Raw genomic sequence first — 138374 nt, 5'->3', positions numbered from 1 at the left:
TACCAACCTAATGATGGGAAGGGTTTTCCCATCCATGACTGTCCTCCTGCTCCTCCGGAAGACATTCTGATTTGTAGCTACGGAGATCTTCCAGGTACTCTTATCGATGCGTCCTAGTCCGTACCATGCAAAGTAAGATTAGACTTTTATATGCATTAATTTTGTTGTTGTTGCAGAACAATACTGGAAGAAGTACCAGTATGCATCCAAGTTTGTGCAGCTTGTGAAGTCAAAGACTCCCAAAGTGACCCTTTACACCAAGTACGCGAAGGCGATGCTAATGGAAAACTCTCCCAACGCAGACGTGGAAGTTTGCTTTTTTGACGGTGAGACCAAAAGGTTTTTTGTTAAACTCCTGACCCCTCTGAAGAAGAGTTCAAACGTAATGCCTCGTGAATGCTTCCCGTCGCGCAGGAGCGAAGACCCACAAGACGTCTGAGCTGGTGCGAGTGGTGGAGAAGAGTGGGAAGTCATACACGGTGAAGGGCGAGGTGGGGCTGAACGGTCTGAGCCCGGAGAGCCGGCTGTACGTGGAGCTGTCTGACGAGGGCCACAGCATGTGTCTGTCGCTGGAGGCCGCCATCGCAGCAGAGGAGCAGCGCAGCGCCAAGAACGTCCCTTTCTTCCCCATAACTATCGGCAGGTGAGACCAAAGTCATTTAAATATATATGTATATTCTTGTCTTTCCCTTGCATTGATGGTTTTGTCTGCCACGCCTCCCAGGAGACCTGCGAACCCAGAATCCCAATGCTCATCGTCCCTGCCCGCCCACCCTGCACCCACTGATGCAGCTTCACCTCTGCAAATCACTCCATCCGTGAGTTACACTCCAGGATGCGTGAAGAGCTTATCGCTAGCATTAGCATTTGTAGTTTTTTACAGCAGCGGTTTGCTCAGCAGCTTGCATGTAGATGTAGTGTGCATTGCTTTTGTCCGCTTGGAATCTGAACTATGATGGGGAATTGTCTTTTGATTGCTTATATATCCTTTATTTCCAGATGATTTCTTACAGCGGGTCTGATTTCACCACAGCCAGCCTGAGTAAGAAAAGCTCCCCGCTGCGACCGGACCTAGTTCAAAGCACGGGGAAAGTTGTCAAGTCCATATTTGTGCCGAACGTTGGGTGGGCATCCCAGGTAAATCAAAGTCAGCTAATATTCCATTAACGGCGCCGTGAATCGTGTTTACGCTGAAAACATTAAGCCTGTGTTTTGCACGCCTAGCTGACCAGCGGCGAGGTGTGGGTGCAGTTCAACGACGGGTCTCAGCTGGTGGTTCAGGCAGGCGTTTCCTGCATCGCCTACACCTCTTCAGAGGGGAGGATCACCAGGTACGGAACGCTGTTAGCTAAACGCTCTGGCTCGTTTAGCAGCAGAGCCGCGGACGCGACCGGTTCTCACCGGGATCTGATTTCTTCACAGGTACAAGGAGAACGAGAAGTTGCCAGAGCACGTCAAGGAGAAGCTGCACTGTCTGTCCACCATCCTCGGACTGTTGGCCAACCCGACGGCACATCACCGACAGCCTCACTGAGGGCATTTCAAAGAACAGCAGAGGGTGCCGGAACACAAAGTAGCACTAGAAGGCTTTAGACTGTCTTTTGTCTGGTTACCTTGTAAATATGTTGTGTTGTTTTTTTTTTTTTAAATGTACAGATCAAAGATTATGAAAAGATATATTTTTTTAAATGACCGTTTTGTATTGTCTGTGTTAGCTGTTGTCTTTTCGTACCGTCTTCAGTTTGATGAAATGTGTAATGGTGAGGAAATAAACACCAGAATGCTGGAGGTAGAAATGTTGAACAGCAGTTCTGAACATTCTTTGCATAGGATATATTCATAGAAAGAAATTAAAGTATTCAGTTATGTATAAATGCTGTATAACTGAAAACAAGAACTACTGAATGATACATATGCAGACTTGTGTAAAAATACCCCAAAAAGAATGATCTGAACAGAGTGCCGGTAGTCATATTTTAAGGATAAATATAGCCTTAGAGTCATAAGTGACCTCACACTTATTTCTCAACATAATTAGTGCAGGGAAAAAATCTGAACCCAAAACAGCCAGAGAAAGTTGAACATGTTTATTTCACCCCGTTGTTTTGGCCTTTTAATTAGAAAAGATCACAAAATCTTAGATTCATCTCAATTACAGAACTGATACAAAACAGCATACTGCACTGATGTAAGCTTAGGCATATATATATGTATATATATATATACACAAACACATAATGTACAAGACACCCAAGCAGTAAACATTCAGGTAGGAAGCTGGGGGGGGGGTCATAATGACACCGTGTGGGCTGCAGACGATCCAAAGGGAGTAACCGTTGATTCCCACGTTGAAGCACAATGAGGAACAGGATATACAATAGAGTTGTGTACACAGAGACACGCCTGCTGCCGAGTGGGAGATCCCTCTGAACCCGATTTACTATTGCATCACGTTTAAATTGTGGCAAATAAAAGATGGGTGGAAATATTCTCTCGATGCTCAGCGTTTTGTTCCAGAGATGCTGGTTATTTAGGATCACAGCTCGTTCCCTCAGATACTGATGGAGCAAGATAAAAAGACGGCTCCCTGGGACGACAGAAGACAAAGCAGGCTCAGAGGAATCCGACAGTCGGCGGGTCCTCCCTGCTAGATGCTAGCGGGAAGACGACGTCCCGTCCCGTCCCGTCGAAACCACCTAAACAAACCGATCCCAGCATTTTTACTTTACCTCGAATAAATATCCACAACTTGTTCAAAATCATCTCATGCTTTTCATTCATATAAAACATTTTCTCCCGTTAAATCTCAATAAAATAAACTTGCTCTTTAGTAGATATCAGGACAAAGACATGAACAAAATCAGAGTAAAAAGAAACTCAGTGAACGCTGAACAAGAGCCGGGCCCCCCTCTCAAACTTCATACAGCAGCTGGAACAGAAGACGATGGGTTCGAAGCCCATCGACTGGGCAGAAGGTTCCTCTGACTGAATTTGTCAAAGTGCTGTTAGAATTAAAAATGGAGTCGAACGACTGGTAAGAAACAAATTCCCTAATTACCTGTACTGTTGTTTAGGCGAAAAAAATAATGAATACCTTACTGGTGGGCGTTGATACACTAATCTGCTATTATACTGGTGGGGTAACAGAATCTGGAGTCTGTTGATGGGTCGGGCTGGCTGTGAGAGAACAGACACAAGCATAGAAGATATGCAGAGTCTGTGAAAGGAGATAACCTACGACGTCACAAGAGATGGAATCCAGAAAAACATGAAACAAAAACCACAAGTCATGAAATCCTCAACACAAATAGGAATGTGAGCTCGTCTTTCTGCACTGGAACGCGCCTCGTCCGCTGATGACCCAACATCAGGGCATTGAACACGCAGAAAACACGTCGGTGCAACAATAACGCTTAAAAAATATTGGTCTGTTCATGGAAATGGACTTTCTTCCTTTTAAGAATTAAATTGTGTTTTTCGTGGCACTGGGGGGGGGGAGACAGCAAATCTGTTCAGTCAGATAAAATCCCATTCATGTCCAGACTCGCTTTGTCCTATGCCGCCGGTTGTCCGCGGGTCTGGGGGGGGGGGGGGGGGTCGTGTTAGAACGCTCAGCCTCTCTCCCTCCGGCTTGGTGCAGAGGAGTCAGTGGCATTAACCAGAACGCAAACACGTCACTAGAACTGCAGAAACGTGCCTGTGTGCAAGAGACACACAACGGATCATACGTCGCTCCTCTAGTGGCACGTCCTTCCTCCAGTCCTGACTCGACTATTCCCACCACACTTTCATTTCAGAGAGAAAACTAAAATCAGCTGTTCCCAAAAGTTCCCGTTACAGTACTGTTAAGTCTCATTAGACGAAATGACAAATACAAAAAAGGTCGAGCGGAAAGAGCTTACACCCAATCATCATTCCCAATAACTATAGGAAAAGGTTCGTTTGTTGATTAGATATATTATCACTATTAACATCATAATTATTATGATTATTATTGTCACCATCAGGCGGAGTCGGTGCAGCGGATCAGTCACTGGGACGAAGCCTTGGTCGCTAAAGTGGAGACGCAGTGCTGCTGGAAGTTGGGGGACACGGCCGAGTTGCAGCCCAGTCTCTGACGCGGGCCCTTGAGCCCGACGTCGCCCTCTACGATCCAGGGGTTGCCGCTGGCCTCTTTTCCCATCATGCTGCAGCAGCCGGGGGCCGGCGGCGCAGCGTTGGGCGCCACGGTGCCGACAGGCAGGCCCTTGGGCTGCTCACCGCCCGGCGGGAAGTCCGGGCCGCGGCTCTGCAGCGTGCTGGTGATGTGGTTCAGGAGGTCGTTGAAAAACTCGGGAACGCCCTCGTAACCTGCCCAACGCAGTTCGAGAGGGTTTACTTGTACGGTCGCTCGGTTTAGCGTTTACATTTGAACTGCTGAACCTAAATGACGATCCGAGCAGGATCCCCTCGTGTAGATCCGATCCGGGCCCACCTACCAGGAAAGGCATTAACGTCGATCACTGCATGCTGGCCGGTCTGGTTGTCGATGATGACGTCGATGCCGAACAGGGACACGCCCAGCGCCTGCCGCAGAGATCTGGACAGCTCTCGGATGACATCATCGCTAGGCGGCTGAGAAACGCCCTCGACGTTCTCCCTCTGAGATAAACAGAGCATGTCAACGTTAACCAGCGAGCACCCCCCCCGTGCACGTCACGCAGGACCGTGATCAACCCCACCCTGGACGCACCGTGGTCAAGTCTGAGGACGACTCCGGTTTGGAAACATTGTGGCTGTTGAAGAAAATTGCTTTCCTGTCTGAAAGAGTAAGAAAAGAAAACTGAACCTTTGAAGATATTTTGACACCAGTACCTTCTGGAAACGCTTCTCCTTTCTGGCACTAGGTGGCAGCAGAGAGAAGCGCACCCAGTGAAGGGCTTTCTTTCTTAATGCGTCTGTGTTGAGGAAACTAAGGCGCTTACAGCTGCATATGAATATTCCAATATTACATCCCCGTCGTCTCGTCTTCACCACTTCATCTAAACCTCAGTTGGAAAATGTCCTGCGGCAAACGGAAGACGGTGGAAAACACACGGGAAAACTTTTATGAACGGATGTCGCCGCTGCAAGGAATTGAGAGACGGTCTTATCTCCTTTCATAAAAGCTGATCCAGTTCATCCTATCCTAAAAGGAGATAATTAAGGAACATTTCCTCGGCATTCGGGGGACTCCAGCAGCTTTCATCAAGTTCCCTCACGTCTCACCTCCGCTCATCAAGTACAGCAACCGGCTGCAGACAATGCTGATCTAAACGCTCGCCCTTATTAACACTGAGGTGTGCCACTTTGTGTCGGATTGTGCTTCTCTGCTTCTGGCAGGCTGGCTCAACCTCTTTTTTTTTTTTTTTTTTACGTGAGAGCTTCGAGTCCATCACACGGAAATACTGCAGTTATTTGAGCCAAGGGACAAACCTGCTTCGGCTTCTGACAGGTTTATGGAAAAGAACACCACTCCCCGTGTTTATTCTAAACGCCGTGCACCAACAGGGCAACAATCTGTTGCCCTTTGCCGTATCCCTTAAAAGGTTGACAATGTCCAATCGCAGGGGCCGTAAAGTCATTTTATGAGGCCTTTTATTGGCTAATTCGGAGGAGCTGCACAACTTGCACAGGCGGGACATTGTGGCAGTTGGCAGCCGTTGGACTTCCCCAGTTGTCCCTCCGCCGTCCCCAACCCGGTCTCGTCTCACCTGCCCGGCCGGCAGGGAAGTTCTTCAGCGACGGCCTCTCCACCACCGTGTAGGAGTCTCCCACCACAAACACCTTGTACAGCACCGCATTGTGGTTGATGAAGCTCTGGATCACGCAGGGGGGCTTCACGTCGTTCAGGTCCTCGTCACTGAAGATAATGGCCATCTGTGGACGACACCCAGTTAAACAGCACGCCACTCAGGTACCCGCTGAACGACGGCCGTGGGCTCAGACAAGCAGGCGCTTTCAAACGCGAGTCTAATTAAAGCCCCGACTTAATTATATGCGGCGTTGAGCGATGACGCCCTTTGACCGGCCTGCCACGCGAGGTCCGGCCCTTTATCTGATCTCGTTGTTTGGACTCGCGTTAAAAGACAACCCCGTGACAGGACAAGTGTTACTGTTGACACAAAGCAAACTGTGAAGTGTGGGAGTGACCTCCGAGCCCCGCGGCCTCTTACCTCATGGGAGTTGGTTCCATGAGCCACCCGTGTTTTACAAACTAAGGAAGAAACACAAGTGAGGGAAGAGCGAGAATTTATGGAGGAAGCCTAACTTTGCCTTTAATATTACAGAAGAGAGAAACGTCTCACACTCGGGCTTTTATTCTTTACACTCGGAGATGCCGTGTGAATTCCTGTCTCACATTTCTGTGAAATCAGGTCTATAAAAATTGCAAAATGCAGAACAGGTTGAGTTAACCGAGGATGTGAAACTACTCACTGAAGGGGAATGTCAGTCCTTGCCTCTTGATCTGCTCCAGGACATCAGGGCTGCACGCCGTGTTCAGGACCATGAATGGAGGCGAGCAGAGCCTGTCGTCTAACAGAAGTCAAATAAAAAGACCGGGATCGTGTCAGAGAATGACAGAGAATACATTTCAGATCTCAGCAACAAGGCTCGCTACTAAACAATCCTTTTTGTCATAAAGCCTTTAGCTGAAAGGGTTAAATATCTGGAAGAGCCCGCGTTGACATAATTACGTTTTCTGTTGTCAAAAAAACCCAAAACATACATTTCATTTAGTCGATACAGCAGAAGGAAGGAAACATTTATCCATGTACAAACGTGAACTGGCTGATATTTCTACGGAAACAACAGGTGGATTTTAAACTAGACGGGTTTGAAGCTCACATTTACAAACAAGCTTAATGATTCCTCTCTGGTGAAGAGCTTCACTGGATAGTGACGGTTTGTTTCTTGTTTTTCTGGGCACCAGATCCTCCTATTTCAACATGTTTAGAGAACAAACACAACCGAGGCCATCGCCGGGCAAGCGGGACAAAGGACTATTCAAGGAAATATAGCACAAAGTATTAAACGCGCAACCGCCGGCAGGAAAACCGCGAGGATCTACAGACGCGTGGAAACCGGCTGAGGAAGCGTCGCCTGCCTGGAAGACGGAATGCGTCACCGCTGGGCAGAACGGCGAGCAAACAGCAGGGTCAATTACAGACCAACTCCAGCATGCTTTAATTAAGCAGGCAGCCTCGTTTCTACATCACATTAATGTTTGTTTACCTCACATCCTGCTGCGATAGCGTTCACTCCTGATAAGAATAAAACCACAAACATCATTCTGAGCCATGTCAGGGTTTTAGGATGCCTCCCGTGTTCATGTTCTGCTTTGTGTAATTTCCCCTCTGCGGCAGGTACACACCGGGGGGGGGGGGGGTTGGACACATCACAGGAAATCAGTGAACGGGCCCAACCGAGAGCTGGTAAACCGGCGGCGCTCTCCTCTACCGCTAGTGCCGAGGTCAGGAGAATTCATCCACATTCACTCCACGCTGAGGTGAGCTCCGAATGACGGCGTCTATAGCGCCTCGCCAAGACGGCTGCGAACAGTCCCAAAAAAAAAAAAGCTCCTGCAGGGGTTCAAACGTGATTCCTCCGGTGAAGAAGCTGCAGCTAAAATAAAAAGCCATCAGCCTTGACGGACTCAAGCGTGGGAGGATTTGAGACGGACACCGAATGATGCTGTGGCTTTTTGAACTCTGCATACTTCAAATGCTTGATCAGAGCAGAACTCATCTGGCCTGAGGATTTGAAGAGAAACACCCGAGCGCTTTGTCAGGAGGACAGGAAGGTCACGTAGCATCGGAAGAGCAGAGCATGTTGTCTAGAGGTAGAAGCCGCATTCATTTAAATGGAGTAATTGTCGGTCATGTTCGCAACGCAGTGGGTGTTTCAATTATTTCAGTTTCCTTTGACCCTACACGCAAGGAAAAACACGCCTGTCAGTCATTATTGTAATTCCGTGCTCCAAGACGGGTTTAAAACCGTCATGTTTAACGTCAACGCCGCAGTAATTATATCGGTTCTCCTGCTCGTCGAGGCCAGCAGGCGCTCACCCGCGTCTGCAGCCAGCAGATCAATTTTGCTGTCACGTGGCTCACAGGGTTTTGTTTTTTGAATGAATAAGCATGATGTATATAAAAGAAAAAGAAAAAAACATTGACAAATACTTGATGGAAAGAAACGAGTGCCGTCTTTCCGCCGATTCCTACCGAGTTCATGTAAAATGGTGTGAGAAATATTCACAGCTGTGTTATTTAAGAATTTGCAGACTTGACAGATGAACTACAGCAGAGCTTTAACCAATATGAATAAAAGCCATTTTCTAATAGGGATACTTTCATTTTTTGTTTTTACAACAAAATGGAATTAATTTGCATCTTCTCAGAAGCCCAAAGTAACAAAAAACGGTTCACAGCTGTCTATTTCTGTTGTTACAGACAGACAGACAGACATACTTGCTCCATACTTGCTCCATACTCTAACCTTTCCCCGAGCGGCTGGATCTAATCCAGCTCTGCAACCAGCCACTCTGGGGAGCTGGAAGCTTGGAAAACATCCCCATTACATCAGGATGTCCCTAAAGAGTGATGGCGTTAAATGTTGTCAAACAAATAAACCACCGAGAGATCAAACCTTGCCAAACAGAAAATATTTCAAAGTGAAGAATTTATAATGAGATCAGGGAAACGCGGATGAGGAAGACGAGTGTGTGGTTAAGTTTGTAATAAGCATGCGTGCCTGGCTCTGGTTGATATTTCAGGGCTGAGGGTATGGAAGGGATCAATCTCTGGGTCTGTCTAAACACTGTGTACTCTGCACAGACCCAGCGGAGCCGAGGACGACGTTTACGGGACGCCACCACGAGATGCTTTTTTAGCGTCTTCGTCTAGTTCCACCACTTTTTCTTTTTTCCTCTTCCGTCATCTCATCTCGACCTCTGTTGCCAAGTGCAGAGTGCCATTTTCATATTTATGCGCGCAAACCAATAGGGGCTTTGACCATAAGTGGCCTGAGAATACACCCGGTGGAAGAACTTCATCAGCCGATCGGCCCTTTATCTTCGGCTACTCGGCGGCGATTCAGGCTCCTGGGCATTAATAAAATTAGCGGTTCGGACGACCAGCTCCATGAAGTGATCCATTTTTAGCAGCTAGCAACCCAGCGAGGAGCGCTGAAACAGTGCGCTCCCCGGTGGTCACATGAATATTTTGGAGTGAATGTCATCATTTCTCACACCTGGTGGGCTGGTTCTGGCCCGCGGACCCTGCGTTTGAGACCCTCTGCCTTAGGTTGTGATCATATCTTCTGCTTGGGTCAAGGGATCAACAAAAAAACAAATTACGTTAAGCTTTTAAAGCGCACAGCTGTTTGGGCGGAAGGCTGACGCCAACAGAAGGTTGCTATTTAGCTTGTTTCCTAGAAACTCAAGCACACACTCTCCCTCTCTACAACTACTATTATAAGTACTTAAAGAAATTAAACGCCTTTCTTAAAATGGCACATCCTACATTCCTTTGGTGAGATACTCATCTTAATGATCACGGCAAATCTAGCCTTCAGTCTTAATGTTTTGTCTTTTTCATTCTGCCGCTGTGATTAAATATCAATATTCAGTCGGTTCTGGGTTGAGCACTTGTTTAGGAATAAATTAATGTCAGCACGCGGAACTGGAGACCGCATAAACCAGGAAGGATCCAGAGTTTGATCCGGAGAAGTCGGCTTGCATTCGATCTTCAAACGTCCAGAGAGACTTTTGTTTTATTGTAGGGTTTACTTGACAACGGTTGCCGTCTACAAAAACAGTCCCAGATATCAAAACTCTAGCACACACAGGAACCACTAGATTCCAACAAGTAACATAAACAGCTACCTTGCTCTGGCTCAGATAGGAAACACAAACCAGAAGAGCAGTGCCAAAGTTCCAAAGAGTACAATTACGAACCAGTGACGCTGATCCATTAGTGCGCATGTGGTCCTCGTCTATCGAACATAACAGTAAGACGAGCCAATTCTTCCCATTACGTTTGTGTCATTTGAAACGCTTCAGGGTGGAACAGCCAAATTTACCATGTCAGGGGTCACTTGTCATTATGGAAACTCATTAGCGATAAAAGAAGGCTTTTCCACAGAAAGACTTACCCTCAAGTGCTTCCTCCTACCGAGTACCAACTGTGACTCATGCAGACTGAAGCATGGCTGCCTCTACAGCTTTTTTTTTTTATTACCGGGTTGCCTTAGCAGCTGTTCCAGGACTTCATGGTCTCTGCTGATAAGGAGAAGGAAGCGGCCGTGCCTGAGAAAGCAAGGCACACTCTTCTATCTTACTCCATCCTTAACCCTTTTTGATGCAGGGTACATTTACATCTTCCTCTTCAACTCCAATACACAAAGTAGTTCAGCGATGCAGCTAATGCACACACACACCGTTATGCAACCGTCATGTCCGTTTAGATAAAAGACGTCGTCTGGACGTTCTATTTTAAGACGATCATGACGCTGCCATGCTGAAAGGCTTCTGGTCGGCTGCTCCGACATGACAGAGCAGCACTACGTGGAGTCACGGACTTTTGGTGACGCAATACTTGCGAGGTTTAGGTTCCCTGCCATTTATGGGGGGGGTAAAGGACGAGTGGATGAGTCACATGGTGTGTTTATACTGTGTGCGTGGGTAGAGAATGCGCTCCTGTCGTCATTGCATTTCTCTGCTTCTAGCCGAACGACTTTTCCTGCTCCAGTCATTGCATGGGTCAGGGAGAGAGGAAGGTGTTGCTCAAATGCAAGTGCAGTTCCTTCACTCAAAATCTCACAGCACCGAGTTCAGACGGGGTTCAGACAGGAGGAAATGGAGACGAGCTTTTGTTGCACGAGAGAGACAGAGACAGAGACGAAAAACTACGTTATCAGCAAAGCGCGCGACCAGGAAGAATTAAACATCTGCTCGGACGCATTGTGTAATATAACTCAACCGTAGGGCGCCATATGTTATCCACGTGTCCCCCTCCAGGAGTGGAGAGGGAAGACAGACAAGCTGCAGCTATCACAACCCGGGCCCATTTAATATTACACAGGCTAAGTACAGTAGAAGAATGTGTTATGGAATAAGCTGCTCCTTTATTATTGTAGACAACCGCTGCTTATATACAATATCGAGGAGAAGGAAAAGGAGAACGGAGACGCTAATGTGTCGACTTAATATGAACCGGGACACTAAGCATTAACTCCATACAAAGACTTAAAACCCCGGCCGCGGGCGAATACACTCAAACGTCAGTTTATCAGGTACATGAAGCAAAAACTTAGGAAGTACTTTGAGTTTGATTCTACTAATGGATGCTTTGAACGACACGGTGTGTGTGGCGCTCTTGAAACGCACTGCTTTTCAAGTGGGCGGTGGTTTTTTCTGGTACAGTCTGCTATTGTAATTCAAATGGGATGGACAAAAAGCAGAAACTGCCTCTTGGTATTTATGTTGTAAAACTCACCTGTGCTATAAAATGCACCTGCTAAAATGTTCAAAACAATAAATCAACTCCTCCCTAGAGCAAAAATGTTGACAGGAAGCTTCTGAAGGATTTATTGCAACATGTTTTTTTTTTTTTTCAGTAGACTGAGATTTGTTGGCAACTGAATGGATTCTGAAACAAGTGGTGGTGAATAATAATGGCACATTTCAGTGTGTGTGTGTGTGTGTGGGGGGGGGGGGGGGGGGTATTGCTGCGTGTCGACAACTAGCCAACACATTTACCTTGCATTAAGCTCTCTATCCTGTGGATGAGCTGGTAGGACTTGCAGCGGTCCAGCAGAGTCCGGATGGCTGGAAGGGGGTCCAAAACGATTGTCTCAGGGTGGGCGTCGATGTAGTCCTGAAACGAAGACACGGACATTTCTGGGAAACGGCTAACTTTAACAGTACTTAAGTCACTTCTCATGGAGGGTGGAATGGTGGTTGTGGGTTTAAATCCACATGTGAGGTCCGGAGTCCATCGAACTCGTCTCCTTTCCTGCTCTTTTTCTGTTATTGATCGCCTGGGAGGGGAAATTCTTCTCGACATTTGACCCGTCCCAGAGGAGGCAGCCCTTAAGATACCTGGGGAGGATAAGTATCTTGCTCATGTAGACTGGGGCCTGAACCACCGCCCTTCTGACGAGTAGACAACGCTCTACCACCTAAGCAGCCCCCCCCCACCCCCCATCACCATGACCTGCCCCGTCTTGATTTGAGCCAAAGAGAGCATGACTTATATACGCCAGAGGTTCTGTGTAGGTTACATCACTGGATGTTAGGTCACCGTGTGGTTTTCCGTTTTACATAACTGCACCAACGTTCTCTTTTCAGCTCCCATTTTCATCGCCGTGGATACTTCTGCCAATCCCTCCTTCACGCAATTTTCATGCAGACAAAAAGGTCTGCATAAAAATATAAATGAAAAGGGCCGCTTACATCACAGTCCTTCATACTGACACACGTTGCATTGTCAATATTGCGTTTGCATTGAAATTGCTGGACCCATCTGAGGGATTTGCCGGGGTTTAGTGGGCCGCGGCGATCAAAGCAAGCAGAGCTGTTACGCAAGTCAAACACGCTGCCACCACAAAATAAACCCAAACTAATCTTCCAGCAGTTCAGGAGGATGGTCTGCCGATAAGTGCCACTGCACGCTGATCGTCTGCATCTCAGAAGGAGAAATGCATTTAGACAAGAGGAGGAGGTGAGAGGAGAGGAGAAGAGCCAAAAGCATGTCAGCGTGGCTGAATGAGAGGGGGGGCGTTAGGCCTGCACATTTTCTGCCTGCTTTTCCGTGCAGATCTGTTTCCACAGGGAGAGAAACTGTTCGGTCGTATAAAAAAAAGAGGCAAAAAAAGACCCTATCAGGGCTGCTGGCCGTCGGTCATCTCCGTGACACCGGAGGCATTAATATGCAGTGAATGTTTTAGCGCTTTTACCTAGCGCTATCACAATGACGAAGTGTTAGCTAATTATTAATTCGTTGTGAACAGTTCATTTGTCTATGTTCATTTTATTGCACCATTATAAAGGACAAGTCTAATGACAATGTAATAATAAACTTGCCTTTTTTTTAAAAATCATAAATGCCTTTACAAATAACACGGTTTGTGCTCCCGTCTCAAAAAGAGACTAGAGCACCGTAAAAGTGAGCCGATGTTCTGATTAAACAGATTTTGCTCTTTGTGTGTTCCACACGAGCGTCCTGTTCGTCCCTTATAAACATGTCGTTCAGGGACAAGTTGACAGAACTGCTTGATGCCGATCACGACGATGACTCGTCCGAGTCATTCACAACGATGGAGAGCAAGAACGGGGCTCGTGGAAATTAAATTTCACCATATATAGCAATGCTAGATTGATGAAGAGAGTCCTGGAACCGGTCTTCTGACGCGTGTTCACAGCAGCTGCAAATTGCTGTCCAGCTGAGACGTTTCTCACTTCGCAGGATGAAGAAGAAGAAGAAAAAACCCACTATTGAATCACTGCAGTGAAAAGAACTAAAATGTATGAGTCAGAAAACGCTCACCTACCTCTGTGTTAGAACTATATGGAAAGAGTCCGCGTTCCGCATCATATCTGCTGTCTCGGTTTCACGAGGCAACAAATGAACTTCCTCAAACCGACACAGCGTAGGACAAATCTAACAGCGAATACACGGTTACAAGTACTGGACTGAAATAAAGACACTGTTTCCAAACTCCCCCCCCCCCCCATTGTGGAGCCTCTGAGTAAGACAGGAGAGATGCATACCTGTACCCTTTGCACCAGCAGGACCGCCTGCGAGTCGTTCTGGTCGGCCTCTAGGATCAGGTCAGTCAGCTTGTGAATGATGACATCCAGTGGACCCTGGTCCTCCAAAGGCTGGCTGAGGTCCAGCTGAGAGGAGGACAGACAGAAGAGTCATGTCTCCGGAAATGAAGAATAAATGACCCTGTTCTCAGAAGTCAGCTATTCCGTTTCTCACATCATTGTTGCACAGTGCATTTCTAAACTTACGCTTCAACATTGTAATTGCTCACTTGTGTAATTGTTAATAACATTCTGTTATAAATACAATATTCATCCAATAAGCCTTCCTTCACGCCATTCTTGAGCAAAACAAAAAGGTACTCTTCTTCTGCCGCTGGTTCACATATACAGTGTTTATTATGGACTCTTTGTTTCCCCATTATGGAGTAGTAAAACAAACAGATTTTATTTATATGCTGAGAAAGGGAGTTTAAATTTAAACATGCACCAGTGCACGGACTGATTAACTCAGGTAGAAGCGGGTCGATCGCTGCACCGGCACCGCTGGCATTTAAAATAGAAAAAATGGGCCATACATACTGTAAACAGAATTCACCAAAATAGAGCATTATCTACTAGAGCTGCATTTTCATTGATACAGACTGGATGAGAGAGATTTTAATTTACCATTGCCCTCCATATTCATAAATCTGCTGAGAAATAAATCTCCATCCAGCTTTACACTCCTACTCTAGGAAGCAATCATGCATCTGTGTTTTTTTTTTTTTGGGGGGGGGGTTATAAAACAGGATCAGGACCGGCTAAATCCTTTCCTCACACTTATTTATAGTTATAACTTCAGTACAGCCAGAGTTTATGTTGTATTTGTTTTGAATTACAACATCAGGATTTATTATTGCCAAAAACACAAAAGGTGCTTAAAGTTGTGACTTTTTTTTTTTTTTTTTTTTACTTGCTCAACAGCCTCTGTTGCACAACACGGTAACACAATAACTCATTACCGAATCTGCAAATACATCCTCTAACCGGGACAGACAAAAGACAGTTCAGTAACACCCAAGCAAACAAGCTGGACGGGACCACACTGTCCTTTTAACAGAACAGAGAGTACGCAAACCTGAGAGTGAATACACCTTAGACACACCGGTGTGGATCAATACACTGTTAAAACTCCACAGAGTTTCAGTTGGATTAGGGTTGGCCACTGTCAAAGCCAACACTTCCTGGTTAATGATTATGCGAGCTGTGACGGATAGATGATCAATTAGCGTAACCTTGGTCCAGCCCTGAAAAGTCAACTTCACAGAGCAGTAAATCTGTTAAATACCAGATGATCTACCGTCGGGCGGGGGGGCACGACGTCCAATCAAATCCAACACTGTCAGAACACATTTGCTTTGTTGAATGTGCTTAAAAAAAAAGGGCATCATTCAGCACAACAGGACCGTACGGCGTCGTTTTAAAACCGTTTACATTGATACAACATGGCGGGAAACAATGAGATGTATGAACGCACAGCAAGCCGCTCAACAAAGGCGAAATCTACCTAATCCATCCGAACTACAGCGCCGCATTCTCACTGTGCTCATACATGGGAATGTGCATTGTGTGACCGAACACAGCAACGTCATCGTCGCAGTCTCCATAAATATCTCTCTTTGTCTCCGAGTGCTTTACGGTTGTCGTCGTTGGAATTCCAATCATATCGACGTAATTTATGTGAAGTCATATCAGAATTTATGTTAGTATTCTCCGGAAGAAAACAAATGCAATATGACAACAGCTTTTCAGCTCATCCAAAGACACAGCAGTAAAAGCATTGATGTCCTGCTAAATAGCAAAAGCAGAAATGTTTTAGATGGCATACTTGCAAGTCCTCTGGGGGAGAAAACATTATTATTATTTTTTTTAAAGGAAAACCTGGTTTTTAACCTATAAATAGGTGAACAAAAGTGTAAGGCAGGCTTTTCTAGAAATCTTAATTGTGAGGTCTGATGGGCGATTTGTAATGAGCAGACAGACGTGTTTACTGGCATTAATCTTAGGAATCTGTCGTGTAATAGCATAATGCATAGAAGTTAAGGTTAAAGCAGCATTTTGGTCACTGGGTGCACGTTTTTGAAAAGCCCCGACCATGGCAGTGACCAAACCAACATGAACTGAAGCCTCAAATTAATTTATCCTTCGCAAACCCAAGGTTGGCTCGGTATCAGCTCGTCTGTCAGACCACAGGGACAAGGTTTGTTGCTTAAATTGTCTTAAAAAAATACATTAGCATCTATAATCTGCTCTCACATCCTGGAGAAGGACAGAAGGTCTTTGAATCAAGATAACAGCTACAGTTCTGCACCCCCCCCCCCCCCCAACCCACAAAAAACCCAATGAATAAAACATAGATGGTATCCAAGTTGAACACTTGATCTACAATTTTGGAGCTACTGAAGTCTCATACAGCAGACAATAACCGGCATTGGAAACAAAACAGCTTCACACACAGACACGTTCACTACGAGACGGAGCGTCACAATGGCTGCCATTGTCTTAAACTGTGTTGCGATCGTGCCAGTGCAGGCTCCGTCCTGCACCGAGGGCATCTCAGGCGGTGAATTCTAACCAGATTCGTCTATAGACGATCCCCTGAAGGGCACAACTATTAACCCCGGTTAGTTTCTGTGTGTCTAAAGTAGATTGTCTGAGACGTTCAGGATGGGGAAGACCAAAACGCTGTTCACACGCATCCCCGAGTACCCAGAGCTGAGGGCCTGAGGACCTGCCGTCCTCCCAGGAGGGACGAGACGCAGTGGGAAACAAAGCCCTGCTTACTTTTGGGACTATTCCCAGGACACAGCAGCTCTTTTCTTGGGTGTTCTTGTGTCCTCAGTACACAGAGAACAAAAATACCCTCGAAGCAAGGGAAAAGCAGAACCCGCAGGAAAGAAAAGAAAGAAGAGGAGTGCATTAAATACCAAAAAGGAAAAGGCAGGGTGATTTCCGATTCGACCAGAGAAAGCACTTTAACTGATGAGAACTTTAGCTGACTGAGCTCCCAGGGCTTACTGACAATTGTTTCTCCGCTGTTGAATGTTGGTTGTGTGTTTACCTATTCATTCTAGTGCGTTGTACAATAGCCATGAATGAGAGCAGCAACTACCTCCCTTGGGCAGGAATGCCAGCCGTCTCTCACTTAAGTATTTATTTATTGTCTATCATATCAAAAAAAAACACTGAAGTAACTACATCTGAATTTACAGCAGAAAACTGATAAACACAAGCGTAACAAAATACTTTGTTTCAATTCTGCCCAAGAGTATACATTTTTATTTCCTCAATAAATCAATGAAAGATAAAAAGAAAAACACATCAACGACTTACCTGAATAACCTCTATTCCCCTTTTCCTGAAAAACAAACAAATACAATAGTGAAAATCAAACCATTTGTTGCCTGACACAGTGGGGCATCTTTTAAAGGTGTGATCAGTCTGGTGAATCAAGAAACCTTTCACTGACTAGGATGCGTTAAACTCCCACAATGCATATGGAGATCCTCGGAGATGACTGGCAGGACAGGATTTTGTCACGCTATATCTTTAAAGCGCAATCTTTTTATTGCCCCACTTGTTTGCTTGGTCTGCCCGATCATCCCATAATCTCAGTGTCGCTATTAGTCACTGTAAGTTCACAACATGGACTTCAGCAAATTGCTCACGCCCACATTTCTACACACGCCCTGCACCACTTATCCAAAGTGCTAGACATGATCCTTTGGAAGACGGTTGCAGTAATGAACTCTTAGGCCCTGGTGAGGATGACAAACTCTCGTCTGAACTTTTGTGCAATGGCATCCCTCAACTGTGACAAAACGTCTTTGGTTTTGTAAACCAACGGTTGCATCAGCTTGCAGGGGAAGAAGCTGGGTGTGCAGGGATTGGCTGGAGGGGGGGGGGATTACCCCAACCAGTCCAAGTCACTTCCAATCAATAACCACGTTATTTAATCAACATCTAATGTAATCCGACTGCGTGTTCCATTTTTGTTCAGTGTCAAACATGTTTTTTTTTACATCAGATGTCTTCACTGCAGTTCTGGTCTTTTGCTGGCATTGATTCATTTCTTTCTTCACTAAATTCCTCTCTGTTCAAGTTTAGCAGCTCAGAGTTCTTCATTAGTTTACTCTGGAGAGTAACACACACACACACACACACACACACACACACACGAGTCTATCGGTGTTTCCATGCTAAAAATAAATTAACAGTGGACGTGAGTTGTTCAGGAGCCTCGGCTGCTCTGACAGAGGATACGAGAACATGCAACATCTGCTCGACTGGATTCAGGATGACGACACAAACCAGTTCATCGCTACAACAAGCTCAGCCTGTCCAGCCGAGTCGCTGTTGAGGTTACGGTACCATGGCAACAGGCGTGTCCATTCACTGCTTCACAATAATGTGGATATTTAATGCTGCAGCTGGCAAGTTTCCTGTGGTGTGAATGGAGTCTTTGGTTTGACCAGCGGGAATCCCTTCAGTCCAGCTGCACAAGATGAGACAGACTGCAGGATGAGGCCCTCAAAATGTCAGCCGCATGGCACACAATGAGAGGGAGTCGACCTGGGCAGTCACGAGGTCGAACCTCGGCGTCTTCCTGATAAAAATCAGTCACGCCGAGATCAGAATCGGGATACGCCCACATTCTCTTGCACTTAGGTGCGCTGATATCTTTCACGAAAGGTTCTAAATGTGACTCGTTACAAATAAGAGTTCTCTCATATTAAAAAAAAAACAGCCCTCCAGAAAGAGCCGATGAAAGAAGAGGCCGGCAGGGTGAGGAGGAGGAGGAGGAGGAGGAGGTCCGGCCTAACCGGGTCACTGCATGAGGCAAGACAACGCTTAAAACAAGTATAACCACCAACCATAGTCGTCATGCAACTGATTGCATGGCGACAACACACCTGGTCCGGCTTGAAAATCCTCTCTCTCGTACAGTTAGCTGTTGCCATTGTTCATTTTGTCAGGTTAAATGCAGCCAACATAAAGTACACAGCTTGAATACTTTATTGATCCCTAAAGGGGAAATCTTTTTACAGCGTCTGGACCTGAGACTCAAACCATCAACCTTCCTTTAAGTGGCCAAAGCTCTTTCCACCTTAACCACGCGCGCACACACACACACACACACACACACACACACACACCAAGGCTGGAGAATCAGAACAAATCATTCCCTAAAATACAAATATATCCTTCTTGTTATGACTATGCAAGTCTCTTTTTTTTTTGCTCAGAAATAAAACATCTGACAACCTGAGACGATAAAAAGCCAAACGCGAGTCTAACTTAATATCGCATCGCTCGGATCATAGAGGACACCGTAACGGTTTGTCCGTTTGTTTGAACGCAAGCCTACGTTCCTGCTTCATGAAGACGCAACGGCGCCTGCTTTGAAATCCGTTTGGCTCAACAAATTGCCAACCGGCAATATCTTCTTTTTTGCCGCCAGCGACACCTGCTATTGAGGGCAACGCTCCACCAATCACATTTGTAAAGGTCTTATCAATCAAAATCTAACTTGCTCGACAGACTTTCAGCGTAAAGAAGTACAAAATGAAAGAGGCAACTCGAATTGACGCGGGAAGAGAGATTGTTCTCTGTGCAAGGAAATGATAAACCTGACCTTCCAATCATTATAAAAAGGAATTTATCTGCCGATACGTCACGCTGTACCTTTGATTCAATGGTCAAAAAGCCTTTGAACCGGTGTTTGCAGCCACAATACCTGCACAGGTCAGCAAAGGCCTGGAAATTCATCTTCTTCATCTTCTTCTCGCTGAGCCAGTAGCCGACTCTCCGGCCCTTCAGGAATGTCTGCATCTCGGGCTGCGTGGCTCTTCTGTCTCTTCAGATGAATGGCGCGACTCAACCTGGATCATCGACAAAACATAAAAGCACTGCTCAACTTCAAAAGAGCCTGTCAATTTCACCACACGTGACAAAAACACCGCCAGAGGTGGAACTTCCTAGCTTCCATCCAGCCCAGTAGCAGTGAACGTTCTCACAATTATTAGTGCTTATTTAGAACCCCAGATTATTACAGGGAACGTGATTTTTTTTTTTAGCATCAACAACCCACCGCTAACACAAGATGCTAACGTTAGCTGGGCTAGCTTGGCGGTGACAACCTCAATAGCTAACATGAAATTAGGAAACGCAGATTAGCTCGTTGGTGGAGTTTTACCTGCCAGAACACGCTTAACAGATCCGGAAACCACTTACGAATAACGGATTGCGTTTTAAATAAATGTCGCCTGTCAACTTGCTAGTTAGCTGCTGACTTCAGCGCGTCAACGAGAAGGCATTGGAGAGTTAGCATTAAACAAACCTGCAAATTCTAACACAGTTCTCCCCCCCCCTCGCCCCTGAATGCTGTCCACTTCAGAAACTAGCTCGGACTGTTTCCCATTCCCAGTCCGGCGAAGGAGACCGCGCTTCAGAGGAGCTAGCAGGCTACAGACAGCCCCCAGCCGGACTCATGCAGAGATGTCTCCGGACGCTCAGTCCCTGCCCGGACTGAGTTCGGCTGCTGCACACGCCCAGGTTACAGGAGACTGAAGCTGCCTTCAAGACCCCTCGGAAAATACAGTTTTTACTGCACACGCCCAGGTTACAGGAGACTGAAGCTGCCTTCAGGGACCCCTCGGAAAATACAGTTTTTACTGCACACGCCCAGGTTACAGGAGACTGAAGCTGCCTTCAAGACCCCTCGGAAAATACAGTCTTTACTGCACACGCCCAGGTTACAGGAGACTGAAGCTGCCTTCAAGACCCCTCGGAAAATACAATCTTTACTGCACACGCCCAGGTTACAGGAGACTGAAGCTGCCTTCAGGGACTCCTCGGAAAATACAGTCTTTACTGCACACGCCCAGGTTACAGGACACTGAAGCTGCCTTCAGGGACTCCTCGGAAAATAGCGAGCATTTACAGTCGCGTTTGTTACGTTTGAGCGTGACGATTAAACGATATATCTAGTAATATTATCAAAACTTATTTGTTTTTTTAATTCGGTCATGTTGACTAAACTGGAATGAGCACAAAATTGTATTTGAGTTATTTATCCTCTACAAGTCTTCTTCTTCTTTCTCTTTCGGCTTGTCCCGTCGTTGGTCGCCACAGTAATTCCATTCTTGGCAAAGTTAAGCCGGATACCATCCTTGCCGTTTTCATCATTCGTCAACTACACTAAATTTGTACTTATTGATTTTTGCCCCTTTAAAATCTGTGGTTCCGACCGACAGTTCCTGAGGGCAACCTGGACGCGATCAGACAAGTTCCGCCCTGCATAGGAGTTGCGGCATCCAGCTTACAAATTCGTTTGTGAACGATTGTTTAAGGAAGTGATTAAGACAACAATATTGATCAGTGAACTGGTTTGTGAAATAGTATCGGAACCAACTGCAGATATGATCTATTCATCTGGTGTTTTGCAGCCTGTTAGTTTTGAATGGACGAACAGCACATGTATATTTCGTTCGGTGTTGCTCACTGAGAAAAAACGTCAAAGTAGCGCCATCCACTGGAAAGAAATCGCATTGCCTTCAAATCTCAGTAAATCTCTTTGTAATATCTAATAAAAGTTCAACCCTCTTTAATTCATTTAAGTTCCATGCAAAATAAAACATACAAGGCTCTTTAAATGTCTCAGAATAATGCAAAAGTCCTAAACTACTGCGTTATACAAGTTATAAATATTTTTATCAGCTCAACAAAGCGGCAAACCCAACTCTTCACGAAACGCGGGAGTTGTTGATCAGTACACACGTCACTTCCGCCACGCGGTCTGAGCACCCCCAACTCCCGCCAGGAACAGTCGTTCATCAAAACGTCGCAGAGCTCTGCGTCTCCGGGTCTTTTCTTTTTGTTCTCGATCTCTTCAGTAACCAAAATGGCAGCGGGTGGAGACGAGGCGGGCTGCGGGACCGACGCGGAGGCGCTGCGGGAGGCTTTGTGCGTGCTGGCGGGCAGCGACCCAGAAAACTGCTCCTACCCACAGGTAAGAAGCGCGTCCTGCAATATCTGCCTACTTTCACCATCAGATGCTGCAGGTGAAGTTATGGCATCGTGTATATATATATATATTATATTTTATTTAAAGTTCTCCTGATAGGTTTTCAGTTTTGGGGCCATTTAATCCTTTTGTATTGCAAACGGATGTCGTATTTTCTTCCGCACGATCAGGGCAGAGGATACTGATCATGTATTAAAGTGGTGACGTCATCTCTCGATATCTGTATTGTTCCAGGGTTACGTGAAGAGGCAGGCTGTGTTTGCCTGCAACACCTGCACTCCCAACGCTGCAGAGCCTGCAGGGGTTTGTCTGGCCTGTGCCAACAACTGCCACGATGGACATGATATCTTTGAACTGTATACAAAAAGGTATTTTTTTTTTTATGTGTTGGTGGTAAACTATTTTTCTTAATCTTTTCATAACTAAATGACCGTCTTGCTTTTCTGGTTGTAGACATTTTTGCTGCGATTGTGGAAATAACAAATTTGGGGACTTCAAGTGCCAGCTGATTCCTGTGAGTAATCCGGCTTTAGGATTGTTTTCAAACTGAATGTGAATCTTCCAGATTCACTGACATTTATGTTCATGTTTTTTTTTTTTTTGCATTCACAGGACAAAGATGATGAAAACGTAAGAAATCGGTATAATCACAACTTCAGCGGCTGCTACTGCACATGTGACCGACCGTACCCAGATACAGATGATCAGGTACTCCTGCTACTTGATCTAAGGGCGTTAATTACACTTTATTTATCTGGTGTTTTTGTCCGTCATTGCACTAAACACACTTTTAAAATCACATCACAGGCAAACGAAGAGATGATTCAGTGTGTGGTCTGTGAGGACTGGCTTCATAGCAGGGTAAGATAAGCAGTGCTAATGATAATTTAGCACTTTTTCCCTCCAGCATGCATTTAATCTACAACAAGCAATCCTCTCATCTTGTCATGTTTGTGTTTCACAGCATCTGGGTTGCACTGTGGTGGAACCGGAGGAGCTGCAAGAGATGGTTTGTGAGGCGTGCATGAACAAGGCTCCTTTCTTGTGGACATATGCTGCACATTTTGCAGGTAACCTTATTCTCCCTGGGTTGCTTGTGAGGGGGAGAAATAATACATCTGTCCAGCTTTCCTATGGATGTCAATTTTCCACGTATTTTTGCCCTTTAGTGCCGCCTGTGATCGGTCCTCCTCAAGAGGGGGAAGAAGTCAATGATGAGGAAAATTCCGAGCAGATTTGCGGAACCGCATCGCCATCCACGAGTGCTGAGCAAACAAAGAAGGTGGTGAGAAATCATTGAGCACTGCTTGTCTCCGTCTATTTCTTTATTGGGGGGGGTTGATCACATGCCGATTGAAAACAGGCAATCAAGGAAACTACTAAATATGTGCAGACTGATGTCAGGTTCTCCTGTATAAGAGCAGACCTGTATAATAAAGGTTCATAAAGGGTTCCATTAGCACACAGTATTTGGGTGCTAACTGCCCTCTGTGTCAACATGGGTGTTGCTTGTTGCCTCTAGATGGGGCTGAAGGGTAACAAGCAGGTTATTCCGTGGGTTTCCCTTCCTCTCGGTAAGTGATGCACGAGGAGGTTCTGCTCCGGTTCTGACGGCTTACTGTAAACTGGGTCATTTTCACTGCGTCATTCGCCAGTCGGATGTTTTCTTGTAGCTCCCGCCAATTTAACGCAATAACTCATCCCGTCGCGTCTTTATCTGCATTTCAGGAAATGGAAAACAAGCGCTCCCCTTGCAAACGACCTCGTGTTGAAATGACGGGCAGCCCTTCACAGACTACGCTGGAGAAGGTTTCGTGCCGGTTGAGGGAGCTGCAGGTTCAATGCCCGGAGACGCCGAGGCGAGGAGCAGTGTTCTGGCCTTATAGCTGGCGCTCTGAGCTCTGCACGTGCATGAGCTGCAAGGTAGTCCGCAAACACAGATCGTTGAGTATGCTTGGACAAGAGCGCGTTCTTGCTTTACAACTTTTTTTTTTGTGTTGTACCGTTGCACAGAAAGCCTACGTGGCTGCTGACGTGCAGTTTCTCATGGATCAGTCCGACACCATCCTGGCCTACGAGAACAAAGGCTTGGCCGAGCCGTTCGGGCAACACCCACTGATGGCGCTGATTAACTCGATGGAACGCGTGCAGCAGCTGGAAGTCATTTATGGTGAGGGCAAAGGGAGGGGACGCACGGTCACTTTATTGATTCTTCCCCCGGGATTTAATGATGTGTTTCCGACAACGGCTCCCGGCAGCAATTTGGTTTCAGAGAACGTGGATGAAATGACACAAATGAAAACTAGAGGGAGAGGTGATTGAAGGATTTCTGGTTTCCCCAGGCTTAAAGGAACTGACGACTTCAATCGCTGAATTTTCAGACCAGACCGGTGCAGAAGGAAAGGTGAGAAGAAAAAAAAGGACGTCTGAGGACAAGTATAGAATTAAACGTTAACACTTTATAGAGGTATTACGTTAATTGGTACTTAGTTACTCACATGCAACGTTGCCTCATGTTACTTGACAATCGTTTTAGTTTGGACTCTTATCTTTGACCTCCCTCTAAACGTGAAACCTGACCCTTTCCTCCTCGTCCTCTCAGATGGTGACTGACGAAGCCGTAAATCAGTTCTTTGAGGATCTGCGGGCCGGAAAAAGACGCAAAGCCAATGCGGAATACCAGTGAGAAGGAAGACGCACTGCTACCGTGGATCAGAAATGTATACTCAACTTGGAAGGGGAGACTCTCTGTTGATCCGGGAACTGAAGCAATTTGTGCCGAGTACTGTTTTTGTAGATTAATCCCAGAGTGCAGGTTTGGGCTTTGTTTAATTTGTGTTGGTTTATAATGATGCCCTTAACTTGGAAACTCATTACTTGAAGAAATGTGTGAAAATAATCTTGTTTTCAGCGGTTTATGCTTTAATGTTCCTGCTGTAATAAACCTTGAACATGTTTCCATATGCATTCCTGTGAACATTTGAAATGCAGGCGTTTCCTGGTGGAGATCAGTTAAGATAAACTTTGTAAATCTGAATTTCTGGTTCATGCGGACTCGTATCAGAAACTTTATTTCTTCTAGCACACAAAAGCAACCCAAGTGAGATCAAATGAATTCCTTATATCAAACCAGTTTATTTTGAGGATGCCCAAGTCGACCACTGTTTTTGCTCCTTTTTGAAGTGAGAGTAGAAAAATAGATTCAGTGAGGCTAAATGCAGCTTAATATCAATCTACAAACATGTTCCTATACCATTCAAGCACAATGTACCTGTTAGAATTCAACACAAGCAATCACACATTTCAGATGGTTCTGTTTAAAAAAAAAGTGCGAAATAATACTTTGTACACAAAACAAGCTACACGAGATCTGAGAATTATTTGACGCAGGCTGGTAGAAAAGAGCTTGCATAGACATCAAAGTCGCTTCTCCAATAAAGGCCCAGCCGCAGGCAGGGGGGGAAGGCACTGACTTCTCTTCAGCAAAGGGCAAAACAAAGGCTGCTGGAACTACCCAACATGAATATGGGGAGGAATCTGGACTTTTGCATTTTTTTCCCCCCATGAAGGAACTCTGGTGGAACAATTATTTTCCTGGCAAATTTATAAACAGAGCTGACATCTGCAGATAGTCCGCTAATTCCTGTCGTTTTGAAAGTGAAGGGGGGGGGGACGACGACAACGACAGAACATGGGAATCCACGCTGCATGATCGGCCCCTCACGCGAGAACAAAATAAGATTCTGAAACGATCCTTAGGTTTTATACCACACATTAGTGAGACTTCATGACAGAAACAAGTACACAGTGTTGTCCACTACAGTAAACACAAACCTACAACTGCTCTAGAAACAACTTGAAAATGATCAGAACTTCAATTCATTATATACAATTTCCATTGGAAGGTATTAGCCATTATTTGCCGAGCACTCTTTCAGTGAAAGGATCATTCTGTTTTTTTTTTTTGTCCTGGAGTGATGCTAAATGTACGTGAGCTTGTTTTCCAGCCGTGTGCACTTGTAGGGATTTGGATGTGCAACCGTTGCAGTTCTTGAACAGTACATCTCATGGTATCAACACTGACTTACGTAGGTATACACATTATTCCTAACGAGTCGGCAACATTTAGGCCCCGTATGTACATGCGTGGCGTCAGCATTTGGGCTTAATGAGATTCAACGCAAGCAGCGATTAAAACTGCAGCAAATGTGTCCGGAGTGAACAAAAACAGTCAAATAAGCTGCTAACACGGCTTGAAATATAATGACATCATAGTTTATTGAGTAAAAGTAGCTAAAACGTAATATTCCTGCACTGATTAAGGCTAGATTTGACTACTTGATGCTATCGGATCAAACCAAACATGAGCATACAACCACTCTCAAACTCTGATATGTACAAACAGACCTGACTAAAGATGGGAGTGTACAGTACTGAGATTGTCTAAACACTTATGTGTTATACACACACGCCCGCCCACACACACACACACACACACACACACCTGCTTAAGCTGAGAAGCCAACAAAACCCCGACTTCATCGCTATAACCTGTCAGCGGCAGTAATGAACCGGTCTGCAACACTCCGACCCGCCCAGAGGTTCTGTTTGCCAACCTGGGCTCTGCCCATCCTATTCCTAAGGCTGTGAAAATTAAAGCCTGACACGATTATCAGACTGGGTTACTGGAGAACGTCGCGCTCTGATGGATCAAATGTCTGCATTGTGCCACCGAGCTTTCGCTCCTTAATCATCAGTTCTGCAGAAACGGGAGGGGAAAACCAGTCCGGTAGTTCGATAAGAAGAAATGTGAATAAAAATCATGGGGGCGGGGGGGGGGGGGGGGGAGGAAGGATACAGCCAGTCAATGTTAAATACGATTTTACCAGAATACTCGGTCCTGTACTGGGTGCCATTGTTTGCTTGTGTAAACCGAGATTCTTGTCCTACTAGCTCCCCATTCAATGCTGAAAACAATCACGAGACGAGAGGGGAGAGTCCATCAGTTCATAACTGGGCTACATCAAGAGTTGTGGCCTTGCAATGCAGGGATCACGCAGCATAGACTTAACCTCCTACTTTACAATCAAACCTGGTCCATCCCAACGCAGCCCGAGTCGTCCTCTAAACGAGCAGGAATAGGCAGGCGTGAAGAGAACAAACGTCAAAGACTCCCCTGCAGCTCTTAGTCTGTGTGATGGAGGTAGGACAAAAGGACAGGCCCTGTAAATAGCAACCACAGATCACCTCTCAAACACACATACTTGTACACAGGCATGCATTTAGTGCTTTGCCATCCACTGTTATGGAAAATCATTCACCAAAGCTTCCCTTTTTCTCAACTCAACCACTGGACCTCTACTGGGGTTAAAGTGCAGATTTCTTATAAGGGTAGTCGGGCTTGCTGGGAGAGCGGCGGTCTCTGGGACTCTCCTCAATGACACTGTTCCTGTGAGGCTGCTGGAGCGGACCCAGTCCTGGCGATTCTCCGGCTAGGACCCTCTCCTCAGGTGCATCTCGAGGTCCCGCGTTTCTGTCCTCATAGGTGTCCATGTTCCCACTAGGCGACCGTAAATGACTTAAGCCATGAGTCAAATCGGTTTCGTTTGATCGGCCCCTCTGGCTGTGTCCTATTCTAGGATGGGCTACAGAGGGACTAGGAACGACTCCGTCATGCCTCTGGGAGGTCATCGTGAGGACGTCCAGACGTAGCGGGTCTGGGGCAGTCCGGGCCTGTGACTGAGAGTCCGAAATGTAGGCGGCTGGGTAAGAGCCAGAGGGGGTGCGACTGTGACTGTAGAGGTCTGGTCCTGCGAAGGAGGGCAGAGGGTGAGCGGAGGTTGGGGTCGCAGGCCTGCAGGAGAAGTCATAGAGGTCAGGAAACTCAGCTTGAGCCTCCAGCTTGGGATCAGGAGCATGCCGCTTGCAGGAGTGGCCGTGTCCAGGGCCGTGGCCACGACTGAGGCGGACCAAAGGGCAGGGCCCGAAGGAAAGATGGTGGCCCGACGAGCCCATTGGAGTGTGGGGTCCTTCCCTGTCCATTTCCGCTATGTGCTGCTCCCTCAGGGACAAGACCGAGACGCCCAGTGCGATGTCAGGCATGAACTCCCTCATAACGGGCTCCATGTTCATCTGCTTTGGGAAAACAAACGCAAATGTGACAAGCCACAAAGCAAAGGGGCTACTTCACCATCCCAGCGACAAACCAGCGGGCCTGAATCTGAACAAACATTGAAAGTAGCACAAAGATTCTGGGTTTGTAACACACACACTCACCACTTGTCGGTCAGAAAGCAAAGCTCGGCTCATAGCCTGTGGGTTGGTGCAATCTGGGGGCTGGGGCCTGGGCACAGAGGAGTATTCTGAGCCGCCATGCTTGGTAGCCGCATGGCGCTGGACCAGGGTGCGGTTGCAGGGGTAGGAGAAGGATCGGGTAGGGGTCGGCATGGACACGCGAGGTCGCCATGCACCTTTCAGGCGAGGGTGACTAGATGTGGCCGGGGGGTGGTACGGGGGAGGGGGAGGAGGCAGGGGAGGGTGGAAGCCTACTACCCCTTCCATTTCTGCAAACATGCTATCCATGGCTGGGCTGCTGTTGACCCGACATCGACCCACCTGGCGCAGCGCTAGAATCGGACTCTCATCTCCAAACCGTTCGTCGGGGAAGAATTTATTAGGATTCTGAGAGGGGGGGGGGGGGGAGAACCAGGAGATGAATAAAACATGAATTCTGGTGTAGAGAAAGCAAACGTCATTACAAGCCTTCTACTAACCTGCAGCAGCTCGGTAGCTCCGTCTGCTAGATTGAACTCCCTCAGCACTCGTAGCTGCAGCTCGTAGCTGACGGTGGCGCCTTCTCCGCAGTTGAGGGCATAAGCCCTCTGCACCTGCTCCGTGTATCTCAGCTCCTGCAGCCTCCTGATCATCTCCTTCACCGCGGACAGCTGAGGCACTGAAAGACGCGCGGGACGCGACACATTAGCCCCATTCATACATTCATTCTTCGTTGCTTTGGGCTACCTACTTAGTCGTCCTTCACCAATTTCCTTACCTGGAATCTCGTTAGCCACAACTGACGGAGCTGTGGTTGCGCTGTTTGCCATTTGCTGATGGCTGATCATGTGACAGCACTGAGGCACGGCGTTGTTCACCATGTAGAGCGTGTCTGGGACGTTGGACATGCGCACCAGCCGCAAACGCACCAGGTCCGTCTGCTCCACCATCATTTCATCGAGCAGAGACTGAGGACGGGGAGTTAACGGGAGAGCAAGTGAGGCCGGATTTGTAAATATATATATATATATATTTCCTCTTATGTGCAGCTCAAGGACACCGAGAAGGATTTGTAAATTAGCTTCACGTGATTGACACTTCATTTAATAATGCCTCTCTCGCTCTGCCCTCTGGATAAGTTCATAAATATTCATGAATCTGGAAGGTTATTAGGAAAAGTGTGCAAATGCACGTAAATTGAATTTTATTCAAGTTGATGGAGGCAACTATTAAAAATGTTGAGTATGCATAGCAGCGACTGGATGTTATTAAACGGCTCCACGAAGTTTCAAAGGCAAAGTAGGCAGAACCGCTACTCTCTTTGGTGATAGCTGTACGGGATAATCCACCGCTTCCTGAAAGCTCCGTTAATCAGGGGGGGTGAGACATACCTTAGCCTCTTCCACATAGGGAGAGAAGAGGCGGGGGCGCACATAGATGCCAGCGTTCTTCTGCCTTAACCAAGCATTCGCTTTCCCCCCCTCGGCTGTGGGGAGCATATCTGAAGGAGGAGTGCTTATCAAACCCCTTTTAAGCTGCAAACAGGAAGAATACGAGTCAAATCTCCGTTTATCAAGGTCGCTGTGACCGAGGTGGACACATTCACAGAACAAGCAGAGAAACGGCGCTGACCGCATCAGCCAGGACATCACTGTTGGGGGGTAAGATGTGTTCAGTTCGGATGAAGGGCAGGAGAGGAGACAGGATCTCCTTCAGCTCCTCCACATCCAAGTCCCTCCTCTTCACCCCTCTCTTGTTTACGCTGTGGGCTGTGCCACTCAACAGGTTGGGTTCTGGGCAAATGAGGACAAGAGCAGCCATTAGCAAAGCCTTTTAATATAATGTAAATGAGCGTGACTATAATTCCCCCAGGATTATGCATTTCATGCTTTTAAGTCAGCCTGCCGGCTTTTTCCTCGCATCATTCAGGAAATTCTATTTAACAAATTATGGATAAATACTGCAGTGCCTGTGGGTTTATTCACCCTTAAAATATCATGGATGCCCATGACCATAAACCAACCATAAGAAACAAAACATTATATAAAGCCACATCCTGCCGATCCGGGCAAGTCTGGCTCCTTTTTGGACGGTCTGTGAGGGTATTTGCAATTTCCTAAGCACCATTAGGGGGCTGCTCAGAGGTTAATTATAGAGCGTATTATCTTACCCCTGTCTGCCATCCTCTTAATAAGCTGCTGCTCGCCCCACTTCACAACATACTTGAGAATGTCCTGTTCACTCGCCTGTTAAGGAGACCAAGGGAAAGAGAAAGGCGGACACATATGGGACAGGGACAAAGGAAGGCACAACAGTTATTATTAGGGCGCGATTGGGGGGCGCTTTTAAACAAGGTGGCGCACCAGTAAAACTGGTTTTACAGGTTTATTTGTGCAGCTTGATTACAGCACTTCACCTCCACCATCTGGTCTGACATGAGAGTAGCTGTGCAGTGCAGGTGACGGCTCAGCTTTGATTAGGTTCCGTGTTGCCTTCAGGGTACAGCGTTACCTAACTCTGCAGACTCCAAATGTTGCTGGGGCGCACACGTGTGCACTTGAGAGAGAGGCCGAGTATATTCCTGTGTGTGTGTGTGTGTGTGTGATGTATTTTCACCAAGCAATCATGGTGAGAACGCCGTTTGCTGACACTTAATAACTATAAATGTGAAATGCGTCCTCCGCGTCTGCTGCCATGGAGCAACAGGGGAGGCGGCGCCCCGTTCCCTCACCTGTAGGTAGTCGGACTGTATTGCGCCGAGGAGATGCTCTTTGCCGAGCTCGTAGAGAACATCCGAGGCGACGACCTGGTTGAACTCCTCACAGAGGAAGTGCAGGGCCTGCCTGTGGACCCATTTGGAGCCGTATGGCTGGGAGCTCCATTTCAGGATGGGAACGAGCGAGTCCAAAGACAGGCTTTCCACAACTATGTCCTCACAACCTGGAGAAACGAGGAGGCACAAGCTGAGGAGCTGAAAGGGCTGGCTTCACAGATCTCATGACCGGTAATATAACACTTAATAAAAGTTAAAAGAAGAATGTAAATGAACTGAACTATTATTAAAACACACGCTGCAATTGTACAACCACTAACAGACCCATCAGTAGTTCACCGACCCAAGGAGTCCCCCCCCCCCTAGTAGCCCCCCCACATCCTCCCTGAATCAGTGCACGTACCAGAACAGCAGGCAGTGGTTTAACGCCGTAACACATCAACCCACAGAACTTCCTTTGATGCGTTTCAGTCTCAACATTGACGCGTAAACAGCCTGAGGAAGTGCCCTCCCCGAGCAGAAGCAAACACGCTGCAAATACGCTCACGCTTCTTTGTATACCTCGAAAATGAATTGAAAAGGGAAACACTTATCCTAAACTGCAAGAGCCAAGCTACCTTTCGCCCGTTCCAGTCTTTCACGTTTTGATCTTCTACCCTCTTCTAAAAGCAGACATAAGGCCTGTTGGCTAAATTCCCCACTTGGGACTCGTGCCTCACGAACAGTTCTGCTCTGCGCTAGCCAAATTAGAACTCACAGCAACAGCACTGTTTTTTTAAAAAAATGAACCTACCTTGAGCCAGCATGCTGAACTCCAAGAACAAAGCGATGTGATAGAGCTCCATGGCCTCCTCGGTGCGAGTGCTGGCTCCACGGCCAGACACCAGGGCCTGCACCTCCCCCAGGCTGCCGGCCGAGGGGCTGCCGCGCAGCACCAGCCCGAGCTCCACCGCGTCCGTGTACATGCAGTGGAGAATGACCTGCACGTACTTCCGTGGAATGATGGACTCATCCAGAACGATGCGGGTGGGCGTCTGCAGCGTGCGCTCGGTCATTTCCTCTCCGGTGCGGATGCGCCTCTGCAAAAGGTTTCTGAAGAAAGGCGAACGCGCCGAAAGGATAGCTTTGTGAGCCCTAAGGTCCTCGTCTGGAGTTCCGGGGCACCCGCTGCCTCCTGAGCCCCCCGTGGGTGCCGCCGCCGCCGCCGCCACGGCCCCTCGCTCGTTACAGCTCTCGATCATCTCAGAGTCCGAGGAGAAGCTGAGCAGAGCATCAAAGTAACACATGTAGTCAAACAAGCCCTTCATGTCAGCCTCCAGGGAGTTGGGCGTGCCAAACTCCTCGCTGAGTTGAACGAGCACATCCACGTTCTGGAGCCTGGCGTCCTCGGCTCCGCCCACACCGAACTCCCCAGTGTACAGGTAGTGAAGAAGGGCGGAGAACATGGGCACATCGATGCCGGCCGTCGCAATGTCCATGAGAACCTCCGCTCCGTAGCCGGGGGACGAAGACAGAAGAGTCTTGAAGAACGGGCAGCGGGCAGCCAGGACGGCGCGGTGCGCTGGGAAACAAGTACCCTGGAAGATGAGGTCTACGTCAGTGCAGTACTTGTGCTGGTAGAGGGCAGCGAGATCCCGGTGCAAGCTGGGCGCGTCAGCACGAGCCAGACTGGCCTGGAAACTGAGCTCCTTGAGGGCCGCCGTGCCCTCATACTCCTCCACCAGGGCATTCGTGTCGCGGACGTCCCACCCCGACAGCAGCTCCCGCATCTGCCGCGCGTGATCTGCGGAGCGGCTGGACTTCCTCCTTTTGATGAACCTCCTTTTGAGGGTGGCCAGGCCGAGGCTCTTCTTCTTCCGGTCCGCGGGCCTCTCGTGGCTGTGCTCCAGGCTGTAGAGCTTAGACTCCCAGCCATATCCCTGCTGAGAGTACGCCGACGTCCCTGAAATAAACACACGACGCGGGTCAGCAAGTGGTTTCTATGAATCAAATAAATAAAATACTGTGTATGAAGCAATAATTAGGAATTATTTTCTCATAAATGCATCTAACTATGGCTGTGCTTCCTGAAGAACAAAAACACAGCTCCGGTGAGGCGCTCGGTTGATCCCAACACCTGTTCCCTTTTGCAGCCAGACCACTAGAAACACAATCTACCTCTAGCACCACCCCCCCCCAGCTCTGTCAGACCAGCACAACAACAACATTTGGATACGTTTCAGCAATAGAAAAACCACTTTATTTTATGCTATTTTTTGTTTCAGCGCAGACCAAGTGCCAATTTCTTTGTTCTGCTTTATTCCCCTCATTGAACTTCAGTCTTTTTGCACACTAGGGCCCAATCGATGCCAATAAATAGCAGTCATTTCTGGCTTTGAAGGACGGGGCCTCTGTCATCAAGAGAAAGCGCCGCCAAGGCGATCCTCTCCTGCCTGCCCCCTTCCATCAGTGTGACCAAAATAGTAATTGTTCCAATACTGTGAATAATCTGAGGCCTAACCATGCAGATCAGAATAAACCACAGTGGTCTCAGGGGACACAGAGATACATTCCATCATTAGTTATTGCCTCCACTGAGGAGAGGGGGGTATTTCATCACTGCCGTTGGTATGTCTGTGGCAACAATCACCCTGTCTCGGGTTCTAAACTGGAATTAAATCTTAATTTCGAACTCTGATGACAAATCTTTTGTTGCCGTTTCTCGACACAGCTGCCTCCTATAATCCTTAGAAATATAAATGTAAAATTCAGAAATAAATAAAATACATACCTATGAAAGTCTGCTGCGACGGTGCATTTCCCCCGATGCGTGGGGAGCATGAGTGTGGATAGCTGGACCCATTGGCACCCATCCTCACTTCTCTTCACTTGCTATTTGGCCCCCCGCCCTCTTGCTGAGTCATTCTGCTCAGACGACGTATTCCTCTCAGCGCTCAGTTGCAGGTCAGGCACGGCTCCTCAGAGTTCCAGGCCCAGCTTGCCATGCCTGGTGGGAAGAAGATGTCAGAGGACGGAAAGAACGCTAAATGAAGGAACTGAACAGAACCGTACCACATTTTCACGTCATTATTTGATCACTGGGGTGAAATACTTTCTTCAAATCTCATAAATAAGAAAATCCTGCATCTTGTTATTCTGTCCAGTAATAATGACTCAAAACACCTCCCCCCCCCCCCCCCCCCCCCCCCACAGATGACATTTAAAACGTTTTCAAAAGATATAGGAGAAACATTTAAATGCTTTTCGTGGCACAAGTTTAAAATGCTTTGCTGTACTTTATAAATTCTAAACGCAGACTGACAAATAATTCCCTGCTCTCTACCTTTCAATGTGATAAATCCTTTTAAGCACCGTACATATTCAGATTTTGTCTCCCATCTACAGCAGCGTAGTGCAATGGAAGGATTGTTTAAAAGCAGGAAACTAGTTTTTCCTGCTTACAATTCCATTAAATGACTGCGTCTGCCCAGGCAAAGCGGCACTCCACAGCATCCCATGGGTTCAATGGAAAACCACAGCCTCTTACTCCACACACACACACACACACACGAGCCAGTAGGCAGTCACTCTGGAGCCTTCCTTTAAAAATGTTGCCTGATCTTCATTTCATAAAATTTTGCAATTTTCACGGGACTTCATTTAGTGAAAATTAGAAAAGGAATGTGAATATGTAAGAGAAAAGGAAGTCTTTGGGATATACATAGTGCCATGTTTATACAAGAAGCAAGGCAAGGTGTGTGTGGGGGGGGCTAGTCTTCAAAGGGGGAAAGAGCAGAAGCAGACTCAAACAAAGAAAGCAACAAATCACTCCCACTCCCAGCGAAACAGACCCAACGCTTTAACTCATTCAAATGAGTGCACCAAACTTAACTAAAGCTGCAGTGCTGGATTCCAAAAGCATCATTTTAGACATGCTTTTTCCCCTGAGACCTCCATCATACCATTCGATAATCTAGATATAAAGTCTTAAATGTTGATATTAGGGCCCTTTTTTGGTATTTTAAGACGGGCAGAGTGCACCTCCGCTGTGCTCGGGCTGGCAGCCGGCAGGCCGCTGGCTGAGCTGGACTAGACGTCCCTAATGAGAGGTGACAGGAGACACTCCCTGCCCCCCCCCATCTGTCTTTTCCTCCCTACACGCACACAAACATGTGCACCCTTTCAAAATGCTCACCTTGTCTCAGTCTATCATTATGTTTCAGCCACTTAGAGGTTTAAAAAGACAGACTTCCAGCCTCCCGCAGAATATTACATGTACAACAATACCTGGTACAAGAGCAGGAGCAATTTATTATTAAAATTACATTCAAGGAACATTATCAATAATTTATGTGGATTTCCTCATCATGGAAAAAAAGGAAGAAAGCTATAAGTAGTTAGATTTCCTTTCCAGTCAGCAACCCCCAACCTCAATACGCATTATTATTTCAGTGCAGGGTTTCACAGGGAAATAAACCGGAGCTAGTAAAACCTCACCAGAGAGTATTTTGGAAACGCTACAGTGGTATCAAAGGCACGATGACAATCACAATTAATGTGAATAAATATGTGATGGAAACAGCTGTGATTACAAATGTACTTTTTTTTTGGAGAGACTTGGTCATTACGTGCCTTGTCAAATAGGATGGACAATAGCATTGCTCCAGACAGTAATTAGACTGTTAGACACTTTGATAAAAGTTCAGGCAAGCAAAAACAGAACTTTCTAACAGAGTGAAATGTTCGCGTCTGCACCCATAACCATTGAAAGATGCACTAGTGCAATACAGATCACAGGTAGAAAGAGAACGGAGACTAATGCTTTTATATTTTCTCTGAAATAGCTCAAGAGCAGCAAAGAGACTGCTGCCAGTGTTTTTCCTTTTGCCAACCAGGTCAATTAGTATAATTAAGGCTCGAGGAAACAACAGGAAACAGAGCAGGCTGGAAACGGAGACCGACGGAGGCAACAGAAGTTCCACAGCGATGACTCACGGTGGGCCGTCGCTGGATTACCCCGCCAACGTGAACGGCAGGGTAATCCGGCGACTCGATAGAGAACGCCGCACACGCGACAGCTAGACAAATGCAACCTGGTAGTTAATCCGGAGAGAATGAACGTCAATAAACTAACAGTCATTTCAGGCGGGCTGTTGATGCTCACTGTGGCACTGTGGGGGGGGGGGGGGGCCCGAGCAAACAGCATTCGGGGCCACAGTCCGTCCGTCTCTGCCAGTTAAATGTGTGATTTCTAATGGATTTCTGAGCACGTCCAGTAATTGCACATCACCGTGCGAGCCGGAAGCAAATACTCCAGCTTCCCGAAAATGAAAAAGGCAGAAAGAACAATCACGTTTAATGCAGGGTTCATCCCAACCAGATTTATCCCCAGTGTGCATGCAGCTCCTCTCCACTTCAATAGATGGGTAGAAAAAAAGAGAAGACCCAACGCATATTATAAAGCAACATCAGAGGAAGCCCTGAGCAACACAAGCGTGGTACATTTATGCTGGATCTTTGATCCAGAACAAGATCTGGAGACAAATGGAGAACTGGGGGAATAGCTGATATTCGTGACCTCCATACTTATACTCGATGTTTGTATCAGGAAATCATCCGATGACTCTGATACACCTATAAAGACCCCCCCCCCCCCCCCCCGGTGACAGGCCACATTGTTGCCATAGCTCAGTGCGTCAACAACAACTATCCGACTCACAAACAACAAACAGATACGGAGGTAACTTGGGTTCATCCACAAAGCGCACACGCAACGCGCGTTCACCAATTTACGCGTGATCCAATTCAGCCGCGGAAAATGGAAACAACTTCGCCAAATGTATAGAAACGCAATCATTTGCGTCGGCTTTGTTAGCGCTGCGTTAAAACGCAGCCATTGTTGCTCTTGGGGGGGGGCTGCTGGTGAGACTCGGTTCGGGGGGTGGGGGGTAAAAATAAGTATGTTGTTTGTATCAGCGGATAAAAAACGGGCCGCAGTCCCCGAATAATCCCCGAAAGAGCCAGCAAGGAGCCGTGTCCCCCCCCCCAGCCCCTGTAATTAGTATCCTGGAGGCTAAGGGTTAGCTGCCGCTGCGTCGCTTTGACTTTTACCACTCGGACATTTTTTAGTTCAAGCAGCGGATGCGACGCAACTGTGGAAAAAAAAAAGAGTACGCGATTAAATATTCACCAGCGAGTCGTTGAATTGTCGGACATGGGCTTTCTTCGGAATACCTCCGAGTTTTACGCGGCGCTCCGACTCAAGTTCTTCCTGGCGGAGAGAGACAGAGAAAAACTGCAGCTCAACACCTTCTTTTTCCAACTCCGCTCATTACGCACGGCTCGACGTCAACGTTTGAGCCCTTGGTGGATGATGATTTCCCACTTGCGTCTACTTCCAGGCGATTTTGTGGCATTCACTTCGGGTACTAACTAAATCTAATCCGTTTCTGTTGTCGGTTCGGTTCGGTTCGGTTCGGTATTTTACCATAGTACTACAACGCCTTTGAGGGAGGCTATTACGGCCTATCCCAGCGCAAACCCATTTAAAATTAGACAGAATAACATAAGTCGCTTCCGAAAAGACATTTCAAAATAAGTTCCTTTTTTTTTGTTTTCGCAGTACGTGACAGATTAAATCTATTTAAAGCACACGCTTAGTGTTTTTATTCCATTTTTCTTTCAACAAAGACCTATTGTAAATTCATAACATGCCAATCACCAGATTCAGCGACGCTATACATATTTTCCACCTTTAATTTTGAAGTAACAAAATATCGTTTCCTGTGCTTTTGTCATTCGTCAGTTTTCTCAATCGCCCTGCGCCGACTGGCCAAGACGCACGTCATTACGCGCAGGACAAATCATATGTTTTGCGAGCGGCCTCTCGTGGTAAATCTGGAAATCGTGTTGGTTAAGGTTTTGTCAATCGAGAAATCTTCTTTTTTTTTTCATGAAAGCGAAAAATAACTGCAGTGAGCTGAGGATGAAACGAGACAGTGAATTATATGTACTATATTATTCATTCACTCGTGTTCTTTTCACAAACATGAACGCTTTCGCTCCTCTAACCTGACGACTTTATATAAACAAGAACGACCCTGCAGTCGTTTGACTTGTGGCAAATATGAAACTTCATTATAGAAGAGGACATCGCTTTTTTTACAGAGGTCGTTATTTTACAAGTTTTTTTTTTTTTAGTTCAAAATAAAGTTCATTATTTCTCCTGTTGATGGCGACACAATACATCTAATATACCACATCTTCCGGCACACCGTCTTATAGAGCTTTTCCTCATGAATATAATTAATGATTCCAAAGTCAGAGACAAGGTCAGAGTTCTGAAACCAATGACAATTTGGCGAGTGTGTTTACATGAATGTCGTTGATCTGTTTGAAGCAACTCCTCCCAGAAACAGTGATGGGAAATAAAGAAAGAAGCTACAGAGACTATATCTGTTAGTATCTCACAGAAGACATAGCTCGACGGCAGCATTTCCACACAGCAGAGTAGAGAAAGATGTTCTCTGTGATTAAGAGACCCACACTGACTCAGTCCAGGCTGATGAAAGCCATTCAGCAAAATCACAAGTCGACCATCATGCAGCAAGCCACCGAAGGAAAGGATTGGACCAGTGGGGATGAGTTTATTTTTTACTCAATAAATAGAAACTGAATGGACCGGCTTCCTTAGCTTTATTAAATTGTAATACGTAAAAAGTGCATGACTTTAGTAATGTTTTTATTTATGCTAAATATGTCGTTAATGAATGTAATTTCTAATCATATTAATCCAACTGTAAATAAGATATAAATATTGCAGCAAGGTCAGTCTTGGGAAGTTGGTATCTGTGATCCTTCACTATTTTGCCTCTAGTGTGAGGAATTCAAGCGAACTCTGTTCCCCGTCCTCCAGAGTGGGAGAGATGTTTTATTCATTTCTTATCCATAAGTCAGTGCGTCGCTCTGGCCCCTGTAAAGGCATCCCATGCAGGAACTGCAATACTGGTGTTTATGCCACTGTAAATCTTTTGATCTGTCCTCTGGGACAGACACAAGGGCTTCTGCAAAGCCAGGCTCAAGTTAGGAATGCCAAAGTGCACAGGGGCGTGGGGAATATAAAGGTGGATTGATATAAATGGGCCTGTTGTTATATGAATGGAGATTCTTCTATTGCAGAATCAGGTTTTCCATCCTCTCCATCCAACTTGCACTGGATGAAAGGAGAGGTTTGAATGCCATGACACATAATTGGCTTAAGCCACTTGTCATTCCTGTTGTTCGGTCAAATAATTCAGCATTAATGTTTCTTTTCTATTGCACTTTCTTCCAGCAGTCCGTCGTTGCCGTTTGCTTGTTTGCTGTGACTCTCCTGGGCCCAGCTGGGCGGATCATGCATCACATCCCAGAATATCCACAGAGATCACTTCCACGACCATGACGTCTGCGTTCAGGCACTGTTATTGTGCATGAGATATTATGAAGGCTAATTAAACTTAATGATCAAATTGTTTCCCATGATTTTGTTATGACATATGTTGATGTTATTATTATTTTAATGCAGCATTTAGCAAAAACTTCAAGAATCTTCAGAACCAGTGCTCATATCACTAAATTGCTTCATTCAAGAACTGGATAAGTACAAATTTGAGGCACGTCTAAACTGAAGAGTCAGCATTGAAGGCAGCCAGACTTAAAGCTCTAATGAAGAAATATCTTGACTTCATTCAACCCCGATTGAAATGAAACCTGTTTAAATTGTCACAACTATATACTGAAATACACATGCATTACTGAAGCACTAATATAATCTGAAAACATCAAATAAATTCACAAAACATTTAAGAATAGTAAAAAAAAAAGTGGCGTCTTTTTTTAAGATGATGCAAAATTAGAAAAAAATAGTTCAAGGGAAAAATCTAAATTTCCAAAAACCAAGAGATTAAAAAAAAAATCTAAATGATTTTCCTCCAGAATATATCATGATTATAAATATTTTAATATTTGTCACAACCATCTGTTGCATGTCTTTTACGCAGTACAGATACAGGAAGGACCTTCAGTTTTTACTTCCTATATATATTCACTTCAGTGCGGGATGAGAGGGGTTGTCGGAAATTCTTGAATGACAATTTGTCAAAGCCGCGGATCAGTCCATTTTGGGGAGTTCCTGTGGCAGATGTGTTACCAGCGTCCCTGTCCGCCAAGAGAAATCTCATTCTTGAAATGGAAAAACCGATTCACAAAACGGCGCTTTGGTTTTAATCCGTCTGAAAGCTCGTGAAACGACCGCAGCCTGCAAAAGACATCGTGTAAATGAATCCATCGCCCAGAGTGGTACAATCAAGCCGAGCCTGGGCAGCGAGGAGGAGGAGGAGGAGGAGGTGGAAGAGGGGGGGGGGGGGATTCACTTTTTTCACGACTGAGGGAAACACAACGCCGGGGAGGGAAAAAAAAAACAGATTGAAACAATTGACAGTTTGGGTTTTATGTTTCACCAAGTGTCTGCGAAATGTCTACGAAGGCAGAGCAGTGTAAGTACAGCTGTGTGCGTGTGCGTGTGCGTGTGTTTTGTCCCCCCCCCCCCCCCAGTCTGGGTGTTGGGGTTTGAGCTGGATGTGTGGGTTCTGGATTTGAACATGAACGCGTCCGAGGGGAGCTGTCCTTGGTGCTGAAACCTCGGTTGCCGTGGCCGGTTGCAACACGTCCTCTCACTGCGGAGGGACGGCCGGAGGGCTCGGATCACGCACAGATACCACAATCTGCGTTTACATGTACCTTCTGTCTATTTGTCGCTATGTAAAGGGGGGGGGGGGTAATCGGGGCTAAACGCGCAGTCGTCACGTCATTTATTGATTGTTTTAATTTTGATTGACGCGCGATCGGCTGCAGGGGTGCGTGCGCAAAAGCGTTCCCAATTGATCACGCACGACCTGGCGGATCTTTTTACAAGGCGATACGGTGGCATTAGATCGATCAATAATGCGGTTTGATCACAGCGTTGCTCTTTCCTCCTTTTTCTGCTTTTTTTTGGAACAGGTGGAAAAACAGCCACAGATTCTCCTCCAATACGGAATGATCCTGCGGTCAAACGCGGCGTTTCCGTCTCTTTCAGCCAAAAGGCTGCATCTTACTGATATAGTTTAAAATGTTTAATGTTCTACCAGGAAAAATAAGATAAATCCACCAATACGTGACTTCAATTATATAATATAATTACCATATCACGCCACGAGCTATTATCTGTAGTTTACTGAACGTTTAGCAATCTAAATCTTTAAGTTACGAACTGTACCAGCTTTTAAGATGATAGAGTCACTTATTTACGGGTCAACTAAGCTCTGCTGCCCAAAGTCCCGAAAATGGGTCAGCAATTGTGTTACTTCAGCTCGTTTTAACCTGTATTCAGCCAGACAATGATAACCAGTGTCACATCCTTATGTCCATACCCACTGGTTCAATAAAAGGGCAATCATTGCTGCAGTAGTGATCAGTATCATCTGTTAAACTAGAAAAGCATGCACTGAGCGCCCAGACCTCCGCCAAGCAGCTCATTCCCCTCCTAATTGGATTTACACCGTCCACACAGGTGATCTGGATCATCATCAAAAGGTTCTAGATTGTTCTTGGTATCTTTATATACCAACCATGAAAAGTAAAAGTGAATCAGAGTTGAATAAATGGAGTTTTCAATGTTAAAATGTAATTATTATTTTTCCTGACCTCACTCGGGATCATTTCCAGAAGACATTTTGCATGATAGTTCATATCGGACCCCTTTATGACTGTGATTTTGGGTGAATGAATTGGATGCATATTTAACAAAAAAATATTTTTTTTGAAAAGTGAGAAAAATCCAGATTTATGTTTTTGCATCCAGACAGGCATCCGGATAGCTCTCAAAATTTTGATGGGATCTAAATTAGACCAAGACCCATCCAGCAATTTGTCCATCATCCCGCTAAATGGAATGTGTCCCACCATGACAGTCTCACTTGTTTTGACTTTGCTTGTTACTCTTCTCTTTATTTTGTCTAGTTGCCTCTAAGATACGATACTTGCAAGAGTATCACAACCGTGTGCAACACAATATTTACCCCGTGCCCTCCGGAACAGACATTGCAAACACACTGAAATACTTTTCCCAAACCCTGCTCAGGTAAGTACCCTGCTCTGTAGACAACAGGTGAAGCCATAGACTGTAGAATGTCTCATGATCAGATGACTTACAGTAGCTTGTTATGACACATCTCTGAAAGGGCCATTAGCTGGCTAACCTTAATTTCGGGTCCTGTTTTGACAGATATAATAAACAGATTGAGGTTTTGCGTAGGTATAGTCTCGTGTTAAAGCAGAGATCGACAGCTCCGTGATGTTTATTCAGCGGACCGGCTGTTAGATGGACATTTCCCCTCGGGTAGTCCGTTTTGTCCGTCCAGAGGAGCCGGTGGAGAGGTCAGCTCCCTCCGGCTCTCCAGATCCAGGGTCAGCCTGCTCCCCTGTGTGCTGTGAAAGCCCGAGGAAGAAACAGCATGTTATTTCCTCCTCGAACGCAGGTCAAGTAGGCAGCCATTTTGGACACATCTTAACTCCATGTGTCTCTTTGGCCACCTTTTTCCTTTCTGTGTCAAAACACAGAGCAGTGACGGAATACTTCTGCATCCCATTTTGTTTCGCTGCGAAACAGTAGTGCTGTCCTAACTCCCAAGCTAATTTCCCCCCCCCCCCAAAAAAAAGGGTGGGATTATTGGAAGCAGAACTTGCATGCCCCACTTTCACCATCATTATCAGCTTAGGTTGCAATCTATTTGAGATTGGCTGCCGGCCTCAATTCTACACTTTATACCTCAGCCCCTCAGGATTAATCCTCTACCGATTGTGCGTAGAGTATCCTGGATACGAGGGATATGTGTTTAAACATGGCCTCTCATACGCCTTTGGCACAGATGGAGCGTGACAGGTCTGCAGCTGTGGGAATCTGTTTAATCTCAAGTGACGATTTTGTCTTTGAGGGATGGTGTCATATGAGTGTGAAATGAATCAGTCACCATGATGCCACTGTTAGCGTTTGCTTGACATTTTCCCCTGAAGCAGAGCCTTTTAGCCTGAGCAAATGATTCCCCCCTCCCCTACCTGTCAATAGATAGGCCTGGCTTCCTCAGCCAGGACCCCCCAGGATTTTCCGTACACCTGTGCCTTCGGAGGCCGGAGGTGAAGACAGAGCTAAAATGACAAAGAGGGAAAGAGGGGAGATTGGGCAGCCATGTGCCATGCTCCTGGAGAGAAACACTGGAACAGAGGAGGAGGTTGCTGATTCATAAACCATTTTTTTAGGTTCAGCACAGACAGTAAAAATCTTTTTCCATTCACTGATGAGGCGCAGCTCTCTGAGCTCCCTGCATCAGTCAAGTCACGCCAACCTTCATCCCAAAGGATCGCAAGAAGAACAATGCAGGCAGAAGAAGTCTCCTATAATTGTGTTTCGCGTAGTTTGTCTCTCTGCGTCATGCAGCTGAGAATCTTCGGGGAAGTGCGATTGTGCATTGATCACTGCTCCACACAGCCGGTGACTTTGACAGCATAGGGTTCGACAGTTAATGTCCGTCATGCGTCTGCACTGGTGCATTTCTACATGTGTTTTTCGTGTCGTACATGTGTGTGTCGATTGTGTGTGTGTGTGTGTACGTAGGCACACGTGTGCGTCTTTGCGTGCATTATATTCAGCGTGCGCGTGTGAGTGTGTCTCTTTGCGTCTATGTTCATTGTTCAAAAATAATGATGTTTTCTATACGAGGAACCGGCAGTGAAAAAGTCATACTCTGAGACGCAGTCCGTTGTTTTTGAGCGAGTCCCATTCTAATGTAAGATATGCAACTTTTTTTTTTTAAACAAATGAACGCACGCAGACTAAACACAGACTAAAATCTCTCAGTATAACTTTGAGGGGACGAGTGCGAAAATGTTCGATTCTGCTGTTGACAGTGTGAACTGTTGAGCCACAGGCTTGTAATTATGCATCTAATGAAATCCCCTTTCTCACTCGCCGAGAATGCTGTAATTCAACTTTTTTTTGAGTGACCTTTAAAAATAAATAAATCAATACATTAGCATTTATAATCTGGGCTCTCTTGATAAATCCCAATCACTTTGCCTGATAGAACATCTTAGCTCTTTGGTAATGTGCAGTAAAAAAAAAAAAATAAAAAAAGTAAAAAGAGCAATGCTCTCTGGCCCTGCCTTCCCCTTCCTCTACCCTAGAAGCTCCACACTCAACCCAACTAGGTTTTTTTTGTCTTTTGTTTTTCCTCCCTTAAAAGCCAAATATGTCCACCACACCTTCCCAGGGGACAGCAAACACAATTGTCCATCCTGCATTAGCTCACAAACATAATGCTACCAGTCATCTCCCCCTTGATACAACCTATTCCTTTGTCATTATAGTTTCTCCCTTACCGTAGATTAGTTAGTGAATCCATATGCCTGTTGGATCTCATTATTTCTCCTGATGATACTGGTGCAGTATCATAACGTATGCATACGGACATTATTTCTCTGGTGCAATAAACATGTGCTGTGACCTCGGACCTGTTGATCTAACCTCACACACATGTTTATTACTGGCTGAAGCATGTTTCAAAAGTGTCACCTCTGTATTTTCCCGAACCGATTTGGTGTCACTCCCATCCTTGACAGCCCCAGTAAAGACAAGGAATTTCTTTTTTTATTCCACGGCTCATTGGCCTTTTTGCATGGCAGTCTTTTGACCTTGCTGATTGGAACATGCATGGCAGCCATCGAGGGACAGTCGTTGGCGCTGTGCCTTTTTGGAGAAGTATGGGGTTGCCACTGAAAACATGCCATTTTTTTATTCATATTTTTGCTCCTTGTCACCAGATACGCATGAGATGCAGTGATCATTGCAGTTTGTGCTCATGTTTCTTTTTGTTTTCCAAGTTCGAAGACAGATAAAAATTATGAATTGAATCAAAGTCACTCTGAATAGACAAAGCAGGGAAAAATTGCCCATGCCTTCAGTGATACAGTCAAATAGTGAGACACTGCATCCTATGTGGGGTTTATCTGGGTTTGTTTTTTTCTATTTACGCTGTCTCTGTAGTGCCATTTCAATGTAATGTGCTGTTTTTTTGTGTCTTTGTTGTCTCTTTTTTTCCCTTGTTCCCTTCCCCTACCCTCCCTCTCCTCCCCTCCCACCCCGGAGCAGCATTCTGTCCCGCACAGGCAGGAAGGAGAACCAGGAAGCTTCCAAATTGGCCGTGCCCATGACCATGTGTCTTTTTCCTGTGCCATTCCCACTCACCCCATCTCTAAGACCACAAGTCAGTTCCATCAACCCTACAGTTACTCGCTCCCTCCTTTACAGCGTTCTGCGCGACGCCCCATCAGACTGCGGGGGGCAGGGGCAGCAGAGTCGGGACGCTCGGCTTTCAGAGTACCCCTCTCTGGACTATCAGGGCCTCTATGTGACCCTCGTGACCCTGCTTGACCTGGTGCCCCTGCTGCAGCACGGTCAGCATGGTGAGTCAAGGCCCAGTGCTCCACTGTTTGTCATCATCATCCCCGAGCCGCCCGGCCTCTGCATGAAGCCAATGCTGCTTTTATAACTGGAGGAGAGAAGTCCTGCTGAGGATCTTGAGGGATGCATGGGGTGACTGGGAGCACGCTGGATCCTGTCAACTTAATCGCTCATGAGCCATTGGATACACCCGACATAGGCCTTCTCTTCTGTGTATCATACTTGACTGCATGTTTGTTATGTACAGTGGGAGAAATGTTTTACTTATGTTGTCATGTGCAAATATGTAAGCTAACTTTAAAACATGCAGAGGAAAATGTACCGTTTCATTTTTTTTTTTTAATTACATTTACATCTGAGAATGACTTATTTCCACACTGGCTCAAGGCTGCATCACAGCCAGCGCTCTTGTTTCCCATGAATATTTTACCACTGTTAAGAAAAAAGTCAAAAGCATGAAAACCCATCCCCTCAACCAGAATCGGCTACATTTCCTGAGGGCAAAATTCACTTCAGTGGCTTTTAAAGGAAGCTCACTGCCCTCAGTTAGACCTCATATCCCAATGAATCTTTATTTGCTGTCTTTAATAGCTGAAATGCCATGTAACCTTTGCATCTGTGTTTGCGTACAGCACATGGATACTGTGTGCACTGTTAATTGAATGAGTGTCTGTGCATCTTTGTCTCTTTTTTTCCTCTTCCCTTTCTCATCAGATCTGGGACAGTCCATATTTTACACAACAACTTGCCTCCTGCCCTTTCTCGGCGATGATATTCTTAGCACATTGCCCTATACTATGATCTCCACTTTAGCCACATTTCCCCCTTTCCTCCACAAAGACGTCATTGAATACCTGAGCACTTCTTTCCTTCCCATGGCTATATGTGAGTATGACCGGTTCAAAAGACATAAGATATTGATTATCTATTACATTAAATCAATCAAAAAAAAGGTTATTAAGTAATTAATTAGCACTGAGATCTACACAAACTGATTCAGAAAAATGAAGCTGCTCTATTTGCTTGTCTGTAGTGGGCTCCACTCGGAGGGAGGGCGGAGTCCCGGCCTACGTCAACCTGTCTGCCTCCTCTATGCTCATGATTGCAATGCAGTATACCTCAAATCCAGGTAACCCGTCTTTGTGACCTCTCTAAAGCATGCATGCATAATTAAGACACTTTTTAACTGTGCAGTCTCTTCTCTTCTTTTTTTTTGCAGTATATCACTGTCAACTGTTGGAGTGTCTAATGAAGCACAAACAGGAAGTGTGGAAGGTACTTATTTATTCTCTAAAGTAAATAAACATTTCCTAATGTGTGCGTTTACGGTAACACACACACACAAAAAAAAACCTACAATTATTTTATCATTTATAATCCGAAATAGCTTCCTTTTCACTTAGATATAGAAAGAAAGCTATCTTGAACACATGTTAGAATAAATGCATTGCTTTCTATAGCAAATGCCTTTGAATATTCCTGCACTTTGTAATTGCTGTTATGTTTATACCGTGTGCAGGACCTCCTTTATGTCATATCTTATGGCCCATCCCAAGTAAAGCCTCCAGCTGTACAGATGCTGTTTCATTACTGGCCTAACCTGAAGCCACCAGGAGCCATTAGTGAATATAGGGGTCTGCAGTACACAGGTCAGAGTTTGTAAAGACATAGCTGCTGCTTTATCTGTCCTTGAATCTGACCAAAGGTGGAACTTGTCCCACATTTCCCCTGCTTTACCCCCCCTCCCTCCCCTACTTCTGTCCATCTTCTTGCTTTTCAATTTCCTGGATCAGCCTGGAACCCCATCCATTGCCAACACATCGAGTGCCACAATGCCATCAACAAACCTGCTGTCAAGGTGACATCATTTGTGAAAACACATCTTAAACAAGAACTCTCACATTGCTGCTGTATTTAAGGTCTTTTTGAAAGCTCAGAAAATACCCCACATCTAGACTATATTGTCTTGCTATCAAAGGACAGATTAGCGTCCCTCTTTGTGTCCGGAAGCATTGGGTATGCACTGGGCATCTTCATCCCCATGCATCCCAGATCGCCTTGGCAAGTTCAACTGAACAAAATGGTGTGTTTGCTATTTAACCCCCCCCCCCCCCTTCCAGGTAAATAAATCAGTGCTTGTCCAGGAAGCTGTACGGATTCTGTATTATAGCAGCGTTTATGCCGCTTTGCACCATCCTCTACTGCTTTTGGGCTGCATTATCAGCTCTATCTGCCCGAGCTCAACACTGCTCATAATTCACAAATAGGAGGAGGAGCACAGGCAGGAGCTGGATTTCAATTACAAGGACTAAGGAAGGGGGTACAGTACAGGAGGAGGAGGGCTTAATTGGAAGCAATGACCCTGAGCGAGCCCTTGAGGCTAGGGTGGCATCTATTGAGCACAGTGAAATACAGCGCTCCATCTGAACACTGAGGCCATGTGCACTGAGCTTTAGCACTGGGTTGCAAGAGGAGACACTACAGCATATGTAAGCAGCCATCCATCCACACAGAGGGGTGGAGAGACAGGCCCAGATGTCACCTGCTTTCTCATGGTAAACAACCCCTAGGGACAAATAGAAACTCAAGCTTCAGTAAGGGTGGCGTGTGACAATCTGTTTCAAGGGATCTAAGAATAAAGACTCCTCCTTTGACGTTACTGCAAGGAGCATTGTATTTTTTTACTGCCGTGTTCATGCTCTGACCCTACTCGTCCTGCTTTGCAGATGTGTATAGATCCTACGCTTTCTGTCGCCCTGGGAGACAAGCCACCTCCTCTTTATATATGTGAGGAGTGCAGCCAGAGGATAGCAGGGTATGCATCTGATTCACCTCTTCAATAAGTTACCGTAACATACCTCCTGCCTGCCTGCCTCGTTATTCCTCACTTAAACCCCAGAGGAAGTACATTGCCATGGTTACATAATTCCCTTGTAACGAGATCATCATCATCATCACAAAATCCCGCATCCACTTGTTTTTCTTTTCTCCAGCATTTAACATGTTATAATCACACGGCTTTGAAATCGTGTGTTGACATTGACAAATGAGGGAAGATAATTTTGTGCTTCTGCCAAAAAGTCAAGCATTGCTTATACATTTGTTTGACTTTTTCAGAGACCATCCTGAATGGCTGGTGGATGTACTCCTGCCTCAAGGTGAGAGTAAACAAAAAAAGATGCCTGAATTCATGCCCATCTGTTTTGCGTTGCGCAGATGAAGCCTAATAATAATTTTAGTTGGTGTATAAATATGCTGTCTTCAAATTGAACATGTGAATGTATCTTTTTTTGCAGCAGAGATATCTGCAATCTGCCAAAAGAAGGTAAGATAAATGTCCCGCAACATAAACATCAACGCCTCTTCCCACACTCTAATTTGTCCACATTCATCATGATGTCAACATTTTCTGACGCTTCTCTATATTTACAACAAAGAAACACGCCATTTTACTGCATCTCCACTGAACTGAATCTTGCACTCACAGAACACGAATCAACACGCAGGATTTTATCACAGAGAACATGAAATGAAATCTAGTGTTGTCTTCACCCGCTGAAGCGTCTCCGTAAAGGCCAAATCCTTTCGGATGAAGCTGCTGGGCCGTGATGTTTGTTCATTTTTGTTGACTGTGCTGCTGAGGGCGAACGCTCCCTGCTGGTTTCCAGGGTGGCGGAGTGTGACGTGATCTCAGGTGTTCTGAGCAGCCACTCAGTATCATCCTGGGAGACAGCTGGCTTCCGTCCTGGGTCTGTCCACAGAGTCATAATCCACAGCCAGCCCTTTTGATCAAAGCTTTGTCACACTAGTTTCATAAAGCCTTTTAAGATCCCACCAGGTCTGTCATCATTAAAGTGACACGTTACTCTTCATCTCAGAATAGCAATTTATAAATACACCTGATACCCAATATAGAGCATAATATAAATGAAGCAGCATCAATAACGTCAGGGTAGGTATTATTGTTGAAAGCCAGATGGGTAAACTGAGGAACTCACCATTATCGGACAGATATGTTCATTTGATATGGAGCACTGCATCCCTCAAATGGCACAAGATTAGAGAGTGATCAGATTAGAATGGCTCCCTCGTGCCATGCTTTTTATTTTTAGAAACCTGAGACACCAAGGGGACACATTAAGACTTCTCTCCTGCAGATGTAGACAAATCGTTATCTCTACCCAGATGCATAAATACAGAATGTGTTGCTGACTAACAGAGCAGTTTGTTGCTTTTGGACCTGGAAACCTGTTTATTTTTTATTGGCTACAGCAGCTGTGATTATAACATGCTTTTATTTTGCTTCCCACGGCCCATGATAGAAATAAACTGACCTCTCCTCCTCCTCCTCCTCCTCCTCCTCCGTTTCTTGGCTTTGCAGAACTGTAGCTCTCATGTTAGGAGGGCTGTGGTCACCTGCTTCTCGGCCGGCTGCTGTGGGCGCCATGGCAACCGGCCGGTCCGTTACTGCAAGCGTTGCCACGTCAACCATCACAGCAGCGAGGTGGGGGCTGCAGCGGAGACCCATTTGTACCAGACTTCGCCCCCTCCCATCAACACCCGGGAGTGTGGAGCAGAGGAGCTCGTGTGCACCGTGGAGGCGGTCATAAGGTGCGTTTGCAGCGTTCACACTGACATGTCACATCCATAGGTGCAAGACATACGACTGTACTAAAGCATGGAAGCTGCAATGAAGCATGAAGCTACTATAAATTATCTCCATATTGTCCCCCCCCCCCCCCCCCCTTCTCTTTTTCCACACATACAAATATTGTGAATATTTTACACGCGTTTGATTTCTCTGTGGATCATTCCTCTCATCCTTGTTTCCATGCAGTCTACTAAAGGAGGCGGAAATACACGCAGAGCAACGTGAGTTTGAGCTGAACAGGCGTCGTCAGATGGGCTTGTCCGCCTCCCACCACTCTTTGGACAACATTGAGTTTGATAATAAGGAGGACGATCAGCACGACCAGCGGCTCCTCAGTCAGTTTGGCATCTGGTTCCTGGTGTGTAAACGCAGGCTTATCGCCGCCCTGCTGAATTCGTGGCTGCTCCCACTGATTGTTTTTCTCCTCCGACCTTTGCTCACAGGTGAGCCTGTGCACACCCAATGAGAACACGCCCACAGAGAGTCTGGCCCGGCTCGTCAGCATGGTCTTCCAGTGGTTTCACTCCACCGCCTACATGATGGACGACGAGGTCGGAAGTCTGGTGGAGAAGCTGAAGCCTCAGTTTGTAACCAAGTGGCTAAAGACAGTGTGTGAAGTGCGATTTGATGTAATGGTCATGTGTCTGCTGCCCAAACCAGTAGAGTTTGCCAGGGTAAGGTCAACTATTATTACAGTGATTTCGATGAGAGTGGGAATAGTTTCTAATTCTATTAATAAAACATAGCTAACATCAACATTATAACTATTCAACCAATGCACACCCCAAAGTCCGGCTTATCGTGATTAAAGGTCTTGTCAAACCATTAAAGGATGGATATTTATGAATCGCCATATTATATTAAACATATGTAAAGTGTCGCAGGTCAGGTGACCATGTGACCGAGCCAGGCTCTATTTGCTCTGCCCTACTTTCCTCAGGTGGGAGGATACTGGGACAAGTCATGCAGCACAGTGACACAGCTGAAGGAGGGCCTGAACAGGATCCTGTGCCTGATCCCTTACAACGTCATCAGCCAGCCGCTGTGGGAGTGTTTCATGCCCGAGTGGCTCGAGTCCATCCGCACCGAGGTGCCCGACCAGCAGCTCAAAGAGTTTAGAGAAGTGCTCAGGTACAAACGCATACAGTAGACATTTGCTATATCACACTTAGCTGTGTGTCATTTCATATTCCCTCTAAATAATGTGGTATTAAATCAAGAGATAAATACTCTGTATATGAACTTATGTGTTCTCAAATCACTTGGTATTTCCAGCAGAGCTGCGGTAGAGCCACAATGCATTTTTTAGTAGTTTTAACATTAAAGATAAATAATGTTTTTGGTGTGAAAGAGGGCTCTGCAGAAATATTAAAAAAACTTCTTCTGAGATTCTTAAGCCGAACGGGGAGTGTCTTCACTTTGAGTATTTCACTAGCAGTAGGCGCTAATGCAGGATGCAGAGAAACATGTCAGACTGAAAATGTGTCATCACTCAAAATCTGAGTAAATGCAGCAGCCGGTTTGACATGGTGGTAAATTGGCATGACTGGTACCTGCGCATTAGACACAATAGATTTCTAAAATAACAAATGGGAGCAAAGAGAACATTTCATGTTCGTAATAATCAGCATCTTCCTCCACAAACTGAAATATTAAACTGAACTTCTCACCCAAAGCTCTTCTTTTCTCTACTTCTATTTGGCCTTGCATCTTTTTTTTGCAGTTTAGATGCTATCATTAACATTAACATTAACATGAACATTTCCAGTGCTGTTTTGAGGATATCCCACCTGTTGAAACATATTCTGTTGTGCCTTTGTCTTACAGCAAGATGTTTGACATTGAGCTGTGCCCCCTGCCCTTCTCCATGGAGGAAATGTTTGGTTTCATCAGCTGCAGATTCTCCGGCTACCCAGCATCTGTGCAAGAGCAGGCTCTGCTGTGGCTGCATGTAGGCATGCACACGTGCACGCATACACACACACACACACACTCACAGACACGCCATTGTTTGTTTGGTTCATTTCCTGGGGTTCTGCCCACTGGGTGTGAATTGGACAGGTTGTCAGAGGCTGTGAGATTCTGGGCAGGAGGCCTGCTGAATATGGATCTGGGTCACAGAATTAAACTGGAGAAAAGAGGTTTTTTTTTTTTCTTCATCCCACAGCCACAACATGCTACCCCGAAGACATGGATCAATTTCAAGTTCTCTGTCACAAGCGTGATCAAGAGATTGCATTATTAAATAGGTCGCATTGAAAGGAGTCAGAGCGTGTAGCGTTCATGTCAATGAATAATGTTTTTAAATGCTTTGATCCGCGTGATCAAAACTAAACCATTTCATTTGAATGGAAGCATCTTGTGATCATTGTGATATTGCAGGTGCTGTCAGAGCTGGACATCGTGGTGCCGCTTCCCCTGCTGATCGGGATGTTCTCTGATGGAGTGAATTCACTGAAGGAGCTGGCCAATCAGAGGAAAGCACGCGCATCGGATCTGACTGGCAACACTGGGACTCGCAGGGTGAGGGGAACGGGAATGCAACGCCACACACCAAAATCCTTCCTGTCATTCAAAATCAATTGTCAGATCAGGGATAAGCCCCCCCCCCCTAAAAAAAAGAATAATTATCCACCTGAATCAATGATTTTACAATGACTTTTGGAAGATTGATCATCTGTCAGATGGATTTTTAGGCATAAAGACGCCTGGTTATACTCACTTTTTCCAACTTGTTTTTCTACTGGGATGAATTTTCTGTTGCCATGGTAATTGCCATTGTCTAAATGTAGCTCCCTCAGTGGTCATAATAAAGCTTGCTTATGAACTACAGATTTAAATTCATAGCCAAGCAACTAAACATTCATGTGACATCATGACTGTCACGAACGAACAGGGGATGAAACGTAAAAACTGTGTAATGGTTGGAGTTTGAAACCAGACACCGTCATTTTATTTTCTATAGGTGAGCGTCGTGTCAGATCCGGGACGCCGTGGGCAGCACAACACCCTCAGCCCGTTCCCCAGTCCCTTCAGGAGCCCATTCCGCAGCCCCCTGCGCTGCAGCCCCTTTAAAAACCTCGGCCATGCTACCGGCCACTGTGCTCTCGATCTGGACTGCGACGACGACGACATGAACCTCGGCTGCTTCATACTCATGTTTGACCTCATTCTGAAGCAGGTGGGCACAAATTCCTCATGAAAATGAGATCAAATCATTAGAATTATATCATTAAATGATGAATTTATATAGAAGTTCTTTTTACACTGCAGGTATGACAGTTTAAAGAAAAGTATTCCTGACAAAAGTGCAATAAGGCCAATGCCCACACAGGTGGGATTTTAGCATTTTGCTCCTCTCCTTTTATGGCTGTCTTCTCTGCTGCCCTAGATGGAACTCCAGGACGATGGCGTGATGCTGGGTTTAGACAGCAGCATGGGGAAAGATATCGTGGGCATCATCAATAACGTCTTTCAGGCCCCGTGGGGGGGCTCACACACCTGTCAGAAGGATGAAAAAGCCCTGGAGTGCAGCCTGTGCCAGTCCAGCATCTTGTGCTTCCAGCTGGGATGTGAGCTCCTGGAGAGGCTAACCCCCCGGGATGAGATTCGCCTGGTGGTGAGTACCAAGTAAAAAAAAAAAGGGAAGGCTTTAAAATGCCCCCCCCAAGTGCAAATTATGTAATTCATCTACTTATTAAGTAACCAGTCAAGAAATGACGGACACACAAGAAACAGACGTTTTAATTGTGTTTGGTTTCCTCCTCAGGAGCCGACAGACAGTTTGGAGGAGACGCTGCTCTTGCCTCAGCCAGACTTCTCCCTCGGAACAGAGACTGGAAGTGAGGAAGGGGACAACCCGAGTGCGGCGCAGACGGACAACTCCATTAACCATCCTCCTGATAACGCACGTATGTTTCAGTTCTGCGTGCGACGCTTTGAAATGACAACTGAACAAAATCTCAAAGGCAAAACAATATTTTCACCATAGTCATATTTCAAAATTACATTTTTAACATATTGAGATAAAAGATGAATCAGTATTTTTGTGTAACTAGTCATCGTATAGTAAAGCTTCCCTCTCTTTCTAGCTAAAAAGAAATAATTTCGCTCCAGCTGCAAATTTACTGCATGCATGTAGGACTGCTGTCAATTTAGGACTCATGCTTGCATTTCTATGTTCCATCATCCAACCGTGTCTCCATCATGACGTTGTTTCTACCTCCACATTGTTGTCCCTTGCAGCCACAAAGACCAACTCAGAAACAAAGTTCTCCTACCAGCAGCTCCCCGTGTCGCTGAAACTGATATACACCATTCTGCAGGTACTGGTTCTGAACAACTACATATTAAAACACAATCAGAGGCAGCCAGGAATGATTTCTGGGATTGTGTGTCTGTGTGTGTGTGTGTGTGTGTGGTTTCCTCTGAGTCACACATCTCCTCTGCATTCAGGAAATGTCTAAGTTTGAGGAGCCTGACATCTTGTTCAACATGCTGAACTGTCTGAAGATCTTGTGTCTCCACGGCGAGCGTTTGTACCTCGCCCACAAGGATCACCCGCAGTTTCTGGTCTACATCCAGGAAAAGATGCTCATTCCGAGGTGTGTGCCGACAGGTCGTTTTGACAGCGGCTTGACTGGCGTGTCTAACTTCATGCCTGTGTTTCAGCCTGTGGTCCATGCTGAAGTCCGAGTTTTGCCAGTTGGCCTCCCTGGCTGTGCCTCAGCTTTTGCACGCCCTCTCCCTGTCACATGGGGCAGACATCTTCTGGAATCTCATCAACTCAAACTTCAACAGCAAAGACTGGAAAACACGATTCGAAGCAGGTGAGAGATCCTCATTTTTCCAATAACAGATGCCTAAGATCTTAGCTTTTCGAGGCTGATTTAATCCTGTGTACTTGCTCATTTGCATTTATAAACACCATTACTTATACCTATATTAAACATAAGTAAATCTACCTTGTATTATTTATTACAGTCTATCTACACTCTGAGCGGCTACTAACCTCCACACTGACATCTAGTGGTCAAGCTTTGGATATTAGCCTTACATTAAATACACTAAATACTTCACAGACATACGTCATTTATCATCATCTAATTTAACGTGAATCTAATTTGATTTTATTCTACCAATATTATTTATTATGCAAGATCTCAGTTCATTCACAAACCAAATTCTTATTGATGCACAATGTATTAAAGACAAATATAAATACATGTAAATAAATATCAGCTGTGTATGACTTGTCTTCCTCGGTCACCTCACATTTTATTCTGTTTATTTCACCTCGGGGGGACGATGGCGAGAGCTCAACTTCTCTCTTCTTATTGCGTAAGCTCTGTGTAGAGTAGACAGAAGTTTGATGATGTTCTCTTTCAAAACGTTTCTCAGTGGAGAAGGTGGCCGTTCTGTGCCGTTTCCTGGATATCGGCGCGGTGACTAAAAACCACTTGCTCAAGTATTCACTGGCCCATGCGTTCTGCTGCTTCCTGGCTTCTGTGGAGGACGTCAACCCAGCTGTGGCTACACGGGCCAGACTGCTGCTGGATACCGTCAAGAGGCCGGCCCTTCAGGTGAAGGGATAAAACCTATGTGGCATGTTCATGGATTTCTGCACCACAAATGTTTGTTTTATCATCATACATCTGCCTTTATTAGCAGTTGATTGATCTTTATGTTGGTGATATAAGAATTATCTTCAACTGAATAGAAACCAGTAGAATAATCATACTTCATAGCATTAATGATCTTTCCTTTTTTTTTAAATGATGACTAATAATGAATTAGCTAAATACAGAATATTTTGCATTGTTGTGCATGCAAAATATTCTATATTTTTTTTACTGTATTTATTATAGCATTTTTTCTTTGGTTAAAACATCTTGAACTAAATATATGTCAAAACTGATCAAATTGACCAAACTGTAAAGCTTCTCTTTTAATAATCAGATATTTAAAGTAACTAAATAATTTGATAATAGCATAAACGTAACTTTGTGTTTATGGAGCAGCAGAAAACCACGCACTGATGTGTGTGTGATCTCTTTTCCAGGGGTTATGCCTCTGTCTGGATTTCCAGTTTGATACTGTCGTGAGGGATCGTCCCATTATCCTCAGCAAGCTCCTGCTGCTCCACTTCCTAAAGAAAGACATTCCTGCTCTTAGCTGGGAATTCTTTGTCAACCGCTTTGAAACATTATCTTTGGAGGCTCAGCTTCACCTGGACTGCAACAAGGAGTTCCCTTTCCCCACCAGTACGTACGCAGATGCTCGCACCCCATTAACTCCGGCTCCAGCATTCCTTTCCTTTCTGTGAATCTACAGTGATCTTTCTGTTGACAGCCATCACAGCTGTACGGACCAACGTGGCCAACCTCAGTGATGCGGCGATGTGGAAAATACGACGAGCTCGTTTTGCCAGGAATCAGCAGAAGAGTGTGCGTTCCCTCCGTGACAGTGTGAGGGGATGTCCAACGGAGTCCAAGCGGGCCTTTTCACTCCCAGAATCCCTGAGCAACCGACTTCGTGAGTATACTCGGGATGAGCCTCTGTCTCGCCGCCACGTTGGATCTGAGCCTGTTTCACTTTCACTCAATCTGTGGTCTGACAGTGTTTGCAAATAGTGTCCAATACGTGCTTTGTCCCACATTGCACACAGACACAATATCTACTTTTAACAATTTCTGGAAGCTGACACTGTTCGTATTGTGATCTCTGATCACTTTTCAGTGAAACCAAATTCCTTTTTATTTGCAAATACGATGTGATCCAAGTCTGGTCCCATTTTTCTTTTCAATGTTTCACGCCTCACTTCTTTGTTTATAACTTTCATTTAACACCTACTTGTTGAATAAAGGAGGACCTGGACACCGTGTGGCTCATTTTGTCGCTGACTCTGCTCCGAAGGAGATCTGAGTTTCTGGGAATTGCTGTTCATGTTGACCTCAAACATAATGCCATCAGTCAAATAATTCTTGGTAGCCCTATAGCATGTTTTTGTGTGTGTCTGTGTACATGTGTCGGATGGCGATGCAGCTCAGATGCCTTCCTGAACTGCCACGCCCGCACATGCTGTCTAAATTGTGTTCTTCATATGTGGTTTTTAGCTCTAAGGCTTACGAGGCAAGACCACTCTGCCCCGACACTGGGAGATATGATAGAGAAGGTCCTGCCAGGTAAACAGCAACCTCAATCTGAACCCTGCAGTGTTCTTCATCATAATCACGTCATGTCGGAGGAAACCTACAGTAGGATTATCTTATTATTACCTATTATGTCTTAAATCTAAAAAGGCAACTTTTGATCAATGGTGCCAGTCATTGTTTTCTCATCTTGCTGATGTGTTCACCCTCCTCACATATACGGCATTACTTTAATTTATGTTTGTTGCATGATATATTCTTTGCCTGTCTTGACACAGGACAAGTTAACGGCCCCTCTTCTGTGATTGACCCCTTCCTCCGCTGCTCCTGCATCCCTCCCTCTCCCCAACTTCTTCCCTTGCCCTTTGCACATTACCTCTCCTGACGCTTTGGCCCCTCTTGCAGGCCAGACCCCGTCTCCTGAGGATGACAACATCATCAGAGACCTGCTCCCTGAGGACGCCGGCATAGATCACCAGACGGTTCACCAGCTGATCATGGTGCTCATGAAATTCATGGCCAAAGACCAGAGCAGCGCCGAGGCAGACATCGGCAGCGCCAAGGCTTTCAACACGGTGAAGCGCCACCTGTACGTGCTGTTGGGCTACGACCAGCAGGAGGGCTGCTTCATGATCGCGCCCCAGAAGATGCGCACCTCAACCTGCTTCAATGGCTTCATTGCTGGCATTGCACAAGTGACTGACGTCTAATATATAAGCAGCTGTTTTGTGTTCCAAACACAGAGTATCTGAAGGATTCTAACTTTTGTTTATTCCAGGTGATGGACTACAACATTGGTTTGGGGAAGCAGCTGCTGCCCCTAGTGGTCCAGGTGTTGAAGTACTGCACGTGTCCCCAGCTGAGACACTACTTCCAGCAGCCACCCAGATGTTCACTGTGGGCCCTGAGGCCACACATTAGACAGATGTGGCTCAAGGCCCTGTTAGTCATCCTTTATAAGGTGCTCTCATTATTATGTGTTGGCGGTTTGTCGTTGTTTGGACAATTGTTTGTCATTGGAGACAAATATGAAATGAAATTCAAAGTCTGCTCTGCAACATAATGATTTCATATGCCCTGCAGTATCCTTACAGAGACATGGACGGCAGTAAAGTTGTCCTGCATCTGATCCACATCACCATCAACACACTGAACGCTCAGTATCACAGCTGCCGCCCCCACCCTACAGCAGGACCGCTCTACAGCGACAACTCGAACATGAGCCGCTACAGCGAGAAAGAAAAAGGTGACATAAAATAAAGGCCCTTGTCATCACACGTTGGTTAAAATGAGGAATCAGGTTGGAAATAACAAGCCTTCATGAATGCAGGCCTGATGTTCATTTCTCTCCATCTTAGAAGAGGACAGTGTATTTGATGAGTCAGATGTTCACGACACGCCGACTGGAGTTTCCAACAAGGAGTCGCAGACCTTCTTTGCGCGCCTGAAGCGGATCGGCGGCAGCAAGACCGTGAAGTACCAGCCGGTAGAGCTGAATGCCAGAAAGAGTAAGAAGCAGACGCTTTCAGGGCGAAGTGTAGCACGACGGCACATTGGTGGAAGCTGTTTAAGGATGACACGTGTTGGCTTTCCCTGGGATAAAGTATCATTTCTCCTCTGGTTCGTCAGGTGAAATGGAACTGTCAGAGTACCGTGAGTCCAGCACGCTTCAGGACAACATTCTGCACTGTGTCAGAGAAGAGAGCACCAGGAAGAAGCGCCTGCAGGCCATGCACAAGCAGAAGTCTCTGGATATCTCCAACACTGACTCCATCCTTTTCAATCTGGATGAACACCGGCGCAAGTCCTGCATCGACCGCTGCGACATGCAGGGGCCTCATGTGATCCTGCCCCCATCCTCATCCACATCCCACAGCAAGCATTACGGCAAAAGATCATCTAATTGCTCTTCCATTCGGCTACGGGGCAATGACGCGGTGAATCGGCGAGGCTCTCGAGGTGGCCAGTCCGACATCTCCAAGCCCGTCATCCCAGAGGTCCGCCTTAGCTGTATGGAGACCTTTGAAGACAAGTTGGACCAGGACTCGCTAGGAGGATCGGCACAGGGAAAGGAGGACCAAGACCTAATTGACCTTTCCTCTGACTGCACCTCCATTCCAGAAAAACACTCGCTGCTGTCCATGTCTGACAGCGACTCCTTGGTGTTTGAACCATTGCCTCCACTACGGATCATAGAGAGTGACGAAGAGTTTGACCTGAGCAACATTATAGCCTCCAGGTTGAATGGGAGTCCAAAGGTCTCGCCTTCCTCTGTAAGCGGCAACACCTTGCGACTCTCTCCTGTGGTCCAGGCGAGTGTCGAGGACTGTGATAAAAAGACCCCAGATCTCCTGGTGGAAAAGAGAGGGTTGGAGCGACCGCCTCTGGAAAGGAGGTCATACCGCATGACTGCCAGCGCCTCTCTGGATCTTCCAGACCGACCAGAGAATGTCTGTCACGACAGCCCGATGACCCTGAAGCAGAAGAGAGACCTGTTGAGAAAGACCCCGCATGTTCCTTACACTTCGTTAGATGACATTCCCATAAGCCCGGACGAGGTGACACCCGGGATGGGGCCAGGAACAAGCCCATCTGGTAGGACCGTCTTCTTGGACATCCCAGAAGACACAGCAGAGCCTCTTTCCTCACCCGAAATAAGCAAGCACAGCAACAGCAATGATGAAGAAGAGTATGGGGATGATGAAGAGGACGACGACATGGGTGACGAAGGGGACAGCGACCCAAAACCGGACAATGAAAACAACAACGACGAAGCAGAGTTCAAAATCCAGATTGTTCCCCGACAACGGAAACAGAGGAAGATCGCCGTCAGCGCCATCCAGAGGGAATATCTGGACATCACATTCAATATGTTTGACAAGCTTGGCAGTGAGCAGGCCTCGGAAACGGGTAAGAAAGAAAGATGGATGAGCATAATTCCTAATTCACCAGTGCACTTTAATTAGGTTTGAACTTCATTTTTAGCTTCTATTGTATTAGATGAAATGTTAATTCATTAATGTGCATTATTTATTCAGACGCCATTGCCTCACCACTGTTACCTCACAGATCACAAAGTTCTATCAACATTGGAAAAGCCACGAGAATCTGCCTCGGCCCCGACGCTCGAAGCTGCCCTGCCTGAAACAAGCCACCGCTCTTCAGTATCAAGTAGGAGCCACAAACCCACAAACCGCTGATGAGTTTTATACATTAATATTGAACGTAGTTTCACTCTGAGGTGTTTTCCATGTAACTCTTGAGACCAAACTAAATCCGTGGTTTTATTTTGTCCACGTGAAATTGTAAAACGACAGCCACCATCTCCTTCTTGCCATGTCCGAGCTGTGTCCATGTGATCATGTGACACTTGTTGGTATTCAGCCCAGGTGTTGCTTCTGTGCCCAACCTTTAGCTCAGTACCGTCAGGTGAAGCGAGGCTCTCTGGGAGCTCTGACCATGAGCCAGCTGATGAAGAGACAGCTGGAACATCAGTCCAGCGCTCCACACAACATCAGCAACTGGGAGACGGGTAAATGCCTCTCGCTCTTCTGTACCAATGAGGGTTTAGGGGGGTTATGTGAGATCCCACGTTTGTTTATTTGTTTGATTATACATGACTCCAAGTGAAAGGAGGCATCACTTGAGTGTGTGTGCGATGCATGGTCTTCTTTTTGATTTGAAACACCATCGAATGCTGAACCTTGCCAAACGCTTATTCTTTCATTTCCTCTGTAGGTCCTACGAAGACCAGTCTGCTTTCCGCACCGAGCACTGTCAGCATGTTTGTCCCAGCGCCTGAGGAGTTCATCGATGAGCAGCCGACCACGATGTCTGACAGGTGTGTGAATAAATGCACCGTCACGCATTGCCTTGGAAAAAAAAAAAAAATCCGTCTTAATGATTCATCTGCGTGGAAACAAACCAGATGCCGGGACTGCGCCGCCGTCCTGGAGGAATACGACGAGGAGACGCTCGGCCTCGCAGTGGTGGTTCTCTCCATGTTCATCCACCTCAGCCCTGATTTGGCTGCTCCCATGCTTCTGGACATCATGCAGTCTGTGGGCAGGTACTGCAGGGATCCACAGCCACATTAGCACATAGATGAAGTTTCATAACCTCATGCCTGGGTCCTGATCCACCGCTTTGCTACTTTTTTTTTAGGCTAGCATCAAGTGGGAATTTCTCTGGACAAGCTGAGAGGTACAAGACCTTAAACTTGGTTATTCAGTATACGTTTATGGATGAGGTGAGTCTGTCTGTCTCACACAGCTACCCCCCCCCTGTGTTGTTTTTCAGCATGCTGATTCCAGGGAATGTGGCAGGTGTAGCCAAGCAGTTTCTCCGCTGCATGTTTCACCAGCTGGCGCCTAATGGCATCTTGCCTCAACTCTTCCAGAGTAACATCAAAGGTCTCAAAGCATTTAAGATGTACCTGATTTCTACGACGACTCAAGCAATGTCCCAGTTGTTGATTTGTACAAATCTATAACCTTTAGCAGATGCATACTCCCCCACCCCACCGCCGCCTCCATCGTTTTCACGCCAACCTTTCTTTTTTGCAGATGGAAGTTTTCTGCGAACGCTTGCATCATCCCTGATAGATTTTAATGAACTGAGTTCTGTTGCTGCCCTCAACATGCTGCTGGAGGTGAGACCTTTCTTTCACAGAACTGTGCTGAGTCATTTCACCAGCAGGAGGCGCTCTTGGCAAAGCTAAAGCTGAATGCACATCATAAGTCATTCTAAATTTTAGAATCTAAAACAACAAGTCATGCATAGTCTTCTCTGCTTGACCAATGTATCGTGATTGTTTACATATGTAAATGACATAAATAAGAATATTGGTGCATGAGCTCATGTGCAGCCATTAGTGCTGCAGTGCCCCAAATTCTCCGTCAGGACTCGCTGAAATGGATATATCTTCACTCAAAGAGTTACTTTATATGACACTGGACTGGATAATGTCTGTGTGCCCTCTAGGGCCTGAACAACAAGAAGAGTTTGCCAGCAGGGGGCACAATGCTTCACTGCCTGGAGAACGTGGCATCCTTCATGGAGGCCCTCCCCATGGACTCTCCCAGCAATCTGTGGACAACCATCTGCAACCAGTTCCAGACGTTCCTCACGAAGCTGCCCTCCGTGCTCCCTCTGAAGGTAGCTGTGGAGCTTTCCATCCCCTTAGCCATGGTCTGATGTGTGGTTGATGTGGTTATGGCTCGAGGAAAAAGCACCTTGCACGTTGATAGTCAACTGATGTGATTGATGTCTTTGACCTCATGGGTCATATTACTTTCCTGTATTCCATTATCGCCATAGAAACATCTGAAAATAAAAATTCAGGACTGTGGCTGTGCACCAGGTGCCAACTTTTTATTTTTTTGTTTTGCATTTTAAGGCTGACAGATTGTTTGACTTACTTGCTTCTCATCAGTGCCCCATGGATTCCAGTTTGAGGATTATCATTTGCTTGCTGAAAATCCCAACGACCAACGCCACCCGGGTAAACCCAAAAGCAGAATTGAACGCATCGATATGTCTAAAGTCTAGCCTGGAATATCCAACACTGTCTCCTCTTCATCTGCCTTGCAGAGTCTCCTGGAGCCTTTTTCAAAACTACTGAGCTTCGTCATCCAGTATGGCGTCTTCAGCCTTTCCTACCTCGTAGAGCTCTGCGGTCTGTGCTACAAAGCCTTCAACAAGGTACTCACCAGTGCGTTTTACATGGCAGCTTTTTCATGCTATTTGGCATGCAGCGATGAAATGTGCTGACAGCCCGCATTCATGCAGCTTTGAAAGAGTTAAGCCTTTGAAACTAATCCACAGTTTTAAAGATGTCGTTCGCAGACCTCATCACTCTTTTGGTTCTACGCCTACTTTCCGACTCTCCCGTTGGCCAGAAATGTGGCCATGTGTCACAGATGATTAAGTAGGCAATCAGCTAGTATTGATTAACGTGATTAGTCGGTGTGCTTGGACTAAGGATGTATGGTGTGTTACGGAGTGGCTGCCTTAGACAGAGATGGAGCCAGGGCCGTCTGCACCGTTGGAACCAGATGGATCCTTACTCTTCCACCGCTGTCAACACTGCATGCTTTATGTCTCCTGCAGTATTGATTTCCTGCACCCTCTTTAATTCCTTGCTCTATAATATCCACTTTTCAAAACCTGGAGTCACTGTATGAGCAATTGGTTTTAGAACCTGTGCAGCACAGTTTTTTTTTTTCTTTACTGAGAAGCGAGGCTTCTGGGAAGCACTAGAAGCGTGAGTAGTTATATTTGGAGGTCAGCTTTTAAAGGCACAAATCCAGGCTTCTGCGAGTTTGTCGCACAATTTCTCAAAGCAGCACTGCCTGCACTACATGCTAAACATGAGTGCCCCCCCCCCCCCCCCCTCTGCAGACAGGTACGCACGTTAACGAACCACACAGTGGGAAATGTCGGAGGCCGCTCTCAGCACGTGCCTGCGCCGAACATAAGCAAACATGACTGCGTAGAGACAGAGAGAGAGACAAAGTGGAGGCCGGGATATGACAGTGTGGTTTGCAAACAGGCAGCTGGGCTTTGTGTGGATGGGATGAACAAAGAGAGCAGGCCGTCCTCGGGGAGGGAGAAGGCAGCCTGACAGCCTCAGTTGAGCTGCTTGGGACTCTGGGAGGAGAGATCTGGACTGGCCTAAATCTACTCCTCAGCTTCACGATTCTCTGTCTCCTTTACGCCCCTCCCTCCCCTCTCACCGCTTGTCCTCCCCCCCCCTCTATTCAGACGGTGGAGTTTGTGCTCTCCTCGCAGCATGAGTAAAGGAGAGTGATAATCGAAAAAGGCAGTCGTGCTGCATCAGTACATTTACTCCACTGTCTGTCTCCTCATATCCAGGAGAGAGATAAGTTCTACATGTCCCGCATTGTGGTCTTAGAGCTTCTGCAGGCTCTCAAGTTCAAGTCTCCTCTGCCTGACACAAACTTGTTACTGCTGGTCCAGGTGAAGATGCAATTTGAAAAGCCTTTCAGACACATCACCCTGTTTTCCTTCTGAGGGGGGGGGGATTCTAAAACTTGTCGGAATCCTTCAGTTTGTTTGTGCAGATATTGGAACACGTCTGGCAGAATCCACCATCATCCAAAAGCACATGATCTCAACGCTGCCGGGGGTAAGGCGATGTTTCTGCAGAGCTTATTAGAGCCAGTGCCGTAAAACAGCAGGAGACAAGGATAGACCCACTGTGATGTGTCCTAAAGGATGAACTGCTTGTGTCACCAACAGTGCACAACAGCAGCCATGGAATGCATGAGACAATACACGAGTGAGCTCTTGGACTTCATTGCAGATATGCACACACTAACCAAACTTAAGGCAAGTTCTTCCTCTTCTTCCAAGCGCTGCAGCTCTCGTGTGGTTTTCTTTTCTAAAACTCACTTTGCCTTTCGTCACTAGAGCCATATGAAGGCTTGCTGTCAGCCATTGCACGAAGACACTTTCGGAGGGAACCTGAAAGTGGGCCTGGCCCAAGTCGCGGCTATGGAGATCAGCAAAGGCAATCACCGTGACAACAAAGCTGTTGTCCGTTATCTTCCCTGGCTTTATCATCCACCGTCCACAATGCAACAAGGGTGAGAACAATAAAACTACAGAGTCGTTTAGTAGTAATTCATCTACCGTAAAGGGCCAGTTCACCCTAATCTAGCGTTGTTTCTCCGGGTTACAATGCATCTTTTTTTTCTCTGCAGACCTAAAGAATTTATTGAGTGTGTGTCCCACATCCGTCAGCTGTCCTGGCTCCTCTTGGGCTCCCTGACACACTGCGCTCTGCACCAGGGATCCACCTCCTGTATGCCCATTCCTCTAGATGCTGGCTCCCACATTGCGGACCATCTCATTGTCATCCTCATTGGTTTTCCAGAACAGTCCAAGGTCTGTCAGAAATAAATCACTAAAAATATGTGTCTGATTTATAACCACCTGACCCGTCTTTCCTGTTTTTGCCTCTGGGTCTCCAGACGTCCGTGCTGCACATGTGCTCTCTGTTCCACGCCTTCATGTTCGCCCAGCTGTGGACCATCTACTGTGAGCAGGCAGCAGCAGCTCCATCCCTGCTCAACCAGAACCAGACAGAATTCTCCTCCAGCGCCATCCTCACAGGCCTCGAGTTCTGGAGTCGGGTTACACCCAGCATCCTGCAGCTCATGGCCCACAACAAAGTGGTGAATGCTCTACTTTATGTTTTTACACTCCGGGTCACACATAATTAAGGTTTCATTTGATATTTCATTGATATTTCATTTATCTCTCAGATGGTGGAGATGGTGTGCCTTCATGTCATTAGTTTAATGGAAGCACTGCAGGAGTGCAACTCAACCATCTTTGTAAAGGTCTGACACGACTCTACTATAGTTCTCCATGCTAATATATGATTATTGCAACATGTAACCTAATACTCGTGCGTCCTTGGCTGTCTCCTGTAGCTGATTCCTATGTGGCTACCCATGATCCAGTCAAACCTTAAGGTGAGGAAATGATCAATATACCACCATCTGCTGACACAATAAATGTGGGTCAAACTAAAATCATCATCATCTTCTCTTTCCTCCTCCTTCAGCATCTATCTGCGGGGCTGCAGTTACGTCTTCAGGCCATCCAGAACCGGGTAAACCACCAGTGTTTGCAGGGCCAGGCGTCCGGAGCCCCCCCGTTTGCTCTGCGCAAGTGGCTGCAGTGCACCCAATTCAAGATGGCTCAGGTGGAGATCCAGTCGTCTGAGGCTGCCTCACAGTTCTACCCCATGTGACCTGTGCGCTGGTCATCTCAGGTCCAGACCTGCATGCATCCTCTCCAGCTGAACCCTCCAGACAGAGAAAACGCTTATGGGAAGCGATGCCATGTGGGATCCATTTGAGCGGATTCATTTTCAGCACCTCTAGTATAATCTCAGAATATGTACAGTAAATGGTTGCTATTTTAAAGTACCAGCACTGGAGCTGAACATTAAGGCGTGACAGGCTTGTGTGGGATAATTATGTCAGGTGCCTCACTGTTGTATTCAACAGATGTGAAGAAGAATGAGTAGATGACTAAGACAATTTCTATAGATAGTAATCGTGAGGGCTTGAAAGCAAAGGCTGGCTGGATTGTATTCTTTCATATTCTATCACCTTTTGACTTGCTTGGTTGCAAGCGGGAGAATAAAAGTTTAAGAGGTTTTTTTTCCTAACCATTGAGCCTCTTTGTGATTTCATGGAAAATGATGGCCCATTCAGAATTAACAGAATTAAAATGTGACATTTTACTGCCCTTTGAGGTTCTGGCTGATTTGGAAAATGTTCAGTTTACCACAATGCCAATGACAAAGCGATAAGATCAGCCCCGCTGTTTACTCTTCTGGACGAGAAACTGACTCTCATGGTGTCTCCGGGAAAATGACGTGACATGCATTACTCAGCTCCCCTCTGAGATCCTTGTCAAGACTGTCAGTCGCGCTGCCTCTTAGCATCAGGGCTGCCATCAATCTGAGCAGCAGCACCGTCTTTGTAACTCGATAAGGTGGAGCCAGATGCAGGAGGTAAACAAGACTATTTTGGTTGTGCTCCCCTCCCTACCTCAAAGTGAAAGCCCCCCCCCCTGCCAGATTTTCTTCTCCATCCCTCCATCTCTTTGTTGGCAGCAGTGAAACAGATTGGACCACGCATATACCAAGCAAACACAATTACCTCTCACCTAATGTGGTTTGGTGTGATTAAGCATTGTTGTGAGGTCTAACCACATTATCGCAAAGCTCGTCTGAGAATAACAGATGACTTGACAGCAGGGCAGGAGAGATGTGCCAAGCAGCTCGTCAGTCTTTGCTTTCACTGCTGCAGGGATTTCATTATCAAGCTTTAACATAAATTAGACCTTGTTAATGGTCTATGGGTTTAACACACACACGTGTGATTTTGAGGAGAGGTGCGTGCCAAATGAGATAATGATATCCCACAATGTGTCTATTACAACACACACACACACACCCTGGTGACCCAAAGCTAGCTGAATCAGGCTGCAGTGCCCCTTCTCATCAACCTCTTGTCTTGGCTCATCAAAGCGCCACCTCTCCTGCTGTTTGCTTCCCTGTCTGTGAATGTGTATTGAAGTAATGATGTATGCAAGTGTTTATGTGGTTGTGTCCCAGTGTGTGTGTGTGTGTGTGTGTGTGTGATTAATCAAGTCCCCCTCGCTCTGGTGTTGCATCTGCCAGCCACTGCCACTGTTGCGATCGTTTGAACTCGCAGCCCTTTTCCACAGAACCTCTCTCATTAGTGGCAGCTTATGTAATCAGTGTCCCACAGGTACCCACTTTCCCCACCCCTGCCTGCTGCCTCCTAGAGGACCATATGGGAGCGCTGCCCTGATGAGCAGGCATCTGGTCGGCACTCAGGGTAATTATTGCTGACCAAAGGCCTCTCAGTCAGAGACAGTGTGAGTGGGCGCTCAAAGACGGTGAAGGTCAGCTTTGGAATGACAATGCGAGCTCTCAGAGAACGCACACATCGTATTAATGCAGCAGCACGACGTGTCAACAGATGCCTTAGTGACATTTCTTGATTAAAGAGCAGGCTGAGAGATCATGCTGCTTCAGCATAATTAGTAATTTTGTACAGAGACATTTGAAATAATGCAAATTTCTAGCGTCCCTTTGTTTGAAATGCCTCCCGAGAGCCTCGTTGAGACAGTGGCAATCCCTGATTCCGCCCCGCCTCGTGCTGTCACATTGCTTTTATTACAATGAAATCCACAGCACCATGGCTGGACAATGCATGAATGTATGAACTGCTCACAGCATCCACTGGCATTACCGTCAAGTGGCACAACTGACACTGGGAAAGCAAAGAACTCCACGGTCCCTCATTCACATTGTAATTCATTGACGTTCCTCTTCATTGCACCGCTGCATCAGCCTGTAAGGTGCAGGTTTGTATCCGCGGCTTATTTCACATCATCAAACTGGTTAATGCACAAATTAAAACAGAAATGAAAAACTTCTTCCATGTTATTTTAAAAACCCTTGTCGTCGTCTGCTTATAGCATAACAAAAGATTTCTGCGCGCAGACCTCTTTCAATAATAGACTGCAGCTCTCTTGTTATGTACATTTTTATTTACAACTGAAAAACTCAGCTAAAGGAAATCAACTTATGCACATCTTTCTATCTGTTTGGTATATAAATCGTACTATTGATTGCCATATATACATTAATGGCTTGCTCCATCAACATGACAACATTGATCTAAACGGTAGCACATCGTATAGGTTTGACTATGTAGAAACGTATGCTCTGTAACACTGTACATTAATTAACAGTCAAGAAGGCAGATATTTAAATATCAATATTTACATTCATGCATCCGTCATTCCTCTCATGTACGTACATAGTGGGGTTTACCCTCAGCTAATGACATGTGCATGTTTAGATGCAAGCATGTGCTTTGCCAAATTTCCACGCTTTAGCCGATATCTATACTAAACTGAAAGCCACAGAGTATAACCCACTCATTTGCATGCACGCTGATAGACAGACAGACACGCACCCACACACATTCATACAAAAATGCGTGCACGCACGCACACACACATACACACATAATTAATGTTTTAAAAAAGAACAATAACAACAACAACAACGCAGAGCAGCAATGAGTCTACGCTTTAATTTAGCCCAGTTGTGTTCTTCCAGCAGGGATGAAACCTGATCTCTGGCTATTGGCTGAGTCTCCTGTCTCTCACCACCCCACACCATTTCTATAGTGGGAGATGCAGCAAAAATGAATAAATAAATATCCATACATACATGCATACATACATAAATAAAGATTGGCAAATGAAAACATGGCTGAAGACATCTCACGTTGACTTAACGGATCGGAAATATAATGAAGCAATGTTTGTAAAACACACATTCACATAGGAAATCAACAAGACCCCAGACTCATAAGTTGGAGCATCCGGAAAGCAGAGTGTCCTGAAAAACACCCAGAGACGAGGGGACCGATACCGAAAGTACACAGAGCCAGTGTGTTTTCTGCATCAGGGTCTCAACAACCTGACAGCAGGCTTCAAACACAAGAGCATCACAAATGAATTACTTTGATTAAAAATGATCCAGTTAAAAAAAACAAAAACAAAAAAAACAGCTATAAATAAATCAAATGAATTCATCTAGATGTTCAGTAGTCCTAATGACGTAACTTACAAGACAGTTATTTTTCTTTTCCCAATAAATTTCTTCAAATTGCATAGTCAGATAAATCCACATTTCCGAGCCAGGACCAACCGTGACGTCACGCCTCTCACAACGCATCTGACTCAAAAATGGAGAAGCAAAGACGGACCGTGTGTTGATTGGAATATAAAAAACATTGCATTCTCTGTAAAAACTGCATGCACTTTTTTTTTTTTTTATTGTTTGTGATGGGCTGTCCCGTCCGGCCGCCTCTTGGGACCGCAGGGCTGTATTGTCTGTTGTTGCGTTGCAGATGTCAACAGTGCATGAGGGCTGGATCTGCGGCAGACTGGCAGATAGTCCCTCTCCAGCCAGCAGCCAACCAGCCTGTCAGCAACACTTGCTGTTACTGTTCAGCCTGCTGTGCCACTTTTAGCGCCGTTGGGGTTTGAGGATTTCTTCCTGCCTTCCATCTTTTGCAGCCCATCTTGAGCCAAACGGCATCTCGAGTCCGGGTGACAAGCAAAAAAAACAAAAAACAGTTTACCTAAAAACCACAGGTAAAACCCAGTTGCGTTCTGGGTGAGAAGGGATTCTTGCATCCAGGGCGGGGGGAAGGGAGAGAAGACAGTAATTGTGATGTCACTTCCTGCATCTTGGAGGAGACAGTCTATACCACAGTGTTGTTCGTACCCATGGCCTTCTTGTTACGGATGCTCATGGCGTACTCCCCACGACTTGTCCCGTTCTCCTCCTTTCGTAGCGGTTTCCTGCGAATAAGCATTTTCATCACACGAGGACAAAGTTCTTGACAAGCGAGCCGTGACATTAGCTACAGGCCATGCCATTAAACACAGTTTCTAGACTATTAACCTACGGGCTGATTCGATTTCACGGGCTCCTCCGGGTGGAATCGCTTCTCCCAGCAATCCTTTCTAATAAACACAATGTGCAAAGGTCACTTCTGCATGGAAGCAGGAGGCAAAGATGCATTGCAACACAGGGGGGGGGGGGGGATAAGGCAATTGCCGTCACTGACTGGCAGATGCAATCTTCCCTCTACGTAATGAAGGTGAGTGTGGCTGTCAAAACAACTTGGGAATAAGACATAAATCCCCTGTAAACACCGGCTGTGCTGTAACACGGTGAGCACTCTCTGGTGCAAAAATAAAGCCCCAACACATGACCCCCCCCCCCCCCCCCCGCTGCTGCCGGCCTGTGAAGGGCAGAATCATTCAATACGGCTCTTTTCATGTACTCCTTGCTGCCTTTGTGGTTATTATATTTGTCCAGTGTACTGTGTGCTTCTGCGCCGACCCCCTCAGCTGCTCTACCCTACTCTGGCTTATGTAACGCAGAGACAGATCTGAATACAGTTAAGTACAGTCATTGTCCCGCTCAACAGAGGACCCTCGAGCGACATCTTAGCTCAGCGTCTCCTCGCCTCTGAAAGGTTGACCGGTCCGACTCGGACAAACAAACATTCCCAGTCCGCTACAAATCTGTCCCCCTTCTCGTGCATCGAGTAGAGAAGGGGGACAGATTACAGGGGGAAATGAGCTCATAACGTGACGTTATGCAATCCAGTGAAACAGCCAGGCAAGAAACATTATGTTTAAGTCTCTGAAAGGGAAGGACACATTTGTCTTAAAGTGAGGATGTAAAATTTTTAAAACATTATCTTTTTTTTTTTAAATAAAAATAAATGACTAAAAATAAATGAGCCATCCTACGATTTCCACAGCATTATTGTTGAGCAAAAGAATACAAACGCTAGCCTGAAGGCAACATTTCATGATGTTGGATTATATTCTTTCTGCTATGCTTTATAGATGCGCTTGTCATTATGTCCTGAGTCTCAGAGCCTCATCATTGGGTTGAATCTACCCGATCTGGTCTGCTGGTCATCATTTCAGTATTTTTAAAGACAAATATCAGCAAAACTAATTACAGCTCCATCATCCTGGACCTGACTCTGTATTTAGTCAATGTCAGGCTGCTGACAAACTAAAGTTAGATGGGAAGCAACATACACTTTATACATGCTAAATGTCAGACAGCAACGTCACGACTAGCATGTAGCTCAAAGCTCGGTCTAGTACAGCCTCACATAGACGCCTGCATGACTGGAGTCTTTTGGACCTGCTGTATATTAATTATCTATAAATAATAAATTAAGAACTAAAAATATGTTTTGATTTGGGGCCTTTCATTTGAATGAAGGGCAGTACTTTAACTACTTACTAAATAGAGTTCAACACTACATCAAGCTTACTTTATTAGAACATATTAATTATGCTTTTATTGTTAGGAACCATGTATGAGCAGGATGTCTCAATTTAATCTGTATTGTTTAGGACAGTCGGAGTTGGTGTGAGCTAATGTAAATGATCTTTCTGGTGGGACTCTGGTCAACTGGAAGGGGCCTTATGGTTGGGGACACCAGGGATAGATGCTTGCCATGTCGGACAGATGCTTCTTGCTCTGTCCCTGTGGGATTTGGGAAAAGCCTCAAAAAGGACACTGTGCCGCCATAAGGCGGAAACACATTTTGCTCCGTGGGAAATGACTGGCCAGGAGTCGGAATATACCAAGATTTACTCTAAGGGACATATGCCTTTATTTGCAGTCAGTCTGGGAATTCTCCATTTATGCATATGGTAAAATGCTCTTTTACACTAATGAATGTAAAGCCTGCTGGAAGGCCCTTCGATCCTCTCTCGCTCTCCCAGGGTGTCTAGTCTCTGCTCGGACTGACCGTGCCGCTTCGGGCTGCCACACAGGGCAGAGCACTGGGCACTCAGACCGACCCCCTAAACAGGCCTTCAATAATAGATGCCGTGCTGTTGACAGCGTGGCAGGTGGCAACACAACACTTCGCAGGTCGGATGAATATTTCATATCAAAGCTGTGCAATCACAGCACACTTGCCTGTTTGAAGTTTGAGGAATGGATCGTGGTGAAAATGGGACATGTGTTATGCTGTTTATGATTACTCTAGCCATATGGAAATTACAGTTACGTGCTATGGTTCAAAGAAAGAGCATTATAAGACATGCGGTGGAAGAAAAAAAAATCTGTTTTCACTTTCAGTTTTGCTGGTGGAGTCATTTGGAAAATAGGTCACATGACCTTAATGTAATAGTAAATGTAATGCTGGGGCCGACGTGATTCATCTTTGAATAAGCATCTCAGTGATTGGAGGGGGGGGACATCCAGCTTCATTAGCCAGTTGGTTTGAGTTTTGCTTGTTCTGTCTCCAGCCTGGATTTCAGCCTCATGTCTTTTGCTCTGGATGGCTTGCAAACACCAGCCTCCCTGGTGCTTTGGCCACTCAATAGAATTACAGGGTTTTTTTTTTTCTCTCCAGCCCATTTGCTTCTGAAAGATGACTGGCAAGACACAGATTATAAAACATAACAAAAGGCCATGAGGGCTGGGACCTGCAGGACGAGCTCCTCTGCTGCTTGTGGAGCGCAGGCATTGGCCCACAGCCATCTGATGTTCTTTGGGAAAGCCCAGAGCTTTGAGGGGATGGAAGGGATATATATATATATATATAAACTAGCTGTGCTTTTCTCACTCTCAAACTGGCTCACACATTGTTATTGACTGAGAAGCTCAATTACTGCCTTTGCTTCCTTTGGGAAAATTGTTTTTCTGTGTTGTTTCTCCCTCCGTCCTCTGAGGAAGGATGGATGATGAGAGCGTCCATGACAAATGTTAACGGAATTGCATCTTCCCTGGACTGCTCTCTTATTGGCTGGTGACTAATGAATGCCTAATGAGGCCATCCTGGCCTGACCTGAGTATTTTCCCCTCCTCATTCAGAGGGGAGGGCGGCTTGGCTTGGGCACATCATCTGCAGTCTAGAGCCCACAAAGCTTCAGGACACGACCCGCTTGCATGTATAAAAGATGCGGCCTGCGACTGAATGACTGCGCAAATTAATTCATAAATAATGACTTGGGTTTGGGGCTAGTGCTTGTATTGCAACAACGCTTTCTTACCGCTACTGCATTAAAAAAAAAAGGTGCCCCTTGGCTACACGGGGGGGCTGGAGAATTGCCATAATGAATTCCTGCGCCAACCACCCATTACTTCCGCTGCCTGACTTTGCTTATTTGTTGTTTAGAGAAAGGAGAAATAGAGTTCTGCTGATGAAAGCCTTCTGGCATGCGGGCTTTGTACCGCTCCATAAATATAATAAGCAATGACGCTAAATCAATTTTAATACACACAAGCAAAAGACAGATGTAGCTCCTGATTTTAGCAGAGCGCAATTCCAAGTGTGTAAATGTGCCAAGATGATGCATCTGCATCTACGTATGCACAGATGCTGTTTGTTAATGGATGGATGCGCACGAGCATCCTCCGTGAACGTGCAGTGCTTTGCACGATTTGGAGTGTGTGTGTGTGTGTAGCGTCCCATCCATCCAATTACACAGGACATGCTTGATTGTGTTTCAAGTGTCGTCACTAAATAGAGTGGGATTTAAACGAAAATAAGCTAAACGACATCTAACCTCTTGATGGCCTTGTAGCAGATGATGATGGCTGAAAGGAGGAAGACGACTGAGGCACAGCCCGCCGTTCCCAGAACTATGATATCCATCTCCATCCACCAGGGCCTCATCAAAGGCACTATAGGCTCTGCCACTAGCAAAATAAAAGAAAACGAGAGAGGGGGAAGGAGGAGAGAGATTTGGATGCAGAAGAAGAGATAATAAATTAAACATTATATTTATTTGAAAAACCCACTCAAGCATTTTTATTAGATCCTGTACAATAGATCAATAACAATAACGCCACATTTTGCAGTGCCCAAAGTGTGTTACAATTTTGGCCTCAAATTCACCCACTCACACTCCAGTGGGCGACTGCTGCCATGCGAGGCGCTGCCAGACCCACTGGGAGCAATTTGGGGTTCAGTGTCTTGCCCAAGGACATTTTGACATTTCAACAGTAAGAGCTGGGATTCAAACCAATGACTTACCAATGACTGGACGACCCACTCTTCCAACTGAGCCACAGCCATCCCTCGATTTTAGGTTCAAAGATATCTAACCTGACACCATGCATCATTTAAGGTCCCATCAGCCTTCCTTACACCAGCACTCCTGCCCACATCAATTACTGTTGCAGGAGCCTCCTGCTCTTTCCACATTAGATCCATGAGGTAAGATCGCTCACCGGGAATGCTGAATAACATTATGTGCATCAGCAGCTTCGTGTCTGTAACGCTGAACTTTCTTTGTCTTGCTGCAGCGTTAGATACTCTCCTACATCCATGCATCTGTTTAGTCGTATCTGTTCATTTAGCAGCATGAATGCTACTTAATTCCAATTTTGTACTCCTGAGCACAAGGAGTCACAAACTTTTTTTTTTTTTTTACTTCTAGTACATGCATAAATTTGCAGTGACTGTCCCAGTTTTTTTCAAATAAAGTGTGCATATTCATTACATTTTTAAAATCTACAGTATCAACAGTTGCTGTTGTGCCAATTGGGTTGAAAGAAAAGAGATCAAGATCAATTAGATGAAAAAGAGAAGTGAATAAAAATCTAATTTAAGTAAATTATTCATTGTTTCCCAATTATCTGCAAACTTTTCTGTGCAAAGCAAAAAAGGGAATTAAAAAGTGGCCTCGATATCATATTTATCAGGACATTCTGGTGTTGGTGGAGGCATCAAACACTTGAGATGGAGTTTTCCAGCAGTGGGTTGGCTGCAGCTGGATATTAAAACCCCTGCCTCAGATGGTCCTGGTTGCTTTTATGCAACATTCACAGAGGGCTCTAGAATTCTCCATTCATATAGGTCGCTCACAGAAGTCTGTTGAAATCGACCAGATATAGAAAATAACTGACTGGAATTGATTAATTAGAAGCTCTACACTGATGTCTGCTGTGATGCTAATGATTACGCACTCTGAAGCTCTACCTGCACCAACACCTGTCCCATATCTCATTGAGACTACATACAAATCACAGCAGCTTTCATTGGACCGTGAAATATATGTGACTCTCTGTGGGTGGATTTACCATCTCAGATTAGGGAGCGCACTGGTATGCGCGCATTTTACGCGCCAACACACAAACAAAACCCGCACCCGCATCTCCTTATTGCCGGAAGCTCAACTTCAAAACGAGACAGACAGACAGGCAGACAGACAGATTGGGAGCGAGACAGGCGTGAGTGCCCGCTTACCTGTGGTGCCCAGTAGCCGCGGGGGAGGTGGGGGAGGCGGCGGGGGCGGGAGGGGGGGGTATCTTCGACAGGTGCATGCCAGCTGGCACTGCTCGCTAACTTTCTCCGCCGCGGTCCGTGAGCATGACCTCTGGAGTTCTCCCTTATGGCGAGGGAGAGAGACAGACAGAGGAGCGTCAGCGGCACCGCACCGCACCGCACCGGGCTCAGCAGCACCGTGGGTATCCCCTCGGTCTTTTCTCACACACACACACACACACACACACACACACGCACACACGCGTATACGTTGTACATGCAGAATAGCAGATCACACATATGGCTGCAGCCCCGCTGCCCCCGTGAGAAACCACCCACCAACAGAGTGGGCAGCATGGCTGCCCCGAGGAGTGTGCGTGGGTAGACTTGGAAACTCAAGCAGATCCCATTACGCGCGGACCCTGGCAACACTGCGTGAGCAACAGCTCGACACTATCTGTAGGCAGCAGCCGCGGGGCAGAGGTTAGAATGCTCATCACTGCTGCAGGGATCCTATAGTGGGATAACGGAATACTGCTATCACGAAAACACTCCATATTCCCACTACGAGAAATCTGGGCGTCTCTAATGCGTGCGTGCGTGCGTGCGTGGCTACGTTTCTCATCCCTGACTGGAAACCACGCATGAATGCTTAACAGTATTTCTTACACACAGGTGTTGCCCTGGATCGGTGACTCCAACATCCATGCGTAAACACACATGCAATATTAACTACATAGCATATTATATAAGTGGCTTTCACGTCCACAGCTCCTATCCACAGATAAATGGAACTGCATTAGTGTAACAGCTCCTCGTGCGTAAAATGATCATATAGCGCTTACCTGGCAAGAGAGTAAAAACAGTGAGAGAAGGCAATGACCGAAGAGGAAAGGCAAAAAGCTTAAAGTAAATGGCATTAGGTCTGGGACGAGCATTCCTTTTGGCGCTGTTCTCGCAGACACTAAGCAGCGTTTCCAACAAATGAACGCAGAGGACATAGGCTCGAACAGTTTGGGGAAGAACCATCCACCCTGTCCGGCTCAGCGGCGACAAGCGTCTCCGGGAACCGTTGATGCCGCAATCATTTTCCTCTTGACGTCCCGTTGTCGGTCGCATAGGACAGGCGAGCCGGTAGGGTGCGCGCAGCAGAGCTCAACAACTCACATCTCCAAAGAAGTTTGGAGTTTATTATAGTATTATTGCCACTCAGATGGCGACGCGCATCACGCCGCTACTCCGGAGCAAGATGAGGGCGGTGCGCGGCCCCGTGCCTTACATCCCTCCTCGGCTGCAAGCATGAGTGCAAATGGGCCATCGAAGTTAAAGACAGAGGAAGAAGAAGAAGAAGAAAAAACGCGAACGGGGCGCGATCCTCAGAAACAGCAACGCGCGGCAGGATATTCCTCCCAACTGGATCACGCGTCGGCTCAACTTATCTGGGCTGAATGCTGTTTGACGGGGTCCGCAGGGTTAAACTGGTGCATCCCCCCCCTCTGTGCCAAAAGACAGCGGGCTGTTTTACACCGGAGCATCACCGCCGCGCTCTTGATGCAGCGCTCGGATCAGCTCGGTCCCGACAGTGTGTGACGCTCTCAAACAAAGTCCCCCCCCCCCACCCCACCCCACCCCTCCGCGCCTCCCTAAAAGCAGCGGGGAAGGCGCTGTGATTATGAAGGAGTCAGTTGCTTGTTTATGTTTGATTTTTTTTTTTTTTAATAGTGGTATAGGCAGAAAGTAAAAGCCCACAATGCGCGGAGGCGTCGGTAAGGATGACGCGTACTAGACCGACCGAATTACAGTCAAGTGGAGAGAGAGAGGGGGAGAGAGAGACGCCTACCGACTGCAAACATTGGCATGCCCGTCTTTGACGCGCTGCGTGCCCGCTGGAACACTTATGCGTCCCAAAGCGGGCTGAGATCAGGCGCGACTTGGCATTTCGCTGCTGAAGCTCAGCAACAAAATCAATTTGAAGGAAATGTTTCTATATTTAAAGCTTCATTTCCTTTAATGACACTATAATTGATGCAAGAAGTGGCGCTATAGGCCAGAGTCCAAAGAATCAGACAGCAAAGGGTAGCAGAGCTGCGTGCGTAATGGTGCTGGTGTTCTCCACTATGGCACAGAAATGACCCCACAGCCCAGAGCCATGAGTGGTTAATTGAAATGCACTAGCTTTAGATGAGGTCAACTCTTTCTGTTTACATCATTTAGATCACACGGGAAATGATAAGGTTAAAAAGCCTGATCAGGTTAAAGGCTCCTACATGTTAGAACTGCTGATAAGGTAATTTGCTTTTAATTTAAAGCAGCAGGTGACAGGAAGCTGGTTCCCAGGTGTGTCTGCTCCTCTCTGCCTATCTGTCCTCTGCCATGCCCACTGATTTTCAGGAAATTCGGTGAAAGAGTATGTTATGTAACAAAAATGGAACCACAGAATTTTTACCAAACTAGTTATGATAAAAATGTGACTCTGTAGTATTTTCATTAATGAGCCATATTACTACCATGGGAATATTGATTTTAGGTGCTTTGAATCATGGGTAATCTGGTCTGCCTTGATGTGGGTGTGTATGCTCTGGCTGTTTTCTAGCTGTATATGGAATATCTACAGGTTTAGGATTGTTGATCAGACCTTGCAGTTTAGGAAATAGTAATCAGCATTTAGTACTGATTCCTTACAAAGAGCCTTTCATCAATTATGAATACTTGCAGCCAAGCACGATTTCAGTATACTTCCCCCCCCTTCTGTATGCATATACTCTTTGTTGTGGAGCACCAACACCATCCATTAAACCGTTTATAGATCCATTATCTTGCATAATGCACATCAGCAGCAGCGATACTCGAAAGGTGTCAGCTTTTGCAGGACGGGTAAACAAACATGCCTTCCAGTCTGTATTTCACTGTCATATCGAATTCACGTTTCAAACATCCACAGTCGTTCATCGGGCCAAAATGATTTATCCCTCTGAAGGTGCTGCTTGAGTTTAAATAAGAGAAGCGGAAGCCAATTGTGTCACATGCTTCTTATTCCAAATACCCAAAAACCAGCATCTAAGCCATGCAACAGTGGATTAAGATCAATGGATTCCACATCTCGCCCTACAGCATTGGTAATTTATTTATTTATTTTTACGGCTGAGCATTCATCACGTCTCTTGCCTATCAAACAGCTCTTCACAGACAGCAATGGGGTGAGCTCATGCACAAGAGCTGTGGGTGACTGTCAGAGTGGAAAATCCACAGCTGCTGTTAAACTGCATTTGCACATACAAGGAAGATATTTTCCAGAGCAAGCCTGGGTTGGGCATATTCAGCTTGCCCATCCTCTCCTCCAATCGGTCTTAGAATTGATTATCTGACAAGAAAAAAAAAAGCACTACATCCTCCTGGTTCCTTCCTGCTTGCACAACATAAAACACATCCTCTTAAACGTCAGATAAGAAAATCCCTTAATAAGATTACTCTGTTCTTCAGTGGTTTTATTTGTGCTGAGATACTTAACCAGCATCCGTGCAAACAAACTGGCTCCAAATGTTACATCGTAACCCGTGACATTTAACTAACATTAATGGCCAATTATATTAATGGAACTGTAACAGTCTGTGCATTTATCCTTCAGTCGACCTGTCCAGTTGATCCTAGTGGAGGAAGATTGCCATCTAGTGGGACAATCTAGAGCTATATGGTTGCCCCATAAACAACAAATGAAGTAAAACAACATAAAGAATTCCACTACAGAGATGAGAAAAGTATAAACATCAAGGAAAAGGACATCTATTTACTCGGAAAAAAATAAAAATAAAAAATCTGAAGATATAGATTCATCCCCATATTCCTCTGGGGAAAATGTTTGTCATTATTTATTGCAAACTCCTGAGCATAATGTGTATGCCTGGGATGATCCATTGCTATTGGGAAGCATTAATCTTCAACGCTGACATTGAATCAATGTGTAAATCTTAGATATAAATTGGGTGAGTGCCAAAAATCTCCTGGTATTTCTAAATTGACTCTACGGTGATCTACAGAGAGCCATTGTCTTGTTGGATCGAGATATATCTACGATTTATACATTTGATTCGGAATTGAATCTTGCATCTCCATCTGGTCTACTGTACTGCTGTGAAACTTTGCTCCCCGAGGCCGTGGATCAATACAGTGTCATATTACATGTATTACAGTTATGTTTGAACAAAGAAATGAGAGCGCATCTCATTAATGTACGTGGGAGCTGGTTCAGAGTCATATTTCACAGTTGTATTCGCGCCGCTGGGCTTCTGCTGAATAGATTTCAGTTATAGAGTGCAAACAAGGTGAAGCGTTTTGGTTCAGCAGTCTGCAGTATCGCTGTGCATTATGACAGACCCCCCCCACACACTGCAACCGTGTGCATTTTTGGATGTGCAACAAATATATTCATGCAAACTCACGTCTGTGTTCGATGAATTGATGTTGCATGTGTGCAGGTAAATGCCCTCAATACTCTAAAAATGTAAATGTAAATAAAGAAGAGCTGCATAAATCAGCTCAACAACCCAAATATTTGCTTGACACACATTTCTTCCCACCTGCCTTGGCACAGCGACGGCAAAACGCTGTGGATTTATAGGTGCTACTGTGTGTGCTCGTTTCCCTTTCTCATTCTCCATCGCTTCAAAAGAACAGAAGTGGGGTGACAGGCCGAAGGAGGGGAGCCCCATTGTTGATTGGTCTTTTCAGCTGAACAGAGAGGTGCATGGGAGAAAGAAGAAAGGGGGACAATAGGATCCCTCAGAATAGGGGGGGATTCACTATACCTAAAGAGAGAGAGAGAGAGACGATACAGACCTGCAGCGCTCTCCTCAAACAACCCCAAACGGAGTGAATGAGGCAATCAATCATTTATCCTGCAGCTCACTCGGGAGAAATGACCTGTCGGCTCGACATAGAGAGGGTTTATGGTTTAGGGCAGCCTAGTGCACATAAGAATGAAGCGCGACTTACCACACTAACAGTTTCCTAGCATCCTACTCCACTGCCGAACCGCTGCTGAGGTTCAATGGAAGGATAGGTGCTCCTCTTTCCACTTCAATAAGGGGATGAAGCTCAATTAGCATTTCACAAGTCTCCTTGTCCTCCTTCAGTGCAACCTTCCCCGCGGAGCCCGTGCTTTCTCCGGGGATTGTCCTGTTTTGGGCCCTTGCAGCCGTTGGCAGGGTGACAGTATTCGAGTGTGCAAACTCGTGCTATTGTTCGCAGGCCAGAGGGAGCCATGGAGACCCTATAATATGACACAGGGAAAATGTTTGCTGATGGCAATTCTATGGGCTTTGTCCCACTCTTTCTCCTTCATGACGACTCGATTTAAGTCTCTAAATGTTTGACTACAAATGCAGGAGTGCTATCCAGATCCTTTGCCTTTGTCCCGCGAGGTTTGAATGAGTAATTCAGCCTTTGTGTCTCTCGATTGAGGGGGCAAATAGAAAGACAAGATTCTTGAGCGTTCAAGCCCCGTTCCATGGTTATGCACTCTCTTTAGATCTCCCCCCCCCTCTCCTCACCGAATCATCGGTGGAGGGTGAGTGGGGCATCCATGATTCAAACTCAGCTCTGGGATAAAGTTAGAAAGCACCCATAATTAACCAGGAACTGCACTTAGCCGTGCACATGCACCGGATTTCAGGAGATGCTTGGCCGACGCACTGAAATCACCGTGTATAGGGAAAAGAAAAATCGCATCCCCTCTGCGACTTTTTCTAGATCTCCATGACAACAATTTGCAATGGTGAAGAATTCGATACCAGGGCGCTTGGAGGCTGATTGGGGTGCATTGTGAGGGGCCTGCGGGGTCGCTGATTGGTTCAAGGAACGCAGCAGAACTACAAGGAGTTTATATTCATTCAACATGTTGCAGCGCTCACCACTGCAAGCCTGGAGTGAGATCTGTGCTTGAATTGAGGCTTCGAGGGGGATCTGGACCAAGCAGTGGTGAGTAAAGGGTTATTAAGCATCATCACAAGTCTTGAAGCGCACGTCTTAAATTTGACTTCGGCTTTTCTTTTTAGGTCTTCATGTTGCACCACGAGCTCTGACATGGACTGACTGGACAAGAATCCGTGCAAACTATGGCGAACGCAGACAGTGAGGTCAAGACGTTGCTAAATTTTGTGAATTTGGCATCCAGTGATATCAAAGCGGCCTTGGACAAGTCGGCTCCGTGCAGACGCTCCGTGGATCACAGGAAATATCTGCAGAAACAACTCAAGCGGTTTTCCCAGAAGTACTCCAGAATCCCAAGATGCCACACGCACAGGCCGGCTGAATACGGGTGCGCCAAACCGGCGGAGACGACGACGCGCCAGGACGGGGAGAGCGGCGAGAAGGGCCGCGTGAATGCGCACGGAGTGGAGACCGTTCAAGGCCACGCCGTGCAGCAGGTGCCCATGAGGAAGCGCCAACTGCCAGCCTCGTTTTGGGAAGAGCCCAAGTTGACGCACACTAAGAGGGAGCACTCACATTTAGGAGTGAGAAGGAACCACGCGGGAATATCCGAGGACGCCGAACACGAAAAGAGGAGAAAGAGTTGGGACGCTGACGCGAAGGCCAATCTGTCTGCGTCCAGCCGCCGCAGCAGCGAGGACAAAGACGCGCAGAAATTGGACCTGACCTCTCGCCACTGCGTGAGCGCCTGCGGCTGCTGTCCCTTCCAGCACCGCGGACACCAGCTGCTCCACAGCCACGTTGTTGTCCCCTATCCGCCCCTGCAGGGACTGTGGAGCAAAGCAGCGGGGAATGAGGCGGAGAGACACGAGCGCATTTACGGGCAGAAAATCCACACTCACGTCGTGGTGAAGCCCATACCGACCAAACCCACGGCCCAGTCACCGATCTTCAGCGTGTTTGGATTCATTTAGTCACACAGAAACATGTAAACAGCACTTGCTATGTTCGTTTGGCGTTTCCCCGCAGTCAACATCCTGTGCGTAAAGCACTTCCTAAAGCACTTATTGGAATACTTTATGCATTTCCCGTGTGGCTATATGCAGCACTTGTGTCGTGTTCGCTTTGATACCCAAATCTGATGCCTCCGAATATTTGAAATCTGAAAGTAAGTTAAAGGTTTTGTACTTCTAGTTCCTCTAGACTAGAGGACGACTTTAGTTCTTGCAGCACCAAACGCATTGAATGAATCCATCCTGTTTTAGTTCCCTCTTTGAGCGACGAGAATAGAATTGCCTCGTCTCTGTCAAAGTATTGTTTGATCAGAACATTTGAAGCATCGCCTCATGTTTTCAAATAAATGATTTAACTTCCATCAATAACTCCGTTGGGTATTCGATTTTTTTTTTTTTTTTTACTTCCACTCAGTGTTTCTGTGAAACCAAAACATTCACATGGACAGACTAAAGAAACTTTTGACACATTAAGAATGGATATAAATAGACATTTTATACACAGAGGGTTCCTTTGAGGGGACCTTTTTTAACGCATTGAAGATATTTAGTTGCGACTAAAATAAGAAGCACACAGTCCCATTGCTGAGGTTTACGTTGCTTGGCGTTCATCTAAAGGTCAAATCAATCATGCAGGCTCAGGTATCTGATCAGTCTGTCTGGCAGAGGTAGACTTGTGAGGGATTTCAATCTGTGGCTCCCCATCTGAGTCCGAATGCGCATCCTGCAAAGGTGCAGCAGTGGACGAGGTGACACTGTGGGCGAGAGGAGGGAGAAAAGACGACAGAGGTTTGCCACTTTCATACTTGTATAGCCTATATACTGGCTTTGCGTGCGTGTGTGAGGAAGTGAAAGCCATGGAGGGAAGTATAGCTGCATGTTAGGATGTGAGTGAACGATGATGCTCACATGACTTCCTCTTCACAGCGAGCCATTCTTCACGGCGGTCCAGCAGGTCTACGACTTTGCTGCAGAGCTGAACCTGACCAACATGGTCCAGCAGCAAGTCCACGATCGACCCTGCCCATTCACTCATCGCTGATGTCGAGATCCACTCACAAAACTGAAGGGGGGAATAAAAACAAGAGTGAAAGTTACTTGTAAAGAACATAGAAATGGCCGACACCGTATATTTCACACCTGTGTTTCCCTCTCTGGTGGCTCGTTGCAGTTTAAAGGAGGCATGTAGCCGCTTTGCAAAACATATCCACCGCTTCCATCCCTCGGATGGGATCCTCCTTCCGTCGGGTGAGGGTCACTGCCATATGCACATGCAAAACAGGAGCGGGCATCGCACCCGTTGTCCAAAAGGCACTTGAGAAGTGGCAGGTTATTCATGCAAAGTGCAACAGCGGCGGGAAATGGAGTCGCATAGGAGGGGATTCTGGCGTTGGCGTCAGCTCCTCTGTCCAGCAGCAGGGACACAGTTCTGACGCAGCCCCTCCGTACTGCGATGAGTAGAGGGCTGATTGGGTCCAGGTCCACACGAGCGCCAGCCTTCAGCAACACCTCTGCCGTTTCCGTGCCGCCGTTGGCGACAGCAAAGCAGAGGGCTGTTGCGCGTCGATCGGCGTACTGGAGAGCGCGGCTGTAGGCCAGTGTTGCGTTCACGTCTGCGCCTGTCTTCAGCAGCACAGCTGCCGCGCGGTGTCTGTCGTGCTCTGCTGCCAGGTGGAGGGGGGTGATCCAACTGTGGCGCAGCCGAGCTCGGCTTGTCACCGGGACGAGCAGGGAAACAATCCTGCACACAAAATACACGAAGAAAAACATGCAAGGCAGTTTCTTTAGGCTAGTGTCCATAATAACCACTGATTTTATGTTTTTAACCTCACAGGTTTATGTTACTCTAAAAAAATTTTTAGAATAGGACTGTAATATAGCATCTCCACTTACTCATGATGCCCATATTGTGCAGCAACGTGCAGCGGCAGCAGTCCTGAGTAAGTGGCTTTATTGGCATCTGCATTTTTAGTCAACAGCAATGCAACGCTTCCCTTGTGGCCATTTTTAGTAGCCTCATGCAATGCCGTGAAGCCATCGCAGGTCTGCATGTTCACATCCGCACCTACAACAGAAGCATTCGTATACTTCAGAGTCTTTAAATGGAGATCATGAGCAGGGACGTGTGTCTTCATCAGAGACGTATACCTCTTTCAATAAGGTAACGCAGTGCCCTCATTTGTCCTCGCTGAGCTGCCACAATGAGCGGTGCGATGCTGTAGGTGTTAGCTGGATTGAGCGTGGCCCCGGCGCTTATTAGCATCTCACACAGATCTGTGTTGTCCCGGGACACTGCCTCGTGGAGGGCCGTCCATCCCTGCCCACACCGCTGGTTCACTGTGGCACCGTAGGACAGAATGAGGCTCGCCATGTCCAGATTCTCCAACTCACAGGCTGCAAAAAAAAAAAAAAAAACAGATACAAGCCTGAACGATCTCTGCCAAATCAGCAGCTGATTGCACAGTCAGCAGGGCTCGTCTCCGTGTCTCCAGTCCTGCGGGACATAAGTCATTTCAAAGCTGTATACCTTTGTACAAAGGGGTGTCTTTGTTCTTGCTGCTGATGTCCGGGTCAGCGCCTGCCTCCAGAAGGCGCCGAACACATGATGCATGTTCACATGACACGGCGAGCAGCAAGGCTGTTTGCTCCTGCCAGGTACGTTTATCCACTGAACCCGGATGAGCTGCGGCAGAAACCCAAACCCGCTGGGTTAATTCTTCATCTTCACACACCAAAACATCAAAATGCATCTGCATTCAGCCTCTCCTGCAACACAGCTCCTATAGGCTCATGTGATCTGAATCTGATCAGGGACTAGGACTCCCTGTGACGCTTTCAAAGTCCTACCATTCAGTAGGATCTTTAGGCACTCCGTCTGTCCACACAGGGCTGCATCGTGCAACGGTATCCACCCATCTTTGTTCTGCTTCAGGAGGCGGTGAGTGGCGGATGCTGCCAGATCATTAACAGCCTTCACATCCCCCCTCCTGACGGCAGAGACCACCTGGTCCTCATCCCTTGAAAGGGGAATAAAAGAAGTGGAACAGACATCACCATACAGACATGAGCGGGAAATCTATATATTTAGATGAATGACTATTCTGGGTTGAATTATGTTATTAATAAAAAAAATCCAGATTAAACTACCCAGGACCCCCTTCCCACCCCCCATACACATATAAGACCCTCATCAACAACCCCAAGGACTCACTCCTGCTCGGACATTACGCAGCTCCGACCGTCCCCTCCTCTCCTGTCTCGTCGCTGTCGCGACACAATGCGATCAGATTTACCTCCGGCATTTCGGAACTGAGATAAGTATTCAGAATAGATGAATTTGGTCATGACTAATGTGAGCTTTCAGCAGGACGTCTCCACAGGGCGCAGCGGCGGCGGAGCAGCGAAACGCGCCGAGTCGGGGGGGGGGGGGTCAGCTGTGCGCTAGGATTATTTTGGGACAGGATTGTCAGGCCGCAGGGTGACGGGGGGGTGTCCATATATGTCAAGAGTGATAAGACAAACAGCGCTGGAGATAATTCAGTAAAGGGAAGGGCCGAGGTGGCTTTATTTGGCTGCTTCCCGCACTACCAGTTACCTCCGTGGAAAGAGTCCATTTTATTAAATTACAATTTCGCTAGAATATGGATGAATAGCAGCACAGGAAAATGAAAAGAAAGATAAAAGAAGGACATCTACAAAATAAATAACCCACAACGGTTTATGAGTCACTCTTTAATTCTGTATCCTGTAATAAAATGCGCAACAGCCAAACTTTTGGAAAAAACCCGGTCTTTCATTGCACCCAGAGAGCATGGTTGATAGGTTAATGTTAATGTTAATGTTATTCATTTAATGATTCATTTGAGAGAGAAAATTTGTCAAATATCCCAAAGTGTTTGTCAAAAAGAAAGAAAGAAAGAAAGAGGAAACAGTTGAATTATAGAAAGAAATCCTCTTAATATGAAAATCAAGCCTGCCTTATTTGTATTATCTCTACAGTCCCTGATGATATGACTTCTTGGTATCCTCAGTAGTCGCTGCCAGCATGGCCATAGGCTCACAAAGACTGAGATCATTTTAAATCCTCTTTCTTAACGATGTTTCAGTCACGTGCCCCATGAGAGGGTAAGAAAAAAAAATCAAGTCACATTGAGGGGGAGTCCTCAGATTCTTAATTTGGCTCGGCTGGAATAGCGTGCCATTAGAAACAAAAGATTCTCATCCTAGCAGATATATTTGAGTCACATGGGGACCACATGATGATAGAGCTCATGAACGTCATGTGCCAAACCTTTTTTAAGCATTTCATACTTTGACTTTCTCACCATCTCACTTATTTACAGATATTTACATATCGATCTCAATGTTGCTGCAGCGTGTTTTCACTCAGCACACCTGCAGGCATCTTTTTATCAAAAAAAATAAAGCGTCTCTCGTGTGTCATAGATTGTTTATTTGTGTATGTTGTTGTTAAATTTCTCACCTGATCAAGTTGACTGCTGAGTCGTCTGAAGCATAGACCCAGGGAGCAGACAGCCAGCCTGTCATTGGTCTTGCTGATTAGCCTCTGGTAGAGAGACCTGGATGTGCTGATTGTAATCATCCCAGGATGAGGCGTCCTGTCAAGCCTGAGGCTCCAAGCATCCAACAGTGAGCGGCTGGTCCTTCTTCATAGATCAGTGATGAGGATCAGAAAAGAATATTTGAAACGGCAATTGAAAAAACAGTTTTGCAAAGTCTCAAAAACAATAGATGATATATAAATAGTAACAAACACACACACTGAAGAGCCAGACTGAATAAATTAGAGGGCCAGTTCATTTGACAGTGCTTAAATCTGCACTGGCAGGCATCAGAGCGCAGCAGCTCGGGCCGCGAGGACGGATGCCTTTTAAGGGAATGTTCAACCACGTTCGAGCTGGCTCGGTTCTGCAGAGGCTGCGCTGAGGTGAGATTGTGAGTAGTGTTACCGTGAGCTATGCAGCACAACGATGCCATTAGAATAACACACAGAGCTGGAGCTGGTTTATTTGCTCATGCATGTGTCTTTGATTAACAGACTAAGAAAAACAGGCCTTCTCAGTACACTTAGAAAAAAAACTGAAATGACGGATGGATGCTCATGTGCATAAAACTGTAAAATAATATTAATAAAGCTTGAAGTATAATTGAATCTCTTTGACTCACCAGTGATCCAGTTTACAGGTGTGGATCCTCTGTGCTGCACTGCCTTCTGCCTCTTTGCTGTATCAATGCTTACTGTGATATATGAGAAGGGGGGAAGCACACAAATGTAACCGCAGGTTCCAGTTTCACAACTGTTAAAAAAAAAGGTTCCTGCATGTCTGCATATTGGAAGTGGCTTCAGATCTAGTTTAAAGATGCGTGCATACGTTGCAATTCTTGACATCATGAGTTTGGAAATGACTCATGATGTCATCACTTATTATGTGGCAAATTCTGTTCTCTTTTCATTGGTGAAGGGTTTGAATGAACATTTTCATATTCAAATGCATTTTCAGCAGAACTCAGAAGTTGATGTGGAGCGGTTCACCTCCCATGGACTTTAAATGTGAAGAGGAAACTCATTATCATCTTTATCTTGTTGATGCTGTTTACAAATCCTCCTTGAGGGGAAAAATACTCAACACATTAAACTCTTTTTCTTCTGTGAGTGCAAAAATACATGTATTTTATTGCACAAAGGGCGTCGTCGTCCCGAAACCATGTAACCATCTCATTTCGATGCGCCTCATTCGGTCAATAATAAAACAGAACCACCATGACAACCGAGAAACGATCCCATGCCCCGCTGTCTCGCATGCGTCTCCTTGGGAACAGCCACACAAACCGGGAAAACATCCGGAACAGAACCTCGTCCGTCCGTCCGAACGTGGACTAAGGGACAGGACCCGACTCATCAGGATTCACCATGACTTCTTTCCTTCCTTTCTTAGACAGTCGCGATCCGCGTCTGAAACTCAAGCTGCAGAACAGAATGAGAAACGCGTTTGTTACGCAGATTGAGGACGTCAGGTGGGTTTCTAATCACTCATCAGGAAGCAAGTCTTCTTTCTTTCTCTTTAAAAAGTCTTTATAAATGTCTTGCTTGTGTCCTTAGATGTAAAAAGGAGGACAACGTCAACCTTATACCTGTTATAACAGAGGTAAGTCAGAATCAGTGAAGTTGCATTTTATTTTGTAAGAAAAGAAAAAAAAAGACATTTTGTTGTCCTGCTTGTGACATGGGATGAGTTTTTTTGTGTGTGTTTATACCAGTGCGTATTATTTTAGAGTTCAAGCATTGTGCTTGAGGCAGGCGTGAACACTTTGCAGAAGACCCTGGTTCTGAAGAAGCAGGCCGAGTTGGACGAGGTGGACCGGCAACTCGCCCTCAAACGACAAGAGTTTAAGAGCTGCGTGGAGACTCTGGCACAGAGAAGGTCTGACCTGGAAATTAAGCGTCAGCAGGTGAGCCAACTGTATGATGATGGACTATCAGATTATCAGGTTAACCCTGGGGCTGTTTCACCCAGGCTAAAGAGAGGGCGATGCGATTTGAGACGTTTGTGGCTGAGAATGAAGCGCAGCGACGACGGGCACAGACGAAGTACGAGGCTGCGCGGGACCAGAACACGATGAAGCAGAAAGAAATAGAAGATCTGACAGAACAGCTTCAATGGTTGAAAGCCAGGTGAGAACTTTAACCCCTGCATGGGCATTCATTGGAGGATGAGTCTCGCCACGGCACCTTTTGTCTCAGCTTATTCGTGCGTCATTTCACACGCAGGCAGCAAGTCTTAAAGGACCGATTGAAAAAATACAAAATCTATGAAGACTATTTGATGAAAACTCTAGATTATCTCCCCAGCAGTAAGTCCAGCAATGACTCTTCCATCCACGAGGAGCCACAAACCGGTTCAGTTCATCCCAATTCATTCATTTACCAACAACCTTTTTCAGCTTACCTTGACGGTGGGTCCGACACTTCAGGCATGCCCATCATTTGGCGCCACGAGACTCTGACCATCACTTACCAGGAGCTCCTGCGGCGCTCGGTGCATCTGGAAGAGGAGGTGCAGCAGGGCCAACGGCGACTGCAGAACATGAAGCAGCAGCACAACGTTAACAAGCTGGTCGGACACGAACAAATACCGCGTAGACAGAAGACTGTGCTCGAATGAAAAGCTCGTTGGAGTTTTCATGTGTTGCAGATGTCCATGAAGGAACTGTCTGAGCTCCAGGGTGAGCTAGACACGCTGAAAGGGAAGAACAAGCAGGCGGAGGTTACCCTGCTGGTGGAGCGAGGCCTGTCCAGAGGGAAGGTGCGTGTCCTTCCTTTTGAGTCACACCTTTATTGAGGCCTCAGAAGTGTCACATGGTGCCGTTATCTCTCAGGTTGAAGAAGAGGGAACCGTGCGGATGGCCATCAATAACCTTGCAGAGCAGTGTTACCTAGCAACATATGGGCCTCTGGAAGACATGAAGTTACTAACAATGATGGACATGGTGAAGGTAATCATATGACCTCCAGCCGGCCTGCAGCCCTGCAAACGATTAGTAATCTTATATGGGAATGTATTGATGGCATTAAATACTGCATCATTTCTGTTCCTATGTCTAAGTAAACAGGAGTTTGATTTCAGGAGTGCCTTCTGGACAAGGCTGACACGGAGAGGAGAGCGAGGAGGCTGATGGAGGCGGGTTCGACTAGAACAGCTCTGACTGACAGAGGAGAGAGGGGATCGATAAAAAGCCTCGGCAGCAAAGCGCAGCTCAAGGGTCCAAGCAAAGCCAGGACGAAGAGCGAGACGATGAGATGATGAGGAACCTTTTTCGTGTCTTCACGCTCGTGCTATGCCAGCTTTGAAGAGAGTGAAAGTACATTTTTGAGTGTTGCGAAAGAATTAGCCTGCTCTGCTGTGAATCTCACATATTCGTCTTGTCAGACACCGTCTTACAGGTTGTCATAGTCGTCACACAGGCAATTATCACCGCTTATATTGCATTACGTATGTGCATTCCAGCAACAAAACATCCCGAGCAATATTTACTGATGGCTTGTCAGTAATTTGCATTTGTTGGTTCTGCATGTACAATGTCTGTAAGCATTTAGGAGGCATTCTATGCTTGTGTTGCATTTTTCCTGTTTTGTTTGGAAAAAGTTGAGTTACTAAATATTTGTACTCAAATACAGTATGGCTTGAACATTTCTAAATACTTCTGCGTGAGAATGTTTTCATTTGACGTTACTTCCCAATTCTGTACATGTCAGAGGGGAAATATTTTACTGCTTACTCCACTACACTAATGTATATTTCCATGCATATAAAAAAAAATGCACCACTCTTTTCTAACCTAAACCTTATTAATATTTTGGTGCCATAATTTCCCCTTTCTATAAACATACATTGCACCTTCATTTAATTTCTACAGAATGGCAGATTGGAATAAAGTCCCACCTGTCTTGTCTTAATCAGGCTTTGTAAAATAAAAATGTTGCATTATCCAGTTGTGTGTATGAACCTTAGGGAACTTATTTTACCATTTAGAAGTCGTTTTTTGTTGTCTGCTTATTGGCTTACTGCTTTACACACTCTTCAGAAGCTACAGAACAAATTACAGGTCGTTATTTTATTATGTACTGCCCCTTTAAGAAGAGCGCGTCATAAACACAAACATCCGGTTTCGGGGGGGAACAGGAAGTACACAAACATTGCAACAATGTTTTGACACCGCCGTGACGCAAGGAGGCTTTTAAAGCTGTAGTTTGACAGTTTTTGTCACGCCGTTCCCATGTTTTTGAAACACAAAGACGCGTCACGTGACCGTCGAGGCTGCTTGTTTTGCGCTAACATCGTTTGTTGCTCCACAGATGGAGGCTTGGAGCCTGGTCGCAAACAGAGAGGACATCACTTCGCTGTTCCCCGAGCAGACTGCTAAATATAAAGTACGCTTGTGTGTGTGCCCCCCCCCCCCCCCTTTCTATATCGATGTCCAGTAATTGCACATTTTGTCTTTCTGTCAGGATTTAAAGGTCCAATTTTCCTCCGTGAGGCAAGTGCGCGGGGACGGGAACTGCTTCTACAGAGCCCTCTGCTTCGCGCACCTGGAGTCGATCCTGCACGATGCCAGAGCTTTGCAGAGGTCAGCCGCCATCATCACTCCAACCACCGACGGGTGATCAAAGTGCTCTTGAATTTAATGGTTTTAACGCTTCCAGATTTAAGGAGACAATCATTCAAACCAGCGACGGCTTCTCCTCCGCGGGATTCGACCAGAGCTCCTTCAAGCGTCACATGAACACAGTAAATCATTACATCACAGTCACGAGAATGAGTCGGGGAGACTGGAATATCACCTCTCCAGCATCCTGAAGCTATTTAAGATCAATCTGAGATCAGTCAACCATGTGTTAACAAGCCTAAGTGAGACAATGCAACTCTCCACCTGAACAAGCTTCATGGGTAATCATGAAGTAAAACCTTTAGTTTTGTTTTCCTTTTCTTTTGAAGATGCTAAACGTCGTGGAGCAGTGCCAGCGCGATGAGCAGGAGGACCGGCTGCTCCGACTCTTCAACCGACAGATGACCTCCGACGGCGTGGTCCAATATCTCAGGCTGCTCACGTCTGCTCACCTGCAAAACCACGCAGACTTCTTCTTTAACTTCGTGGAGGCGCCCAATCTGCTTGTCTATTGCCATCAAGTTAGTGACATTTAGTGTTGCTGCCACCTAGTGAAAATAATAATTCACTATCAAAGAAAATAGACGCGCCTACGCGACTGTCGGGTAAGGTTTCTGCTCTTTTCCTACAGGAAGTGGAGGCTATGGCGATGGAGTGTGATCACGTGGACATCTTGGCTCTGTCCCAGGCCCTGGATATTTGCATCCACATCGTCTCCCCGGAGGGCGACGAGCAGCAGCTGACCCACCACGTCATTCCAGAGGGTGCCGAGCCCTCCCTGCATCTCCTCCACCAGATGTCACATTATAACATCCTTTACCCAAGACCTCAAAACTGACCGGTGGATCCACGAGGAACTGGGATCAACTCAGGAATGACTTCCAGAAAAGTTAAAACTGACTCTGGCAATTTTTTAAAAATGAAATCTTGCAGTTTAATATCGTAAAATATATTTTTTTTGCACATTTCACAACAAGCATTTTTTTTTGCATTTGATTTAAATGAACTTCAAGGACTTTATTGGTAAAAATATTACAAGAAATCCTATTAAATCAATGTCAAATATTTTTTTATAGCAAGTCACGGCTGCAGTCCTTTCTTCTGCTTTTTCGCAACACCCTTCTTTATTTTTTCGGCCTCCTCCTGTTCTGAAACCCTGGTGAGGGCACTTTCCTTCTCTACTAGAGGCATGTGAGGCAGCGAGAGCTTTCCCATCTGAGTCGGGTACTTGGTTTTTATCACATTCCTGAATATGGGCTGGGAGGTCAAATGCTTCAAATGCTTTTTCATTCCCTTCACCATCTTCTGCTGCTCTCGGTCGTCATCCTCGTCTCTAGCTTTGCCTGGAGACATGAAGTGTATATTCAGGTGTCTGCACTTACACATTATTAAATACTCTTGTGATAAAGATTTGTACCGATTAGGAGGTCGTCATCCAGGTCCAACTCCAGGGCATCTGCTGCTTGTCTCAACCAGGAGTTGTGCTGCGTCTCTCTCCTGTTGTAAAACTCAATCTTTTCTATCTGCCTGGCCAAATTCACCCTCTCCTGTGGAGAAAAATGTGCAACAATTTAAAAATCAAACAAGAACTTTTTTTTTCCCTCCACATGAAGTAGGACAGACAGCTGGATCTCACCTTTATCGCCTCCATGCATTTGTTCTCCACGGGGAACATGGAAAGCTCCTCATCCTTCGCCAGAGTCTTAAAAATCTTTTTGAAGTTCATCACGTCTTCTGGGCCGATCAGCAGTAAACTCAGACCCTCTTTGGTGGCTCTTGCCGTCCTACCACTCCGATGGACATAAGTCTCGGACGTCCTGGGAACCTGGTCAGTGTGAAAAGTTGATCAGCATCCATGTTTTTAGAGGATAACGCTCAGAAATCAGAAATAATACACTAAAAAATACAACAACAATCAAACAAGGCTTTGCCTGGTAGTGAATAACGTGCTGCACATCAGGGATATCCAGTCCTCTTGCAGCCACGTCGGTAGTAAGCAGGACACAGCTGTGAATAAAATGTAGATTACATTCGTAAAACATAATCCAGACCTTTCCACGCAGATCAAATAAAACCTGGAAGCCATTAGTTGCAGTTCACAGCTCCCCACGTTTCATTTTAGGAACGCGACGACTAGATTAAGTCCCCGCCAGTAATGCGGAACTCACCTGCCCCTCTCTGCAAAGCGCTCCAGGTTTTTCAGCCGTTGTTTCTGGTGCATGTTGGCGTGAAGAGACAGAGACGTACGGTCCAAGATCATCAGCAGGGACTGCAGCCTCTTGATACAATCTATGCTGTTGGCAAAAACCATGGTGCGGCCGGGATACTGCAGCAGGAAGTAATACAGGTAGAAGTCCTTCTCCTCCTTCTGGCAGTGGATCCGCGTCTCCGTGAGGGTCTCCACCGTCGCCTCCTTCCTGGTCAGGTCAACAATTTTGGGTTTGGACTTGATCCCCACTTTCTCCATGAGAATCTCCACCCTGCTTCTCTGGTCCAAGTGCTTCCTCTTCTTCTTCTGCAGGACGCGGGTGGGCAGGCTGCGAGCCATGGTCAGTGTGGCCGAGAAAACAAACGTTTGCCTGGTGGGGTTGAAGTGCACGGTGTTCAGCATCTCCAGCAGACTCTCCAGCTCCGCAAAGTGGCCTTTCTCTACCATGCGATCGGCTTCATCAACGACCAGGCACCTGCAGAATAGAAATAAAAGGAAGAAGACATAGGGACGCAGATTATAGACACAAAATGATCACATCTGTGGATGAAATGCTTGCAGACATAACATCTGACTAATATTAGTTGTCATATTGCCAGAGGTGTGACCTGTGACTTGCCTGAGTTGTCTCAAGTTCAGCAGATGTGGATGTTTCTCCTTGATCAAGTCCCACAGACGTCCCGGGGTGGCAATAATGATCTCTGGTCTCCGCTTGAGGATCCTCCTTTGCTTCTGTTGTGCCATTCCACCCACCACTATCGCCGTTTTGATGTCTGCGCCCAATACCACGAGTATTTAAAGCATCCGTGCTTCTGCGTAATTATTCAGAGAAAAAACTTCATTGAAAACTTTATTTACCTGTGAATTGTGCGACCGCGTCAATGTGGTGCTTGATCTGCACAGCCAGCTCTCGGGTGGGAGTGAGCACAAGCCCGAGCAGAGGCTGCCTCCGACTGGCCTGATCAAAATCAAACTCTGCATGTTCAATTACTTGAACACATCCAAGCTTCTCATCGTCGTCATGCTCATCTTCACTCTCATGTTCACTTCGGTCCTCCTCTATGATGCCTTCACCCGCTCCATCATCCTCCATGTCAACCACTTCATCATCATCATCTGTTGAGGATTCTCCCGACTTTGCGGACTCCACGGCTGGTAAATATAAACTCTCCACTTGCGCGGCTGCTTTGGCGACGTCAGGAAGAGGATTTGCTGAACTGTTCCTCCACTCCAAGATGGCGTGGATCATGGGAATGCCAAAAGCCAACGTCTTCCCACTTCCTGAAATGACAGTGTTTACATTAGCTTAATTTATGTGGGGGGGGGGGGGGGTCAGATTTAAAGAGTAGATATTTTTATCTTACCCGTCTCAGCTGCCCCCAAGATATCCATCCGATCCCTGATCGCTGGAGGCAGAGCCAGGGCTTGGATCGGAGTTGGTGAACTAAATCCAAGACTGCTCAATGCTTTTAGCACGGGGGGGGGAACGAACAGGTCCTTCCATGCACTCACATCGGATTCTTTAGAGCTAGACAGTGTCCAGTTTGTCCAGTTATTCTTCTGAGTTTTTCGGGCCTTCCTCACTTTTTTTTCTTTTCCCTCAGCTTGAAGGTCTGACGGAGACTCTGGGACTGCAGCCTTTTCTTTCCGTTTCTTCTCCTTTTTCTTCTGGCTCTTCTGTGCAGGTTTTAATCCAGCGTCATGGTTTAAGCCGATGACTGCATCTTTTAGAGTGTCTTCTTCAGCCGCTTCACCCTCTCTTTTCTCTTCATCACCAGTAGCAACATCCTCTTGTAGCACTTCAGCACACGCGTCATCACGCTGGACTGATTCCTTTTCTTTTGGTTTCTTTTTCTTTTTCTTCTTCTCATTTGCCTTTTTCTTTTTTGGCTTCTCTTCCTCTTTGCTCTCCTCCTCCTCATTATCTACCTTCTCTCCAGACTCCCCTACCTCACTGGCTTTTCTTTTCATCGCTTTTTTCTTCCGTGCCTTTTTCGGTTCTTTTTCCGCTTTGGCTGCAGCCTTCTCCGAATCCACCAAACGATAACTTTTCAGCTCTTCGAAACACACTAGACCCTCCATGCCCTCCTCGGAGAAGAGGCTGGGATCGAGATCTACAGCTTTCCAGTCGCCTTTCACGAAGATGCTCCGTTTCGCTCGTTTCTGCAGCCCGAAGGGCTGACGTTTTTTTGAGGGCTTCATCTTGTTTGTTTTCATTTTACCACAGATTGATTAGGAATATGTTCAATCACGTCTCCTGAACGCGTTTGTTAAAAACCTAGCAGTTAGTGCGCTAACTCACGCCGAAGGTACAGAATATAGCAGTACACTTATCGTACACAGCTAGCGTGTACGATAAGTAATAGTGCAAGTAATACAATAAAAACAAATTACCTTCACTGACTGTCGTTTAATGAAATGTTAAAAATAATGCCGCAAACAACCACACGACACGAGGAGGCGGCCATGACAGTTTTGATCACGTGCTTCGAAAAAACTTTATTTGTCCCCCGGACTGCAGACACGCTCCGGAGCTATTTTCCTTCAGAATCGGGCCTGTCGCTAAAGAGATTCTACATCTTATTTCCTGTCTTAGTTTTTGCCACACGAGAACTTTCAACCCGTAGTAAATATTTAACTTGATTAAAACATAGTAAAAAATAAAAATAAAAATAAGAACCATAAATATATCATGTGTCACTGCGTTCCTTTGGACATGGTGATCTTTCAGACACAATTTGTCGTCTGACTAAATTTACAAAAACATTCTTTAGATTTAAATCAAAATGTCTGTAGGAAATGTTAAATCGTTTGCATACAAGTTCAAATATAAATAAAAAATATGTTGGCTAACGTTTAATAAAAAAAAATCCACCAAGGATTAATATGTAGGTTATTGTCAACAGGGCAGGCAGGTAAAATAATCTGTCAAGGAGAATAAACATCAACCAAAGATATTTCACCATTTATAACCCAGATTTGCCATTTCTGTCCTTTATTAAACATTTACATTTCATAACATTAATATGGGCAATAAATTACAACTGATAAACCACTGAAATGCTTATGAGAAAATGGTAATGAATGTGTTTACATGCGATGAATGCAATTGTTATATAGAAAAGTTGTTGATTTATCCCTTATATCGAAACTGACTCAGTTACTGAGGCGCTCACATTTAATCTGTGGCATATAAGTGTCATTCTTCGAGATCTGGAATCATTTGTTCAAATCCAAAATAAAGACGCGGGTAATTAATTTCATGCCTTGGATCACATACAGGGAGGCTTGCAGAACAGACCAGCACAATAAGTCAGATTTAAGATAGTCCTTTAAAGCCTGAAAACTCCCCAAAATGGCATATGTAATTACTACAGAACACAAGACAGTTAGTTGCGAGTGCTACTTTTTGGTGGGGTCAATCACCCTCCCCATGAAGAGCATGCAGTTTGTGTCTTCGTGGTATATGAAGAAGAAGAATGGTCTGTTGACAATGAAGGTCCTGGGTAAGGAATACGAAGTAATGCCTGTTGTTGTGGCGGCTGCTGCAGTGGTCCCGGTCTCATCCACGTCAATCACAGCCTTGTGTAGCACCTGCGATTGTACATTATTAATCACTTATGTATAGACAATAGAATATGGATGCATCTGAGAATGTTATGGTGACACTGAAAACTGACCTCTGACACCTTGATGTGTTTATCCTTACTCAGCTTTGTCAAATTGGCCGAGTTACTGAACACGCCGCCCAGGCCCACGTCTGGCAGAAGGTCGTGTAAGGAGTACGACTGCTCCATCTTAAATTTGGGCAGATTGACTTCCAGTTTGCTGTGAACAATGATGATGATGAGTCGACTCCCATGTTATCTTTAGATATTTACCATTGGGCGCCTTTTAAGCAACCTTTTTAGACCGGATGTGACACAATGCTTCACAAGCGTAGCTAAAATACATGCGAACGCATGAAAACAGACATCATTGTCTTTCCACATTTAAAACTTACATTTTTTTCATATTTTTGATCCAGCTTGAAAACCTCTCAGCGGTGATTTCATCATCAATCTCTGTGTAGTCCATGTCTTTGTTTGGCAGCAGGATGAGCATGGAAACACCTTCCAGATATGGCAGCTTCAGCACTTTGGCGCCAAGAGGAATGTCTTCCATCATGTAGAACTTGTCGTCTTTAAACATCATCGGCACCTCTATAACACTATAGTTGTCAATATAGAAGGGTGCATTTCCAGTGAAATTGGGGTTAAAAGGCATCTTCCAGGTGCCTGTGGATGAAAATGCATGGTAAGCTTAACTGTGGCCTGTAAGAGTCAAAGGTTAACATCCACACAAGAGTGATTCAACTTACCCTGGAAGAAAATGGTGTTTATTAGCATGAGCTGGGTCATTTCATCTAAGGTGGAAATCATCTCCGTCACCTTGCCATGAGTTTTCTGCTTGACATACTCATTGATGAGTCCGATGCTCCCTTTGGCGTTGCTAAAGTCTACACTTTTAATGTCCGCATCAAAAAACGTCTTCATTTGGTCCTGAAATAAAGCCTCCACCTCGAACTGTGTGTGAATGAAGAGGGCCATGCCCTGATCCAGGGTCAGCGATCCATTCTGTGTGATGTTCTCATTTAGGAGCTGAAAGAGCTTTGGGATGAGTTCAGGCTGCTCAGCTCGCTCCAGCTCATCCAGGTTAATTCCCTTCAGTATTTCCTTCTGCGTGGCGCCATCTGAAGCCATTAAGAGAGCGGCAAAGCTGGTGGAGATGCTCAGAGGCGAGAAAAAGATGTTCTTGTCATGGAAAGTGGATATTTTTCTGTAAAGATTCATGGCAAAATCCATGTTTTTAAAGGAAAGATCTGAGATTGTGACACCAGCCTGGTGTGCTTGTTGGACAGGAACGAGGAAGCACAAATAGGCCATAAGGAAAATAAATCCTGTCATCTTGTGTGCCGCCATGTTTGAAGATCTGGCTACACAAACACAGAAAGACACTTTTACAAAATATTCTTAAAAAACAAACAAAAAAGAGAACAGCATAGAGTTAATCCAAAAATAATAATCATAATCACTTGATTTTCAGACAGAATTGTGATTTAAATGGAAAATTTTTCCTCCCCACAAGATCCGCATATACATACCATTCAGCTTGGGCAAGATCACATCTGAAACTCCCTCTATTATTTGGGGATACAAAGTGCAAGTGTACTCCGAGTGTTACATATTAACCACAAGCTGTTTATCGAGCATGCAGCTCCTCTTTCACGTAACCAAAAAAATAATATTGCATTGCCAGAAAACACAAGAAACTGCAGGAAGAGTGAATGTCACTTTAATCTGGGAATAAGAACTATACATTAAATCAAATAATGTGCTAAAATGACAGGTGCTTACTGTAAGAATGTAGTGAAAGAAAATAGTGTAAAAAAACAACAACCCAGCTACCAACATTTCAGCATCAGTCACGCATGTGTTATAAATAGAAAACAGCCTAATGGATCAAAAGGAAAGACAGGAATTCAATCATGGAAGACAAAAACAAATCAGTGGAAGCCTCGAGATATAATCATGCTGAACATTGGTTCCAGAAAACAAAAGAACTGTAAACAGAATTCCCAGTTTTAATGCTATAACGTGGTGCTGATTTTGGATTTTTAGGACTGAACAGCAGGAAACTATTTGAAAAGAGATTAGCCATGACAAAATGTATGATACAGTTCTAATGTTTTTTCTTTGGGTTTGAAATTAAATAAAAGTCTCCCTTCCTTCTTGCTAGTTTCCTGTTATTTCTGGAGGTCATCAATCAGCTAATGGCTTTTGTTGCTTTAATCCGAGGCAACAGATGTGCAAATGAATATACTCTAGTACAACTAATGTGTACGACATTTTTCCAAGTATTACTGGAATACAGGATAAGTCAAGTCATTGCAATCAAGCAAGTATTTCAGGGATGTATCATAAACAGGTCTTAGAAACATTTTCCACTATGGTTGATGACAAATACTGAATATGCAGGCCAGATGAATGTGTGAGACTGCAGTTTAAAATGACTGTGGTAAAACAAACACTAAACAGGTATTTACATATGCTTCTTTTGTTTTTAATTATATATTGACAATATTTGGAATAATATATGAAAAGTATGCAGTATGTCATTTAAAATTATCATGGACAGCAAATAGCTCCATCTAAAATGCGTAAATCACAAAATGCTGTTTGTGGACTGTAAGTCTTAAATTATTTATTAGGCCTACTTATACAATTCACTGTAACCAAATATATCTTGCCATCTCAATACCTTCGGAATACAGTCTCACATATTCACAAGAAAAACGACTGATGTCAGAAAAGAAAAGAAAATCACCCGTCTGTCAGTGCTGCTTTTTCCAATACATTACAACAAGAAAACATTTCAAAACTAAAACGCCGTTCTTGTGCGGCAGACATGGGAATTTCCTGCAACTGGTTGATACAAGTGAAGAAGGTTCCGTCAGTAACAAACTTTCGTCTGTGGCTTTAGCATTGGTCTCCCGTTAATTTCACACCCGGTCATTAAATGGTGAAAATTCATTTCCACGTCTTCCAGAGGAAAAACAAGAATTAAAAACCGGTACACAATACAAATAGAAGGCGCCATGGTAAAAAGGCAATTGCAAACTTGGATTAACTGCATCAAGACTTTTGTGGTCACCGTATCCCCAGCTCCAGTGAGTTAGAGTAGACTAAATTCAGCTTTGCCATTGTTCTCTTCTCTAAAGCCTGCCTGCGAACTAATCAGGGGAAACATATCAGCCCTGCGGCGGCCCTTGTGTTCGCATATGCAAAAAAAGGTTAGAGGAAGGAGCGAAGCTAGCCCTCTATGGGCTCGTCAATCCAACCCGTAAACAAGAAGGCAATTTTTTCACGTCGTCTTCGCTGACTAGGCTTTTTGTTGTTGGTCCTCCTGCCCAGTGTTTCCTGATCCTAGAAGAGGATTGAGGTTAGCACATTTCATGACTTTTGGATGAAGTTTACAAAACATTTCAAACCGTCTTCATATATTAAAATTAGATGTACTGACCCGAGCCGCTTGTTGATTCTGTGTCTGGTTGTTTAGGAATGTCTGGCTGAGCTTGTTGCTGCTGCCTAAATGGTCAGCAGGGCGAGATGACAGCATAACCCATGTATTAGTTTCCATTCACAGTGTGGTGGCAGTCTTAATATTTTAATACAATGTGAAAGACATTTAATACTGCTTTTTGTAAGACTATGTTTCAATATTTGTTTCATCCCTACTAAATCAGTTACCACGGCAACGTTTGCAGTTAAACCTACCGATCGAAATAGGCTTGTCTCCTCTTCCGCAGTTCCTCGGCTGTGAGCGTTTCATCTTTGACTTCTTTTTGTTCAAGAGTGCTTCCTGCTACCTGGCGCCCTGATTTCACGTTTCCTTTCGCACAATCGGAGGATTCGCTGCTCACTACGGCTCCTATTAAAAAAAAAAACTTTTTATTGGCATGTAAACATAAATTCAGTCGTGAACAATTACAATAAATTATTAAAATAAGGCTGTAAGCCTGTATTAATAACTCTCTGTTAGCCATGGTGATGGATAGACTAACAGATGAGGTGAGACAGGAAGTGAAGAATCGTGTGCAGGCGGGCTGGAACGGGTGGAGGAAAGTATCAGGTGTGATCGGCGAGGATGAAGGGAAAGGTCTACAGTTTAATCAATACATAGCAGAAATGAATTGAAATCTTTGTCGTCTTTACCTTGCATGCTGAGCTGTATAGCCCTGCGTAGATCAGCTTCTTCATCTTCTACATCTATGTCCTGTCTGCTGAGTGCCAGCGCTCTCTTCAGCTGTTCATCTTCATCCACAACCTCATCTTCTGCACCAACGCCCATTTCTATCTGTGCCAGAGCTGCTGACCTGCTGCTCAAAGTTATATGTAATTCAAAGGTTATTGTGAGTAACTTGAAACACAGATACAACCCGAGATACTCCTTTTCTGAAGAACCTTTGGCTGTTACAGGTTGGAGCGTCTCCACATATCATTCATACCCCGCACTTGTCTGAGCCTCCTCCTCTCCAATAAGCCTCGGTCGCTGCTGCTGGTGCACCCTCATAAACCCGAGGATCTGTTCTGCTTCACACTCAGGGAGGTTTCCTCGGATCACAAATATGGAATAACCTGCGAAATTAAATCTTTGAGAATCTTTTCTGAATTACAGCATCCAAACAGTTTCAAACTATTTTCGATTTACATTACCTTCTTGTTGCAACTGTGCAAGGAAAAGTGCTAGATACGTGTCTGATATCAACTCTGGTCCAGTCAACAATGAGTTCAGATTAAACCACTGTGATGGAAACAAAAACATTAAAATAAAGCAAGATTACTATTTTTTTTGCGTGTGTGATGACAAAGTGTCTCATACCTGTTGTCCAAGTTTGCGTATCGTAAACCAATGCTCTTTGTAGTTGCAAATAAAGGCTTTCTCATTTCTGAAACACGAAGGATGGAAGAGTAGTCAGCGTACACTTAAACTGTCAGGTAGTGAATACAGATGAAGTATATAACAAAGTTAAAAGAGTAAACTTTACATTGGATTAACCATCAAGCTCTGATACTCCCGGCTGTTAAAGAGGATTATCTCCAGGCCCCATACTCTCAGAGCATTGCTAATTACCTAAAGGAACAGTATGACAGAAAACAAAGCTGATGTTATTGCCCAATTGAACATTTACTGATCAGTTATGAGCAAAAATGAACTCACTCACTTGAATTGAAAAGAAACCACTGTCGTCCATGTTCCCAGATGGTTGCTGGAATACGACAGATAAAGTTAGGAGCCTGCTACGAGTAGCTTGCTGCATTAGCATTTACCTGCTGCGTTTCCTCACCTGTAAGAAAGTTCTATACTCCTCACTGGCCATACCTCCCTCAGCCATTCTCATCCTCTCCTCTTCATCAAGCTGGTGAGCAATGGAGGACAGATCCACGGGAGTGAAATACTCACCCTGGAGGAGGTTGTTGAGACAGTGCTGGGCACAAAGGGAGCCCTCTTGCTGCAAATACAGAAACGATTAGTGCTAAGATGTCGGGCGCAAATGACACAGAGGAAAACGAGGAATCAGATATGTCGAGAAATTACAGTTTACTAGACACGACATAAACAAACAACGTAGGGTTTGGTTCCTATCTACGTTATCAGCTATGCAAGAGTAGAGATCAAAACAGCTAGCTTACGCACGATTCCCCCCTTTATAGACCATGCAGCTATGTTAAGACAACTCGTTTGCCAACTGGGTATTAAATAGCAAGTTGAGTATCATTACAAAGCTATCTGCGTTGACACACGTTACACCAAATAAACTTTTCTTACCCTCTGAATAGCAGGAGCAATTAGCATTTTAGCTTTCAACAAATACTACCAAACACCACCACGGCTCTCACAACAGCGACCAGGCCCGATAAACAAATCTCCACCGGAAGAGCCGAGGCTTTCGATAAAACCACAAGGAAATACCGAGGCGAAACATTTAGAATGAAAGATTTTAACTTACTTTCTCATGAAATATGGAATCCATATTTAGCTCTCTGTCAAACATTAAACTCTGACCTCTCGCGCCGCTACATTCATCACCATGAAGAGAAGCGATAATTGCGACCAGCGCCACCTAGCGGCTGGGGTCCTTCTCCTCCCTCTCCCCTCTCTCTCTGTCGCGCTCTCTCTCTCTCTCTCTCTCTCTCTCTCTCTCCACACACACACACGTGGAAAGAGAGAGATAATTTGTTTTTTCGTTTTTATTCACCTACTTACCTTCTTCTGTTTTTTTTTCCCATTTTGTGTCGCAAAAGGTTTTCCCATTACAAGTCGGGCAGTCTCCCAGTGACACATCCTCCTTTACGGCAAATGGAATATGGCGGAGGGTGAGAATTCTGTTAAAGGACTGGAGCTCAGCAAGGTCTGATTTTCTATTCTCTACACTAGTTGACAGCGCTTCGTGCTACTCGGGGACAGAATACTGCAGCATAACGTGTTATTACCGATGTGAAATATATTTCGAGGACACAGATGAAGGGTATCATTTTTCCTGGCTAGCATTCGCAGTTAGCTCCTGTGTTAGCCACGTAAACGAATTAAAATGGCTCACAAGTAGCTAGTAGTACTAGTAGTATTTATTGCTTATCAATAGTGGATCGATATGTCTGGTTTGAGGGCTGGAAGTAGACAGCACGGTGGTGGAAAACGACAGTGTTTTCCGTAGTGTGATTTATCCAACATCTTAGCCCATGTTTGTTATAGGCTCTTATTCTCTCAAAAATATCCCATCAGTCGTAATTTTTAGGTCCAAGAAGTCATTCTCAAAATGAATGTGATTACTTTATTACGGTTATAATGCAGAGATGGCAGGTTATGGTTCGTATGAGACGGTAGTCATAATCAGAGACTGTTATGATATATCTGGTCCAACCGTGGGACGTGAAAATGCTTAAGACATAAAAACAACATTTTAAACAGTCATCAAACGTGTAAGTTAAATATTGGAAAAGATGCCGTAGAAATTAAAGTGTGCCAAAAGAAAAATGGACCAGGACTGTAAACATGTTTATACTATTAAAACTGCAGTCAGCAGTTTCCTTTCTGATATTAACATCCCATTTAAATTGATTTGTAAACAGGATACAATGTGAAAGGCAAATAATCTATCTGAGCATCGTGTGACGACGTTGCTTTTTTATTTGTGTTTTACGTTTCAGTCGATGGAAACAGACGAAAGTCATTCTGTTCTGTTTTGTCCGGCAGGAATGGCTCGAGGCGGCAGACATCAGAGGGGAGCTCCTCCGCTACCTGAGAGAGCAGGTGCCCCAGATCTTCTGCGTGAAGACGGAGCGCAGTCCTCAGGAGGAAGAGGAGCTCACGCAGAACAGACTTCTCTACCCGCTGGAGTGCTTTCTGTTTGGAGAGGATCCTCTGGAGGGCCTGGAGAAGCTCAAGCAGGGCAGCACCTCCTCGCAGCTCTGTGGACACGTCTTCAAAGAGGGAGAGACGGTCTACTCCTGCAGGTCCAAATGGATCCTCTGATCCTTCTGTGATAAATAAATCCTTATGGGAATTATAGAGGGAGAGACTAATGTTTACATGCTCAACAAGATGAGGCTGAATTTACATTTAAAGCGAATAATTATTCATGCGGGAGAAGTTGTCGAGCGCTTTGATTGGTACAAGAACTCCGGTGGCACGTATGCAGGCTCCGATGACGATTATGTTGACGTGAGCTCGATTTGCTTTAATGTTTTGCAGGGATTGTGCGATAGATCCCACTTGCGTCATGTGCATGGACTGCTTTCAGGATAGCGTGCACAAGAGCCATCGCTACAAGGTCAGTGCCAGTACGAGGGCTTATAGTTTTCATCTTTCATTTTTTTATTAGAATTTCCCCTCTTGGATAAATGGAAATGGTAGAAAGTTACTCATCATGGGATTTTATATCTTGATTGACATGCTAAATAATTTATCAATAGTCTTCCCAATTAACTAAATCCAACACATTTGCTCTCCTCTAAGCTTCTCAGCCACCTTTTTTTTCCCCTTCAGATGCACACATCTTCAGGGGGGGGCTTCTGTGATTGTGGGGACGTAGAAGCCTGGAAGATCGGTCCCTGCTGCTCCAAACACGATCCGGGGGCAGCCGCTTCCATGGTAACGGTGAGCTACATCCATGTGGGAGGGGGCTTACTTGTCAGTGAACCCCGGAATGCTTATTTTCCCATCTCAGTCCCAGATGCCGCTCTCTTGGCTGTGCCTTTGGCTCCGGAAATGGGGAGGAAATGCACTTTGTTGACCTGAATTAACCGAGAAGATTTATGATGAGGTTAAAAGCTTGGGAGGGCGATTGAGTTCCTGAAAGCTGGTGGAAAGCAGCTGTCTTTTAGGCTGACGGGGAGCAGCACTTTATGCCTTTGAGTCCTACCCTACAGTACAGGATGTTTTCCTGCCCACGGTTTTCCTCAGTGGCTTGTCGGCCCTTTCTCTGCTGATCGACGGTGTTGGTTTTCCTCTGATAAGATCACGCCGGGCTTCGAGCGGATGTGCCGCTTGTCATCGGTCACTGTTTCTGTGCACACAGCAGGTGCGTCTGCTGGGAGAGGCTGCTTTGCGTCTTCCAACACCAGATCTGAACCTGTGCTTAACAAGCAGAGACATATCACACGTCCGTGGAAGCAGCTTCAGATCGCTCGTAGTTTAGATTGTGGTAAATTACCGTCCCCGCTTCCCACACAGTAGCATGTGTGTAACCGCACTTACTGTAGGCTTTGTGTGGTTTGTGTGTCAACAGTCTGACATTTGTACGAAACGCTCGACTGCTCTGTCGAATGTTTGCCTTCAGGGAATGTGAGAGCTGCTTGTTTAATTGTTTATGAAGAAAAATAATAAAAACATTTGCTTTGGATATTGCAGAGTCACGAATTAGTGAAGGTTATTACAACAAACCTTTGTCTCACATCGATTTCTGAACACTTAACTCTGTGTGTTGAAAGCGGATTTTTTCTTTATTACTTAAGATATTGAGATCATTGTTCTTTCTTTATTTCTTATTTATTCGCACAGTATCTCCGACGACAGCATATTCTGATGAGATATAGGGTTTGTGGTGTTCCTTGCTTCTTTTCCTGCAGGACGAGTGTTTGTTGGAGCCTGAGCTGTGCGGCCGTGCTGAGAAGCTGTTCCGAGGACTTCTGCACTACGTCACAGAGTTCCTGGCGTGGGAGGAGAGCTTGGAGCTGCCGGCCGAACTGCAGCCGAGGTATCTTTATCGGACAGCGGGAAAACACATAGCGGGACACTCAACCTAACTGCGTCTTTCTTCATCTACGCAGGACCAAAGACAACGCGTACTACTGTGTACTGTACAATGATGAGCACCACTCATATGACCATGTCATCTACACTCTGCAGCGCTCTGTTAACTGCAATGAGGCTGAGGCCCAGACGCACACAGCGCTTATCGACAAGGAGGTATTTTTTTTTTTTGAGGGTTTTAATTGCTCTTGACTTATTATTTATTATTATTTAATTTAACCTGTTGCACAGGGTCGGCGGGCAGTAAAGAGGGGAACTCTTCGTTCCTGCCAGCAAGCAAAGGATCTCATCCGGGTAAAGCCAAACCACCGACTTCTCCAGTTTAGTTATTTAGAAAGTCTTCAATGCTCGTGTGACAGTTTTGCGTCTGAGTGAGCCCCTTCTCTTTCACCTGCTGCCTTTCAGTCCAACTCGGAGCACATTTCTCTGCAGCCACTACGCGTGGAGATCCTTCCCTCAGTAGTAATGGCTCATCAGACTTTTGCTTTGCGCCTTGGCTCCTGGTTCCAAAAGATCATCGGTTACTCGGGTGCGGTTGTCATTGATTATTGAATGTCTATCTTCTTTTTTTATTAAACATATCTCTATCTTATTGCTCAGTTGTTCATGAGCCCATGTGTTTGTTGTGCAGTGGGCTTCAGGCAGGCCTTCTGTCAGGTGGCACTAGAAACCAGCGCAGACTCTGATTGGCCTTGCCTCATCAGCAGACTCATGTTGCACGATGCCAGGATGTTCAAAGGCACGTGGCTAGATTGTCATGCAGCATTTTAATCTTGGTTTGAAACATCTTTTAATATGATGATTCCCCACCTCTTTCATAAAGGCGCTCGCAAGATCGTACACGAGCTGATTTTCTGCAGCATGCTCATGGAGACTGAGTTCAAGAGGCTTTTTGCGCTCGAGTTCACAAAGGTAAAAGAACAACAAATAGCTCTGTTGCATTTGTTTCTTTTGCTTGAATTAATCGTTGCCCTATCTTTGCCCTCTTGTAGCATTTTAAGCAGCTGCAGAAGGATTTCATAAATGATGACCATGAGAGGAGTATATCCATCACTGCTCTGTCCGTTCAGATTTTCACCGTCCCCACATTGGTAAATATTTGTTATTGTAGACCAGTATCATTTTTTTCCTGTGCTTTATTCCTCATGCATCCCTGTTGCTCCTCCAGGCCAGACAGCTGATTGAAGAGGCCAATGTTATTAAAGTGATAGTTGATACGGTCATGGATTTGCTCCGCGAACATCTGGACGCCCACAATCGCTTCATCTTCCTCGGCTACAATGGAGACAAGTTCTCGCGTATCCAGGTCATCTTCCACGACCTCAGGTCATTAAAGAGGAAGTAGTTTTTATCATGTCATTCCTAATGTTTCAGGGTTTTTAATCTAAGGTCTAACTTCTGTTGGGTCACTCAGGTATATTCTGATCAGTAAACCCACAATATGGACCAAGGACCTGCGGACACAGTTCATAGAGGGGTTCAAAGTCTTTCTTGGACTTCTCCAATGCATGCAGGTAAAAAATGTCACGATAAATTAGGACTTTTACGTCTGATCACAAATCTGAGAATCCAGATATTTAATGAATCCTGGCCTCATTTGACTTTACAAGGGTATGGAGGAGGTGAAGCGGCAGTTTGGTCAGCACATCGCAGTAGAGCCAGAATGGGAGCCTGGCTTTTCTCTTCAGATACAGCTCCGTCACATCCTTGCTATGTTTCAGGACTGGTGCTTCTCTGATGTGAGTTGTCGGTCACCGTTAAGAACGAGAACATCCCTTTCATTCTGTTCACGCAGCAGAATAAAGGGAGAAATAATTAAATTACTGCCTGTTTGCTCCCTACAACTCCCACAGGATGAGATCTTACTGCTTGCATTTCAAGAGTGCAGGCGAGCCCTGATGCAGTGCAACAACCAGCCCTTCCAGAGAGACGCCAGCGATTACTACATGTGCAAACACATCCTCCACGTCCGTCCATATAAAGTGTCTCAGCAGCCCATCAGCATACACTTGCCCATCTCCAGGCTACTGGCCGGTAGGAGAAATCCGCAGTCATGTCAGTTGTATTTATTTTTTGTTGACGGTGAACTAGGTATGCTGAACAATTTCATCCCCAGGCCTGTATGTGCTTCTGTGTAGAAGAGGAGCAATGGAGCATCTGGGTCATCTCGTAAGTGACGTGAAAAAAGGGTTAGCAAATAAAAATATTTAGTGTTTTTACCGAATGAACCGAACTTTACATCTGAGTTAAGGCTTCTCTCTCTCTCTCTCTGTTGGAGGAGGGCTTGGACCCCTCTCTGTTTGCGGAGCATCCTCTGCGCTGTGTGGTGTTGGCCGCACAGGTCTCAGCTGACATGTGGCGAAGAAATGGCCTCTCATTGGTCAGCCAGGTATGCAGAATTCATTGTTCAAGATGTGGCTTCATTCTCATTTCTTTTCAAAAATAAACAGTAGCTGCTGCTTCACATCGCCAGGTCTACTACTATCAGGACGTAAAATGCAGGGATGAGATGTACGATAAGGACGTCCTCATGCTCCAGGTTCGTGGCAGTCAGACGCCGCGGTTTTGTACCAGTATGTTTATGATGTGTAACCCTCTCCACAAATGGTTTGCAGATCGCAGCTTCCAAAATGGACCCCAACCACTTCCTCATGCTGATCCTGTTGAGATTTGAGCTCTTTGATTACTTTAATGGCAGTTGCACAAGCAAAGACCAGGTAAGCGTCACGGCAAATGGATAAGTCGGCCGTAAAGATCTTCCTGTCACACCCTTAGTGATTAAAAAGAACTCCACTTGCAGGATGAACTGATGCAGTGGAATCGCCTGACCGAAGAGATGCTGTACCTCATCATCGTCATCGTCGGTACAGTGCGCTGTCTTGCTTGGGGAAGTGAGCTGTTTGCACGTGGAGCGTTCAATCGTATCTGACTGGTGTTGTGTCTCCAGGGGAGCGCTACGTCCCCGGTATCAGTCAGGTGACCAAAGAAGACGTGACGATGAGGGAAGTTATTCACCTGTTGTGCATTGAGCCCATGGCTCATAGTAGCCTGGCCAAGGGCCTCCCAGAGAACGTAAGATAAACACACTCAATTAAAGAGCTAATGTCTTAGTTTTTAACAAGGCAGTAGTGATTTGATAGAAAACGTTTTCTTTTAAAGCAGTGCGATGAAACTGGCCTGGAGACTGTAATAACCAAAGTTGCTACCTTCAAGTACGTAAAGATTATGAAGAGAACTTTTAGTGTCTTCTGAGCAGTCGTTTCCGTGGTTTAAATCTCTGCTCCGCTTCCGTTCACAGGAAACCTGGCGTTTCAGGACATGGGCTGTACGAAGTAAAAAAAGAGCGCTTGGTGGAATTCAACCCGTTCTTCTACCATTATTCAAGAGCACAGCATAGCAAGGTGAAGCATTTTCTCTCCGTCTTTACAATAATTCGAAAGAAGTTCTTTTGAGGCCAATGTTTTTACCTGTTGCAGGCTGAAGAGTCTCAGAAGAAGAGGAGGATCCAAGAGAGCAACGATAAAGGTGACGGGCGTCTTTGCTCAGCGCAGGTCTCCATGTAGATTCAAATGCAACCTTCAGCTCTACTGACTCGTGTTCTTTTTGCATTTGATGTCAGCTCTGCGTCCTCCAATGCCTCCGGCCTTCTGCCCAGCATTCTCCAGCATTTTGCGACTGCTCTGCTCTGACATCATGGTTCACATCCTTAGAAGCGTTCTTCAGAAAGCCGCAGAGGACCGGGCCACTCACTGGACAGAAGCCATGATCCAGAGGGTGCGTATTACTTCTGCTCTTTACATAACGGAGTTGAGTTTGTTCAGTTTTTTTTTTTTTTTGCTTTTTCTTCACAGGCCCTTCACTTAATAGGTCAGGCATTACTGGAGGAGAGAATACAGCTTGAGGATCACACTGTGGAGGAAGTGACCTTTGATTTCAGCCTCAAAGCTCGCAGTGAGTGAAACAATAACGGTTTTCTTCCCTTCATGTTGGTCGTAACTCTCAAAACTTAAAAGTGTTTTAGTTTTGGGAACTTTGTGACAAAATCATCTGCTCTTCCAGAAATCGGCTCAGAACATGGGAAGTCCGTGTTTATCTTGTTGTCCAAGATTAAGGCTGTTCCTTCCCTCAACGCTCAGAAAGACATTGTAAAATGGGTTCTTCAGGTCGGCTATTAAATTTTTTGCTTTTCATAAAGTATCATCACATCGCAGTCGATAATTTCAGTCTGCTGATACGTTCATTCTGCCAGATGTTTGAGATTGTCAAGTGCCTTAGAGAGAAGTCAAGTCCATCGGCCTCCATGAGCACAGAGACGACCCGGCCTGAGGAGGTAAAATAAATTATTTCCTTTTGGTCTGTCATGGACGGCCTTTGACAAAGAGGGGTCAGTGTAATCTGAGCGATTTGGATTCAACAGGACTGAATAAATAGAAACGCGTCGCTGTCTCTGTTATTTTTCTCAGAGTTCTCAGGAAAAAGAGAAAGCTGAGCGCAAAAGAAAGGCAGAGGCAGCTAAACTTCATCGGCAGAAAATCATGGCCCAGATGTCTGCAATGCAGAAAAACTTTATTGAATCAAACAAAATGCTTTACGACAACATGCCAGAGAGTGGGACGCTTGTTCCGGCCACTGAGAGGTAAAGGCGGTTCAGAAATAAACCCGGATGCATTTAGAATGAATTGGTTTGACTTTCTGTTGTTTATCCGCTCCTTTAGCAGCACTATGGAGCAGATGGAGCTGTGTGTGGCCGTCGGACCCCACCGAGGACCCACTCCGGCTGAGAGGGAAGTGCTCACCTGCATACTTTGCCAGGAGGAACAGGAAGTGGCGGCCCAGGCTCAAGCCATGGTGTTGACGGCGTGTGTCCAGAGGTCTACAGTGCTGACACAGTGCAGAGGAATGATACTACCCAATAGAGGAGACGGTTAGTCTCTGGTTGCAAACAATTGAATTGTTGTTAATAGCTGCAATGTGATGAGTGCTCATTGTCTGTCTCCGTTAAAGGACCAGGGACATCATGTCCACTCTTTATGCCCCCTGAACTGGCTGTCGGGACTCACACTGGTAGCTGTGGACATGTCATGCACGCCACATGTTGGCAGAAGTAAGATAATATTTATTGTGTTTTTGTGCTCATCTTGTATGTGTGTGTGTTTTTTTTGGTTCATGAGAAGATGGTTCGTTTTTCATTATTTCATTATCATTATTCTCTCTGTTTTGCAAGATATTTTGAGGCTGTTCAAAACACAACCAGAAACCGGCTCCACGCTGAGCTGATCATCGACCTGGAGAACGGAGAGTATCTGTGCCCTCTGTGCAAATCTCTGTGCAACACTGTGATTCCCCTCGTCCCTGTGGAACCGCTGATGTTTGACTAGTAAGTCCGGTCCACTGTCTTCACGCCAAACGGTGGAAGATTATTGGTTGTGTAAAAATGTATCAAAGCTCATTTAAATATCTGTCTTCTGGGTGAGCGCAGTGAAAACGCTGAGATAATTGGGCAGCATTTGACCCTGCCACGCTGGATCCAGATCCTCTCTGCCAGGATTAAAGGACTCAAGTCGGTCATTCAGGACAATGGTAGGAAGAGAACATTCAATAACTGCATCTGTTTGTGTGTGGAACAGCAACCTGTGTGTTGAAATGCCTGACTCTGTTTATGGCACGGCCTCTTCTTTCATGCAGACGGCAGATGTGCTGATGGCGCTCCGGGTCTGTGTGGCGAGGGCCAACCAGACTTTAGATCCATTCTGAGCTACGGCGTACAAGAACCGTGAGTTTGACTCCTGTGCCATGCATGCTGTCTTTATCGCATCGCCCTGAACTCTCCGCTGCTGCTGCTGGTTTTTTTTTTTTGTTAGGAGGAAATTCTCGGACAGCATGGCAGAGATGCTGGTTGTGTGCGCCACCACCGTCCACAGGGTGGGGCTGCAGACCGTACCCAATGAGCTGTGTCCACTGGTGCCCGTTATGGCCTGGAACACGTGTGCCTTCACTATTCAGGCCATAGGTACAGTAATGCTTCCCTATTATGTCAGTCTGTCCACGTTTAATGCGTCCCAATTCTGAAAATATATTTCTTGCTTCATAGAAAACGTATTGCAGGAAGAGGACAAGCCACTCTTTGGCTCGCTACAAAACAGACAGGTTGGTCGCCACTATTGATGAGTGATCGGCTGTGACATAAAGCATGTAATGAATAGTTGTCTGTGTATAGATTTGTCATGTGGGGTTTGTAAACGTCTCTCTCTGTTCTAGCTGGCAGGTCTGAAAGCGATTGTTCAGTTTTCAGCTGCTCACAGACTCAAGAGCTCCCAGGCTGTCGTTCAGAGGCACTTTGCTGACATGCTGGCTGGTGTGTGCTCGTCTTAGATTACCTAAATAGTTCCTTTTTTGTTATTTATTGTAAATAAAGGCAGAATTTATGTGTGTTGGCATAAATACAACCACTTGTTTTTTCCCAGTCTTGCTTCCAGTCACGAGCATAAAAGGCTCCCCTTCTGTGCTGGAGGTGGACTTCTTCCATCTCCTGGTAGGTTTACCCTAAAGAGAATAATCGAGCTCTCTCTTTACAGTGAACAGCTGTTTTATATTTATATATAACTCATATTTATGTTTCTTACAGTCTTAAACACTTTACTTCCACCACGTGTGCGTGTTTTAACAGGTGGGGTTGGTGTTGTCCGTGCCGTCATTGTATCAGGAGGAGGCTGTAGACTTGGAGCCGTCTGCTGTTAGCTCTGCCTACAACCATCTGCACATCCTCCATCTTGTCACCATGGCTCACGTGCTGCAAATCCTCCTGTCCTCCACGGGTACGACCAGCGATGACGATAATTCAAATAAATCACGAGGCTATTATAATGAGGAAGACGTTCCTTTTCTGTCTAGATTTCCCGGCAGTGGCGGGTGGAGAGGAAACTGAGGAGGCCAGAGCAGCGGCGGAGCTTTGCTCTGCAGTGTCGCATCATACCGGAAGGTGAGACGAGGATAACGGGGACTAGATTACTGACATAGATATACCGTCCTTATTTTATTTAATCGAAAATACAAACCTGAGCCAAAAATCATCCCCTCCACTAATGATGCTATATTATGGATACAAGTACACGGCTCCAGAAAGAAATCGCTTTCCAACGTTGGGAACCGCCTCTTTATAAGGGAAACGGATGCCCTCTCCGTAAAGGCAAGCGATGTCCCTCGTCCCCTCTTGTCAAGCTGACCTCCATGCTGCACGCTCAGAAGTGTGCATGTTACTGCAGACCGTCTCCAGCATGTCTGACAGCTGTGCTTTGTCATCAGGCCGATTCCAGATGTGTCTGGCAGCGCCGTGGCGGAGAGAGTGAAGAGAGGCCTTGAACCTTTCCTGCGCTGTGCTGCTCTCTTTTTCAACTGCCTGACAGGAGTTCATCCTCCGGAGGAGCTCTGTGCCGCTGCTGGTGGGTCAAATCAAAGTGTTTTATTATTAGAACCTCCTGGTACGAACGGCGATAGAAATGAAACTGACTTTTTCAATCTTTTCAGTTGCTTCCCAAGGACAGGTGGAGGGGCTCTGCAGTTACTTGGCATTACCCTCCAACGTGTTTCAGCTCTTCCAGGAGCACAGAGACGCCGTTACGCCGCTGCTGCAGAGGTGGGTGATAAACGACGCAGCAGCGTCATTGTGTATTGATCAGTGATTATTAACGTTCCTGCTCAGGTGGTGTTTGAGCCCGGCTGTAACTATAGCCCTGAACGGGAGAATCCAAACAGCCAGGTAGATTTCACGCTCTCCTTCGTCATCCCCTTTTTTATTTTGTGATAGAACATTTGATAATAATTCCATTCCTGCACAACTTGGATTCTTTTCCCAGATACCCGAGGAGGCGGAATCGTTTGATTGATCTCCCAGAAGATTACAGCGCTCTCCTCAATCAAGCCAGCCATTTTCAGTGAGATGATGATCGAAGCCCTTTTTACGTCGCCAGCTTTCAGTTGGAACTCCGCCAGAGGTGTTTAACGCTTTCCTCTCCTCTTCTTCGGCGTCCTCAGGTGCCCCAAGTCCACAGACGATGAGAGGAAACGTCCGACACTGTGCTTGTTTTGCGGGGCCATGCTTTGCTCTCAGAGCTCCTGCTGCCTCAGCCAGCTGGATGGGGAAGATGTGGGAGCTTGCACCGCGCACGCTGCCATCTGTGGGGCAGGAGTGGGGATGTTCCTCCGGTGGGTCGATCTTAGGCCGATCTTTGAAATTATTCATTTTGCGCTAAATGCTTTTTTTAAATGACGTCTGATTTACTCTTCTCAGAATAAGAGAGTGTGAAATCATACTGATGGCCAGTAGGACGCGAGGAAGCACCTACCCTGCACCTTACCTGGACGACTATGGGGAGACTGATCCTCGTCTTGGGTAAGAGTTGATTCTTTGTGTTTAATTACTGACGCGTTACAGTTCCTGTATGGTTTGTCTCCCAGCAGATAATAAAATAATGGCGGCTGGAATTCAAATGCCTCACAGTGAATTCTAGAGCTGGAAATCGTACAGTTCTTGTGTCATGATTGCACGTGGCCTCGTTTGCCTTTCATCTGTACACATTCTGTGTTGTGACTTCTAGACGGGGGAATCCGTTGCATCTTTGCCCGGAGCGCTACAAAAAGCTGAACCAGCTGTGGCGGCAGCATTGCATCCTGGAAGAAATCGCCCGTAGCCTAGAAGTGGTCAACGTCGTGTTTGCCTTTGAGTGGCAGATGTTGTGATGATGGCTCCAGTTGTGGAGGACGGAGAGAAAAGAGGACAGCCATAGATCATAATCTGCTCGAGTGCTCTGGAATCACTCACACAGACACACACACACACACGCACACACAAACAACCCTTGTACAATCAAAAAGAGAAAAGGAAGCCTTTCTGGAGTCTGGAGGAGTGGGACCGTCAAAGGAGGAAGAGGAGGAAGATGCAGAGTAGTGATTAATGTTTGTTTAATTTGATCGTCTGCTGTCGGAACGAGTTTCTCGGGGGGCAATGCTATTTTCAAAGAGGCTCATTCAAATAAAGATGAACAATAGATATACAATAACACGCTTCTGTTACCAGTTCATGGGATTGATTTCTCTCTTCTGTTATGTTGTGAATTTTCTGTTTTCATTTTGTATTGGCATTTCAAATGTGTCCTAAGTTATGATTGTTGAAATATACCATTTTGTCTGTGTCTTTTGCAGAAATCCTACACATTTTTGTGTAGACAGTCAGAATGCCACACGTCTACTCGTACTGTACATAAACGTGTAATAGCTGAAATGGCAACACTCTGCGTTGATTCGAAGCAGTCTGTGTTCCGAGGGAGGTTTCGGTAATCTGCTTCCATCATTTTCTGATATTAATGCATTTCATATTGAGCAGACACTTTGACACCAGATGGTTTTCTCCATATTTAATATTTCTTTTTACATTTATCGTTATAAATCCTTGTAGATCTTAAGAATTACCTAGTTAGTTATATCAAATGTACCTGCCTTATACTACATGGTATAATAGAATGTCCTGTTAGAAATTAACCTATTTGGCCAAATTGGATTAAATTAAAAAACTAGAAAAGCACTCCGAGTGCAAACCTCTGCCAAGGTCATATATTTAAAACTTCCTGGCTTCACATGGTGATCCAGATCATGAAACGGTTCTAAATTGTTCTTTGTGTCTATACGCCAACCATGAAAAGTAAAACTGAATCAGAGTTGATGATTTTTGAATCCATAAATGGAGTTTTCGATGTTGGAATATATTTATTTCCTGACCTCGTTCTGGAACGGATCCAGAAGATAGTGCATCAAGATCATGATAGTGCATCAAGCCCCTTTATGGCTGTGCTTTTGGTCATTTAATTTAATGGATCTTTGGGGAATAAGCCACCATTATAAATAAATGGGGAATTCCAGATAACTCAAAATTTGATGGGATCTAAGTTAGACCCATCTTCAGATTTTATTTTCATGGATCCATCCAGCAGCTTTTCTGTAATCCTGCTGAAAAACTCCATCGCACATATAACCTTCTTGGCGGAGGTAAAGGGTTAAATGAAATTTACAATTCTATAAAATATGTAATTTTTTATTTAAAACAGAAAGGTCTTATCTTTACAGTTATTCCAGTATTACCTTTCCAGGAGACGAATTGTATGAATATAAAACTGACTTATTTGTGTTGTTTGATTACTTCATGACTTCCAGGCTGTGGAAATAAAGACACTGGCCTCTCTACAGATGTACTGGTCCTATATTCTGACATAATCTACCACACAACTTCTAAAATATAATGCATTAATCAATGTATCAACATTGATTTATGCATCAGGTGGACCCAGGATGAGGCAAAAGGAGGCCTCCTCCCAGCTGCCATGTGTTTTACAACTTTTGAAAATGACAGAGGCCAATTCCTTTAATTAACCAGCAGACAACCGTGTTGAAGTAAGACAATGTACTGTCTTTGAATCCTTAATACACAGTCCCCAACAATAATACTCATCATCATCACCAGCTCACAAGGATGGCTTCTAACTTCTGCTTGCTTTTTGAGGCAATATAAGACCCTGGTGGCATTGCTGAGGCACACGAGATCATTACAGAAAAGGAATTGCAAAGTGTTCTAAATTAGAATTCCATTTGTTTGTGTTACTGGTGTTAAACTCATGCAAACCTACACCTCAGGGGACATACTATTCGCTGCTCTCAGGTCAAATCCACAGGAGGAATACGAAAACATTGCTGTTTAAGTCGCCAGCTGTAGACGGAGTTCATTTGTATGTCATAAATGATTCTACTGTGATTATAGTTTCTCTCATTCTTGCAGGCAAAATATTCACGTTCCTTTTGAGTCCAGCGTTTCAAATGAAAGGTGTACAAACCTGTTGCAAACCCAATACAGGCAACACAATGCCAATTGTAAACAACTGATTACAGTACAGATGCACAGAAAACTATGGATGTCTTTTTTTTAATATATATTTTGCTTCATTTGGAAAAAAAACAATAAAAATAACACAAAAAAATATTTGAAGTAGTCGGCTGAAGGCCTTTCATTGAGTTCACAGAGGGGTCGGAAAGGTCAACTGGCTTCAGGAGATTGCTTCAGGGGTACGTTGTCTGGTCCGTAGCAAGCTTTAGAGGAGGAAGGAACGTCAATGTTGGGGTCGCCGTTGCTGCCGGTGTCTATCTGGTTGCACTTTCCGAGGCTCTTGATGATGTTCAAATTGATTCGGGCTGTTTCCATCAAGCTGTTCTCCAGCAACCAGCCGTCAGAGTCAGACTCGGGGTCGCCTTGTCGCAGCACATTTTCCAGGGAGGTCTGCAGGAACCGGACTCCAGTCAGCACCGACAGCTGAAACACAAAATGACACAGGATGCAAACACAAAGAGCAACGCAACAGTAGCGTGTCAACGTTTATTCCACTTTGTATCTGCAGCTCTATGATAGTCCAGAAATAATACAGCAGCGGGAATTTACTCACGGATTATTACCACGAGTGCTGGAAATGAATATGTAATAACACTAATGTGGCTCTTGTTGATGTTGTTGTTTTTGAGAAAGCAAACTATGCATATAGTCGTCTCACCTCAAACAGCCAGATGATGAGGACGGTGAGCCCGATTGACTGCATGATGTGGGTGAAGTACTCCAGCAGCGCCTGGCGGCATCCTTTCATCCACAGGTTCAGCATCTCCCTCTGGTGCTCGTAGCTGAAGTGAGCAGAGTTGTTGGTGATCTGGTGCTGGATGCAGGGTCGGGGCGAGTCGGTGTTGCAGCAGCTGAAGGGGACGCCGTCGACCAGGTATTTCCCCTCCACGTTGCTCCTTAACCGGCTGGAAACAGGAATTTATTTTAATCAAGCACTTTCTCATCAGGCTCTCTCTGAAATAGTGTCCCCGATTGGTAAATGCAACTTACTCCACCACCTCTTTTTGGGACATATCCAGGTAACGGCTGCTGACCCACTGGATTTGAAACCAGTCTCTGTAGCCGTTGTTTCCACAGCACTGGAACTCAATCTGGAGCATATCCACAGTGCGTTTTAGGAAGCACCGTCCTGGTGTGTCTGTGTCCTTGTAGAACCCCATGGCCTCTGTCAGCCCCAGCCTCAGCGATTCCTCCAGCTCCCCCCGCATGCTGTAACACATCAGAGCTCCCACCAGCACGCAGAAGGTGAAGAAGAAGCAGCAGGTAATGTAGGGCAGCATGATCAGCTTCCAGCGCAAGAACTTCGTACTGTCCACACAGTCGTAGCAGATCTTCCCTCCCAGGAAATTTATGGCACAGGCGATGAGCCCCACAGCGATCAGCATGTTGGGCACATACTGGATGTTTCTGTCAGCCATCAGCTCCTCCCGTTTGTTGAGCTCCACCTTGAGGAAGAGCCCCAGGCTGAACAAGATGGCTCCCGTCACCACTGAGATCCAGTTCAGGATCCACAGCACCTGGGCCAGCTTGTCCCGCTTGGTCTTAGTGAACTTCACTCTCAGGACAGCCATATCCTCAAGATCTTCTTTAAAGCCCAGAGGTGGGAGGGGGATTAAGGGTGGGCTTCAGGTAGAGCAGGAGGAGAAGACCAGGCTATCCTCCGATGGACGTGGGGGGCCAAGGGGAGGGCAATCGGCTGCACAGCTCCCTGTAGGCCCTGTCATAAGCAGCTTAACCTGGTATCCATGATCAATATCTTGTGGACGTTGAATTCTGATTAAACTGTAGATGAAGGCAGATATGTGAGACTACAGGGGAGAGAGTATGACCCCCCCCCCCCACACACACACACACACACGACAGCAGTTTCTCTGAGTCAAAACACCTATAATCAATCGCAACTGAAGAACTTACAGGTAAGTCGAGCTTAGAAAAGATCAGCGACATCTAACAAAGTTTAAAACACCCCACATTTTCCCTGTCAAATCAATAATTCTGGTGTTTTCCATCCGGACAAAGTTCCCGGATTTAAATGGTAAAATAAATAACTGACAATATTTGCTGTGCTTACCTCATCCTGCTTGGTGTTCACCATGAAGGTGTGACATTCACTCCTTTCCATTTGGGTTTGCTGCTCACAGATTTAGTCCAGAGAGAGAGGCAAGTCTGTTGTTATGACACACATAGTATAAAGGCAGCCAAGGCAGCGCCAGAGTGAGACTCGTAGCCTCGTCCTGACCCACCTCCTAATCCCCTTAATCATTAATCATCCCTGGGCCACACAGGGGATTTCAGTCCCACCTTCTGCCACCTGTGCAAATATGACTGTCACAGTACTGTGAGGATAAAATGCACCAAATCAAATCAAACATGCAAACATTTTTAACTTTCTAGTTTTACTATTGTTTATTAGTTATGAATGCTCATTCATTTTGGTTTGATACAGAGGAAATTCACCATTACAGTTTACTAACTGTGCACAATCAGAGTGGTGATCTAAGTGCTTCTATCTTTTCAGAGACATTTCCAAATTCTTGATTAAGCTGATCTTGTGGATACTGAGAGGTTTTAAGAGGAGGGCTTAGGTTTATCTGCAGTATGGCATTCAGCTGGAAGGCCAACATGCCCAATATCTGACACTCCGTATCAGGATCAGTACGTAAACGCAGCGTCCTCAGTTCATGGCCCTCAGCAGGGACATTTTCCTCCTCCCTGACATGTGCAGCTCCTTCTACCCTTCACAGATTTAGCAGATCTCTGATAAGCAAGATGCAGCATCAAAACCACCTGTCCTCTTTCGGGCGCTATCGGACCTAACAGCTCCTCAAAAATGTAATTAAATACAAATGAACTGTGCGTCCAGATCAGTCTGCGCTGATGGAAACTGCAGCGCCTGGAGCAGCTCTCACATCCGGTGAATAATGCTTCTTCATTTTTCTAACTGAGCAATGCTTTATATATTAAACTACATACAAATATATTCAATCGTGCAGTTTATAGTGATTGGAACAGATAATGAAACATGTGCGCCCTGCTGCCTTACTGACATTTAGAGCTTCCAGAACAAATGTCACCAGCAAAATGCAAATTGAAAAACCTCCTTTATGTTCATTGGTCTGGTAAAACATGCTCTTCACTGCAGGGAGCGGGACACAGGTGCTTGTACCAAAGGCAGGGGGGGGTCTTTGCTGCAGGGAGAGGAAGTGAAGTGTCAGAGATTGCTTCCCTTAACCTTGCAGCAGCAGTCATTCATCCATAAAACAATCACCTCCCCCTATATTTTGTAAGCGCAGTGTACGGTCTCCTATTGCAAGCAGGCCGTCCGTCCACATTCTGGGATGTGCTGATCACTGGGGATCTACGGCCCCCTGTCCCAACCTTCTCACTGGGATAAATGCATAACAATGCTGCACACAACTAAAGGAAGGGAGTCAGATTTTTCCCAGATGTCCATCATTCCTGATTTTTCTGGCAGTGGATGATTACGACACATGAAATGTCATTAGAAAGCCATTTGGAATGTTATTTATTGCGTTCTTGTTTGATTCATGGATCATAGGAGTCCCCCAGTCCTTACTCAGACAAATGTATTTGTGCAGCCTGGTTAATTTATGAGCTGTACTGCAGAGCAACAACAACAGAAACAGAAATCGGGAAGCCGTAGAAACCAGTCCGACCAGTGGGAGCCAGTAGGGGCCACTATTGTTCCAGTTAAGGACTGGCAGCGCCTCTGTTTTAGATGATCTCATTTCTGGTCCCTGGAGATTTTGCTTCATCGCCTCCCAGCAGGTGGCCTCTTTACTACCTTCCATCTCTCTCTCCATCCCTCTCTCTCTTGTCCTTTCGCATAAACATTATGCTTTTAAGACCTCCGACAATGACGTCATTTTCCAAAAAGGAAGGCGAGCGTGTCAGGAGATATGAATGACGTGCTTTGCATCTCGAATCAAATTTCCAAAACCACATGATGTAGCCAGTCCCGACTGTGAGGAAGTCGCCTTTAACTTTTACTGCTCTGTTTCTAATCACCCTGGGCATTGCACAGGCTCATCACTAGAATAATCAGATAACTGATCAGTTGATTACATTATTCAGAACGGGGACTGTATGGAGTTGGATTTGCAGGTGAAAACATAATTAAGCAATGTTAATTTATGATGATTATAACTTGGACATGAGAAGCCTGTAGAGCACAAACAGCGTGTTTCCATCTCAGCCTGCTTTGGCTGTGCGCCACGCTTGTGGTAAACACATTAAACGAATTAAGCCGCATTGGTTTGTGTGTTTATGTGTTTGTGTTTCCAGGGCTTTATTTTTAGGAAGTCCTTTTAGTGTTTTCTAATTGCTCTATACCAGCCTGAAAACGATGCTACGTACGAGCTGCTTATTAGAGCGATATTAGTGACTAATGGGTGAAAATGAGTCAAAGACAAACCACAGAGTACCTGGAGATAAGAGAAACAGGATATTAAACACAGTTATTGGCTCAAACTATAAATTGTCATCTTGTCCCATGGCTGTTGTGACAGTTATAAATGAGATATTCAGGGTGAAAACAAAGTCGTACATCAAATAATAGCGGCTGCTAAAGACATCATCCCCACTTTAAAATATATCACAGAATGAAATATGATTGACTTTTCTGTCATCTATGAAAATGCCAATATTAGCAGAGAGCGAGGCGGCAAGCCACGATGTTTGGTGATGTCTCGTGTTGAAACATTCAGGATTTAAGGGGAGACAAATGGCCTCTATTAGGGGCATTTAATCAATCCCCCGAGTCGAGTTTTGCCCCCCGCTGGGGAAAGATTAATGAGGACAGGATATTTCATCAGACCGTCCACATCACTGCCCAGGATATGAGGCTGTAATCATGTCTGTTTTGGCTGTTGTTGTGTGTTACAGGCAGACAAAGAGGAGCCTGCAGGTTGAAGGAGTTTTAGGAGGCGTTTGCCTCATGAGAGCCAGGAGATCCCGATGAAGCAAAGGAAAACAAGGGAAGGAAGCCTGATTTAGTGCATTTATAGAAAACAGGCGGGCGCACAGCAGGCTGGGGCAAATGAGAAAAACATTCCCATTCATTCAACTTCTTGTAACGTGATGCATTTGCTTCATAAATGTATATTTAATCCAAAACCTGGATTTCATTTATTAATTTAGAGCAATAATGTCATGTTTAATTCACCTGGTCATACTCCGGGCTCAACAAACACCTCATAGACTTTTTCACCTTGACTCGATCTGTCTCCTCCTCGTCCTCCTCCTCCTCAATCACCAGTTCAGATTACGGCTCCCACTGCTTCCGTCAACATCTTTTCGCACGGAGTGATATTGTCCTGCAATGTCCTTCCACTGTTGCTCCACGGATCAGAAACATTCACTCAATAATGGATTTCTCAGCGATTATAGATTGGCATGAATTTAATATTTTGCTGATTAAAATGACAGTGAACATTTTATCATCTGCTCATGTGTTGCAAAGATGCAGATTCATTCCTTTGAAATCTAGTGGTGTGTCCTTGAATATAATCCTTCACATAAAAAAAAAAGAAATAGCTTTGCTGCAATCTCACCTCATGAAAAATGGATGACCTCCCATTGCTTTATGCTAACCGTTGGTCCCTGTGTTTGCACAGCGCAGGGACTGCACATGGGTTAGCTCCCTCCCTTCCTTGCTTGCTCTGGGTTTGAATAACTTAACACACATTTCAGCTTGACATAGTTCTGTGCTGGGTCTCCCCCGGGTGCCCCTGAACAGAAGCCCACACATGCTGTATTATTTAAAAGAGTGATTTGGAGTTATGCACGTGGATGTGTGGAAGGGTGATCTCATCAGGCCATTCCTCACCACCTTACAAAGTTCTCTTTTTTTTTTTTTGCTATTCTGTGCTACGATTCGTCTGTTAGTTAAACACAAGGTTTCACAAGCTGAGACAAGAAGGTTTAAACCGCAAAATGATTTAGCACAGAAAACAAGAGTATGATTTGTTTCGGTAACTGTAACTAATGATGGTAAAAGCCAAAGTGAGAGTAAAATCAAGGTTCAGCCACACATGAACATGAACACATCTCAGACTAATGTGAGATCTGATAACATCATGGAAATCCGGCTGCTGTGCTGCATCGAAATGGCACATAAATCATGTGAATCAAGGAGAGGAGGCAAAATGCTGCTGCTGTGTACAAATATAGTCGTCTGATCTCTGGAAAGCTTTCATTAATACTTGCCCCCGTGTTGCATCGGTGTCTCACGGGGTGAGGCTACACAGCTTTATGTTTCTGATGCAATATCACACAATAATAGTCTCTCGAGAAACTCTTCACTTTGTCACATAAAAACACATGTAAATAACATAATTTTTGTTTTTTTTTAGATAATTAACAGAAAGCATTTCCATCTGAACATTTTGTTTTGAATAAATTGACTGCAGATAGAGGCGATGATCGTCTGTCCACTAGAGGACGCTGTGACCGGCACTGGGGCTCTGAGGTTGAAAGACACCTTGACCAGCTCACCAGATGGGCTCAGTGAAGCATGCCAGATGGCACTGACAGCTACCTGCCCTTCTTTAAGGACTGTCACCATGTATAAACAAACCATTACTCTCATTTGTGAGGGCACACCTTACGTGTGTGTATGTGTGTGTGTGAGTGTGCGTGTGTGTGTAATTGAAGTTGCACCCTAGCAGTTTTTACCTTGAGGAAACATTAATCCCATTTCCTCTCATGTGATCTCCCATGTTTGCCTATAACATACCAGAATTCTGTCTCATGCCAAGACAGAATTTCTTTTCAACACTTTCCCAACATAATGTAAAATAATAAGAATACCAAGGCATGAACTACCCATGATGCAACACTGTCTGTGGTTGAATCCAGATCCAGATCCAGAAGAGCAGGATTCCCCAAACCTTTTTCCTGTTAGGGCCACATAACTTTTCCCTTCTCTGATGGAGGGCCGGGGTCAGTTTGTACAGGAAAGGTGTGACGATTGCAGGGGTGCCTAAACATTTATTGTTTTCCAAGAGGAACAATTTATATTGAGATGCAAAGAACATACTGATTAAAGCAACATCAACCTTTTTGAAATGTTAAAAAGTGTTGGGAATCTCAACATTTATCAAAGTACTCAAACATTATTTTCACAATAAAACAGTTATTGTAGAGTTGTATTATGTCATAGCCTCCAAAATTATGGTACAACTCTATTGCATTTTTACTAAAATGATAAATTAGTCACATGGCTGAACTTTAGGGAAATGATATATTGATGCACAAACCACCTGTGCCATTTATGCAAACTGTCGTTACGTTTTAGAAGAGAAGTCATTAAATATATGAAAGCTTAATATTTAATTCATAATTAACCGATGTCACTGGGAGCACCAGTGAAAGTCGCAGGATGTCCCGAAGGCCTCATCCTGCACGTCGGATGCTGCGCCTTTACGCGCGTCTCTTGCTCCACTGCGCAGCCGCCGTTTCTCGCAGAGAGTAGAAGAGCGAAGACAGAGAAAAATGGCACTGGATAATTTAATTTTCGCTCAGTGCATCCTTTATTTTTTAGCCTTCGTCCTCGGTTTCATCGCTGTTGTACCCCTGTCGGAGAACACGGAGGATTTCGGGGGGAAATGTCTGCTCTTCACGCGGGGGATGTGGCAAAACGAGAACATCACTGTGTCGAAGCAGCGCTTTATCGTGGAGGAGTGGGGAGCCGAGTCCTCCTGCAGCTTCATCACCTTTGTCGGGATAGCGTCCCTCATTCTGTCCGCAGTGCAGGCATGGAGGCTGCTCTTCTTTCTGTGCAAAGGACACGACGAGTGAGTGACATTTTAAAAGCGCTCATTCCACCGTACCGGCACCGTGAGACGCGCAGAAGCGCAACGGAAATGGCATCTCACATATATATATATACGCTTTAATCTAATAGAGACATATAGAATATATATCTGATGTAAATAAATAAGGTAGTAGAACCCACCCATAGACAGGAAATATTAAATGCAATCCTTTATAATAAATATAAAGACAGAATATCCTTGTACTGATTCAAAATAAACAACACGCTGTGGCTGACATGAAGTATTTCTATCCCAGGAAGGAAGCTGTGCTCATTGGCATGATGATGTGATTGGCTTGGCCTTGTGCCTACATGTCACTGTACAAAATGACTTTGGCCTCCTTCAGTGCCGGATTCACAATGTCTTATCCGTATCTGCAGCTCCACTTTCAACGCCTTCCTCAACCTGCTGATCAGCTCCCTGGTGGTGTTCACGGTCTTCCTGTCGAGCACCCTCGTCAGTGTGGGATTCAACATGTGGTGCGACTCCATCACGGAGGGGGGGAGCATGCCCAGCAGGTGAGCTACAACCGCATCAACTCACCTTCTCGGGATCTTAAATCCTGATGATTAAATGCCATCCTATGCATGTTGTCTCAGCTGTGAGGACCTGCAGGACACCGATCTGGAACTCGGCCTTGACAACTCGGCCTTTTACGACCAGTTTGCTATCGCTCAGGTGAGACTGCTTTATTGTTAATATCATCCAGAGCGTTTAAGAAAAGTCTCCAATCTGACTGGTTCTCCTCTGGCAGTTTGGCCTGTGGGCTGCCTGGCTCACCTGGCTGGGCATTGCGGTGATGGCCTTCCTGAAGGTGTACCACAACTACAGACAGGAGGACCTGCTGGACAGCCTGATCCACGAGAAGGACCTGCTTCTGGGTCGCTCCTCGCGCTGCAGCTCTGACCTCAAGACTGGCCTGATCTAGAAACCAGAGGACACAAACACACACACACACCAGTCCTCCCACCCGCCATCAATAAAACCAACGTTTGCCTATGTAGACAATCAAAAATCATTCGCTTTTGTCTCCACGGATTGAATGGAACCCGCTTTGTTCTTCTGATTTCAACTGAAAAAGTCTCCCAAGAGTCCTTTATAGACTTTATTCAGTGCATTCCTCTTTAATATAAACATTCATACCTCAGCTCAGATAATATAAAAGCTATTTAATGGAATTATACCTTCGATATTTTTCATCTCAACACAGTATTAATGTCTTGAACAGATTGGCTGATGTTTTTGTGAAAAGTCTGCATGCACCCGCATGGAATTTCTTTAAGTGATATTATTTTGATGTAAGATGTAAATTGATTTTTTCTTTTATGCACCAATACAGGCGTTCCTAAAGTAGGCCTCTTTCCGGTAGGTAAGGAATGCTTTTCATGCTGCAGCAAAGCAACTTGCGTGATTTAGCAGTGCATTCATATTTTTTTTTATCAACTTGCAAAAGGTCTTATATAGAAATGAATGAACTGTGTACTCATGTTCAGAATGTTTATGTACCGTCAGCCAGTAGGAATCTCTGCTAGGTAAAAAACAACAACAACATTGTGCCATCTGCAATAGCAATTCAAGCCTCTCACCGTTTTCAAAGGCTTCAAAGCAACAGACTGCATTACTGTGAAAAGACACACCAATGAACCTGCATGCATCTACCGGCCTGTTTTACCCACATCACACACACGCACACACACACCCACACACACACACACACACACACACACACACACACACACACACTCACTTTCAGAGATCACACGAGAAAAGCAAACCACCTGCTTGGCTTTGATAGGCAATGACAGTTTTATTCAAGACCACTGAAATCATAAAAGAGTAGGAACTAAGAAAACCCTCCATAAAGGCACTTCTTTCAAAGTGACCATAAATGTTTGGACAGCTGCGAAACGCAGCCTCAAACCTAAATGTGCACACACACATGTCCTCTGGGGGTGGTTTTATTGCCAATGACAGTTTTGTTTGACAGCACAGACTGGAGATGATTTCTTTCTTCCACACAGGCCTTACTAGCCATATATTGCTTTGAAACTCAAATATGAAACCTCCAAAGTTATTTGCTTTTGATTTCCCTGAAACCTGTTATATAAAGAACAATGTTTTACTGGAAACGATGTGATGTGTGTTACATTTCTGTTTGGCCTCATCGCTATAGGTAATTCACTATAGGTAATTCACAAAAAAAATCCAAATACATTTTCCAGAATTTAAAGGTAAATAATTCCATAAATTCAGATATACATTGAGGAAGGATACATAACATTTACCACAAAGGCTAATTTGTGTGATTCAAGAGATTATAAAGCGTTAACACTGTCAGGAGCAGTAACATTCATTCAGTTTGAGTATAGTATCAACAATAGATAAGGACAAAGAATCCATGACCTCTTTCCCGTGGGATCAGCTGAGGACAATCAGCAAAGAAAGAGGTGCTTTCAGTTTTTTAGTCGTCCATCCCCCCCCCGCCCCTGTCATATCCAGCGAGCACAACTCAGGGACAGTTGAACAAAAAAGTGCATTCCATAACATTCGCCCAAAAATAAAATGCTTGTTTTGATTAAGTGAGTGTTACCGTATATGCCAACATCAAGGTTACAAGATTGCACCGTCCACATGGATCATCATCAGAAGGTTCTAAATTGTTCTTGGTATCTTTATACACCAACCATGAAAAGTAAAAGTCAGTGCCATCTGACATGCTTCACTGATTTGATTTGTTTTCAGTGTTCAAATTTAATCTGTTTTCCTGACCTCATTCTGGATTAGATCCAGAGGACATTTTTCATGATAGTGCATATTGGACCCCTTTATGACTGTGATTTTTGGTGAGTGAATTAAATGCAAAAAACCCCCCACAAAACCTCCATTACAAGTAAATGGAAAAATCCGGATCGCGACAGTATCCGCAATCCGCATCCGATCCGGATGAAATTCAGGTAAGATAGAGATCCCCACCCTATGAACATCGGTCTATAATCAACCGAGATATTGAGGAACAAATTTTGAAGCTCCATTGACTGCACATACATGGAGGCTACACATTTCTGTGAGTATACATTTTTCCCTTTCACTGTGAGAGTTTCAACAAACAGTGAACAGAGCATTGTCAAATGGCCGAGGAGTTGTTAGACTGAGGCTTCAACAGATGCAGGGAAAAAAGAGGAGTCTGGAAAAATAAGGAAAGTTCCCTGTCGCCTCCTGTGGTTGGTCTCCATCACTGCATGGTGACCCATATCCAGCAGCCCCACAGGAGCTGCTTCACGTGCAGCAGGTAGACAGCCAGAGCAGACTCAAGCTCCTCACACAACCTCTGTGGGCGCCGGCGGCCTGTGCAGTACATCGCCACGCCGAGGAATGACATCAGCAGGAAGAGGCAGGTGAACAGGGCGAGGTGGGGGCGGGACGGTGCCGTCTCATAGGCTGGAAACACAAAACACGAGGGAAGGTTTTCATCATTTTGACTAGCAAATGAGCATTTCACATGCACTGTTCTCCCTCATTGCTTTTGACTGAACGAAGACCTCAAGAAATAAGTTACGGCGGAGTTCAGGTGCTCACATTTACACAGTGCGGCGTCAAAACGTGGTCGTGAGAGGCAACAAACTCAATCAGAAGTGCTGAACCAAACAACAAACCCCCGTTTCTCAGTGCTTCTCCACACGTAAAACTAGTAGACCTCTTCCAAATAAAGTGCAGAGTTGTTATTCAGTCTTGCACATCCTCAGCATTTCATTCAGAAAGACTCACCACCTAAACAGTCAGAGTAAGGAATGCCTGTGAAACCAACGGGAGAGAGGCCAGTCAATCAAATAAAAAGACAGCCTCAGCGTTGAGTTGCAGCGACCGGCTGCTTCTGCCCTCAAACACTCCACTATCTCCCTGCAACACACTCCACTGTGACTTATATGCATGCACAATTCATTAGCAGACAGTAAATCACTGGATTTAGAGCCCTCTTGTTCGCGGCTGTTGTGCAAACAGATGTGGTCGCTTGCGGGCTGATCAAAACATGTGCGTTCTCACCGTGCACCGTCGTCTCTGGCTCCCTGAAGCGAACCCTCCGTTCACCTTTCCGTCTGTGGCTGGGCTCTGTGTCTGACCCATAGATGCGCCTCTTCAGAATGGAGGTGGGGGCTTTTCCGTTGCTTACCTGCACTCACAACAAGTAAATCTCAGGTACAGCTGGAAAGCGCAGGTGTTTTGAAGCTGCTACATGTCTGCAGTTGTGCCGCTGACCTTAGGTTTTGATAGGTCATCCTGTGGGGGGTGGCTGTCCTTTCTGTGGCGCACCTCTGAGTGTGTCTCCCGCTGGGAATGTGGAAGACAGTTGACGGATGAGTCTCTGATGGACTCTGCAGCAGCGAAGCGTTTGGACAGCGCAGACACACACTGACCCAGGGAGTCTAGCCAGAGAACCATGGCAGAACGTGAGTCGTGATCAGTCTGATCTGATTGTTTCTACTGTACTCGAATGCACCATGAACTCCCAGTCTTTTACAGACAGCAGAGAACAGAGGCCAAAACACAGTCTGGCGGTTTGCAGAGAGTTTCCCCTTTAAATGCTAGTTCAGCATGCATCCTTGTATTACAAGAACGCCCTGCAACTGCCACAAAGCCTACCGTTCTCTTTGGCGCTGCATAAAAGCAATCCTGTGTCCAACGCAACTGCAGGCGATCAATAATTAACAGACTTAGGGTAAGGTTTTAAAAGCTATAAAGCCCTTCGCTCTGTAAAAGCACAGAGGAGATAACTTGTTCTTGCCACTAACATCAGCACTCTATTAAAATGTTTCATTACATACTGCTGAGCGATGTCCCCCCCCCCCCACTGCTATTCTCATCATCGGTCAGCCCCGTTTGTCGTCCACGGTGAGTGTTTACCTGAATATTCAGTCTTGCCTATCTCAGCATAGACGGTGGCCATGAGCTCCAGGCTCTTGGCTGTAATGGGATGGTCATTACCGAAGGCCCTCTGGTGGATCTTTGCAGCCTGAACGATAAATGGACAGACAGATGGCCTGAGAAGTCGATGCATGGGAGTGCGGTGGTGGAACTGAACTAAAAGTGGCACTAATGCATACAGATTAAAGAGGATGTTAAATTCTACACACCTTCCCGCTGTATTCAAGAGCAAGATGGGGTCTGCAAGAAATGAACAGAGCAGAAGGACACCGTTACAAAATAACATTCTTACAACGCTCTGCAGCGCTCAGGGAGATATTTTATATTTGTTGAGTCATTTTGTAAAACTAGAATGATCTCTTTGGATGTAGCAACAGACAACAACGGCCGGCCTTCATCAGGTGTGGTGACCCATGCTGCTTTGTCACGGAAGACCGATTCATCATTACAGAGATCCATGGCGCTTCCAGCTTCGGTTTACTAGCTTGTATCCGTCCACCGCTCCTCTGTTTAGTGCTGAACTGGGTGAATCTGACGCGATACGCTGAGGATCTGCCAGCTGCTCTGCTCATATCTGCCCTAGAAAGTCAGCCAAGGACATTCATCACCCTCACGCCCTCACGTGTGCTCATGAATGTAGAGCAAGCTCTGTTTAGTGTGGGAGATGTCAGCTTCGCTGTTCAAAACCCATGCTTCCCCTCAATTAGTAATGAGCAGGTGTCAGTTTGCACTGCTTTAGCAGGTTCTTTTCAGGAGATACCTGATAGGCAAAGGCAGAAAAGCCCTTCACTGATCCAAAGGACCTCCTACAATACTGCCGAAGGCTTTAGGGAGTATTATTACGTTGTGTTGACAGGAAGGGAAAACTGGGTTTTGGTTGAGGTGTGGAAGGAAAACACAAAAGACCAGAAATTCCAGCCTGGCCAGAAAGCCAAGCATCTGGATGTCAGTCAGTCGTTTACAATCTGCACCATCTCATTTAAGTTTAACTACTGTGTGCTTCATGGACAAGCAACCCATCCACCCTCTGCTACCCTGTCTGGCAATCAGGCTAAATGGTTTAGTCCAAACAATGACAACAGAGGCAGAAAATGGGTACATGCTGCAACGCCTAACAATGTGCTCCTGCAACAGGAGCTGCAAGATCTAGTTAAGGTGTTCCTCCTGCAACGCTCACATAATGTGGTCTCTCTTTTCTCTACATCCACAGGGAAATTCAAATCTCGCTAAAAAGAGTTAAGAGAGTTAATCTAGTTCAAGACGTTTCCGCCTCAGGAAGGACAAATGTATAATGAGAGTGGCCATGGGTATGAAAGTAAGAGCATCAGTGGCTGTCATAGTGTTTTCACGTGACAAATAATTATGGCACGATAATAAAAGAAAATGTAAAAGTTCTTGCATAAATAAAACCTTTCTTTTTTTTTATCTTGAAATTATTTCAGTCTGACCTTAAAACTAAAGTGAAGGTTTTGCATGTCAAACAAATTAGTCGCTTTGCTTACAATAGCTGTTCGTGCTTTAAAAGTGATGACGGAAAAGCATGCAAATGTACTGTTTGCTTTCCTACCACTGAATCAACATAGTTTTCACTTCATCCCTGTCAGGTACTGAAAGCCTGCATGCAACAGAACCAAACAGCCAATGACACACACATGGTGTTTTAACTGGATGAAAAAATGATGATAACAGCCCCCCCCCCCCCCCCAAAAAAAAAGTCACAGCTAATGGACCAGGAAACTAAGAACATATGCGGCAATGGCTCATTAGTTATGCCACAACAGAAGCTGCAGCAGGACAGCTTTACCTACTGTTTGCTCACGATGCAGAGCTGGGCCAGCCGTTCGAGGTGCTGCGCCTGGGAGGCCTGCTCCGAAAGCTCCTCTGGGGTGGACCATCCTGCAGAGCCCAGCGTCGCCTCCTCCTGAGGCCCTGTCACACAAACGCAGGGCATGGAATCACAGTCTGCCCGCCAACAAGCAACGGCCTTTCTCTCTGCTCGTCTAGCTCTTCCTCTCTTCCCGCTGTCCTTTGCACAGAGGGCACGGGGGCAGGGCTGCAGACCAACACGGTATCTGGTTATCGGGCCGCCTGGCACAGAACAGTGGAGCCAACAGAGGACTCTGGAGTCACGAGAGCCCATATCAGGGCAAGGCGGATTGGACGGGGTAGTTAGACAACACTCTCACCACGCCTACTGAAACGCAGGCACGCACGCCGAGGGTGACGAGCAGCAAACATTCATTTAATTCTGTACATTCCACACACATGCAAGAGTGGTGAAAAGGACTCTGGCTTGGAATCCGTGGCATAACCATGTGCTGGGAAATCATTGTAAAAACCTCAAGATGACAACTGAATCAGCTCAGTGGGGGAAACACAGAGAAAATGGACTTTAAGAAACCGCAGGGGCAAGAACGGAAGCCTGAGAGCTGCAGCTGCAGTGTTATCTGCCCCTGGAGACGTCCATTCAATTGAAGCTAGTGCTGATTCAGGGGCTTCAGCGTTGCACCGGCGACATGCAGGGCTTCATGAATAAAGTACGGGCCGTTTGTCTTCTGCTGCATTTCTGCCTAAACTCCTCCATTGTGCCCAACATGCTACACTGCAGACAGCGAGAAAGAGGAAGAGGAAGATGTCAGGAATAGCAGCAGGTGATGAATGAGCAGCCTTGAGTGTTGTCACGCAATCCTCCAGCAGGTAGGAGGCAAACAGAGCTGCACTTAGGATGTTACAGAAATACACTATTTCATTTTTCATTTTCTAACCGCTTATTCCGCTATCGGGTCGCGGGCCAGGCTGGAGCCAATCCCAGCAGTCAATGGGCGAGAGGCAGGGGACACCCTGGACAAGCCGCCAGTTCATCGCAGGGCAACACAGAGACAGACAACCAGCCACACACACACTCACACCTACGGGCAATTTTAGTGTCACCAATCAGCCTAGGCTGCATGTCTTTGGTGGTGGGAGGAAGCCGGAGAACCCGGAGAGAACCCACGCAGACACGGGGAGAACATGCAAACTCCTCACAGAATGGCCACAAGCCGGAGACGAACCTGCGACCATCTCGCTGTGAGGCAACAGTGCTTACCACTGCGCCACCGAGCCGCCGAAATACACTATTATAATCGATATAGTTTGTAGATATAAGTGTCACACACACACGTGCATGTAATTCACACACACACAATGAAATGTACATTTATGTGTATATATATATATATTGTTTTGCCTACAATTTACCCACAATTAGCATCAAATGACAATTTCCAAGGAAATTATAAAGAAAAGCTTTCCTGTCTTAAATCATTCAAAGTCAAAGTAGGTCATTTCTCCTGGGCTCGACATTTTAAACACACAAATACACAATAGAGCGCGAGACTTTCATCGATAGCTTGTGGCCAGCAGTACTTGCCTGAGCTGCCGTGGAGCGCCGTGAGCTCGATCAATGCCACCTCATAGAGCATTTTCTCAGCCTGAATGAACTGCAGGGCCTTCCCATCTGTTTATAAGGGTGAAGGATCAGTTTCCATTGTCAACAGGATTAGTTTGTTGTTGAAGTTAAAAACAGCTTCGGGCTCAGAATGCCACTTGTTGTGTTTTTTCAGACCTCTTCAGCCTCTGGGCAAACGCACTGCGTAGAATTTCAAAGCGGAATGACGCCACAGACGCATCTGACTTGACCTTACATAATCAGCCCATATTCGTTTCAGTCTATTTTTATTTTTCTATTTGTCACAATCTTTTTGATCATGTGAAAAGACTCTATAAAAAGAAATCTATAAAAATAGAGCCTTTGTCAATAAGTATTCCGCATACTGAGATTCCACCGCTGTAAAATGACACCACTGATGTTTGACAGGTGGATCTAAAGGCTAGTGAGGCAAAGAATGGCTAAAATAAACACAGCCCTGCTCAACTAAATGTCCCGCTCACGTGCTAGAATTTTCCATTCTGGGTGTCTTTTGGTTTTTGTACTACTTTTATACTGGACTTGAAACCAAAATTCAATGTTTTGTACCTATTCCGAGGTATATTTCTGTATATCTGGCCGGTTGCGGTCTCGGGGGGAATGAAGCGAGTATTTGGGCAACCATCTGGGAGGGAGGATTAGGGCAGCAGCCATCATTAAAGGTCAGGTCGCTGCTTCTGTCTGATATTTTTAGCCTGACTGGACCACAATAGGAACCTTGTTCAATTCTCTCCTGGGAACATGGGCTCATGCTCCACTTTACTCTCAACACACACACACACACACACACACACACACAGTTAAACACTCACCTTCCAAAGACATGACGATCGGAGCGCACTCCAAAACGCAACAAGACCTTGACTACCACGTTCAAAGGCGCAGCTGACCTCACGTGCTCCATAACTCTGTTAATAGCAACCCATGAAGTAAACGACGTCCAATAGGAATGTGGGATTTCCAGCAGAGTTGCAGATCACCTGATCAAAAATGACCAATTACCATACTGCACGCTAGAAATAAAATATAGCACATGCCAGGATTTATATTGCTTTGTTTGAGATTTACGTCATTTTATCTAGGAGGTCAAAACAACTTTCCATGAACTGCAAACCCTCAGGAGTCAAAAGGGCCTTCGGCTTTGGGCAAAGGCCTGTCGAGGATAAGACCAGCTTTGATAACAATGCATCGTTGAAGCTCTGTCGCTGTTACAATCCACCACACCTCGCTCAAACAAACCGTCCAGAGGAGAAAGAATTTACGATATATCAGAGAATTGTGTGAAACGCAAATGTTCCCACATCCTCTCCCAGTCGGAGTGCAGCGGCCCTTCAGCTCATTCCCGAGGCGACCGCATTACAAAGACCACATCAACGCCGCCTCAGCTCCTCTGGTGCTCATCAGAGCGACTGAACAAAATATGGAGGCCAACTATAATGAAAAAGGACAGATATTTTTAATATTATTGAATTACTCCTCTCTGCTGCTGACCTACTAAGAGCGATGCTTCACAGTCACTGAAATACAACTCATTCTGGTAACCGTACCATAGAGAGAGAGAGAGACTTCTGATGGCTGTTGATGCAGTGAAGCTCAGCAAATTGAGCGGCTTTGAAAAAAAATAAAAACTAGACGGTGAAGGATCGAACTTTGCAGAGGCAGATAACCTGAGCCTGCAAGTTAAGTGTTGGAGTGTTTCAGTAATGGTGAGAAGAGCCACGGAGGTAATATATCCTGGAACCCAACACCCCCCTATTATCACCATGTCCCAAGCTGCTATAGTTCATAGAAGAGGCGATGCATAGACCACTCAGTGCAGGTACAGGCTAATTAATGCTCTCCCATTCTGCTGTGCAGAGATAAGAGCTGACAAATCCTCTTATGAGGCTGACACACAGCCCGGGTTACACACAGTGTGTACGGCATTCTGGGACAACTGGGTTATTGCGAAGTCACCCCAAGACGTCCACACGTGTCCCCTTCCACAAAGATGACTGCATCATCCATGGTGCGTGGAAAGGGTCTTCCATCCCCGACAATGCTTTACATACAGGCAGAAATAGCACACGAGTTTTACAGTTAGCCTTAATGCTAACATTTATATCCCGAAGGAATGTTGAAAATAAAAGTGTGGGGTGTGTCTTCTCCTCTGTCAGTAAAGGATACAATTCTTTTCAGCGATGAAGAGTTCTGCAATCTGCGAAGCACAAAAAAACAACAACCAAAAGACATGGTTACGTGTGAAATACGTCATTCCCATATTTATTCTGGAGGGTGTCACACATTCCAGAGCGCTGGAGTAAAGTCTCTGTCGGACATCAGGGACATTCCTGCAGGCACTACTAAGCAGAAATAAAAGTGCAGCCGTGCCACAGTGTGCCAAAGCCTAGCTCACACACAATGGGACGAGGCAATCTGGATATTAAAATGACTAAATGCATGTGAGCTGCATAATAAAACTACATTAGAGAAGCGTCCTCTTTTAGCAGCACAGACATTTTCCGTGGTCGATGTCAGAGACTGAAATTATCCTTCGGCGTCACAATAAGAACACATGATGGGGTTGTTAGTTTTGACATTGGTGTCAGTGATATCAATGCTGTGTGTGTGTGTGTGTGTGTGTGTGTGCCAAGTCCTCTGGCTCACCTGGTGTAAACAGTTGGGTAGAGCGCTGAAACTCTGCACATGGGTCAGTCCCAGCAGGCAGCTGAGGAAACAGTGGAGGGCGGCCTGGTACTCTCCCTGCTGCTGAAGCTGCTGTCCCAGCTCAAACAGGCCCTCCCGTCCCTCGTTCAGCATCCCAAATCCCAGCCAGAGCCAGCACCTCCTCCCATCAGAGCTCCTCCGACCGAGGACAAGCGAGGAGTAGTGAGGAGCACAGCTTCCACTCAGTCTCGTCTGTGCACAGTAAGTCAAGGACAGGTGGTAAGGAGCAGGCTGAGGGAATCCAGCGCCTCACACACAAATGATCCATTCCCCTCCCTCCTCAGCCTGCACCAGGAAAGGAGGACAGAGGAAGTCGGAGAGTATTTGCTGCTTGAGTGGCAGAGCTGAGGACCAATCGCTGCTTTGCTCATGAGCGGTAGCTCTGTCAGCATATCTAATACATATAAGGTCTCGTTCCAGTACTCGGAAAGGGACATTTCAGCACAGCGATGATGAAAGCCAGATGTGATTGCAACAGTGTCCCTTTAATTGTGCAAGGAAACAACACTGACCTCGATTCACAGAGAGGCGGTTGACGTAAAGCCACAGTGTGAGTTGCATCAGATGCATAAATCGGCAGGCGAATTGGATTTCTGTGTGAGCATGTTGCGCACGACCACAGAGAGAACCAAGCGCTTGCACATTCTGTGAAACAGGGAGCTGATGCAAAAACAAGGTTATTAGCAACATCCCCTGCACGCCGTGAGAGAGAAAGACAAAGCGCTCCTCACTATCCAAACAAAACGGTCAAATATTTAGTCAGAAGGAGTGACTTCTCTGGATGCTCGCGCTCGACTGCGCTCTCTAAAGCAACATGTATGTGAGGCCAGCGTGTACCTGCGTAGGAAGAGAAGACGAGACACAGACAAAGCATTTTATCCACGGATGAGCTAAAGGACGGTCATCGGATCTTGACTTTGAGAGCACACACACACACACACACACCCACAACCATGATCCAAGGTGGTCGCTGAAGGAAATGAGCAGAGCCAAACCATTACTGCTAAACAAGGTCAGATCCGAGTGTTAGCGAAGGTCAGCGTGCACGGATAAGAGGGCATGAAAGCTATGCTGGCAGGTGCCCGTGTCAGACTAACAGCATGCAGGGCAGCGGTGGGAATTCATGAAAAGCTGCTGCGTTTATTCCAAGCTGAGAATTTGAGACTGCAGAGAAGTGCTTCAGCTCCAGCTACTGTTGTGTTGTTTCAGAGGCATTGGAATAAAATGTGATGAGAAAATAAACATTGCTTCTCGTGTGATTGAACTGGCGGGCCGCTGACTGACTCGGTGTTTGAGCTTAATTGAAAATGAGACGGCTCCGTCTCCTCATTACAGACCAGTCAAGCTGAACAGACGGCAACGGAGAGGAGGCGGCGCAGAACGTTCAGGCTTTCATGTTAACATTTAACAACAACAACCATGTGATAGAAAAACCACCCAAGCAGGAGGTAGTTATACAAAGTCCCGGCATTCCATGCATCAGTCCATGTCACACTGAATTTTAAAACAGAAGCTGTTTCTATTTAAGGCATTATTTGCAGTTAAAAACATGGATGTACTGAATAAACTGTTATAGCATCTAAAAGCTAATAGCCCTAGGGGAGACAACAGGGGAGCCGAGGGTTAACGTCGTCCACTCAATCCCTTCCTGGCCCCAACAGGTGATGCTATGACAGGTGAGCGTGGCATCTGG

The 138374-nt window shown here is 45.6% G+C and overlaps 14 protein-coding genes across 14 annotated transcripts in view; 8 read left to right on the top strand and 6 right to left on the bottom strand.

Annotated features, from left to right (window-relative positions):
• plk4 (polo-like kinase 4 (Drosophila)) overlaps positions 1-1534 on the top strand; it is a 5164-nt gene extending 3630 nt beyond the window's left edge. Inside the window, exons 9-15 of the mRNA XM_068752199.1 lie at positions 1-94; positions 177-326; positions 415-643; positions 725-818; positions 1000-1137; positions 1225-1331; positions 1423-1534. The exon at positions 1-94 is cut by the window's left edge and continues 9 nt beyond it. Of these exons, the coding sequence (XP_068608300.1) occupies positions 1-94; positions 177-326; positions 415-643; positions 725-818; positions 1000-1137; positions 1225-1331; positions 1423-1534 (924 nt within the window). The remainder of the gene's footprint in view (positions 95-176; positions 327-414; positions 644-724; positions 819-999; positions 1138-1224; positions 1332-1422) is intronic.
• Positions 1535-2073: 539 nt separating this feature from the next.
• Positions 2074-20250, bottom strand: itpk1b (inositol-tetrakisphosphate 1-kinase b). The gene is made up of 11 exons (XM_068751711.1): positions 20172-20250; positions 19569-19713; positions 17165-17189; positions 13793-13918; positions 11780-11897; positions 6457-6555; positions 6195-6235; positions 5733-5898; positions 4733-4800; positions 4479-4641; positions 2074-4350 (listed from the first exon to the last, which is right to left on the bottom strand). Exons 2-11 carry the CDS (start codon positions 19661-19663, stop codon positions 4031-4033), a joined length of 1221 nt encoding a protein of 406 aa, XP_068607812.1. The 5' UTR covers positions 19664-19713; positions 20172-20250; the 3' UTR covers positions 2074-4030.
• A 1484-nt stretch (positions 20251-21734) lies between these two features.
• On the top strand, positions 21735-24910 carry LOC137907734 (putative E3 ubiquitin-protein ligase UBR7). The gene is made up of 11 exons (XM_068752092.1): positions 21735-21842; positions 22092-22225; positions 22311-22371; positions 22470-22565; positions 22665-22718; positions 22822-22927; positions 23027-23139; positions 23586-23780; positions 23871-24027; positions 24200-24261; positions 24460-24910. The coding sequence occupies exons 1-11, from the start codon at positions 21735-21737 to the stop codon at positions 24541-24543; spliced, it is 1170 nt and encodes a 389-aa protein (XP_068608193.1). The 3' UTR covers positions 24544-24910.
• A 1812-nt stretch (positions 24911-26722) lies between these two features.
• On the bottom strand, positions 26723-33755 carry btbd7 (BTB (POZ) domain containing 7). Its single transcript, XM_068752114.1, has 10 exons — positions 33674-33755; positions 31697-32845; positions 30862-31070; positions 30301-30376; positions 29763-29923; positions 29522-29665; positions 28909-29098; positions 28631-28809; positions 28134-28538; positions 26723-27989 (listed from the first exon to the last, which is right to left on the bottom strand). The coding sequence occupies exons 1-10, from the start codon at positions 33753-33755 to the stop codon at positions 27225-27227; spliced, it is 3360 nt and encodes a 1119-aa protein (XP_068608215.1). The 3' UTR covers positions 26723-27224.
• Positions 33756-40393: 6638 nt separating this feature from the next.
• Positions 40394-66002, top strand: LOC137907576 (protein unc-79 homolog). Its single transcript, XM_068751926.1, has 51 exons — positions 40394-40415; positions 41920-42040; positions 45104-45417; positions 46130-46300; positions 46449-46544; positions 46635-46690; positions 46935-47064; positions 47209-47273; positions 48142-48230; positions 48533-48573; positions 48712-48740; positions 49797-50026; positions 50253-50424; positions 50510-50740; positions 51007-51197; positions 51894-52017; positions 52449-52589; positions 53032-53247; positions 53458-53685; positions 53836-53977; positions 54312-54391; positions 54522-54670; positions 54738-54895; positions 55467-55648; positions 56128-56329; positions 56418-56600; positions 57182-57250; positions 57623-57912; positions 57996-58178; positions 58301-58463; positions 58576-58725; positions 58847-60127; positions 60287-60388; positions 60633-60749; positions 60956-61058; positions 61146-61286; positions 61382-61420; positions 61517-61629; positions 61783-61868; positions 62201-62407; positions 62616-62720; positions 62810-62920; positions 64094-64198; positions 64290-64367; positions 64481-64570; positions 64652-64827; positions 64945-65128; positions 65215-65418; positions 65509-65586; positions 65680-65721; positions 65814-66002. Exons 1-51 carry the CDS (start codon positions 40394-40396, stop codon positions 66000-66002), a joined length of 8169 nt encoding a protein of 2722 aa, XP_068608027.1.
• A 4075-nt stretch (positions 66003-70077) lies between these two features.
• On the bottom strand, positions 70078-76755 carry prima1 (proline rich membrane anchor 1). The gene is given in 5 exon segments (XM_068752405.1): positions 70078-70177; positions 73934-74066; positions 75619-75760; positions 76482-76580; positions 76582-76755. Coding segments are annotated over 5 exon segments (648 nt in total).
• Positions 76756-81746: 4991 nt separating this feature from the next.
• On the top strand, positions 81747-82535 carry LOC137908054 (protein FAM181A-like). The gene has a single exon (XM_068752414.1). The coding sequence runs from the start codon at positions 81747-81749 to the stop codon at positions 82533-82535; it is 789 nt and encodes a 262-aa protein (XP_068608515.1).
• A 524-nt stretch (positions 82536-83059) lies between these two features.
• Positions 83060-85919, bottom strand: LOC137907613 (ankyrin repeat and SOCS box protein 2-like). The gene is made up of 8 exons (XM_068751967.1): positions 85786-85919; positions 85422-85591; positions 85102-85257; positions 84723-84968; positions 84468-84639; positions 83715-84315; positions 83484-83637; positions 83060-83329 (listed from the first exon to the last, which is right to left on the bottom strand). The coding sequence occupies exons 1-8, from the start codon at positions 85917-85919 to the stop codon at positions 83199-83201; spliced, it is 1764 nt and encodes a 587-aa protein (XP_068608068.1). The 3' UTR covers positions 83060-83198.
• Positions 85920-88506: 2587 nt separating this feature from the next.
• ccdc197 (coiled-coil domain containing 197) lies at positions 88507-90397 on the top strand. Its single transcript, XM_068752091.1, has 9 exons — positions 88507-88610; positions 88696-88741; positions 88869-89045; positions 89111-89268; positions 89365-89447; positions 89538-89710; positions 89789-89899; positions 89973-90089; positions 90221-90397. Exons 1-9 carry the CDS (start codon positions 88507-88509, stop codon positions 90395-90397), a joined length of 1146 nt encoding a protein of 381 aa, XP_068608192.1.
• An 874-nt stretch (positions 90398-91271) lies between these two features.
• LOC137907242 (ubiquitin thioesterase OTUB2-like) lies at positions 91272-92797 on the top strand. Its single transcript, XM_068751551.1, has 6 exons — positions 91272-91339; positions 91450-91524; positions 91603-91721; positions 91798-91882; positions 92090-92281; positions 92392-92797. Exons 2-6 carry the CDS (start codon positions 91450-91452, stop codon positions 92596-92598), a joined length of 678 nt encoding a protein of 225 aa, XP_068607652.1. The 5' UTR covers positions 91272-91339; the 3' UTR covers positions 92599-92797.
• A 16-nt stretch (positions 92798-92813) lies between these two features.
• On the bottom strand, positions 92814-103564 carry ddx24 (DEAD (Asp-Glu-Ala-Asp) box helicase 24). Its single transcript, XM_068752090.1, is given in 22 exon segments — positions 92814-93103; positions 93178-93307; positions 93397-93585; positions 93692-93767; positions 93929-94444; positions 94589-94742; positions 94828-95250; positions 95334-96187; positions 97376-97563; positions 97650-97797; positions 98006-98246; positions 98330-98701; positions 101032-101096; positions 101286-101439; positions 101724-101884; positions 101957-102146; positions 102225-102312; positions 102391-102457; positions 102557-102642; positions 102734-102778; positions 102857-103021; positions 103520-103564. Coding segments are annotated over 22 exon segments (4620 nt in total). The 3' UTR covers positions 92814-92840.
• A 312-nt stretch (positions 103565-103876) lies between these two features.
• On the top strand, positions 103877-117041 carry ubr1 (ubiquitin protein ligase E3 component n-recognin 1). Its single transcript, XM_068752466.1, has 47 exons — positions 103877-103921; positions 104764-105023; positions 105262-105340; positions 105556-105666; positions 106638-106765; positions 106839-106977; positions 107053-107115; positions 107227-107350; positions 107453-107560; positions 107645-107733; positions 107814-107912; positions 107990-108147; positions 108236-108335; positions 108432-108560; positions 108675-108855; positions 108938-108990; positions 109100-109210; positions 109295-109360; positions 109437-109538; positions 109622-109685; positions 109769-109893; positions 109981-110033; positions 110120-110222; positions 110298-110346; positions 110441-110595; positions 110673-110772; positions 110881-110984; positions 111071-111151; positions 111285-111457; positions 111537-111745; positions 111826-111925; positions 112046-112198; positions 112301-112401; positions 112507-112594; positions 112683-112831; positions 112913-112968; positions 113080-113176; positions 113286-113353; positions 113489-113636; positions 113713-113800; positions 114124-114260; positions 114346-114454; positions 114521-114577; positions 114675-114752; positions 114853-115023; positions 115109-115210; positions 115416-117041. Exons 1-47 carry the CDS (start codon positions 103877-103879, stop codon positions 115555-115557), a joined length of 5205 nt encoding a protein of 1734 aa, XP_068608567.1. The 3' UTR covers positions 115558-117041.
• Positions 117042-117898: 857 nt separating this feature from the next.
• Positions 117899-119319, bottom strand: prph2lb (peripherin 2-like b). Its single transcript, XM_068751966.1, has 3 exons — positions 118739-119319; positions 118407-118653; positions 117899-118171 (listed from the first exon to the last, which is right to left on the bottom strand). The coding sequence occupies exons 1-3, from the start codon at positions 119317-119319 to the stop codon at positions 117899-117901; spliced, it is 1101 nt and encodes a 366-aa protein (XP_068608067.1).
• Positions 119320-125197: 5878 nt separating this feature from the next.
• Positions 125198-126514, top strand: LOC137908010 (transmembrane protein 179-like). Its single transcript, XM_068752373.1, has 4 exons — positions 125198-125565; positions 125967-126104; positions 126186-126264; positions 126341-126514. The coding sequence occupies exons 1-4, from the start codon at positions 125264-125266 to the stop codon at positions 126512-126514; spliced, it is 693 nt and encodes a 230-aa protein (XP_068608474.1). The 5' UTR covers positions 125198-125263.
• Positions 126515-138374: the final 11860 nt, after the last annotated feature.

Source organism: Brachionichthys hirsutus, chromosome 18, assembly GCF_040956055.1.
Source record: "Brachionichthys hirsutus isolate HB-005 chromosome 18, CSIRO-AGI_Bhir_v1, whole genome shotgun sequence".
In the NCBI taxonomy this organism is placed as follows: Eukaryota; Metazoa; Chordata; class Actinopteri; order Lophiiformes; family Brachionichthyidae; genus Brachionichthys; species Brachionichthys hirsutus.
Note: the sequence above shows the minus strand (reverse complement) of the source record. Positions and strands in the feature narration are given on the sequence as shown.

Excerpts from the sequence above, each read along its gene's own strand:
- itpk1b (XM_068751711.1), bottom strand. The coding sequence starts at position 19,663 with ATGCAGACATTCCTGAAGGGCCGGAGAGTCGGCTACTGGCTCAGCGAG. Across the intron at positions 6,556-11,779 it reads GATAGAGAGCTTAATGCAAG|ACGACAGGCTCTGCTCGCCT; the intron begins GTAAATGTGTTG and ends GACTTCTGTTAG. Across the intron at positions 5,899-6,194 it reads ATGGAACCAACTCCCATGAG|ATGGCCATTATCTTCAGTGA; the intron begins GTAAGAGGCCGC and ends TGTCGTCCACAG.
- LOC137907734 (XM_068752092.1), top strand. The coding sequence starts at position 21,735 with ATGGCAGCGGGTGGAGACGAGGCGGGCTGCGGGACCGACGCGGAGGCG. Across the intron at positions 22,372-22,469 it reads TCAAGTGCCAGCTGATTCCT|GACAAAGATGATGAAAACGT; the intron begins GTGAGTAATCCG and ends TTGCATTCACAG. Across the intron at positions 24,262-24,459 it reads AGACCGGTGCAGAAGGAAAG|ATGGTGACTGACGAAGCCGT; the intron begins GTGAGAAGAAAA and ends TCGTCCTCTCAG.
- btbd7 (XM_068752114.1), bottom strand. The coding sequence starts at position 33,755 with ATGGGTGCCAATGGGTCCAGCTATCCACACTCATGCTCCCCACGCATC. Across the intron at positions 29,099-29,521 it reads CCTATGTGGAAGAGGCTAAG|TCTCTGCTCGATGAAATGAT; the intron begins GTATGTCTCACC and ends CCCCGTCCTCAG. Across the intron at positions 27,990-28,133 it reads TGCTTTCTGACCGACAAGTG|ATGAACATGGAGCCCGTTAT; the intron begins GTGAGTGTGTGT and ends TTCCCAAAGCAG.
- LOC137907576 (XM_068751926.1), top strand. The coding sequence starts at position 40,394 with ATGTCTACGAAGGCAGAGCAGT. Across the intron at positions 58,726-58,846 it reads AGAGCTGAATGCCAGAAAGA|GTGAAATGGAACTGTCAGAG; the intron begins GTAAGAAGCAGA and ends CTGGTTCGTCAG. Across the intron at positions 64,571-64,651 it reads ACACACTAACCAAACTTAAG|AGCCATATGAAGGCTTGCTG; the intron begins GCAAGTTCTTCC and ends TTTCGTCACTAG.
- LOC137908054 (XM_068752414.1), top strand. The coding sequence starts at position 81,747 with ATGGCGAACGCAGACAGTGAGGTCAAGACGTTGCTAAATTTTGTGAAT.
- LOC137907613 (XM_068751967.1), bottom strand. The coding sequence starts at position 85,919 with ATGACCAAATTCATCTATTCTGAATACTTATCTCAGTTCCGAAATGCC. Across the intron at positions 83,638-83,714 it reads CACCAGAGAGGGAAACACAG|TTTTGTGAGTGGATCTCGAC; the intron begins GTGTGAAATATA and ends TCCCCCCTTCAG. Across the intron at positions 83,330-83,483 it reads CGCTGTGAAGAGGAAGTCAT|TGTCACCTCGTCCACTGCTG; the intron begins GTGAGCATCATC and ends TCTCGCCCACAG.
- ccdc197 (XM_068752091.1), top strand. The coding sequence starts at position 88,507 with ATGACTTCTTTCCTTCCTTTCTTAGACAGTCGCGATCCGCGTCTGAAA. Across the intron at positions 89,046-89,110 it reads TGGAAATTAAGCGTCAGCAG|GCTAAAGAGAGGGCGATGCG; the intron begins GTGAGCCAACTG and ends TGTTTCACCCAG. Across the intron at positions 89,711-89,788 it reads AGCACAACGTTAACAAGCTG|ATGTCCATGAAGGAACTGTC; the intron begins GTCGGACACGAA and ends CATGTGTTGCAG.
- LOC137907242 (XM_068751551.1), top strand. The coding sequence starts at position 91,450 with ATGGAGGCTTGGAGCCTGGTCGCAAACAGAGAGGACATCACTTCGCTG. Across the intron at positions 91,883-92,089 it reads TCAAGCGTCACATGAACACA|ATGCTAAACGTCGTGGAGCA; the intron begins GTAAATCATTAC and ends TTTCTTTTGAAG. Across the intron at positions 92,282-92,391 it reads TGCTTGTCTATTGCCATCAA|GAAGTGGAGGCTATGGCGAT; the intron begins GTTAGTGACATT and ends CTTTTCCTACAG.
- ubr1 (XM_068752466.1), top strand. The coding sequence starts at position 103,877 with ATGGCGGAGGGTGAGAATTCTGTTAAAGGACTGGAGCTCAGCAAG. Across the intron at positions 111,746-111,825 it reads ACTACCCAATAGAGGAGACG|GACCAGGGACATCATGTCCA; the intron begins GTTAGTCTCTGG and ends TCTCCGTTAAAG. Across the intron at positions 112,595-112,682 it reads AGCTACGGCGTACAAGAACC|GAGGAAATTCTCGGACAGCA; the intron begins GTGAGTTTGACT and ends TTTTTTTGTTAG.
- prph2lb (XM_068751966.1), bottom strand. The coding sequence starts at position 119,319 with ATGGCTGTCCTGAGAGTGAAGTTCACTAAGACCAAGCGGGACAAGCTG. Across the intron at positions 118,654-118,738 it reads TCCCAAAAAGAGGTGGTGGA|CCGGTTAAGGAGCAACGTGG; the intron begins GTAAGTTGCATT and ends TCCTGTTTCCAG. Across the intron at positions 118,172-118,406 it reads TCATCATCTGGCTGTTTGAG|CTGTCGGTGCTGACTGGAGT; the intron begins GTGAGACGACTA and ends TTTGTGTTTCAG.
- LOC137908010 (XM_068752373.1), top strand. The coding sequence starts at position 125,264 with ATGGCACTGGATAATTTAATTTTCGCTCAGTGCATCCTTTATTTTTTA. Across the intron at positions 125,566-125,966 it reads CTGTGCAAAGGACACGACGA|CTCCACTTTCAACGCCTTCC; the intron begins GTGAGTGACATT and ends CCGTATCTGCAG. Across the intron at positions 126,265-126,340 it reads ACCAGTTTGCTATCGCTCAG|TTTGGCCTGTGGGCTGCCTG; the intron begins GTGAGACTGCTT and ends CTCCTCTGGCAG.